The 116,547-nt window shown below is 42.5% G+C and overlaps 1 protein-coding gene and 4 non-coding genes across 6 annotated transcripts; 2 read left to right on the top strand and 3 right to left on the bottom strand.

The window, feature by feature from the left end:
- Positions 1–25,477: 25,477 nt before the first annotated feature.
- On the bottom strand, positions 25,478–93,561 carry LOC138595749 (cadherin-20-like). Of its 2 annotated transcripts, none has more exons than XM_069667155.1 (12): positions 93,471–93,561; positions 53,190–53,497; positions 48,421–48,715; positions 47,844–47,963; positions 43,725–43,892; positions 40,895–41,082; positions 39,111–39,364; positions 35,685–35,821; positions 32,602–32,723; positions 31,206–31,323; positions 30,266–30,517; positions 25,478–27,262 (listed from the first exon to the last, which is right to left on the bottom strand). In XM_069667155.1, exons 2-12 carry the CDS (start codon positions 53,406–53,408, stop codon positions 26,745–26,747), a joined length of 2,391 nt encoding a protein of 796 aa, XP_069523256.1. In that variant the 5' UTR covers positions 53,409–53,497; positions 93,471–93,561; the 3' UTR covers positions 25,478–26,744. The 2 variants fall into 2 exon arrangements, with proteins under 2 accessions (XP_069523256.1, XP_069523255.1); XM_069667154.1 differs by lacking the exon at positions 93,471–93,561 and adding an exon at positions 61,214–61,535.
- On the top strand, positions 27,969–28,040 carry trnae-uuc (transfer RNA glutamic acid (anticodon UUC)). The gene has a single exon. It is a non-coding gene; the product is annotated as a tRNA-Glu (tRNA).
- trnae-uuc (transfer RNA glutamic acid (anticodon UUC)) lies at positions 28,690–28,761 on the bottom strand. The gene has a single exon. It is a non-coding gene; the product is annotated as a tRNA-Glu (tRNA).
- On the top strand, positions 30,754–30,825 carry trnae-uuc (transfer RNA glutamic acid (anticodon UUC)). Its single transcript has one exon. It is a non-coding gene; the product is annotated as a tRNA-Glu (tRNA).
- trnae-uuc (transfer RNA glutamic acid (anticodon UUC)) lies at positions 31,045–31,116 on the bottom strand. Its single transcript has one exon. It is a non-coding gene; the product is annotated as a tRNA-Glu (tRNA).
- Positions 93,562–116,547: the final 22,986 nt, after the last annotated feature.

Genomic DNA, 116,547 nt, shown 5'->3' with positions numbered 1-116,547 from the left:
GAACAAATCCACTCAGCTTTTATCCAGAGATGACATTAGCAAGCATACAAGCTAAGGGTAGCATTGCTAGGCTGCATGGATTTGCCGCTGGTTGCTTTGAAATGTTTGCCGATAAACTGATTTATACGCAGCAAACCTGCCAGATCACGTTTACAAGTCTGCCATCTCTCCATGAACCTCGGGACATTTTGGGCTGCGAAGGATGCACCCAATGGATCCTTCATAGCCGAGGAAAAGGAGGATGCATTTGTCGGCCACATCTGAAGGAGCCCTCGAAATTGGACAGCCTTCGAAACGCCGCTGTGACGCAATCAGCCTTCAAATTTGTCCTTAGAAGGATTCAGCCCCTGAATTGGGTATTTTTGCTATGTTAGCTGTCGAGCAAATGTTAGCGAGCAAGCTGGCGGGCAAGATTAACGGGCAAACCAAATAAAGATCCTCTTATAAATCAGATGCCCTGCCCATATACATCAGAGTTTTCTCACATTCTTGTTCTGCTTTTAGAGTTAGACTCTGGGTTGTTGGGTACCTGTTATTGGTTAATGTTAGCTGGTGTTAGCAGGGGCACACTGTTGTTGCTTTAGGGGAGCTGAAGAGGGTAAAAGGCAGAGGTGGGAGTAAGTCACACGTCTTACACTTCAATTCACAAGCAAGTCCTGAGTCACTGTGGTGAGAATCAAGCGAGTAAAGTCAAGTCATTACTCGACTCGATTAAGTCACAAGTCAAGTTGTATGAAATTCTGATTTTCTACTCCAGTTTCCACATTGAAATCATTTGAAAGACGGCTGTCATGAAAAGTAGAGTTTTTAACATAACTCCTCCTAAATAAACAATTAAACAAAACGTTACCTGGTTATAGGGCCCCGAATTAGTCCCCAGACTGTCTTTTCCAAAAACCTCTTCTCACTAAAACACATAATTTATTCGAGGCTAGGCTAACACAGCTTAAACTTAATGTAAGCTTTCTAGTTCACACTTGACCGGCTGATAAATTAGCTGAACAGACACAATTACGTGCCTTTCTTTGTGGGCTTTAAAGTGACGGGAGCGCATACCTTGCAAACCACCGTTCTTTTCTTTTTATAGTCATCCATTGCAGTATGTTAGTAGTATGTTAGTATGTTAGTATGTTGCTGCCTCCGGTGTTGCCTCTGCTGCGTCCTGTAGGTTGCCAGGTCTGCGCGCATTGCATTAAAAATCATGTTTCAAAATGTAACGTTAAAAATGCAAATATGAAAAATTTGAGACAAAGTGAATTTATTTTCCCAGGATATGTATTATAATGTTATTTAAACCCACTATTATCCTTTACCTCTTCTCTAATCGATTTCCGGTGATACTTTTATCAAATTCACTCAAAACATTCTTGCGTAAGTCAGTATCATCCTTGTTTCTGCTGCTGATAAATAAAGTTTGAGCCCATCAGTATTCAGAGAAAAACTCTTCCCTGGATGGATCAATAACTTTTTTTTTCACTCCTGCACACCAGCAGAATAACGCACCTTGAAGATACACGGTAATTCAGTGACATGCTACATAAACTCTTCCCACACAACAAAAACAAAACTCAAATTTCCATATTCTTCTCATTTTCTTTGAATAAGAATTTGTGCAGCGTAGAGAATGAAGCGTTGCAGATCTGAGGAAGTTCACAGCAGCCTGTTTGTGCGGAAAAAAACCTGAAAGTTGCAGCTTTGATAAGTTTCTTTTCAGCTCCAGTATATAACATCTCTGCAGCTTGTCAACATGCAGTAATTATAAGTGAGTGCAACTTTTCCCTCATGCATTAATCCGTCTACCTAAGAGACAAGATTCAAACTCAAGAACTAAAGTTTCTCACCTGCACGGCCGATTAATTGCTTATTTTATCAAAGTCCCAAAGTCAGACGTCCCAGCTTCCTCACTGGAACGTTGTATTTAACGCCAGGAACTATTTTCTTGTATCACTATAGAATTACGCTCTCGAGGATGTATCATGTATTCTTGGCGTAAGCTTCGGGGACAGTCGTCTGTTTAAGCCCGGCGCCAGATGAGAAAAAAAGTTATGGTTCCTATTTGTAGGAGGCAGCGTTGGGTGACAGGGTGCAACAGAGTGAATAAAAGCAATATCAATTTTTCAGAGAACAGTCCTACAGTATGTCAGGCAGCTGAAACTTAAATATTTGAAAGGATTAGAGGACAAAGTTCTGTGTTGCAAGTTTCACAAAGATGGAGTCATAGAGCGAGGGAAAAAACGGAAGACATTTAACCGCCTGTGGAAGGAAGCTGTTTTGATTGTCCTGTATCTCCGAGAGGGAAGGGGGAGAAGGGGTCTTTTATAATACACTTACAGAGCCTGCCAGTGTATGTCACCGAGGGGTGGTAAGGTGTTCCCAATAACCTACTCTGACGCCTCCACCACCCGCTGTAGGTCCTTCTTGTCCTCTGCTGTGCAGCTGTTAACACTCGAACTACCAAGGCAGTCATTTAGACTGCTTTCAAAATTTGCAACGTCATAACTTTGTTTAAATAAAACCTATGTACCAATAGGACCCTGATGTTTCCTAAATGTGTGTATATTTTATTCTAACATTGTTTTATCATTACAATTTCAAAACACAAAAGAGATCTGAGTATTACTACCTCGAATGACCATAGCAGTCAAATTGACTGCATGCTTTTTACAAGGGGTGTCATATTTCACTATTTGCTACATTTTCCCGCTCTTTCTCCTGCTCTATTGTTTGTTTGGTTTTTTATGCTCTGTGAAGCTAAAATCTAGCTATAGCTTCACTCAAAACCCGAGAGAGGCAAAAATGACAACTACTGACAACATCCTGTTCAACAAATGCACCAATGAGATGATGTCACGGAGGAACTTCATAATGCGACTCGCAAATGAACTTCGCTCCAGACACATGACAGCAAAAGCCAGACAAATAATGGTGATCATTTTCATTTCATTTTCATTTTGTGATGTGATGTGTTTTTTACCTATTCCATCAAATAATTCTTAGATCTTTTTATTGATTATCCAAATTACATGCAAATAATGTCTGAGCAGTCAAAATGACTGCTATGGTCATTCTAGTAGTTTCAGAATTTTGGTAGACCGAGTGTTAAACCACGCCGCGCAGCAGTAGGCCAGGTGGCTTTTAATAGTGGCCCTATAGAAGCTAATCAGCAGGTGTTGTGGGAGGTGAGACCGTTTCAGCTTCCTGAGGAAAGTAGAGCCTCGAGCATAAAGACCCCTGAAATACTACAGGGAAAGGAACGTATGCAGAGAACTTCTTTAATTTAAGATAACACAGTTCTAATAGTAGACGACGCCGTATTTCATTTCTATTTATACATAATGTCAAGTATTTAATCTCTGCTGCAGCCGGCCGGTCCGACCCGCGACGATCAAACAAATTGAAATATGACAGCTCAAGCAAATGACCCCCACTTAGCGGGCAAATTCAGCGTACGGACGAGGAGGAAAATCAATTCTGTTCCCTGTGTGCAGGTGCGGGTAATGACAGGTTAATTATCGTGTGTGTGCATGTGGAGGTGGCTGCGCGCTCACACATGCAAAGCTCATGACTGGTGGGTGTTTCAAGGTACAAAGGCCCTCATTTACATTTTGACAGCGTCCGCCATGCAGGGAACATTACCGATCACCTTCGCTTCTTCATGGTTTTAATGAAAGGAAATGTGTTCTCATGTACTGACCCATGAAACTCAGGCTGCTTAACATGTTTTTAACTGGATTTGAACAAATGATCTTTGAAAATAAAGTGTGTGAGCTGTTACAATCTGCTGCTCCAAAGCCTCCACTGTTGTAGGAATTATTTCCATATGGGCCTTTTTCTAGATATAGATCCACAAATGATGTATATATGTCACTTTTTTTGTCTTTGGTTTGTTTCATATGCTTTTTATTTGTATTTCTTTGTTCAGAGTCTTCATTTCCTGTTTCATTAGTCACAGTCCTGAGTTTTGGTTTTAGTGTCTCCTGTTTTATTTTGTAAGTTCTGGCCCCATGTGTGTCATGTCTTGTTTTACTTCCTGTCTTTGTGTGTTTTCCCGCCTTTTAGATTGCGTGCCCTGCCCTCATTGTTTTCCGCTATGCTGTTTCATCCCACCTGTCCCAAATTACCCCGTATGTTTTTTTTTCTTTGCATAACCGGGTTATATCAATCGCCTGTTGGGGTGGCATTCCCATGACTGTGTTTCTGTTGTGTTTCTGTGTTTTCGTTTGGACGGGGATTTTTTTTTATAACCGAGCTTGTGTGGACAGGATTTTCGTTTTTTATAACGAAGGAGTGAAAAATACCCATGTATGTGTAGACACGGCCTAATGCTGCGTTCCAGAAATTCCAGACATTCCGAGCTCAGAGCGCTGCAGGTGCACGACTCCAAACGTAAATACAAAACATGGCCGCCCGTGACGGACTGATGTTTCTTTGGCTAAAAAGTCTTCAGCCAATTTAATTTGTTGTTTTTGCATTTTTAACCTTTCCAGAATAACTTTTGTGGAGAGAAGAAAACTTTCATAGTAACCAGCTACTTTATCACATCAGCGACATTTCTTGTAAACATTTTCATGCAGAACATGTCTTACTATGTGAGAGTGTTTTTTTTAATTAAATGCAGGCATTAACGTTGCTTTTCAGTTGATAGTTTACCATTAACGATGTGCCTCTCGTGAGTGCGGCCATTGTCGTGTGACGTCAGAAATCTGTTTCTCGTGAACTCAGGGAGTTCAAAAGTCGGACTTTGGCGTTCCAGAGCAATCTTTCTAGACGGAGGTCGGAAAAACTTGAGTTCCCAGTTGTCTGGAGCGCAGCATAAGTCTCTGCGTTCCTACCCTTCTGTGCTAGTTCATTGTTGTATTTTATCGCAAGCAACATTCTCATAACGTTCTTAGCTGGGTACTCGTTCAAGTATCTCATGGGTTCTTATCCAAAGTCGAGAAACAAAACGCTTTCTCACTGCTTCCCTTTTGCGTCTCATAGTCGTACAAAGTAGCTGAACTTCTGCTGAACTCATTTGTATTCATTTTTGTGTTAGCATGCTGTAGTTAGCATATAAAGGTCGATTTAAGTCTTGAGTTGTAAAATTCAGTTTTTCTTCAGCGGGACAAAAAGCTGCATGAATAAAGTTTATTTTCTCATTAATTCGAAGCCCTCGTTTTCCCAGGAGCCCAAACGTGTCATCACTTATTAGTTGGTTTTGTCTGTGGTGCGTTTAAAGATCTTTAACTCTTTGATGATACGAGATACATAAAAGCTGCAGAGTCTCCACTCTGGGGAAACTGGAACCTCACAAAAGTGCTTCAAACGGATTCATCAATTATTAAATGTGTTGGAAGATTTTTTAGCACTTTTAAAACATGAACATTTTGTGGTGAAAAAGGGGATGTTAGCTGTTACATAAGAAGGCCCGATAGTGGTTAAATAGGCGCCTGCAGGAAACGCACACTGAATCCTTATTGTCCTTTCCCTGCACATCTGTATCCCCATCACACCAGCAGTCTCCGTACAGACTGACAGAGCTCTCCCACACATGAGCCTCGGATGTCTAAGCTCCTAATTAAGCCTTCTCTTAATGGGCATCTCCGCGACCCTCGACACCCCTCCTCCAAGATAAGAAGACACTGACGGCACGGAGCGGCGAACGAGGAGGGAAGACGAAAAACCATGTCTATTAAATCAGTAATTAAGTCAGAGCGAAAAAGTCAATCAGAGAAGTAAGAACAAGGAGAATCCCGGGGCAAAAGAAGAGGCGAGTGTCAACTGGTGTGATTAAGTCCTTGAAGTGTAATTGCACGAGGGAATCGGGGTATTGTTCGGCGTCAGAGAGGGATTTCCAGGAGTGAAGCAGGAGGGGTGATGGGAAATGACTGCATGTTTGCACTTTAGCTCGGGGAGGAAGGAAGCCGGCTCGAGCTGCACTTACAGCAAACAATACTTGAGTTCAAAGAATTGCACGAGGGCTGAGCGGAGGAGCCGAGTGCTGGCTGTTGATAGAGCGAACCATCTGTTGTTTATATGCCATCGTTACCTCGTGGGCATCCTCTGTGAAGAAAATGAGACAAACGCAAGGAAGCCGGTACAGCCTTTAAATTACGAACCTTATTTTCCTCTTCTCACTGCTCCCAGATGAGCCCTCTCCAACCTTACGTGAACGCCTGTTAATTCTATTGTGCAGTTAGTGGCGGATCGTCTCGACTTCTCACACTTGTTTTTCACAACAGATGCGCCAGACAAATGAGTCGTCTCTCAAGAAAAAGTTGGAAGTAGTTCAAGGTCTGTTTGGCCATCTGCCCCGCTCGAAGCAAAGGCCAAAGTGAAAATATATGTGTGAGCAAAGGTCTGCCTCGAACAGAGAGACGTGACAGTCTTCTCCCTGCTGGGTTTTAGCCATAGACTGTATATAAGACAGTTTGTGGATTACCTTTTTGAAGTCTTGAGTTTGTCATCTTTGCCATCACCATCCTGGGTTTTGGAACTAGAAGTGACCATATTTGGAGGAGGAAGTGGAGCTAAAGCAAATGCTCTTCTGCATCAGCTTCACAGGCAGCTTTCACACCTGAAGTCCGTTTGTTTGGTCCGAATCAAAGACCAAATTGTTACAAAGTTTGGTTTGTGTTCACACAGCAGCTTTTACCAGCGGACCTTAAGTTCTGATGTGCAAGGAAACTGCTCTCTGATTGGTCAGAATTTCCACGTGGGAAAACTCCCCGATGTAAACAAAGAGGGAGAGCACACTGATCAGTCCCAGTCAACACGACGCAGACTTTAATGTTTTTGCTTTAACCGACATTGTTCCACAGATCGATCAGTTCCACTCTCCTTTAGTTTCTCACTGAACACTTTGAACACCTCCGTGTTCTTGTGCGTTTCCACAAGCATTTGTGAAATATTTCTATTTCCTCGTCGCTCCCCCTCGTCTGTCCTCTACTCATCTCGCTGCCTGGCTGTGTGGCTGTCTCTGCAAGTGTCAACAATGCACTGTGTTTTAGTTTGCTTCGTATATTACGTCCTGCTTTAAGTCCGTTTATGTTCTCACCTGAATCGAACCGGACCGTCGGTCGCTTGGCAACGGATCGAGTCCCATCTTTTCTGGTGGACCATGGTCCGGTGGTTTGGTCCGCACCAGAAATCGAATGCCTGTTCTCATCTGTGCAAGCAAACCAGACATTCGGGACCAAAGCTGTCAGGTGTGAACGCACCCTAAGGTCCCGATCAGACAGAGCAGAGGCGCACCACACTGCCTTTTCTGTTGAAGCCTACGGTTAAAAAAAGAGCAGCTCGCTGCGCCTTTTCTTTCTACTGTTGTTAAGGCAACCACTGAATCATAGCTGTCATTAACCTAACCATTATATTGTAAACTGACAGAAGGCTTGCCTCTCCTTTCATCCAATTGGACATGAGAGAAAACGCCTATAACGTCGGGCGCTTTTCTGCTTTGAGTTGAAGTTTTTTCAACTCGAGGCGCTCACAGCGTTTCCTCATAAACACAAGGAGCTCTGCAACGCAAAGGCAGCATCCCTCTCATTGGAAAATCCCCCAGCTGCTGAAACGCACCTGACCGGACACTAAGAGGCTACACCCACATCTTATACACAGTCTATGGTTTTGTTTTGTGTTGTTGTTGTTTTGCTGTAATTGAATCCAAACTGTTCCTACATGTTTTCTTGTTTTCGTCTGCCTTATTGTTGGCGTTTCTGTAGTTTGGCTTTTGCCCTTTTTGTTAAAAATCTTTGTAGACGTTGTTTTTTAGGGTGCTAAATATCTCTGAAGTTATTAAGTTATACTATCCTGCAGCAGGAAGCCAAAATTAACCAGATATATATCCCAGTGCTTAGACTGATAGTAGGCGTAGCTCAATGCGTGACAGCACTGATATCCATTCATGCATAAATAAACGAAGTGCACAGTGAAGTTAGTTTTTGACCCTGTTCCCGACTAACCCACTTCTAGTTCAGTAATGCATCAAAACATCATGAATACTTTAGAGCGACACGGCGAGGAAAATGTTTCTCTGGCATGAAAATGTTTTTCTTCTTCAGTTCGTTGTTTTGAATCAAAAACATGGATTGACTGCGAAATGGTGGTTTTTATGTCTCTTGAGGATCTGTCAGAAGAAGAAGTCAGATCCAGAGAGAGACGTATTCATTTGTTTGGCTGTGTTACAAAGCGGAGATGTTGGGTTTGATAGAAGTTAGCTTTCAGGAAGCAGAGTGGGTCTCATGAAAGGGGATGTGGGGAAAGAAGAACCCATGTTAGGGAGTAAAAGTCACGATATCTCGGCCTTTGTTGCTTCGACTGATCTATTTCTGAGCTCTTGAACGTTATGAAAGTTTTGTGTTGCATAACTCTGAGAATAATCACTCAGTTTATAAAACCACAGCTGATTTCTCATATTTTATTTATTACGTGGGTGGATTAAAGTGTCCGCTGCTGACTTGATGTTTTTCTTATTAAACTTTGCTGTTTATGGAGGATGAACTTGTTAAAGTTTCAACTACAGCTCTGTTGAGTGTGCTCTTGTGTCAGGGACACAGGGATGTTTGCATTGGGGCCGGTTACTGAAATGTAAAACTTATACTGTTCATAGAGTCTATTTGCATTCTTCTCGTACGCCTGGAAAGTGGAAGCTTGTATATCTAGTTTATTAGACTGTGTGCAGAGCGTGGACGTTATTTTATCCACAGATTCACAGAATCACAGAGTTCATATTTTTGCTTTAATGTGGACAAAACTTCCTGCTCTGTTCCTGCACAAGTCTGGTGGATGGCGTTGGTCAGCTTGTTCTCTGTTCTTAGCTATGAAAAGTAATATACTCAAATTTTGATTTAACTCATGCAACCTTAGTTGAGTCAGGACCGTAGTCGGACACAGGCATGCAGAGGGCAAAATACAAGATTATTGTCATTAAAATTGCAAAACATTTATTCACAACAGCCAACAGAAAAATATTGTGGTGTTTCCTAAGGCCTTCCTCCAAAGGTGGCGCTGTTGCAAATGGTTCGCAATCCATGTGTAGTTTAGAGAACCCGACGTTGCCCCGTACAAACTGAAAAGCTGTGGATTGTTTCTGCTTCGACTTCGTGGTTACAATCCGAGTAAAAATTTGTACACTTAAAGTCGGGAAAATATGTCAAAGAGTTCATTACTTGCCAACGTTGGATTCACTTCTAAAAAGTTTGGTGAAGTGCATGCAACGCGTGTATATCCTAGCTAATTGCCATGGCTTGTGTCCATGAAATCCGTCTCCGGCGCGTTCAGTGTGCACCGCGACCTCCGGAGTCGATCGCGCCCATTCAAGTCAACGCTCATGTTTCCGCAGCACGTGCTGTGGTCCGTCTCCGGCACATCCCAGAAGCGTCTCTCTGCTCTGCTCCGCTAAAGGTACGCGCCAATTCTATTTTAGACAGAGGCCGCTTCAAGCATGCGTCAAGCTGAACAGAGCAGATCATTCCAAACAGGAAGTGACGCATGAAAACAGCATACAGCATCCAGTCATTTCAAAATAAAACACCATGTACAGACCGAAACAGACACACTGAAATCTTAAAAAAAGAACACTTTTAATTAATAAATAAAATCTTCTGGGTTATCCTCAGGGGAACATTTTGCAGTAACTCACTAAGAAAATGTTACCAGACAAGTGAAACTTTGGACCTGCTGGTAGCATCAAATGAAAGTTCAGTTATAGAACAATGTCAGCCTAATTCTTCCTCTGGGGACCACAAATGTTTGCACCAAATTTCAAAACAATCAGTCCAATTGTTCTTGAGATATTTCAGTCTGTAAAAAAGCAAGGGCCCAACTTACTGACTGACTGATCGATCCGTAAAGCCAGGCCAAAAGCATAGTGGCAGCTCACCCACATTTTCATGTATTAAAGATGTGTTTACAAACCACACACACTCTCTCACACACACACTTCTTGGAGTCTTTCCAGGAGGCTCTTTTGATGTGCAAACCCCAGAAGAGCTGAGTGGCTTGTTTCAGTCTGACCTTTGTGGTTTGGAGAGTAAACCATCAATTGGCGTCAGTCTCTCCAGATGACAACGAGGGAGGTAAACAAACAGTAAGCAGTTTGGAAAGAGCAGACTCATGCACTCCAGGACCAAGCCGCCATTATTACCAACCTGACACTTCATAAAGTGGTTAGGACAGTAGTTCAGTGATGTATTCTCAGAGATTGTGTTCTACAAAGCTGTCTGACAATTATTTCCAAGGGCGCAAAAGAGATTGAAAGAAGGAAGGCTGGTATGAAGGTATGAAACCCACCGCATTTACATGGACCTTGAAGGATAAGATGAATTCATTCTGCAAAGAAAAGGTTGCTGTTTGACATTCATGTCAGACGTCAGAGTCCTTGGACAAACCAAGAAAGAGTTGGCGATACAGTTCCTGCTTGCAAATGCGTTCAGGATGCTGATGTACAGTACCTCCACAAAATGCATGATGAAAGCTTCATTTACCCAGATAAAGTTTGAAGTCTATATTGAAATTGGAGAGAAATTATCGGATGATTGGCATTAAATTCATGAGGGATGAATTAAGATGACTTTCTCTGTGTTTTTAATCTTCTTTATGTACTTGCAAATCTAATCACACTCTAATCAGCCTTCGCTGTGTGTGAGAGGCACTCCTTGAGTTAGGTGAGGGAATCAGCTCAGGGCAGGGTCAGGTGTGTGTCTAATTGCCCCTGATTAAGACCAGGTGTGGGAAGTCTACATATATACCTGGGTTCCAGTGCTCAGTGCTGACTCATTATCTCACCTTCAGAGGAGAGGTTCTCTTGTTGTGTTGGGGTGTGTGAGTCCACAGAAGCGGAAACCTGTAACCATTTCTAGTTTCTCTTGGAGTGTAGTTTGTTGGTGCTGGGTTCTTTTCCAAACCCTTTTGTGTTTCTCTTTCAAGGCTTGCCTGGCGGCCATTGTGTTTCGGTTTTGTAGTGTTTCCTTGGGCACTCTGAGAGTTCATTTTGTTGTCAGCTGCTCAGCAGCTGCTAAGCCTTATTTACTGAAAGCTTGTTGTTTTAGCTTGTCATTTATTTAGTATTTCTCTTCTCCCATTCAATCGCTTGCGGTTTTACTCCCCTGGCCTGCAATTGTCCCTCTCCCCGTCATCCTGACACTGTATTTATGCTGGTGGGCCAATTAAAACAAGCTAAAGTGCTGACTAAGATGGTAGACAGCCTACAAGTACTAAACATCTGCCTTTTGACATTGTCATGTAACCATGTTACCACCAAAGTTCTTCCAAGTCAGAAATAAACTTAACATAGTCACCATGATGTCACACACTGAACATCTGAGTTGAACATTTTGGTTGCTTTTTTTGGAGCCACGAGTGGCCGTGTTTGGCGAAATGATAGAGCTCCGTCCTGGTTGATTGGTCACATTGTTAGCTTGTCAGTCACAGGTAGCGGTGCCCTAAAGCAAACCCTGACTTCCTGACAGTTTTACTCTAAATGGGACCGTCATTTATAGTCTCACCACTTAAACGTTGGTTATTTGGAAAATTGTCAGCAGTAAATGCGTAATATGGGAGTTTAAGCTAATGGGCTTAAAATCGCAAAGCCCCAATCGCGTTCTTTAAATAACAGCACTTAACCATCTTTCCTTGGCCTGACCTCCTCAGACTGATCTTGACTGTGAAACTGCTGCAGGGCCTCAATCGTCCAAACTGAAGTGCTCTCTTATTTCTTCCTGACTATTTCATCTCCTCCGCAGCCCATCAGATGACAGGTAACCTCCCCTGACACAAGACATCCCAGCCGGCTTTTCATTCCTGGCAGTCCACTCAGAATGGCAAACTCTTTTCCCACTGCGGCCGTAATCGCTCAAATCGCTGCTCCTCCACTCCGACCTGAGCGGCCCTCAGACGGGTCCACTTGTCCTTTTCAGTCTCCTCAAGCAGACGTCCCACTAGGCACCAAATTTCCACCTTCTTTTTTGAGCCTGTGTAGATTATTTGTTGGTGGAAAGAAACAGTTTTTTCCACATGTATCTTATCCAGCAATTCAGGCTTGTTTTAGTGAGCCAGATCATTTGGCTTCTGGATTAAACTGAAAAAGTTTCAGTTGTGTTTACAAATATTGGCTTCTGAAGTTACAACCAGTGAGATGTTCCGGACATATTTACAGCCGAGAAGCAACGTTTTGTTCAGGGTAGAGTCGCCACAATGTCGTCTAAATAAGAACATTAAACTTAATTCCTACTGTCACACCTGATCATGCTGCCATTATGGTCTGTCAGCTCTGGGATTATCAGTCTGTACAAGCAGACTTGTTCATGAACAACACATTATTATAATCTTGGTTTTCCTCAGAGCCTCAAAAAGACGCCATATCAAATTTGTTCCTACTTTTTCATAAAATCAGCAAAAGCTCACAAACCCAATAAAGACAGCATTGATCCTCTGCGGTCCCAGGAGGATGTTTAAGTGTATTTCTATAGCAGGAAAACACTTCATCCTCAATTAGCTTGTTTCTTAATTAGATTTGAGGCACAGATTATTCGCCGTCAGCGGTGACAGGGCTGTGAAACGAGCGGATAACACGTGGCAGGATCAATTCTAGTGGGAGGCGACCTCTGCTGCAGGAGGTGGGATCGAACATTTGCATATATTTTACATCAGGAGAGTGATTCTGGCTTTAGTTTGCTCTCTCCCCCGCCCACACACCTTTTACAGCCTCGTGTGTTTTGATAGTTCAAAGAGGCATAAACTGAAATTAATTCTGTCGGTGCCAGCGGTGGAGCAAATCGCTTGCTCTCTCCATTTCACTGACGTTTTTGCCATTTGGCGGCTTATTTCCTCAACCGTCCCATACCCAGTTTAATTTATTTACCCGCTTATTGATTCAGATAGTTCCCAGCGATGCATAGCCCTGTGCAAATTATTGGACTATACTGGAGTATTGACTGTAGAAAACCTTTATTGTGCCATCATCACACAGGCCTGAGAGCCAATTCCTGCAAGCGGTGCATTTTTTATGCTCACAATCATAAAGGCGGACAAGCAAAATTATGCACACACACACACAGAGAGAGCCAAACACACAGATGCAAACACCTGCACTTGCTCAGCGTGAGGCAGGCCGCTTTTCTTCGCAGCCCTGCTCCAGCTTGTCTAATCCATCAGCTGCGGAGAAAGCGCCAGGCCAGCCGTTTTCACAAAATCCCCTTCTGTCAAAGTCATCAGCCTGCCTGCCTGTCCCTGAAAAGACTTTAACTCTGCACACACTCTTTTCAACACTGTTTATGTCACCTGTGATGACATCGTTTTGACTCATTCCTCACCTTAAAAGGGTCAGTTAGTCCAAATCCAAAAAGCGTAGCCTTTGTGGTTTCTAACCAGTTTTGGCTTTATCCACTCAGCTTTTTGGTTGACTTTCATACCTGCACTGCAACCCTGAACTTATCCTGCCAAAAACTGTGGATATAGCCTCTGGTTTCAAAAGTGAAGCTAATGCAGAAGTGCCATGAAACTGAATTATATCAATGGCCAGCAGGGGGCGACTCGACTGGTGACTGGTCATACATTCCATGCTCTCAAATAAAGGCAAAATGCCTAAAATAAAAAAACCTAAACGTAGCCCAAAACAAAGAAATCCAAACCAAAAATTGAGAAGAAAAACCTTGTGGGGACCAACAAGTTGCGAGGGTAGGGTCCCCACAATGTCACCTAAACAAGAAAATCTAAGTTGTACGCACACATCCATACATTTATTTTTTTGGCTTTTTGCCTTTATTTGATACAACTGAAGAGAGACAGAAAATGTGGAGAGTAGAGTGGAGGATGACATGCACCATATGATAAGCAGACCGGGAGTCAAACCTGCAATCAGTACGACGACGACTGTAGCCTCTACACCAACCAAGCCAAACCAGCGCCCCATCCACTATGGTTTTTGATTGACTTTCATACCTGCACTGCAACCCTGAACTTATCCTGATCATAAACTGTTCATAAAAGTGGATATAGCCTCTGGTTTCAAAAGTTAAGCCAGTGCAGAAGTGCCATGAACTTGCATTCTCTCTCATGGCCAGCAGGGGGCGACTCAACTGCTGACATCTTTGCTACGTCCACTTCTTTATACATTCTATGCTCTCAAAGGCAAAATGCCTAAAATAACAACCTAACCTTAGGGCCAAAACAAAGACATCCAAACCAAAAGTTGTGAAGAAAAAACCTTGCGAGGACCAACATTTTGTGAGGGTAGAGTCCCCACAATGTCGCCTAAACAAAAACACTGAAGACACTACTCAAATGTACACTCCTACTGTTATCAAGCCAAACAGCCAAAACTGACTGATTACAGACTTTAACACCCCACTAAACCTGTGTGTTACAGAAAATGTGGATAGACAATTTGAGTACCTTCGCGTCTTTAATAAAATATACTATTTGCTTGAAGTTCTTAATTAAAAAAATAAGCCTGCTGCCTTTTTATTCTTGTCACATATTTTCATCCTGGGTGGATCCATTGGAAATAAAAGAGAGAGTTCACCTCCTCACATCCAAACCAGAGTCCCACAATATTACAAATAAAAAAATGACTATAAGCAGATTGAAATTCAAGAGTTTTTATTCCATTATTATTGTTGGCGTTGGCGATAAATTACGTACAACTTTAAGGACATGACATCTTAATTTTTGATTTATCCATCAAAGGCAAATTTTAATGAAATATGATGTCAGAATTAATTTCAGGCTCCTGCTTTTGAGCTACACCGGCCTCAGGACAAAACGTCATGTGGTGTGTGTTGGTCTGCATGTCCAGGTGTGGACGCTGTTAATCAAAGTTTCAATAAGCTGCAGCCAGAATCACAACAGGTCAATCAGGGATGTCCAGCCCACAGATTAAAAAATAAATTTCTACAGCCCTCAATTACATAAAGGTTATTTGAAAACGTCTCACTGTAATAGTTTGGTGTCTCTGCTTGTGTTTCTGGCTCCACTGCAAACATTTGTGCGGGCAGTCGTTTCCACTGGAATGCAGGAAATGTGCATTTATGAGTTTCCTCCTGTTTAAAGACCACACCAGAACGCAAATACTTTTCCAAGAACGCCAAACAAGGCTGTAATTATCCTTTCATCTGATTACACAACACGTGACAACAGACAGTTAAGAGCCTGCAGGCATGCCTTTTAAGATACCGAAGGGAAAATCACCTAAATGAACAGTCTCAAAGGCATGATTTAAAGCATATTACACTGATTTAATTTAATGTGTGTATATGAAAAATGACACTGAAGCAATTTTCAGTCAGGGTCAGGGGTTGTAATAATTTTTTGTGATGTTATACGTAAGCAGTGATTGCATTTGACCCTGTTTGAGGCTCCATTTTCTACCTGTTCTGTTGCCATCGATCTGTTTACGCCTCTCAGCCTTAATGAATGCACCGGGGAGGCTGGAGAGGCGGCATGACGGATTAAAGGAGGTCATACTCAACTCAAAACAAATGTGTCTAATCCTGGGAGTATGCATCATGCTGTTCTGTGTACGCCGCGACCTCAGAAGATGCTTTCTCACGATTTTTCCAGCCTCATCCTGACATCAACCTCATGCAGAAATACACAAGCTTTGGATTTGACTTTCAAGACTAGTCAAGTGTATAAACTGCCCTTGTGATGGATCCCTAATGGCTGCAGACTTGTGTGGAAGGAAATAACTTAAAATAATTGTTTCAATCACTCCTCCTGGGCTGGAAATAAAGGTCACAAATTGCTTAATAGTGCTTTAAATTGGGGGTATCATGACAAAGCTACATCCAGTCCTTGCAGAGGAGTTCGCACAGGCTCCTTCGTCCTCTCATTTATCACTGGAGCTCGGTCAGGGAGGCCATGACATAACACGGCCGCTCTCTTCCTGCTTGTGCTGGTCGGGGGGATGTGGAGTCAGAGGTGATAAGAGATGCTTTGCTTCACTGGGAGGAGGAAGTCTTCATGCAGGACTTTAGTTACAGTTTTAGAGTTAGAGGGCACAGGCAGTGTGTGGGCAAATACTGCAGGAAAGAAAATGCACATTCTCAAGCTTGATTTATTGATATGGTTGTTTCTATGCAGAGTAGAGTGTTGAGGTGAACATACACCGACATACACATTTCAACACGCATCACATGGTCCCATTTATTGCAAGGTTATTGGTTCTGTTGAAAGGTTGAAAAAGGCAAAAGATAATAATGTTTTTGTCAGTGTAGCCTTTACTTAAAGTTTTATAAGGCGTGTAAAAATGGTAGCTTATTTGTGGCACCTTTTTTCCCCCAATAGGATGGTTAACCTCACTTATAAATTACGTTATTGCAAGACTTCACCGAATCACCGAAAACAAACATTACTTAAAAATATATGAATGGAACAATACTAAGCAGCCTCATGCACACACACAGTTACTTGTCTTAAATGGGCAACTCACAATTATTTATACATTTTCAGCTAAATTAAAACTAAGGGCTAACCTCCAGCAATGTTTTAATTGTCCTAAAATTTCTAAAAACACCACCATTAAAACATTTTAGCTATCATAGCAGGAGTTAGATAAGGTTTATATACATTTATGGACATATATATATTCAATCAATTTCTCAGTCAAGACTAAGATATGTCCATTATGAACTGGAAAACTGTTAGCTTAGAGAAAATCTACACTTGCCAACACAAAAATATCTTTATTACATGTTGTAGCTTGTTAGCTAGCAAGCTAGATGATAAAGTAGGCTATTGCCTGGGCTGTGGTGTTATTGGTTTATAAATAACTTCATATTTTAAATAACAACTACTTTAGCCACAATTTCTTTTTTTTAAACCTCTACATTTGCTAAACATATAAGTTAAAGAAGTAAATACAAGCTAGGCTAGCTGTTTCTGTTGAGTGCACAAGCGTCGATGGAGCTTTGTTGCCACAATAACATGTCCAACCCCCCCTTTTTTAATTCCTCAGAAAGTGCAGACATTTTTATTTTCATGGCCAGTTTTTATAGTTTTACCTCAAAAAGGAAATTCAAGTGTTTTTAAAAAATGCTAAACCAAACAATGAGAATGAAAACCTTACGGGGACCAGCGTTCTGTGAGGGGTCGAGTCCCCACAACGTCATCTAAACAAGAACAGTAAGGACACACTCAGAACCACAGCTTAATAATGAGGTATCGTAAACTTAAATTGCAGTCTAGAAACAGATGTTCAGCAGACAAATACAAGGTAGTTAAGATTTTAAAGACAAGTTATACAAGATTTAATGAAAGGCAATGAAAACCATGTATGTGTATTAACCTTAGGAGCTAGTTAAACATCTCCTTTGACTTATTTTGTCACAAAACCCTTAACAAGGTCACAGTATGTGTTCTCACTGCACTACACTGTATGTATAGCCAATAGATTTTCCATATTTTTCTGAACCTGTGTTTCATTGCTGAGCTTTACCCTCTGTCAGACCGTCTTCGGGAGATTAACTAGCCGGCAGGTAGAACCAGACAGTCGCAGCTGCTCTTCACTCACATGGCTGGATCTCCGTGAAGAGTGTCGATGAGTGATGTACGCTGGCAGCTCCTGTGATGCATCGAGCGCAGGCCGAGCTTTCTCACAAGTAATCTAGGACTGATTATGACAGCCCGCGTGCTCCATCCCCGTCTCTCCTGACGTTGTTGCCCGAGGCGTGTCCTTCGCTGCTCGCCCTTCAAAGCCTCGCCGTCTTCCCCACCTGAGGATGAGGATGTCGGAGCTTGTCAGCGGTGACCTCTGGAGCTCTGTGTCAAGGGGAAATGGCTTCTCAACTTCCTGCCCTCAAGGCCTTTTGGAAAACACCCCTGGCTTGTTGTAAAATCGTCTTTCTTACATTCGTACTGGCTGCCACAAGTCTGTTAATAATGTAATAAAGGGCTTTTGTAATGAAATTCAATGAGATACAGATTCTCTGCGTCCTGACGAGGCTCAAATATTGATTTTTCAAAATGCCAAACACATATAGGACTCTTTAAAATATATCAGACTGTTATTTTCCATCGAAGGATCCTGCTGAGGACTAATGGGACGTACAGAAGCAAATAAATGTCACCTGTATGGATATGTTCTGATGAGGCTGATTGAATGTGGTTGTAGCTCCAGTGTTGTAGTTTCTTGACTGCTCTTCTGAAGCTTTGAGTTGAGCATTTTAGCCATCGCCATCTTGTTGTTTTAGAACCAGAAGTGACCATATTTGGACAACACGGTGTATACTCCTTGTTGGCAGGCTACTGTGGCAGCGACTTGTCAATCACAGGTAGCCATGCCCTCTATTTGAATTTGGACCATACCTTAATTAACTGAGAAAAGAGGCATTTCTCAGTCTTGTTTCATAGAATCAGAGCCCCCTGCTGGACATTAGGAAGAATGCAGGTTTAAGGCACTTCTGTATTGATTTCGCTTGAGCAAAAAAGACTATTGTGGCATACTTCAAGGTAAAACAACAAAATTGTTAACCCACTAGCTACCTTTAGACAATGTTAGCATAAAAGAACCTAGCAAACAGTAGGCTACTGTTACACGATAAGATAGGAGGAGATGAATTCCTAGCTAACAACGCTAAACATAAAAGTTTTATGAAGAAAATATATTAATGTGGACTAAAGATGGAGATACTCTCGCGTTTAACTGCTTTTGCATCGCATGATGGCTGCAACGTGTTCCTTGCGTCTAATTGGCGCGTCAGCTGTGCACTTCCTCCCGAGATGCAGTCTGCACATGACCAGTAGGGGCAGTGTAGAGGCAGAGGGGATGTGACGGGGTCAACACAGCGTCGCCATGTCTGTTGATTACATCCCGCACATACGGTAGTTGCATACAGCCTGAGCTCTCTGGTGTGCCCTCTAGAGGTATCCTCCGGTAACACGGGTAGAACAGAGACAAGTATGTGAACAGTACGTTCATGACACAGCCGGTCGTGTACGCGAACGCGAGGTTAAAAAATGTATCTCCAGCCTGAGTCAGTTCAGATTCTGCACAGGGGGTTTGCTTGTGTACAAGAAATAAGCACGACTTCAGGTGTGAAGAAGTCTTTTAAACACCAAACGCTGTTAAAGGTCATTAACCAAACCAAGACTGACAGAAAAAACAGTTTATCAGATGCCATGATGAATATTTAAACAGCGCCACATGTTTGTATATTAGCCGCGCGCTGGGATCATAACTTAAATCAATTTGAACATAATTGTAAGAAACTTGCTGCCTCGTCCACTTTGCCACGGCGTCGTGATTTAATGGACTTTGGAAAGTGAATTACTCGTGTGTGCATGCAAGTCCCTCGTCTGTCATGAAATGCTTTCGCTGCAGCCTGCCTCTGCACAGCTGGCGGTACATGGGTGCGTGACAGGATGCTCACAAGCCGCACGTCTTCTGTCTATCTTCAGCCATTTGCTCGGTGGCTTTAGCCTCCAGGGACGGACAATCGTGTGAGACGGGAGAGATGAGAGCGTGCAGGATTTAATCTAAGCAAAGACTCCACCTGCTGATTTCACTGATTAACGCGCCTTCATGAAGATATCACCTTCACCTGCTGGAATGAAAACCTGCACACTGTTGGCTCATGGCCAGCGGACTGAACGGCATGATTGTCCTTCCCGGGCGGTTTGATTGGTTCAAAGCAGATTATTATGCTAATCATGTTTTTTTTTAACATGGGCTTACATGGTTGAAAATGGGCTCTTAACCTTCACATATCAGGGTTAATTGTCAGCGCTGAGAGATGCTACCTGCAGGGTTTAAGGCAGCGGTTCCCAACCTGTGGAATCGGGGCCTCTAAAGGGGCAGGAAGGTGAATCTGAGCGGTCACAAAATGAGCGATCTGTTGCATAAGATTTGTGTTCATATTTGTACTTTTTGGGGGGTTGTAAAATGTTCAAAGGAATAATCAGTAAAGGTCAAAATCTTCTCACGTCTTTGTATCAGTGTCAAGAACTTATAACATAAATATTAAACCTCTGACAGAAGCCAAAAGGGTCAGAACCGCTGCTTTGAAAGGATGCCTCCTCAACCCTGGCCTTTATAAAATACTGTCTTTCAACACTCGTAATGAATAATGCAACCTCAGGTTAAGCTGTCTTTGCGGACTTTTTTTTTTTTTTTAAATCAGAGTTTTGAAATAAAAATGTGCAAATTAAAAGCAGCGGAGGCTGAGATATCCTGACCTTTCGTCACTTCTGTTATTATTATTTATTTAACCCCCACAGATGATCCGTATCCACTCTCTAGGAGTCAAATCCACAAACACTCTGTTTACCGGGCTCCTGTTTTTCATCAGAGCAAACCGTCCTGCTGGGACTCACTGGACTGGCAGCTCAGTAAGAACACGATCACAGGGACAACAACCAGCGCTGCGTCCAAATCCCAATCCTGCTCTGATTTGACAAACCCTCCATATCCGCTCTTCTATCACTTCCCCCCCCTCGCTGTTTTTCTATTTGTAGGAAGCGACATTCATCGCGAGGGTCCCGGGTGCCTAATACGCTGCGTGCCAAGTCCAATTTGTCAGATCCAGTTCGAGTTTCCACGCTTCATTTTTCTGATTTTAGTCAAAGCTGAAAGACGTGTCGGTTTTCCTCCGTTGGGATGCAGAATAAAAACAAAGTGAGAGGAAGTAGAAGAGATCGGAGGAGCAGAAGGGACATTTCTTTTAATCCGTTGCCTTTCTAGTTAACACCTCCTGGATCACTTCTCACATAAGCGGGCTGCCAGGCGCAGGTGTCTGTCAGCGGCATCAATAATGAAAAGTGCAAAGCAGGCAGGAGAGAGATGGATCTCACAGTGCAGAATAAAACCTCCTTCCTCACCTTGAATCACTTTAACTTGGTGTGAGACAGAAAGCAGAGCGTGTTCTCGTGTTTCTCTGTCATGTTGTTGTCATCTTTACCTCAGGAGTACTTCCCGTCCTTGTGTTTGAGGACGCTCCAGTGCTGCTTCTCTCTGTTATTCTGTTCTGGAGGTGCGAGAGATGAGGGTTGCTTTGACGCTGCTGCTTTTGATTCTTCTGTTTTCATGTGTTTCCAGGAAAGAGCTGTTTCCAAAAGGCTGCAGACTGAGAGAGATCCAGGAAATGTGTCATTAAGATGTCAAATTTCAGCACTTTTTTCTGTAACAATCTCAAGTATTAAAGCAACTCCTGGTCATCCTCCTGGCATCTGCAGCTAGTCACAGCTCCACAACACTGGTGGGACTAAGAGCCTGTGTTGTATTGTTGTCATGGAAACAGCTGTGCCTAATACTGTATGCCTCTGCCCAGTTCACTGTCACATTGTTAGCATAATAAAGAGCTGTAAAGGTTATACAGCGTCTGTCATTCCTGTTATCAGGCTGCGGAGTTACAGATTATGGGCCGTAAACGAGGCTCTGCAGTGACGGTAGAGTCGATAGATTCAAAGGTAGACGTACAGCAGGCAACACGCCGTCCTGATGATATAACACACATGTGGAAAAGAGGCGCAAAGTGGGTTTGATTCATGGTAACGCAAAAGTAATCTAACACGTCACTTTCTCAGCAGGTAACGCAGGAACGTAAAAAGTTACTTTTAAAAGTAACGTTACCCAACACCGCTTGCATGCACATAATTTATTAACTCATAACTCATATTTTTAATTATGTTAAAGTAAGGATTAATGTGCAATTTGCAATGTCTGGAGACAAGTAGGATAAGTAGGAGACTCAGGAGAGAACACAACTTCTGACCTTGAAATACTACTAAAAAATCTCACTGATTATAATTTAATCGTCATTGTGCTCCAATACTTGTGAAGTAGGCTAACCACTCACCAGTGGGTGGCCAGGCAGAGGCTAGTAGCCTACTTATTTGCAAAGAAATTGCAGAAAACAACAGAACAGAGAACGCTGTGCACTAACGTCCACAGCTGAGCTTCTGTAATACGCTGATGATGCACCGCTCTCTGTTCAAGCTGCAAAGACTCTGACAGGAAAAGCTGATGTTCTGCTGCAGCTTAAACGAGATAAAGCTGAAATAACCCGGCACTGCACCCGTGAGCCGGGCTGAGAGGAGGACGAGGAGGGAAAGACAAAGACTGAGAAGCGAGGGAAGAGAGGAAGGACGTGGAGGGCATGTGTGTGAGAAAGACGGAGGAAGAGGTGGAAAGACAGAGAGAGAGAGATAAGAAGAGGATCAGGGAGGGAAAGCCTGGTAGTGATTTGGGTCTGTATATACGTCTCGCTCTCTGACTCCACATGTCAGACGGGGTGGACCTGCTCCTCTCTCTCAGGGCCGTGAGTTTGCCTTCCTTTCCGCCCCTCAATTTCCAGCAGAGCGGAGTGTGTTTTTCCACTCCGCATTAGGGGATGATTCACTGGGTCTGCAGCGGTTTACCCTCGGCAGGATTAAAGCTGGAAGCCTTCTTATTATCTCCTCCGGTTTGAGCTCCGTCGTCTGTTAGAAAGAGCAGTGGAGCTTAAGACAAATTACCCCCTCAGTGCCTTTCGGATGGCACTGCGCCGGCCTGGAAAGGGCCCTGAGAGAGGCAGGGGCAAATAGGACGGAGGAGGAAGAAGCTGCGATGGGGCGTCTGAGAGAGTTTGAGGGGTTTGTTAGGATTTAATTTATGCGGCAGGATTGGGCAAAGTGTGGAGAAGGGCACCGAGGAGGAAAGAGACGGGAGGACAGGAGCTCTGTATGCTGACAAAAGCTCCTGACAAGAGATTTATGGTGAGGAGTGATGGGAGTGAGGTCACAGAGAGCGCAGATCCCGCTCGTGTTTGAGGAGGAGACGGCTGACGGAGCGCTTGAAGAGTTTTGTAACCTAGAGAGCAACTTTGAGAGATAAAACCAGAAGACTGTGACGCAGAAACATGAAGTTTCTCTCCAACAAAGAGAAACGGATGAACTGAACACTTTTAAGATTTTAAAGGTTTTGTTGGAAAATAACTCTGAGAGACTGCCACTGCAATTCTGGAGGTATTTTCACACGATCTTTAAGAGTCACAATCAACGTTTTTTAAATGAAAGGAGGCGACACCGAAGTTAACTGTGCTGAAAGGGAATGAAACTGGAGCCGATCCCAGCTGTCATTGGGCGAGAGGCGGGGTTACACCTGGACTGATCGCCAGTCAATCTCAGAGCTGACGCATACAGACAACATTCACGCTCACATTCACACCTACGGGAAATTTAGAGTCACCAATGAACCTAATGAGCATATCTTTGGAATGTGGGAGGAAGCCGGAGCACCGAAAGGCCCACTACGTCTGAACCTTGATTGAACCTTCAAGCTGTGAGCCGCAGCGCTAACCGCTGCACCACCGTGCAGCCTTCAACCAAACTAACTAAAACACAAATTGCAGCCACAGCTGCAGACAGAAATTGCAGATAATGAACACACTTGCAATTTTGAATATTGCTGCATAATTTTTTGGAAACTATTTGCCCTCATTTGGACTTTCTAGGTGTACTCTGAATATTGAAAAGGCTTTAAGAACTCAGCTTCACTCATGAACACAAAGCTTAAACGTTTTAGTGTTATTTCCTATGATAGATGCTCGAGCTACAAACGTATTGTTGTCACATGAGAACAGAGCCCCTTCTCAATCCTAAAGACTTCTTACCATCCTGAAAGGCAACTATTCAGTCCCTCCAGGAAGTTGCAAACTTTTCTGCAAATGTGACCAATAATTCCATTTCCCTGCGACAGTGAAGTCAAAGGTGTAAACATAATAAATAATGTGTGCGTTCTCCTGTACATATGGATAACATTAAATGTGCACGCACAGTGCAAAATGAGCTTTTTTTTTTTTTTTTATATCTAAAGATCTGCACACCAGGAAGCTCCCGTAATTTAATCAGCACAAAGTGACGTTTCGAGCATGCTCTTCGTCAGACTTGTGCAGCATGTTGATGATGCTGATTAAAACCCTTGACGGGAGCTTCCTGGTGTACTTTGATATTTGATATACTTGATTGTTTTGGATCCAGCACCCACTGGGGGATGTGCGTGTCTGTATTTGATTTTTTATTCATTTTATTTGTCTTCTGACATCACTTCCTGTCAATTTCAAACAGCTCACTCAGCCAATAGATGGCTTCATTGGAGTGTTTGTTCCAGTCGCTCACAGCAGATTTTAAAGGGCCAGTGCGCTGATTTTCAACCTTAGTCCTATCATGCTGTTATGGGGAGCTAATGCCATTAGGACGCTTTCCGCTTCTCCAACGGGCCCTGGAAAACCTAAACACGCGCTAAACTACACTTCCTCAATCTAGGACGCCCGCCTCCGATGTCATGTCTCGTTCACAAACCTCAGGTTTGAAATGTCGACTGCAGACCTGAAGATGTTTTAGACAATCCACCGGAATATTCTCGTTGTGTTTCAGATTCTCTCCCGCTCTGAGCCGTCGCCTGCAGCGAAACGTTCTCGCTCCAGCGTCTCTCGCTGGCCCGTTCCTTTCAGAGGGAGGGGCGCAATGCATGCTGGGTGTTGTAGGAATGTAGAATGGGCGAAACCACGAGCTGTTTGTACAACTTTCTCAACAGCTATGCCGCCAATTTCAAATATTATCGCTTCTATTGATTACAGAGAACACCAGCTTTGACTGACAGCGGCTTTTTCCAGGGGTGGATTGCTCCTTTAAAAGAGCTGCTGCGACATCCTGGAGGGACTTGTTGACCAATGAGATAAAGTTGGAGGTTAGAGAGTTTCTGTAATGTCCCGACGATGAAACTTTGATATGATGCAAGACGGGGAAACAAAGATTGTAAATCCTTTTGTGGACTGTTGAGCGTTAAAACAAAGAGACAAATTAGAGGGAAATCCCCGGTGTGTAATTGAAGTGTTCTGCTCAGCATGCCGGAGGATATGAATGCATTTATGTGTAAACTTAAATCCTGGCTTTATTAGAAGCTCATCTCGTGAGTAATTTCACTGTTGAGCGGCGCCCAGCAGGTAACCCCGAGCTGATGATGTCAGAGGTATTTCTTTATTTGTCCCGACGGTGGAAATGGATTTCAAAGCTGTGGAAAATATTGTCCGGGGTCGATTCGCTTGATTTTATTTCCACTTTCTTCTTCTTTGGTTTCCTTTTGATTGACGTAAGCAATTAAGAGCAGACTCTTACAATTGATTAACTCCCTTTGGCAAATGTTCCTCTCCTTCATGTTTACAGTGAAAGCAATCAGATGGAACGATTTAGCGAGGTGCTACCGAGTCTGGAGGCTCAGGTACGGCACGCAGCGCCGGGGATGAACTTTTAATCGGCGCTGCAAAACAAAATAAGTCAAGCGAGCGAAGTTCTTTGAGGGAAACTGTAATAAAAAGTGAATCAGCTGCAGAAACACTTCACAATATGATTGCAAATTCAAAAAGCTGCTTAATCTTTTCAAGGACTTAGGTTTTTGTCACGCTTCAGGGCGTTTGGTGGAGAAGCAGTTTATTAACGTGAAACCCTGAAGATGCTCCGACGTGAACAGAAACAGCTCAAGGTGCTTTTAAGGACAGAAGAGAGGCGGCGTTATTTTCTGATTTTTATTAGCAAGAATACAAAAAGTATCTACATTCACACACCACTTACTGTAGCATGAGTGACCACATGGATTCAAGTAAAGTTCAACCAATCAGATTATCAAAATGTTCCTTTCGTTTCTCCTCCGTTTGTAAAATCCTTTTTTATTTTGGTTTTCGTGTTTTTGCAGATTTTTTTTCATCCAAAACGTCTTTTTCTTTTTGTCCTTTTTTTACATTTGGCACTTGATGCAGGTCATCGATGTCTCTGAAGTCCACAGGATCGCAGGATTAAGCCTCGTCTGTGTGAAACACAGCGTCTCTAACAGGATACATCAAGCCTCGTTTGCAGTCGGACTCTGGCACGCTGGTGGATCCGAAATTTAAAGGCGACTCGGTCGTGTGCTCGTCCAAATCCACGTAACATTTGACCGTCTGCTGGGAAAACATCCACTTCCTAAAAATGGCTTCCTTCTCATCCTCGTGAGCGTGTAACTGCTTTACAATACAAATGATACGAAAAACAAGAATACAATAAACGACCTGGAGAACCCACGTGGGAATACACAGCGCCATCTCCTGAGAGATGCATCATCACACAGACGGAAAACATCATGTATGTTACAACATATATGTGAACGGTTTCCTCACATAGCGGCAGTTTTAAGTACAGTGTTGGTTTGAAGTACCCGAATAATTTAGCAAAAAATATAAATACAGCTTGTGAAACAAAGGAATAAATTAAGACCTGCCACAGATGGAACAAAAAAGGACGCGTCTCCGATTGCAGCAACGACTTCTCTCTTTCGTTGTGTCGTACAAAAGCACAAAGGATCAGTATTTCAGAGTTAGTCTGCCTCTGTGAGAAAAGTAGTCCCTCTTTCTGGCAGAAATCAGTCGTCACTTTGAACCAGCGGGGCTCAGCCTGTGGCGGGGTCAGGCAGGGGAGTTAACATGTGCTTTGAAGCCGCTTCCTTTCGGGCCTCACAGGGTTGCCAAATCCAGCCCGACTCTGAAGCCTGTCTCTGGGGGAGATTTAAAAACCAGCTCGCGCTGCTGCTGCTGCTGCTGCTGCTGCTGCTGCGGGCGTCCCAGGCCAGCGCGGCCGTGGAGAATCGAGGCTTCGGCAGGAATTCAAGTGCTAACAGTCATGGATGTGAGCATGAGCACATCCTGCTTTATTGTGTGTTCCTTGCACACTGTTTGTGTCTTTTCTCTGATGTTTTTGTCTTTCTTTTTATCTTTTTGTTGGTGTGTTTCATCTCAGATTAAAAGGCAAAAGGTTCTGCTGTTCTACCACAGGGGAGGACTGTTTGTTTCGAGCACGCCGTACATCTCAGCCAGCTTTTTAAAGCGAGGCCCCCAGTCGTTCAAATAGTCGTACTCATGGTCCGTGTTTGACGCCCCGGACTGGAGCGAGCTGAGCGACTCAGCCACCGAACCTTCGCCTTCGTAGGCGTACGTCTGCAGAGAGTCGTACGGCGGAGCGCACGGGTCCAAGTCCGCCTCCAGGAGCTTCGCCAGCACGTATCCGTGCACGTTACTGTCCCCGCCGCCGCCCATCACGCACGCCTGAGGGACGTAACGCGACAGGCTCTCGATCTCCGGCAGCATGTCCTGTCTCATTTTGCCCAGGTGGTGGTGGGCCTCACGCGGGTTCCACATGGCGGCGATGTCGAAGGCCTCAGTGTCCTCCTCGCCGCCGCCTTCGTCGTCGTAGCGCACGATGTTCTCGTGGACGTTCTCCTCCTCGTCGCACAGGTACGGCTTCTTTCGGTGGGTGCGCAGGGAGAGCATGAGCAGAATCATCACTGGTCAAAAGAAGAGATAAGAAACAGTCAGCATGCATGAGATGTTGTTGCACTCTGAGTGAAACAGACTTTTATTTTGAAGGAGGCAGCACACTTTGGTTGGTCTTGAAGAAAAAGACAGCTCAGATTAAACATGAGTTTCTTTTGCATCTTGGCGAGCGTTCATTAGCACCAGCTGCCCTGTGGCATCTCTCTGTCTCCCCCCCCTGCAGGCTGACATGGACCCTCTTTATCTCCCTCTGCAGACCTGTAAGTGTGAACGCTGTGCGGACTCAGCTGGCTGACTCACGCCGCTCCACTGGAAGGAAGCGATACATTTAGGTAAAACATCTTCCAGTGAGAGCTCATTGTTCTGAATAGATTCAAAATAATTCTGATTTCACAGGAGGGCTTTTAGCCGGATAAACGATATTTGTAAGATATATTAAATATGGAATTAGAGACTTTTTCCACGTTGTATCACTTAAGATGTTGCTAATAGTTATAAAGGTAACTTCCTGTTGGATTAGCATGTTCCAAGATCCACCTTAACATAGTTAAAAGACTCTCTTAATTGATAGATACGTCTACATAAAAGGGATAATTCTCTGGTACATGAATGCTATTCTTTTCTGCTATTGATTCCCGTCAATCAATTTTCAAAAACTTTGAAAACTTAAACTGCCTTGTTGTCGAAAACGAAACGTCAGGGATGAAATGTGAGCAGTCCCATATGGTCTAGCGGTCAGGATTCCTGGTTTTCACCCAGGCGGCCCGGGTTCAACTCCCGGTATGGGAAGTTACATTTACAATCATGCCCTCTTTGCACTGCCATGACCTCCTGTACTTCTTTCATAGTACTGACTGTCGTACAAACAGGGTCTTATATGTATGGGTTACTAATTCTCCTGATTCATAACTAAGTCTTAGTACAGCTACAAAGTTGGTAAAATCAGCACTTTCTACCTTTGAATTGTGCATTCAAACCATTGAGCAAACTCCCCTCCATGTTTGAGTCGACACTGTCGAAAAACAACATACGTCCCGTATGATCTGGTGGTGAGGATTCCTGGTTTCACCCAGACGGCTCGGGCTCGACTCTCTGTGTGGGATAGCGTTCTTTGTTCTTTAAGCTGCAACATATCTTAGCGATTGTAAAGCAATGTAGGGGCACTAGAGACGCACACTATGGCCTCGCACTAATAATAATTTGACCTTGTGCAGGTATTGTGCTGTACTCCTGGTATGGGAATAGATATATACCCTCTTGTATTTAAAATTCATTGCACTACCATATACTTACTGACATTACAGACAAACCACAACACGTACAGAGTGGTAGTTTGTGAATCAATAAAGCAAATGTTACCTTGATTTTTGGTCCTGTTTATATGAGAAGAACAACACAGTACAGCACAGCAACGGTCAACACTGATGAAAAGACACCATTCCCATACCGGGAGTTGAACCCGGGCCACCTGGGTGAAAACCAGGAATCCTAACCGCTAGACCATATGGGACACATGCTAATACATGCTAACACATGCTAACAATGGTTTTTGATAGTGAGTGATCAAAATGATTGGTATTTGGTGGGTTTCCTTTTAAAATGTTATTCTATCCAAAAACTAAAACACTTGGTGTTTGTCTGCTAACTTAATCTGTGGTTATGAGCATTTCCAGCTAACTAGCTTAAACACTGTTAGCAGTATAGTACAACAAAAGCAACTAACCTTACATTTGCCCTTTACATGTTTATAACTATCTCTAAGTCTTTATTTCCATGGCTTCTACATGGATCATCAACTAGTAAAAATTATGTTTTTTTCACCCCCAGAAACCAGTTAGCATTAGCCTTAGCACAATGTTATGTATGTAGCCTTAAAGTTTATACTAAAGAGACTCTTGTGTAATGGGTTTTGGAAACATTAAAATGTCAACAAGTTTCAAATGTCCCCTGAAAATGTTTCAACCAACTCATGGAGCTGACGTTAGCTTAATTAGCTAGCTAGCCACAGCGGAACAATCTGCTAGCCATTTTAAGTAAAACTCTTGGTGAGGGGCGAGGAATAAGAAACTTGTTATCTTGGACTAAACAAGGACCCTTTTTTTCAAATGAATAAATTGTTTTGTTGATAATTCTGACATCATAATCTTTGGAAATTGAATATAAGCCATGGCGCAAAAAGCTTGACTACATTGTGCTAACTGGTTTCAGACCTTAGTGAAGTATGTAGCCTTAAAGTTTATATTAAAGGCACTCTTGTGTAATGGGTTTTGGAAACATTAAAATGTTTCAAAAGTCTGCTAAAAAGGTGATTTCAACCAACGCATGGAACTGACGTTAGCTTAATTAGCTAGCTAGCGTTGGCGGAACGATCTACTCGCCATGTTAGCGAACAAAACTCTTGGTGAGGGGCTAGAAATGAGAAATCTGCTTTTATCTTTTTCTTGGACTAAATAAGGACATTTTTTTTCAAAACTAATAAATTATTTTTGTGGTTATGTTGCCACTGTAATCATTGAAAATTTAATATGAACCACGCACGCAAAAGGCCTGACTGGCATGAAAATCTGAACTAAAGTGAAACCTTAGCAAAGGGTATAGCTGCTTTTCAATCACAGGAACTTTTTCCCAAGGGACGAGAGACTCTTGAACTCACTCACTGCGTTTCAATATTTGTCCCGGGGACTTGGTTTCACCCTCCTAAAGGACCCTGCTAGGGGGTTAGTGGCAGCAATTTAGGCGACTCTCTTACACGTCAACAGACTAATTTCCGTAATCTTCACAGGTCTTTGGAAACGCAGACACCAGTGCGCTGGATGAACCTTTTAGTCCCTTTTAAAGAAGCTCCTGGGTCTATGAGTTCTGGGTAAATTTGGTGAAAGATAGCTTTTGTTTCTTTAGAGTACTACGACATGGAGTCAAACAATTCACACTTAACCCTGGGTACTGCCGGTGGAAAAGCAGCCTAAGACAAATACTTTGAGCTAACACTGTTCAGGCAGCAGGTCATAGCTCACCTAGCAGGACAAAGATGCAGGCCAGGATGGCGATGAGCGCTCCTCTGCTGAGGCTCGCAGGCAGACTGTACGCCTCGGCATTACACGACATGACGTTGCCCTCCTGGTCGCAGCTGCACACCCTGATAGTCAGCGTGCTGGTGCTGGTCTGGACGGGCTGCTCGCCGTCTGAGATGAAGATGGGCAGGTAGAAGACGGTCTGGTCCTGCTGAGACCAGCCTCCACGCCGAGTCAGGATCCACGCCGTGTTGTCTGGAAGGAGACGGAAATGTCAGGGAAAGGTTGGGTTAGTCTTTGAAGCTCGGATATCTTCCTCTGCAACAGCTGACTCTTAAAGATAACAGTGATAACATTCAGTATCTACTGCAGGTCAAATGAGATTATTCAAGGTTGTGGTCAGGAAGATTGTAAAGAGCGCTGAAACAGATAGTAGGAGGTCAAAATCCAGCACACCTTCCAGCAGATTCCCTGCCAGAAGCTGTGGTATGTCCCATATGGTCTAGTGGTTAGGATTCCTGGTTTTCACCCAGGCGGCCCGGGTTTGACTCCCGGTATGGGAACAGATTCTTTATAAGTGATTCTGTTCTTTAATCTGCAATACAATATCTAACACACCACAAAGCAACATCAATTCCTGTTAACACACTATGTATAGCACCTTTGATATTCTTTGTGTTGCATCTTCTATGGCGGGGGTCTACAACCCTGCTCCTGGAGAGCTACCTTCCTGAATGTTTACAGAATCATTTCCTCGATATCAAACCCCTTAAAATCATGTATTCCCATACCGGGAGTTGAACCCGGGCCGCCTGGGTGAAAACCAGGAATCCTAACCGCTAGACCATATGGGACTTCTCTTAACCTTGCACAGGCTTTAGTCCAGATTCTAGTAAGACTTTGAGTAAACAGTTTAGTTGAAGAAGACTTGTGTAAAATCTACCTTGGTTGTCTCTCAGGGTGAAGTTGGGGTTGTTTGCAGCCTCTGGAGCCAGACTGTAGTAGAAGTGTTGTCCACCCAGCGGCTCGTCTGGATCCACCGCCGTCACCGTCTGGATCAGCTGGATCACAAGAACACACTCAGAGTTAAATCAGGAAGTTTTATATTTTTATTCTTACCTACTGAGCTATTTAATTCTGGTTTAAAACATCTTGGTATTACAGAAGCTACAGCCCCTTGAGGCTAAACAGTAAGCTTATGGAAAAAAAGTCAGTGTTTCTTGTCGTACGTGTCATGAGTTTCTAGTTTAGTTCTGGTTTTGTCTTGTATTTCGGTGTTCAGTTATTATTTCTTGTCACTTTGTCCCTTGTCATAAGTTTTCATCGTTTAGTTTTGTATTTAGTTTATTCTGTGTTCTTGTCAGTAGTTTGTCTTGTTTAGTTAAGTATGTCACTTGTGTCTCTTTGGTTAGATCATTTCCTGTTTTACTTTGTCACCTTGTCTCTCGTGTTGATACACTTCCTGCCTTTGTGTTTCCCGCTTGTTTGATTGTGTGCCCTGCCCTGACTGTTTTCACCTGCCCTTGATTGTCTCACCTGTGTCTGATTAGCCTCACCCCCTAAGTTTATTTAGTCTTTGTGCTCCCCTGTCTCTGTGCTGGTACATTGTCTTTGTCTTTGTCTGTGAAAACCTTATGTATGTCTTCCTGTGTTTGCCGATGTATCATTTTGGATTTTTGGATTTTGGATTTTGGATTACCCGGCTCCTTGTGGTTTTGCCTGTATTTGTTGGCTCTTCAGTTGGATTTTTGTTTTATTAAATCATTAAAATCTGCATCTGGGTCCTCACCTTTTTGGGAACATTGAACCCTGACAGTACGGTTAATTTTTCAGAGAAAATACGCTAAAGGAGCGAGAAAGAACACGAGCGAAATAGCCACTTATAAGTTTATTTTCCAGGTTAACTGTATCACTATAAAACACAATAACTATTAATGGTGAAAGAAGTGTTTAGATCCCAGCATTACCTTAAAAAAAAGCATGTCAAAAGCCTACATTCGAACATTTATGCAGCAAAAATCATACTGCTTCCATTACATATACTGCATACTACCAAATTACATTGTGTTCTCAAAACGTCAGAATGAATGGCTTAAAAAAAGTTCGGAAATAAAAAAATACAAGCCGAATGTTAATGTTGTAGCCTGTAATGGTAACGCTAATTTAATTACTTAAAAAAAAGCACATTTAAGTAAAGTGGAGTAAAAGTTGTATTTTTTCCTCTGGGGTTTGGTGCAGTAGAAGTACACCACTCTTTAAATGTACCTTCCACCTCTTCTAAACCGTGTAATTCTTCCTGCTGTGGTGTTAAATGATGTCATAAGCTCGGGTCTTTGTACCTGTCCTGCTTTGGCGTTTTCACACACATACGCCTCCAGGTAGTGCGTCAGCGAGGGGGGATTATCGTTCACATCCAGGACCCTCACAGCCACCGACACGCTCGACACCTTTGTGGGGTCGTCTGCAGAAACACACGCACACACACAGAGCAGGTCAGAGGCTGTTTGATGCATCGATGGACTCAGATAAATGACTCCTAAAGATCCTGCTGAGCTCAGTTTGTGCCTCGGTTAATCTTCGGCTCATTTACAGCGAGCCGGCGGCACATTAGAGCTCCTCACGCTTACATTACAATTCTATTATTCTCCATTAACAAGCACACATTTGCATTTCTTAACCAGCTGTGTAATAGGCAATAGAAAGGCAATTAGAGAGTGGTAACTACTTTCTCAGGTTTCATCACATGATCGATCAATCAGGGGAGTGACTTTGGATGTGGAGGTCGAAGCTCTCGGGGCCTTGTGTTACTCTGTGTGTGTGTGTGTGTGTGTGTGTAGGTGTGTGTGTGTCGGGGTCAGAAAGGAGAACTTGCACTTAACTCTGCTGACGTTTCACTTTAGTGGCGTTAAAATCAGTTTATGTTAAAGTGCAGTAAGAAGCAGCTCAATTAAAATTAGCTGCTGTGATCAATGAGTTTATTTTAGACGATTTTTCCCTATAAAGTGGAATTATTTATTAAAAGAAAGAAGAATTTAAATGCAATCAAATAAGAAATTCTCATTAAATAAAGACTTTTGTAGAGGAGGAACTTCTACCTGCTACGTTAGTATCTTATTTTAAAACACTTTTTTAACATGTAAACTTATCCATGTTGTTTTATTTATTCATTTATTTGTTCCTCTTTTCTTCTGCATGACTTCCTGTTTTATTTTTACGCTGTTGTGGATTTTATTGTTGGGGTTTTATGTTTTTAAAAGCACTTTTAACATTGGTTTTGATACGTGCTATACAAATAAACTTTATTATTATCATTCTTATATGACGTCTATTTTTTTTTCTTTGTTTAATTATCATTTAATTCTTATGAAATTACAACTTTTTACTTAAAACCAAAAGTGTCAAAGTGGTTCTGTAATATGAAAAGATATTCTTGTATAATTATGACTATTTCATGATATATAATTACTTATTATATGTCACGATTTTAAAAATGTTTTGTATTATTTCAACACACATGTCACGATATAAAATGTTTTGCTCATAAAAATATAATTTTTTTTTTAACATTATACACATTTTTTCCTCGTAAAATAATGACTTAATACTGACGATATCTGTTCATGAAGTTATTATAACGTAGGTTCAGGGACAGGACCACGCCTCCCTCACCATCACCTGCGTCTCGTTAGCTCTCACACCTGTGCCTCCCTAATGCCAGTGTCTCAACACAGGGATGCTGAATGAGAACGACGTGAGTCTCGACCCCGGGTTCCAGACAGCTCCAGCTAACCCAACCCCATCCGTCCCCTCTCATCCCACCCAACCTCGACCCTTCCAAATAAACTACTTTTATACTGTACAATGGCGTGGTCTTGTTAGTGAATATTATATAACATACATGGCAAAATAACTGAATAGTTTCATTTCTTTTATTATGAGATAATAAATAATTATTTGAAGACACTGTTTTTTTCATGATATCTTGAATTTGGTTATAAAGTCACAATAAAAAGAAATTTGACTTCATACTGTGACTTTTCTGAACATATTTTCCTGCACGTTAAGTTTATTCTCAACATTTCTGAATCTAATTACTAACTTTATTAAATCTTTGCTCTCAAATTATTTCTCAAGCAAAAAATAATAAAGAGAATAATGAGCAGAGAACGAGTCCACACCGTTCCCGTCACTTCTCTCTCTCTCTGACGTCTTCCTCTCCGTCCTCTCTCGACCTCTCTGTCTCTTCTTTAATCAGCCGCCCAATGAAAACCGATCTAATTAGTCATTAATTAAATCACGAGTGTCGACCAAACACAGAGACACGCAGACAAACAAACAGAGGCAGGAGGATGAAGGTGACTTTCTGTGCCACCAGCTGTGTGCAGGTCTGCAGGGCGTCTCTGCTCGGCGTTATGTAACTCTGCAGGAGCCGTTCTCAGAAATCGCTGCTTCTCTATCTCTGCGAATATGTTCGCCATCTGTTTCAGGCCTTTTGTCTCCTTCAGTCTCCTTCTCATCGAGTCACTTTGTGTGGAACTTTTAAGACAAACATTTTACTTTCCTGCTAAGAAATCAGCATTTATATCTTTGAAATCGGAGTGGAATCATGCAAAATAAGGACTTAAAGTTTGGTAGACAGCGTGTTAGCTTTTATTTATCGTGCTATATTAAGGCTCAAGAGCACGACAGCAGCAGAATATTGCAAAGGGAACGTTGTCTTTAATCTTTTAATCTTATGGAACTTTCTGGTCTGAGCTGCAGCTTTCCACTGAGTTAAATGCTTCCGTTATTGTATTGATATATTTTCTGCTGCAGCACCCTCTCATCCAAATTTGGTCCCTTCAGGCTCCAGTAAACCAACATGGCGGCGGCCATATTTCGGCTTCATTAAAGCAGTCGAGAAACCGATGGGTGGCATCAGGGCGGCTACGTCCATTATTTATACAGTCTATGTTTCTAGGCACACGGTTTTCTTTTCACTGTAAATACTGGAAAACTATCGACCTCATGTATATTTATTTAATCATATTATTTTAGCATCCTTGTTGAGACTATTGTCTCATGCAGGCCTGTACATATTAGTTTAATATGTCATGTTTGAATGCCTGTACATAGAGAGCAAAGTTAGCACGTGTACACACCTGACCAGTAAAGCTGATTATGATCATCTCTGTTAACTTTGTGTAATCTAAGCTAAAAAAAACGTTGAAATTATGTTTGTTTAAAAGAAAATATAACTGATATTTGTGTAACAGCTGTGAGTCGCTTCTACAGGTTAAAACCTTCCTCTTCTGTGTTGTTTTTACTTGTATTTTGTTTTGGACATAAGATGAAGAAAAATGCAGACTGTGTTTTGTTGTTTTGTCTGAAGTAAAGAGCTTCTGCAGGAGAAAGGCTTTGTGTATTTGTGTGTGTGACGTACTCATCTCCATGGCGAGCACTGTGATGTTGTGCCAGCCGACCTCCTCTCGGTCCAGTGAACGCACCGTCATCAGCGACCCGGACGTGATGTCGATGTAGAAGAACTTGTCGGGGTCGCTGGACCTCTCGATGGAATACCTGAAGACAGGAAACAATAACACATTGAATATCTGCTTTATGTACAGTGTTTTTAGTAGCTTGTTCTCGAGCAGCCTGTGTGTGTGTGTGTGTGTGTGTGTGTGTGTGAGAGAGATAAGGCGTCAGGCTGGCAGCATCTGAAGGCACAAGAAGAAGAAGCAGCAGCAGCTCCAGATAAGACTTCATCAGAGTGTCTGCCTCGTCTGCCAAGCGACGGCGGGAAACACAGACCTGCAGCGACGCCTTGGCTCGTGTGCTAACACCGCGGGCCGATATCCAACACACTCCTCTGAGAGCGGCACACACACACACACACACAGAAAGAGGAGGAGGATGTAGAGCAGCACATCCTCTTCCAGGCTGCAGAGCAGAAACCTGTTTATGTAACCGTGAGGGGACCTGTGTCCATGCATGGACTCCTGCCTCTCTCTGCTCTCACCTGGACGACGTACAGGTGTCCGAAATACATATTTAAGTATTTTAGACGTTTTATTTGTACATTTTTACTCATCTTATGACGGAGTTATCAACATTAAAGCATCCTGAAACATTCAAAACCATCATTGTTGAGATTTTAATTAAAGGGGAAGAATAAAAGTAACTTAAGTGCCTTTGAACGAGTTATTAACACACACAACTGAGCATTAATCCTTTAAATAAGCAAACTGGTATAAAAGAGTCATTTAGCATCAGAGTGATTGTGTGTGCCGCCGTCTGACGAGGATCTCTGTGTGTGCGTGTTCAGAGATATATCTGCCAGTCACGCAGAAAAGGGACAGAAAGCTGTGAAGCCGGAACGAGACGGCCTGAAGGTCAGCGGCTGCTTGTTGTCGTTATCTGTCATCTGATGTTGCTGCCGCTGCTGCAGATTCAGACCTCGGCTCGTCCTCACTGAGTCATCCTCAACAACAATCCTCACATATCTGCTACTTATTCTGCAACACTCCTCATTCTTCACACGTTCTTTTTGGGAAGTCTCACGCTGACTCCAAGCCAGACGTCAGCGCCAGCTCCGAGGATTCAGACGCTTCTCTGGCTCTGATTTCACCTCTCTTCAGGAACGAGAGAGATGTCAGATATGTGTCATCGGTTTAGGCTGAGCGCAGAGGTTCCACATGTAGGGGGCGGGGACTATTTAAGGATGCTCTCATGTATGAACTTCAGACAATCTCAGGACAATCACACATGTAGCCACAGCGGGGTGTTATCAATGAGTACTGGAAATACTCGGGCACTCGGGTAGAGCCTGCAGGAGGAGGAGCAGGAGGAGGAAGAGGACTGTCTCTGGGTTAATATCACTGCGGCATGTTTAAAGACAGCGCTGCAATACAATTGCATGAGTTTAAAGTAATTTACAGCTGAGGCGAGCAGTATAACTAGAGTGACGTCTTTGACACGCCCACATCGGCTCACCCGGACATTAAACAGACTTCGTAGAGGAGACTGGAGGGATAAAGGCCGTCTAAAGTTTGGGTCAAGTTGTCTTGCAGCAACACGGGTAATATCGGACATTTTCAGCGGTGCATTGCATGTGTGAAAGAAGCTTCAGACTCTTACGGGTCAGGAGATGTTTAAAGTGATGAGTTTGACATGTATAAGTGTAAATTTGATATTCTTATAGGCCCAATCACTGTGACGTTGCATCAAAAGGAACTGTCACTTCCAGGTGGACAACAATCAGAAATAACGCGAAACAAAATCTGCAAATTTGTTTCATTTAATCTTTTACGTTTAAATATGAAGCGACGCCTGCGCCTGATTTCACACTTGACATGCATCACTGTCCACAATCACCCGACGAACACTTCCTCCCAATGTGGCGGACGCTGCAAGATTTCTGGTCTCTCCCTCTGCTCTGTCATTGCTAGTGCGCCCATACTTTCAGCCACACCACCACCCCAGCGCCTACCTGCTGGCGCCGTATAGAGGGTTTAAACTCCCAAAAAAAATCCCACAATGCAGCAAAAATGTAGCTTCCACAGAACTGGTTCAGCTTGTTTGGCTGAAAATGCATTTTTCAATGAATTTCCAGGTAAACTACAAATATTTAACCCTTAACCTGCCATGCACGAGGAACGATAATGACTCTCTGAGAGTTCCTGCTCACTGTTGACTGTAGAGAAACGGGAATGAGGAAGAAAATTCGGACGCAGCACTTGAGATAAAACTGCTGAGTGTCCATGCAGACAGAGGAGTTCACAACACTCACACACACACACGAGCAGCCACCTCGTCACCTACATCCCCGTCCCGTGCTCTCCTTTGTGCCCTGATGGAGGGTGTAAAGACGGACAGCTGGGGTGCGGTGCAGCTGCCGCCGTGTGAAACTCTTATTGTACCTCCGCAGTCATTGATTCCTGCACATGATTAATGGCCTAATTAAAGCCTTTATGTCTAATTAGTTTATGAGAGGTGCAGTCCGGACAGTGAACGCAGCACGAAACATCTGTCCTGTCAGAGCACAAAAACATAATAACTGAGAGAAGTCCTCGGCTCGGACTAATTGCTGGATCTTAAAACGTGTCAGGTTTGTTATGACCATCATGTTTGTCCTCCTTACTCCTCGTCTTCATCAGCGTCACACTGTGGAGCTCTCAGACACGCATGATAAATGGTGCCTGCTGTAAAGAGTCATGTTGTAATGCTGCCCCCTGCTGGTAATCTGGCGACATTACACCAACAGACAAATTGAATCTCATGTGTGTGCAATCCTCTCTAGATTTAAAAAAAGAGCTACATTAATGTTCTAATAACGTTTAATTTGCTTTACTCACATTTGCTTTAATAATGTTGCAGCTTTACCCAGCATGCATTGGGAGAAATGCAGGAAAGTGACTCAGTCGCATTAAACGAGGTAATTAAAATCCTCCAATCCTTTTATGTGTTTAACGAATGATTTATGTTGTTTGCACTCGTTTCATTCAGATATTATGAGACGTATTCTGGAATTGGTTATTTTTATAATTAAATTTAATGATTTGTTTTAGTGTTATTGCCATCTTTAATTGAATATTGGCTCCATATTTAATTGTGCAGGTGCAGCAGCTCATGAATGCAACACTGTCAGGCTGTTACATCTGAGATTTCAGAGCCTCTTAGCCGCTCTTTAAGGAAGTAAACTACAGATACACATTAGCATTCTTGCTAACTTTAGCATGTTTACATTATTGCGTTGATTTACGATATATCCCTCAAATACATAAAGTTGTCATGAGCTGTCAAATGTTACATTTAGTTGAAATTAAAGATGAATGTATTCGCTTAAAGCAGTGTTTGTTGTCGTCCTCACCTCACTGTGTTGTTGGCAGCATCCGGGTCCCTCGCCGACACCGTCTTCACCACCGTCCCGATCTCTGCGTCCTCGGGCAGCTCGATGAAGTACGCCGGCGAGTCGAACATCGGGGGCTCGTCCACGTCCTCCACGCTCACGTGCACGATGGTGACGTCCTTGAAGGGCCCGCGGTGGCGTAAAGCCGGGTCCAGGTGGGTGTTGGCGCCCTCCACCTTCAGAGTGTAGCTGGGTTTGCCCTCGAAGTTCAGCGGCTGGAGGGCGAACACACAGACAGGCGTTTATATGGATGCAATGTTACATGGTTGCTGAAGTGTAGCTGCAGGTTTGAACAGAAGTTTACAACATCTGAAGTCAGTAAGATGTCAAAAACAGAAGCTTTGCTACTTAATATACAGCACATACGGCCTCTTTGCATTCTGGGTGTATCAGGGACAAAACGTCCAGATTACCATGGAAGGTGAAATGCCAGGAAGAACTAATAAAGGATTCAAGGCAACGACAGAGAGGTGAAGAGAGCGAGACAGACGTTTCTTCAAAAAGTCACAACTTATAATAATTGATTTTCAGGCAGAATTTACAAAAAGACAATCAGTCTGAGGAAAGAACTTTAAAGATGGACCCTGTTTTTACATATTCTGGGGTCACTAATAGGGACAAAAAGTTTGGGATTTGCTTCTTTTGATTGTCATAAAAACATCCTAGACCAGTAGACCAGTTTTTGTTATAAATACATTTTTCTCAAACATTATAGTTAGTTCTTATCATGCTGATTTATGTCCAAGTGTTCATTTTTCTGACACTTTTAATTAGTTATTTGATGCTATAAAAAGGGGGTGTGGCCTCATGATTGACAGCTCTGTTGACAAATGGGGCTCCTGCAGCGTTCTGTTCCCGAGTAGCAGAGTAGAGGAGGAACGGCGAGAGGAGACGTAACTAACACGAACACTACAGTCATTGAACTTTCCATAAGCATGAATATCTGCTTCAGACCAACACGAGAAGCTGTTCTGCTGCAGACTGAGCCCACCTGAGGGCTAAAACATATTCAGGTCTGCAGTCGACATTTCAAACCTGACGATTTTGAACGACACGTGACATCGGAGGCGGCGTCCTAGATTGAGGAAGTGTAGTTTAGCGAGCTCCCTGGTGGAGGTTTTCCAGGGCCCGTTGGAGAAGCGGATAGCGTCCTCCAAAGGCACGGAGCAACATTGCAATTTTCTTCTACCATAATGATATTAGCTCCCCATAATAGCACGATAGGACTGAGGTTGAAAATTGGCGAACTGGCCCTTTAAGAGAGTTAGAAGGCTAATTCTAGTTTCAAAACAAGCTTGCACAAAGAGGTCTATCTGTGCAGGGATCCTGTCTGTAATGTTCAACAGTTTGAGCTCATAGTTTAGACCCCAAATGTACAATTGTAGCTCCCAGGTTTCAAAACAGCAGAATTGCCCTTTAGGTCTTTGAAAGGAGTTTTGCAACTTCCGTCCCGTAACAGGAAGGAGTCGTACTGGGGTTGCAGCAGGGTTTTGAACATATAAAAATGAGCAAACTGAAGTTGTTTCCCCTTTCTTTGTTAAAAAACATCACAAATCATGTTTTGTTTAAGTGATAAATACACGATAACAGGATGAAATAACATAAAGTCTGTAAAGCCTTTGGTAAATGAGACTCTTTCCCTGATTTTTGCTGAGAGGAATCATGAAGATGGTAAACATTATCTATATTATCTACTTCCTGTAAGAGAAAAGATGTCTGTGTTCTTTATCCATCTGCCTGCGTACCTTTTTCACCGTGATGATGCCAAACAGGTTGGTGGGGTCGGTGCTGATGTCGAAGGTGTCCCTCCCGTCTCCGTCGATGATGCTGTACCTCATCTCAGCGTTGACCCCGATGTCCCGATCCTTCGCCCAGATCCGACCCACCACTGAGCCCACGGGGGCCGACTCAGGGATGCTCATCTGATACAGCCCTGAGGAAGGAAATAAAACACAATGATCATCCTGGTGTCCATTCTTTGTTTGTCCTCTAGAGGGAGCCAAACCTCTTCCATCTCCCCTCAACATCTCAGACAGCTTAGAATAAATGGCTCCATAAACGCCTCACAATTGGGTTACATACTGTCTCATGGGTCAGCTTCAATTTCATCTACCGTTTAACCTCAAAGAAGAGGTGACAGCTGCCCAATCTGTGGCGCTCCCTGCAGTCCAAAGTGAAATGCCTGCACATTGTGCTTGACAGAGGGGATTCCCTGAAGCTCTTCACAAACGATCAAAGTTCTATCGGAGTGATGGCGCTAATTGGCGGGGGGACTGGTGATGGAAGTGGGTGGCCGGCGGCGGCGGGTGTTTTTCTTTGTCTAGTAAGAGAAGCCACCAGGAAGAGACGACCGCGGACAGCTAGACGACCCCTGACCTCAGAGGACGGTAATGAGAGGAGCAGGATTGGGGATAATCAAAGAGACAGCATGGGGCGACTGGTGGCTAAAAGAAGCGGGGAGGAAGAGGAAGGAGGAGGGGGAGAGGAGGCCGGGCTGTAACTGTCCAGGGACTGGTGGCCTGAAGTGGACGCAGGGAGAAGGGCAGAGAGGCTAACAGCTATGATTCCTGGGAGAAATTAGGTGGATGCACACACATACAAAACAGTGAGCTCTCCTGGTGTTTGTGTGTCACGATGAATATGTAAGATGTTTTCTTGCATTCACGACACATTTCTGCCCCACATGCAGGTGAGACACAGAGCACAAGTCAAGAATCAGCACCGAGACATAACAGAGAACTTCAGGGTCATTTGAGGGCTTAGATTTTGAGGTTTGTGCTGCGTTTGAGACGCTGACGTCTGCATGTAGGGTTAAATATTTATCAATGCATTACGCTCACAGAACAGTACAATACAGGGCTTATTGTACTCTCATGATATTTTAACAAAGGTGGAAAGAAAACTGTAGCTGTGACATCCTTAAGTATAAAAAGTGCTATTTTTCTAATGGGGTTTGGTGCACGATGCGAAAAATGTCGTTTTTGTTGTAGGTGTTGGTGTGAAATCCAAATAAAAGAATAAAGAATAAACTTTAAAACCACTGAATTTTGAGATATTTTTTCCACTAGTCTTTTTGGAACTTGTCTACAACAACTGAAGCGACTATTTTGATAGTCTATTAATACTTAAAGGCTTTTTTTCCAAGCAGAAACACCAACAATTTAGTGGTTTCTGCCTCTCTAACTTCAGGATTCCCTGCTCTTCTCTGGTTTTTATCTTTGAAAACTGAATATTTTGGGGTTTTGGATTGCTGGTCGAACAAAACAAGACATATGAAGACGTAATCCTGGACTCTAGGAAGCTGTGTTTGAGCTTTTCCACACATTGTAGTCATTTTTTGGATGAACAGATGAACTACATAACCCAGAGAACTACTGTCAGAAACATCATACTCAAATGTTAACTTACTTCTTCTCTAAACATTGCCAGCGTTGTTATTAATGTCATCTCGAGCATAAAACTAAAGTTTAAGATTGTTTGTGACACTTTAACTTAAGAGCCATGGCGAACATTCACTCAATAATTATTAAAGCATCATAAGCTGCTTTTGTTTTGGGGTCCCACAGGATGCCAATACATTGATATTTTTAAAAAGCACTAATTAAAGCAGCAACAGAAAACAATGATAAGTCAAAAGGAACAAATTTCATGCACACAATTATTTGTAATGAGTCACAAATGATCAGATTTAGTAAATAACCATCCCACATTGTGCTGTTTTGCTTCGGTAAGGCTGCAACTAAGGATTCAATACACTATTGATCATTTTCCCAATAAATAAATGATTATCTATAATAATATAATAGATACATTTAATCTATTAAAGGTTGGAAAATGACTCTCAAAGCCCAAGATGACGTCCTCAAAAGTCTTATTTTCACAACAACTCAAAGATATTCAGTTTTAATCACAGTGGAGAAAAGCAACCAGGAAATAGTCACATTTAAAGTCCGTCTTTTATCTCCTGACAGGCTCAGATTGTTATTCCAAGTGTCTGAGAAATTATCCCTGCATTAATAGACCTTAGTGTTAAAGACTGAGATCCTTTTATTCAACCAGAAACAGCTCTCTCTTACGAGCCACCAGACTCCATTGAGAAAAACGCTAATTTCATCTTGCAGAACACAGGAGTTGCTGGTTGACTGCTGCCTAAATCAATTAGTTGGTTTGTCGTTATGGTTTGACTTAGGTGGTTAGTTTGATCTATCACATTTGTATGAAACAGAACAAGATTAAAATACTTGTGTTGCACAAAGTAACACAAAAATAATTTATAAATGCAGCAGTAGATAAGAATGATGTAAAAATAGTGTTTTTTCTAATGGAGTCTGGTGGCTTTTAAGAGATTGTTTTTAAGGCTGTTTCTGGTTCAAAGGGCATTTAAATCTTTAACACAAAGGTCTATTAATGTAGGAATCCTTTCCCTTACGTGATTAACAACAGAATAATAATTAGTACAACAATCTGACACCCCCAAAGATTACATGGAAGATTGAATTGGAGATTTTTGAAAGAGAAAGTAACTCTGATAACTAAAAAAAATAAGAGAATAAAAGGACAAAAAGAGTCTCTTACTCTGGTCAAACATGGGCAGGTTGTCGTTGATGTCACTCAGCGTGATGTTGACAGTGGTGGTTCCGGCGAGCCCCCCCAGCTGGCCTCCCATGTCCTTGGCCTGGATGACCACAGTGTAGTTCTCTCTGGTTTCGCGGTCCATGTCTGCCAGAGACACACGGACCACGCCTGAGGAGGAGACAGAGATAGAGAGAGGGCAAACAGAGAGACAGGAGGTGAATGAAAGGTCAGATTCAGAGAGCTGGTTACACAGATTAGGGTCATGTGTCTGAGCGATGGAGTCCGGGAATGTCACGATCCCAATGCAGCGGACGAGAAACTTATTCTTCTATTCTACATATTAAGTAAAGATGAAGTGGGTTTACCACACAATATTTACACTGAACCGCAGCAAAAGAAGACAAAGTATGTGATTCTTCGCCCCCAAAAAGTGACAAACGGAGATCTTAAGTGCACTTATATTTCACTCTTGAATAAGTGCCATATGGAAAGCCAGCTGCATTAATTCATCTCTAGCTTAGTCCCTTAAGTGTAAAACTGTTTGTGCTGCATTTCATCGCTTTACATTCATGTGGCGACCCAAATGTCCTATAAAGTGTGATTTTTTTGCTCCATATGTAACCAAACTGAGGGTATAAAGGCAATTATCTTGCTCAGGGAGCATCAGACCATCAACACCCTCGAATTCAAGGACCGGTGTGCAGTCAAACATAATGATAGACTGTATGAATGCAGGGATGTTTAAGTGATGTCACCTATTGGTTTGGGTTGAGCATTGTTTTTAAACCAGAAGTGACCATATTTGGAAGACAGGGTGACTGGTTGACAGGAAGCCACGCCCTAAATCGTACCATGTTTTATGGTCTATTTTACCCTAAATGGGAGCATAACTTACAAAATGACCATCGTGCTGTTTTTAAGAAGACTTTTAACTAGAGTTTAGGACCATAAACTCATTAGGAAAATGTTTACTGTGGTAATAAATCAAGAGAGAAGAAGGGTTAATTTCTCATAGACTACTTTTTGCAACAAGTGGCGTTGCCCCCTGCTGGCCATTAGAAATAATGCAGGTTTAAGGCACTTCTATGATGGCTCCACTTTTGAAACCAAGAAGCTATGTCCACATCTACAGTCTATATTTGTAGATATAAAGAGATCATTCTAATTTTATGTAATTATACACTAATAAAAACATAATTATGAACATTTTTTCCCCTAAAGATCCCCTAAATCTTATTCTTGTCCTTTACTATTCAACCTGCTCCTGCTTTTTTGAGAGATTTCCTGATTAAAATAGTCGGATTTCTGCATGTGAAACCTTGATTATACATATGTATTAGCAGTTATATGGTTTCACATGTGCATGACACATCAATGACTAAGATCCCATAGTTAACATAAGGTTGTTTCCGTAGACAATACAGTATTCGTCAAATTCAGACACATTTGAATGGTGAGAAAAACTCTGCACACTCTGTTCCCTCTCTGCTGCCTGGATGCCATCCTCACATAAACAATACATTATGGCCGAAGAACATTGACAGTTTTGCAAGATGCAGCAGAATCCAACCAAGGTCAAGAGATGTTATGTGCTGAAGAGTAAGAAAAGAAATGTGTGCAACAGTGCTGTGGGTATGTGTTCAGGTTTTACATTGTGTTCCCTCCATAAAACCCTCAGTGCTGTGCTTATAGTCGAGTCAGGGAGGCTGATTGATAGCTGTAGAGCCACTTGTGTTTCAGTGATGGATGAATCTACAGCAGCAGCCGTCTGAGAGGCTGCTGATGGCCAAGCAGCCTGAGAGGTTTGGCAACAGATTTCTGTGCTGACAAACAAGGAAATGAGGCAGCTGTGGTAAACAATGGCCACCGACTCTCTGCTTTTACAAAACTAATGGCTTTTTGGAAGCAGCAATGTTGCAGTTACATACTGAAGCTGAAGATGTTTTAGCTCTTTATTTACAAGTTTTGTAAAGTACTTTTTTGTTTCTTATTGAATTTCTTATAATAAACTAGAGGTAAAGAAAGTGGATATGTAAACATGTCATCCAACAAGATCTCTATAAAAACCAAGCACATAAATCTGTTCTTCAAATCTTGATGATTAAACGGGCTGCAGGAACATGCTCCCAGAATATTTCAACTACTTAAAAACCTCTTCAAGGAACAGTTTTGGATATACACGTATCCCTTTTAAAGCTGAGAGTTAAAGACAGGAAGTGATTAGCTTAGCTTAGCATAAAGTCTGGAGACAGGATGAAACAGCAAGCTTGGCTTTTTTTAAACACTTAAAGAAAATAGAATATTTCGTGGTTGGATTAAATAAACAAGATATGTGTGTTTATTTTTAGAACTGTTGGTAGATTTATCTCTCTCTTTCCCCTTCTTCCAGTCTTTATGCTATGCTAAGCTAATAACCTCCAGTCTGTGTGGATAAAACAAACAAGATACATCACTATATCTATAAATCGTTACAGCTTTAAGATTGTTGGTAGATGCACTTTTTAACTTTGGAGAGAACCAAGCTAGCTTGTTTACTCTGCTTCCAGTCTTTATGCTAAGCTACGCTAATAACATCCAGTGTGTGTGGATAAAACAAACAAGATACATCACTATATCGATACGTAGTTACAGCTTTGGAACTGTGAGTAGATGTATTTTGTAACTTTAGAAAAAGTCAAGCAAGCTAACTTTGTTTTCAGTCTTTATGCTAAGCTACGCTAATAACATCCAGTGTGTTTGGATAAAACAAACAAGATACATCACTATATCTAAACGTAGTCACAGCTTTAGAACTGTGAGTAGATGTATTTTGTAACTTTGGAGAGAACCAAGCTAGCTTGTTTACTCTGCTTCCAGTCTTTATGCTAAGCTATGCTAATAACACCCAGTGTGTGTGGATAAAACAAACAAGATACATCACTATATCTATACGTAGTTACAGCTTTAGAACTATTACTAGATGTATTTTGTAACTTTAGAAAAAGTCAAGCAAGCTAACTTTGTTTTCAGTCTTAATGCTAAGCTACGCTAATAACCTCCAGTCTCTGTGGATAAAACAAACAAGATACATCACTATATCTATAAATAGTTACAGCTTTAAGATTGTTGGTAGATGCACTTTTTAACTTTGGAGAGAACCAAGCTAGCTTGTTTACTCTGCTTCCAGTCTTTATGCTAAGCTATGCTAATAACATCCAGTGTGTGTGGATAAAACAAACAAGATACATCACTATATCTATACGTAGTTACAGCTTTGGAACTGTGAGTAGATGTATTTTGTTACTTTAGAAAAGTCAAGCAAGCTAACTTTGTTTTCAGTCTTCATGCTAAGCTACGCTAATAACATCCAGTGTGTGTGGATAAAACAAACAAGATACATCACTATAGTAATACATAGTTACTGTCTAGACATAAATTTGGCATCAGTCTTTAGGTCTAACTCTTTAAATTAAAACAGGCTTAATATATTTTTGATGTATATCACAGCAACATTTGCTAACAAATTAGCAGTAATTCAAAGTATATTTGGTTTGTAGTAAACAGAATAAAACAAGTAAAATATTTAATGATAAATATAAGTATTTATATTTAGGGGCTGAAACCTTTGAGCTTTCTCTTGCGACTACTCAAAGTGCTGCTTGTCTTATCCAATCCTCTTCTGAACAAAGAAGTCACACTTTGAGTTTAGCACATCTGTTATCTAATGAAAAGAGTTTGAGATGCTGCAAGTTGTAATAACAGAGTGCCGTGTTTCGTAGTCTCGTAGCAACAACCGGAACCATGCTGAGCTTCCCACATTCGGAGCTGGTTGGAATACACAGGGGCTTAAAGTGAGGACTGCTAAAATCCGACTGTGGTGCAATTATAGTGTGATACAGTGTTAGAAACAAGGGGGGATTTAACAGTAGCTGTCAGATGAGCGTTAGATAATCCCATACGTCAGGGCTTTATCAGGTTATCTAACGTCATTACAAATTCACATGAAGCTCATATAATACTTCCTGGTGAGGTTTGACATACAGAAAACTATTCGTGTTATGGATAAAATGCTGGTTTCACTGGTTCATATCTTAGTGTTTTAGAGGGAGCTATTTGCAGCGTGTGTGTGTGCAGTCATACCAGTCTTGGCGTCCACTGAAAAGTACGGCTGGCCCTCCAGGATGCTGTAGACCACGCGGGCGCTGTTGCCATACGTTGGATCGTCAGCATCTGTAGCTGTCAGCTGGATCACAGATGTTCCTGGGTAAACAAAATGGAAATTAGAGGAAGAGTTTAGAGGCAGGAAGTCACAAAATACCAATACTGTACTTAATAAGAGCTTTCAGGTATCTCGACTTTACTTCTTGTACTTCTACTTCAGAGTGTACTTTTCCTACCCCTTGAAGAGGATCTGGTCCGCCAATACCGACACATAAATCTACATTTTGGGTGGGTTTTTCCATCTGTGGCAGCTTCATGAATTAACTGTGTATTTACTTCAAAGTAACCACATATGTAGGTTTATGAATACTGAATGAGGCAGATGGAGACGAGCCTGTGAGGACAAACCACAGCGACGACTCTGCAGGACTATTATGTTCTTTGCTATTGTTCTGGCAGCAGCTACTCCCTTAAAAACAAACACCTCAAACATGCACAGGCAACAGTTTAGTTCCCGTCTTCAACCATCTGTCTTCTTTTATCTCCCCCTGCTCACCTATTTTGGACATTTCAGGTACGGACGCCCGGTAGGGTCCATCCAGAAACCTCGGCTCGTTGTCGTTGATGTCCTGGATCTTTACGATGAACTCTGACTCCGGCTCCAGAGGTCTGTCCGTGAGGCGGTTTCGAGCCTGGGCGCGGAGGGCGTACTGGGCCTTCACCTCCCGGTCCAGCCTCTGGATGGCGTGGATGTCGCCGGTGCTGTCATCGATGGTGAAGGTGGAGCCGGCGCCCTCGCCTGTCAGGATGTACTTAATGGAGCCGTCGCCTTTGTCCATGTCTGAGTGGAGCTGGGAAGGAAGTTCACAAAGATGTTTAGAAGTCAGAAATAAAATAGAGACTCTAATACCATTTCTACTCAAGTAGAGACCGCAACTTGCGATCCAATAGCAGTGCAATTGTCTTTCATTCAAGGTTAATAAAATAAGGCATCATTCTGGATTTGGATATACCCAATCCTGAACTTTGGGCTGTACTGAAAGTCTTTTGGATACTGGTATTTGTATCGGAACAACTGTAGTTGAAATGTTTTATTCCATGAAGACGTCTGAGAGTTTTTGAAGACACACGAGAAGCCTTCAAAAGTGTTCTAAATTATGCCAACACTGCTGGCGTCTGTCAAAAGAAATGCAAGAGGATCAGACCCCAAAAATAGTAGGGCAGTGACATTTCATCAGGTCATATCCACCAATTTTAGAATAATGCAGCAGCACAATGATCCCCAACATAGAGACAAGACAACGAAAGTAAGTTTTAAAACCAGACAGCGGAAAGTTCCTGATCTAAATCCACCTGAATATGTGTTGTGAGGTTGTTTGACGAGCACGCTTTCACGCTCTTAACTTACAAAATTATAAAATGAATATCTTTGAAGCAGCAGATAAGTTAAATCTAGACCTACAGGAGTGCGTTGTGGTAATACTGTAGCAGCAAGTAGACGTGTAATCACAGCTCACAGACCAATTGTTGCCATGGGCCCTGCAGTGCAATCAGAAGCCTTTTGTGGCCTCTAAGTGCAAATTCCAGCCTGTTGATGTGCAATCACTCCTTATTTCGTACTTAAAGGGTCTATGCCTATGATGAGTACTTACTCCCGTCACATTGGTGGAGCAGAATTAAATGCCCCCATTGACATTTGTCTCGCATATAATCAACAGCAAAGAGAGCATACAACAGAGCCGACAAAAATACCCCTGCTGACTCCTTTTGGCCTTTCGTCATCACTGACCAAACTGAGGTTGTCGAAGTGCTCAAAGTTTGCAGCGACAGCACTCGTTGTTGTTATTCTGGTGCGAGTTCAAAACTAATCTTCACAATGCCATCATCATTCCCAGGGAAGCAGACGATACAGCTTTCCCTATCTTGTCGGACAACGTGCCCACCTCCATTTTCTTCTGCAAAGCTTCGAGCATCTCAGCTCAAGTCGGAAAATATTTTTTAATCAACCCCCTATTGTTGGTTTCACGGTAATATATCTCCGACCAGCGCCTTCCCTTCGCCTCATCCGCCTTCTCTTACACTTATCCCTCCTCTCCAACCATGCCTATGAAAAGAGGGACGCTGACACTCAGGCTATCAATTACCTGCTCAGGTTTCAGCCACCGGCTCAAAGCCCAAACCTCCGACAACCCTACTAAGAATACTAAGCTAGAGGGGGGAAAAAACGCTAAAGTAGGAGGCGAGAGTACACGTTTCTCCTGCTTTGTCATGTCCCACAATGCCTTTCTGTCGTAAGTGGCTCTCTGGGAAGTAGCCCGGCCTGTCAGAATCACTTATTTCATTCAGCTTGGAAAAATTAGGGTGGGCGGCTTGAAATGAATCAGGGAAAGAAAAAGAGGTTTGAAGTGAATGTGCTATAGAAACTGTAAGGAATACCCTATAAGCAGATACGGTACTTTTTTATTCAGTGATCTCTCAGGGCTTGTTACTCTTCTATCTGTTCAGAGCATGCGATTTCCTTGAATTCGGCATTTTCCTCTGTATTCCCGAGTGGTGGAAGAGAAGTTATTCCACCGCTAATTAGGCAGGTTTACATCGCTTTCAAAGAGAGATTTCAGAGGATAAATGTAGTAGTACCGCAGTGTTTTAAAAGTCAACTAAGGTAACGACAAATTTAATCAAAGGCCTCGAATTTCTGTTTTAAGATCAGGGCTGAATATTTCTAGGAAAAGTCTCTTAACATATTGGCACTGAGAGATTTAAGATCCAAGTTCTAACTGAATTCTCTGCAGGAGTAAGATCAGTCCCATTTGTTCACAGACACAGATACCACCTGCACATGCAATACAATACTGTGTTTGAGCCATGATTCAACGTGAGGGTGTCAAATGGGACCACTAATACTGCTCTACTGGGACACAGCTAATTCAAGCGGCAATCAGCAATTCTGAAAACTGTACTAGCAAAAGTACCGGGACACTTCAGTTATCTAATGCATTCTAGAAGAATCATCTTTCAACAGTAGCATCATTAATTTAATAATGACTTTTCCACTTATGGTAATGATGACAAACTGCTGGTTAGTAACGTCTGAAGGTTAAAGCTGAAGACAGATCAGATGTCATCTAAATTGATCCTGCTAACAGCTCAGTTTCCCCTTTAGCAGCTTAGCTAACATTAGAGCTTCGGCGCTTTGCTAATGTCAGCTAGCTAATATCACTGTATGTCCAAAGATCTTGATCAAGGTGATTGAAATATGGATACTGATAGTGACTTTAAATTACCTGCTAGCCTTCCTTGTCAATATTCAGTGTCATCTTTTACAAAAATTACATGAGCAAGCAGCTAATGCTGGATTGTTTTTATGTACAGCGCAGACTACCGTTAGCTAACACTTTAAGTCAACTGACTCATAGGACAGTATACTAAAAATCTAAATAAAGGTGATTAAACTAATCTTTTTGTTGATGAAAAGTGCTAGCAGTAGGAGCGACTGCTATCAAGCTAAAACATATAAGAAAATGACACGCGCAGGCAGCTAGCATTGGGTTGTTTATGAAGAGTACAGATTTACGTTAGCTATGAAAGTTTCACTTACTAATAAGACAAAATACTGCAAAATAAAGATCCTTGAAAGATCTTGTTCAAGTTTACTGCTGATCCTGATTCCGTCTATTGATCTGCTAGCATTAGCCTAACTACCGCTAGATTGTTTACGTACAGAACAGACTAACGTTAGCTTACATTGTAGTTTTACTTATAAGATAACACAAACTAATGCTGAATGTTGAAAGAGCTTAATCAAAGTAATTAGGGCCCGAGCACCGAAGGCGGTGCGAGAACCTCTTGAAATTGAAGGAATTATTATATATTGATCCTCATGGTGGCAATAAATGATCAAGAAGCAATAACTGTTTGTTCTAGCTAAAAACACTAATAACATGAATATGCTGCTAACTGTAGATTGTTTATGTACAATACAGACTTAACATTAGCTAACAATATACTAATAAAAATATTCTGCTGAATGTCCAAAGATCTTGTTTGGGGTGAGTAAAATATTGATTCTGTTAGTGACAGTTAATCAGCTGCTAGCATTTAGCAACTGCTAGCTAAGTTTTGCAGGTACAGCACAGATTAACGTTAGCTAACATTATAGCTTAACTGAATAATAGAGCAAAGTAATGCTGAATAACCAAAGATTTTTAGCAAGGTGTTAATAAAATTGATTCTTGTACTGACCATAAACAACTGCTAACACTAACTGTAAGTTAGCAATTTGTCTAGCTAAAACTTCTCATAGCCTACAAAGGCAGCTAATACTAGATACTACTATACACCACACAGAGTCCTACTTTGTGGTTTGTCGAGAACCCCCACCCCAACAATTTTAAGTGTTGCAAGGATAAAGTGAAGCATTTCTGTCTGTAACTAAACCCTCTCTGGCTGACTGAGCAGACAAAGGATTGCAGTACATGTTTACCAGATAACAGTTTCGTTTGTAGTTTACTCAACCAGATAATTTTATTTGACTACGGTTGATAAAATCTAAACAAAAGAAGCCTGCTAATAGCATTATCAGACCCACAATTATATGGAGGGAAATAACAATAATTTATAACTCCTGGGGACCATGGTTTGCTATTTTGGCACGGATCAAACTCAGACGGCTTGAAAGCTTCACCAAAACCCACCATTTTCGTGAGGTAATAGCAATTTTCTTAGCAGTTTGCAAGATTGCTGTGTCCCTCTCTGCTGATGATGACTGTCCTTACAACTATTGATCAAATGTTCAATTCACTTTAGCGACTGACCGATCAAAGTGCTCCTTTGTGAGCACCCCTCGTCTGCTCTTTTCAGAGCATGTCGGTTCTGTTGCAGACGTGCAGACCAGAGAAGCCTCGGTTCGAGTCAATTAACTCAATCACTGCTGTCTGGCTGTGGTTCAAAGTGGACAGAAGAGAGGCTGTCTTAGCATGGACACTGTGCATCCAGGGATTAAATTAGAATCCGTCGTTGAAGTTTGCCTGTGCCCACCTATGATCTTCCTTTCTGCATTCATGCACTCAGCTCTGGCCGGGCGGGAGATGACCTCCAGGCGGCTGAGCTCCCTTATAGATCAGTTCTTTGGCACTGTTTGAAGAGTTTGGCTTTAAATCTCTCAGCGGTACGTACACTGAGGCGCTAACACACCAGATACAGAAAGGTCAGGCAGACAAGCTGCTCCCCTACCAGGCCTGAAACATGTACAGTTTGCATTTCTTCAGGTTATTTCTTCATGTGTGTGCCCGTATGTGTGCATGCTAACATGTAGTCAACACTGACCTTTCCGATATAAAGAGGCTCCAGTCCAGTGTACTCCTCCAGGACAAAGAACTGGTTCCACACCCAGCCTCTTTTTACCCTCTGGAGCAGAGCTGAGCTGCCTGCATTTTCCTCCTCTGCAGGTTTACCCAGGAGGCTTTGAGGCAGAAGGGTCAAAATGCAAAGGGCGACTGGGAGCAAGGTGCTGGAAACTGCTGGAAGATGTGAACCGTCTCCCATTGTTAAGCACAGAGTAGTTTTTTAAAGGTCTTCTTTCTTTAGGAGTGCAGTCGTATTCTGGTTCCTGTCTTTCTGGATATGTTGGCGCCCTGCAAAGAAAAAAAAGAACACGGATGAGTCTCAACTTTATGTCCTTTTGGACGCCGTCATGCCTTTGTCATAGAACGAGCTACAGTCTGTGTTGCACTGTGGGAGACCTGCAGATCACACATATTCACAGTCTTTTCTTCTGCCTCCATATTAGCCCTCCAGTACTGAGTTTTTGTTGCGTTATAATGAGCTGCGTCTGTGTGCCGTATCACAGCTGAATGCAGGGGTTATTCTTATACTGCCAATGAGGTCATGTCGAGCAGGAGAGGAGGTAATACGAGAGGAGACGAAGACGAGGACAATAGGTAAACAAAACATGTCACGCTGCCACTCGTTATTCCCTCAACACCAGAGGGGGGAACATAAAGATGAAAAGACTGAGGATGTCAAGGGTATATGTAACTGTAATGTACCCCGTCAAGCCCTTCACCTAGCTCTCAATATGTGGGGGAAATTAATGGGTTTTACACGGAGTTTCAGGCTGTATTTCTTGTTGAACAACAGATGGGAACAGTGACTTCTTGGAGTCTCGTTGTCACCACGAGGTAGCCAGGGAAACACGAACTGCTCGACAGAAATAGGATATCACTGGAAGGATAAACTTCAGAGCATCCTCTGCAACTACCAATATAGCAAAACAATTTAATCTATTGAGATATGGCCTGTGTTCTGTGTTCAATGCAGTTTTACGTGCCTAATTCTTTCTGACTCATGTCACAGAGGAAGAGTCAAATAAATGGATATAGATTATAACACTGCCACCTAGTGGTTTGGGGGTTCAAACACAACGCAAAGTAAACCACTGTCCTGACTTTTTGTAGGAAAACCCAACTGTGTTTTTGATATTATCTCTTCCCCTGCCAACAAACAGTAGTCTAATTTTAACATTTGTGTAAAGATTAAACAAATAAAAAATCATACATAGTTGTAGTCTGTCAACTTTAGATGCGTTGGTACGTGTATTTTGTCATTCTGGACACAGCCAGGTTAGCGGTTTTCCCCTGTTTTCACTTTAATGCTAAGCTAGGCTAATCACTACCTGCTTTTTGCTAACTAGCTATGGCTGGACTTATACTTTTGCGATGAATCATCTGGTATGACGTTGGTAAAGCGTATCCGCAGGCCTTCTGCCATAGCCTACGCTGTAGTCTGACGTGAACCTCCAAAGAAATGTCACGGAAACGCTGCCAAAAGGTGTGATTGGTCCACTGGGAAGTCTTTCACCTACATGAAGAAGGAAACTGTGCCTTATAGTAGTTTGCTGCTAACTGCTACAGCCTGCTGGCTTCCATGCAAAGCTAAAACTTGAAGAGTTAGTGAAGGTTCTCCATCATCCAGGTCATGGTAATTCTACGCTTAATCCAAAAGGCAACTGGACATGATTGAAGTTCTTGAAGGTGTTCGCCTCTCATCCGAAAGGCTGGTGGACGGAGCTAGAAATATAAGCCTTGATTGATTAGCACCTACAGAGGCTGATATTTCTAGATCCGTCCACCAGCCTTTCGGAAGTAAGTCATTCTCACTCGTAACGTCCAGCGCGTTACAAACATATTTTGTGTTGCAATAATTCAGTAGAAGTCATTGCTCCGACTCCAACATGATCTGCTCAGTCGCCATTGTTTGACTTACGAGAAGACGCCTGAAAAAGCTCGACACATAAGTGTTGCGTTGCGGGGTTTGATGGATGGCGGAAGATTTAGAGCCCAGATTTATGTCCTCGCTGCAGCAACAGCTAACCCCGAGGTTGAGGTGTCCCCGGAAAAACTACGAACACGTTGGCTAACTCTTTTTTTTCACTTAGCTCTCGCTCACTCAACATGCATCTTCCCCTCCCCGGGAACTCCTACCCACTACGGTGGACACCTCCCTCAGTAAACAAATGCAAAACAATAGCAAACATAACGGGAGCTTATGCCCAGCCTTACAGTACAGTACATGTCGATGATACCCTTTTATTTGTCGTGATCTCTTGAAAGTGTTCACATAAAGCCACGTTTTGGATCACGTAGGAGAAGAAAGAAACAAGTTGCACACTTTGAAACCATCCGCTTCTCTCCCTCCAGCTCGGGACAATCAGGCATTTCACATCAGCCAAAAAAAAAAAAAAAGGTGTAACTGCACTCTTTCCCTCCCTTCCTTCCTCCTCCTGTCATGAGGAGAGGTGAGCTCTTTCACACCTCCTGCAAAAGACCCGGGGGTGTGATGTTCTGAGATTGTTGTGTTTCTGTTAACACTCCTGCTCAGCTTTTACTCACACCATGTTCCACAAGTTCCCGTCAGCGCTGTGCACCGCTCATTACAAGTGTAAGGTGTTTTTTCCTTTGCTTTTGAAGGCCGCGGTGGTTTTGCCTCTAAGTGCTATCTCCCTCTGCCCTTTTCGATTCAAACATCATACGAGTCGTTAAGATCAGCAAGGTCAATTCCACAAATTTCTCGCAGGAGATGATTTTTAAGGTTACGCATCGATTTAAGCTAATCAATACCTTTCTGGATGCAGCTCATGGCACCCACGCTGCCTCTCTCCATCTGCATCTTATTTTTATGTATTAGGACGACGCCTGCATCTGCTCGCTCCTCCTGCATTAACAAGCTCGGGGGGTAAAATAGACGGATTTATGGTCAAAAGGCGAAGAGAAAGCGGAGTGAAAGGGAAGAGGCTGTTAGCGGGGGGAGACGGAAAGTTTACGGGCACACACAAAAAAAACAGCGGAAGAAAGAGAGACTGTTTGACTCACGGGTGACTCCATTATGTTTTGTAAGAGAGAGTGCATTGTGCGGCTGTAGACTCCCTCTGAATCGCCAAACTCAGTTAATCATTGTTGAAGAGGCACAAAAGGCAGCGAAGGGTGGGGGGCGTGGCTGCATTGTCAGCAGGAGGCAGTGTGTGCGTCAGTGTGTGTGTCTGTGTGTGTGTTTGTGGGCCTCCTCACCCTGCCGGAGAGCTGCTTGGCAGCATGGGTGACACTTGACCTCCCTGCTCCCCTCTTTTCTCTCCATTCAAGCCGCCTGGTTGCCATTATGAAGTAAAATTAGCTCCCCGTTCTTCTCGCTCACACACCCCTCGGCCTCGCCGCTCAGCCCCGCCCCTCAAAGGTCACGGCTTGCGCCCGAGCGTTTTGCTCCATTTTGTCGAACCTAATGAGGTGACATGCTACGTAATTGTGCTGGCAAAACATTTCACACATCTTTCTTCTGCTAATCTTATGGCATTCCACTTGTTTAAAGAGAAAAGCAGCTGGCGTTTAAGGCACAAGCTGTGATGGGCGGCTGGAGAGGGGATGGATGGGAGGATGAGGAGGGCGGTGGAGGGTGGAGGAGAAATCATATGAAAAAGATTTGCCAGACTTAAAGCTGAGAGGTATTTTCCCACCACGCTGAAACGTTCTTCCCAACCTGAAAATCTGCCTTTGTATTCACAAAAAATAACATTTAGAGAGTTTCGAGAAAACAGGTGCAGGAACATCCGATGATTCTGTTTGTTTGGAAAAACCCCTGAAAGCAAATGTGTTTGTCGAGAGGAAGAAAATTGAGTGACAGAGGAAGAGACGGTGATTGTCAGGGGGAGCAGCTGGTGTGACAAAATGATGGGCCATATTGTTGTATCATCTTACTCCAAGTCCACCTGCTGCTCCATTAACTGCGATCTGACAACAGCAGACTAAATCAAACTGCTCCCACGCAAACAGAGAGGTGAATGTTTCCTTCTAATGGAGGAACACAAACAGGAAACACCTGCTGCAGGACGACTGACCGACCACCACTGGCGGGCGTACGTTTGCTAACGCAACCTGTTCGGACAATTGAGCCTGTAACACCCCAAGAAACATATTTTTATTGCCTTTGTTATAAAATTGGAAAATACCATTGGAACTGGAAGATCAGAATCGACTAGAATGACAGAAATGAGTTACGACGTTAAAGTTTGATGCCAGATTCTTCAGACAGTTCCTGGTTTCTTCCACCGATAATTTAGCTTTGTTTAAGCCGTACTTGCACAGGACACAGGAGTGATACCATGGGACATCTTGGTTCAGAGGTTGTCTGCAGTATGTTCAGTAATGTAAAGCTAAATTCCACCACAAATTCCCTGCCAAATGTTGCCGAACTAACTATCTTGGAGATTTCAGTTTTGTTCTCTTGGGCGCCATCTAATGGCGATATAACTCCCGATATAGGGAGGACACTTCCCAATTTATCCAGACGTCCACGGTCGGCTCCGGTTGTAACTCTTGATTTTCCTCTTCAGACTGCGTCAATTTTGTTTCTTTGGATTTTTGGAAGTTGTATCTGTAGTCATCCATCTTTTCTTTGTTTGTTCAGCCATAGTAGATTACTGTTTACTCGCAACACTTGCAGAGAGCGGAAAAGCAGCCGCTTAGCTCCGCCTACCCTCTCTGGCAGACCAACCACTGCTGGCTGATGAAAAGCGCGTCACAAATGCAAAGGCTTTCATCAATAACCATTGTGTTACCAACCGATAGAGACTTAACAGACATTTATTTACATGAAAATCTTCGAGATTATCACTTTAAGTATCTTGCATCTCTGAGATTTGGGGTCGTTCATTAGCAGGTCTGTTTCTCTGGTAAGAATTAAGGCATCGACACTTATAAATTAAAGCTTTGGTCACTTTAAGGAGGCCAATCTGAAAACACTGAGACACACTTCAGAAAGAACAAGCTCTAATCCATCAGAAGAGAAAGAAGCCCACAGCCATGAGATGCTGCAAGGAACATTTTTCTGTTGTTCAACAGGCTCATCAGTTATTCTTGGCGAGCCTATTAATACTGATGTTAGGAGGCTGATGTTATGTGGAGCCTTTATATAGACTTAATTCATGCGAAGACGCCACGCGAAACACAGATGTGAGTTTCATAAACGAGGGGTCCCTTGGTTATCCTTTCACTGTGGGAGCAGGGACGAAGACGGTTGTGCATTTGGCAAGTTTGTCTAATTTGTGCATTTTAACACGAGGTTCTCAAAGTAAGGTACTCAAAGACACATTGGTTCTTGGTTCTTTTCCTTGGGGAAAAATTGTTTTTGGGAAGTTTGAAACAAAACCCAGCCACGATATTTAATTAACAACAAGAAAAGCTGCTAAAATTACAAGTTTTTGTGTAACTGATCCATTTTTAAGTCACTGTCGAGCACAAATGCAACATATCACCAAGTTTTAGCTTTTCAAATGTTTGGATTTCCCGCTTTATAGAGTTTATGTGATCGTAAACCTTAAAACTTTTAGTTTTTCACTGTGAAATGGAGAAATTGCTCTGGGAATTTCCACTGTTTTCTGACCTTTAATTGACCAAATGATTAATTTATCAGTCCTGATAAAATCTAATTAGTTCCAGTCACGCTATGAGAACTTTTGCTCCACCAAACTCCCATTTCCTGAGAGAGGTTACCGAGGGCCAGCTCAGTGTGTGGTACATTAGCATGGGTCGGCCCTGTTTAAGTGCTATGTGGAGCATTATTAAGTGTTAATTTCACAGTGGCCATGTCTGTGCTCCACTCACCTCCTCTCTTAAAGGAGGCCTCCCAGACTGTGGAAAAGGTCCTTAAGAACTGGGTGGAAGCATGAAAAAGGGTTCCACCCACCCCGGCAGGGCGAAACGTCACGGCCAATTTGTTAACCACAATTGATTTTGCACGCTGGAAAGTGACGCCACCACGAAGGCTCTGCATATCTCCGACCCAGGCGGCCGAGGGGCTTGCATCGATGCACTTTGGCTTTTCTTTTTTTTAAGATGCACAATCCTCTAGCATGGGAAAGTGTCTCTGAATAAGCCGAGCACAATGAGCCTGTTGCAAGAGTTGAAGCTGAATCTAATTTCACTTCCCGGGTCGAGAGCTGAGCGTGACGAGCCGCCGCCCTTAACCAGGCGTAGTTTTTTAATTTCTGAAGGTTTATTTAATATGTTACTAACTTTAAAGGAGCAGGAGATGGCCTCTGGTATGTTTCATGTGTGTGTGTAAAGATGGAAGAAGGTGACCAGGTCTCGTAGTTTCTATATCGTCTCCCCTGCAGCAAAGAACCCGGTTTCGTTAGCCGGCTCACGGGGAGCGATGGCAGCCTTCAAAGGCCGAGCCAGGCTAAAAGCGAGGTGTGTTTTCTAGCCGAACTCTCCCAACATCACACAGTTGTTTGTGTGTGTGTGTGTATGAATATGAGCTCTCTGTGTACGCACAGCAGGCCTTCATACTGCGTGTCAGTGCTACCCTCTATTCGTCCTCATCCCTCCGACTCTGTCCCCCCTCAGGACAGAGACGCTGGCATGGGGCGGCTTTGAACCTGCCTCCGCCGTGCTCTCTAATTGTAGGGAGCTCCTCGGGCCGCGGTCTGTGCAGCTGTGTGCGCCGCCACCGCTGGGCCGTGACGAGCGCCTCCCTCCCTGCGGCTCGTTTTACTGTAAGGTGCTTTTAATTACTCGTCCCTCCCTCCGCTCTCGATCTGCCTTTGTGTGCTGGCTGAGCTTCAGAAGTTTGCTCAACCCTCTGCTGCTCCTACGATAAAAATACTCAACATGTGCGTGAGTCTGTCGCTCCAACTTTTCACTTATTTTTAGTTTTCTCTCCTACTTTGTTTTGAACTCCTTCTCCTCCTCCTCCTCCTCCTCCTCGGATGCACATTAGGTTCATTCATCGCTCGGTGGAGGCCATAAAAGGAGCCTTGTCATTTACGGAGAAATTAAATCACACAAACTGGCATTCATCCCAGGCACTGGTGCATGGAAATGATGTCACTATGCATGAGCGTCATCTGGAAAAAGTTTGCAATCAGTGTCACTGCGCCGCAAATTAAACAGCGGCGTCTGGGGGACGGATCCTTTCAAATTAATATTGGACCCATCTCGTTTGAATTCATGGGTTTTGGTCTCAAAGGACGGCTGGATGTACAGTTAGCGCCCGCCACGTGGCTGCAGCTGGAGAACCCTCTCCTCTATTAGACATCTTCTCATGCTGGAGTGTCATTTAAGATATCTCAACTTACAAGCGGGATCACGGAAACCTGAAAGGTGTTGTTAATATGGAAGCCTGCTCACAAAGCTCATCTTTCACAGGATCCTTCAGCGCCTCATGCTGACACCGATAATGGCAAGAAAAGTCTTTCCGCCCTGACGAGAGCGCACCTGCCAATCTTCCGTCTTATTTGTCGGGCCGAGCTTACGAGACAGGCGATAGCTTAATGGGTTTTATAGGGAAAAAAAAAAATCTGTCCTCATCACAAACTAGAACCTTGGCTCAGGCTGAGGAGCGAGGTCTGAATGCCAAACAGAGGTCCGTAAAAAGCAGATAGGCATTCCTCTCCTTCAGCATGACTTGTTTGAAGTAGCGACAGCGCAGACGTGCCGAGAATTGGAGCTCACAAAAGTTTCTCAACGTGCCACCAAACCCCCTCCACACTGAGGCAGGGCGAATAATCACTGTGACCTACTTCTGACAGCCAGACGTGCCACATATTTGTTTCTGTAAACATTGTTTATCAATTAACACATTAAAGAATCCCTCATCGATTCAGCTCAGTAGGGACACAGTGCAGAGGCACGTGGTGGGAGCACTCAGCTCCAGCTGTCAAATCCCCAGTCTCGCTTAAATCATCCTCACCATTCCCTGTTTACAGCTTGAAAGTATTATTGGCGTTTCACGATTGTTTTTCAAAACATGACCGCTGAAAGTCAAGGATCATTTTTTAAGCAGAAGATTCCACGCCTTACCTTTTTTTTCTTTTCAACTTTATTCCATTCCTCCCTCCTTCTTCTGCGGAAAATGCTCGTTTTTCTTCGTCTCTTGTCTCTTTGTTCTTCTTTTCCCTGCACGCTCGCTAAATTTCCCTTGTAAAAGTTGTGCAAAGCGACTGCCTGCAGTGCATCAGTTTCCCTAAAGTCACCTTGAGTCCTGCTCTTTTTCACTGTCCTCTTTGTAAAGTTTCCCCTCTATATAAAAATATATATGTACGTCTTCTCTTCCTGCTCCTGCTCTGTCACTGGTGCTCTCTGCCTCCCTTTGCTGTCTGCACACTCTTCATCCCTGGTGTTGCCTATCTGGGGACCCAATCAGACTAAAGGAGCAATTGTCCCTCTCTTTACAATCAGTGGGACGGCCTCCTCCGGCTCCAGCCATCTACAACCGCAGGCATGGGAAGGGAAAGGGGTGGAGGAAAGAGGAGAGGAAGAAGACGAGAAGGAGGAGGGGAAAGAGAGAGCCAAAGGGGGGTAGATTGACAGCAGTATTGGGGGTGAAATTACAGCGAGGAGGGGGGTGGAAATCAAAGAGGAGGCAAGCAAAAGCATGGAGGAATGAGAGGAGAGGATAGGGAGCAGCGGAGGGAAATGCTCCTGCACGCACCACAAAAGCAATTCATTTCTTCTCTGGGTATTTGCAAATGAATAAAGTGACCAGCATGGTGGGGAAAGACTCCGGAGTGTGAGTGTGGAAATTGCCGGGAGTGCAGGGAGCTTGGATCACTGACCAGCCAAGTAGAAAACGCAAAGGATGAAGGGGGAAAAAACCACCTTTCCTCTCAGGCCGGCGAACCTGCCCTAATGCATTTTAATGAGCCGGCGTCGTACACGGCTGGATCTGTGGAGGGATTTATGGGCATAAAAGACGAAGCTTTAAACTGCATTATATTCAGCTGCTTGCCCAGTAAGAGTCAAAGCAATTAGTTTTCCAAATTGGCAAAAAGATCCTGAAAAATTAGGTGCACGCCAATACGCACAAAAAGCGCAGAAGAAGATTAGTCATGGTCACGCAGATCTGATCCCTGTTTAGCACCGAGCGAGAAAATAGCAGTGTTTCATTTAAGCAATCACGGAATTAATGCAGCAAAAAGAGGTTTTCAGAGTTGAGTCTCTTGCATATTTCTCCCCAGGAGGAAAAGGAGTGGGAGAGCCAAATCATATCGGAGATGTACTGAAGCATGTTTAAACAGAAATGAGAATATATTACACAGAAACAAAAAGTGTTCGAGGCTGCTGCTCCGCTTCTGCTCTTCTTTCATTGCACAGTGGGAACTGTTTTTGTTACGCTCCTGAAAAATAGTGATGGCAACAACTGTAGTCCATTTTATTTTTACAAACACTATTGCACATCAACGCATGTAGGAAAGTAGAGTACCCCCTATTTCAGACACTATTTCCCTGAGACATTTAGCCTACCTGTTAAGATAAAACTCACGAAACTTATCAAAACCCTCTGAAGTATGTTTGAAGCAGTACAGTACAAAATATAACTTGTGTAAATGTGAGAACGTTGATACAAAACTTGGGGTTCCCTCGACACAGCTACAGGGTTTCCCATGTGACCCAGCAGGGGCTCCGCTAGCACACGCACATGCTCTGCTACTTTTTGCTAAATTCAACTTAATCAAAATGTAACTTAAAGACTTTATGGCACTCTTTGTTAGCAAGTTAATACAGCCAACTTGCTCGGTTAAAAATATTTATAAATGTCAAATTAAAGTTCACACGATCGACATGGCTACAGGGTTTCCCATGCGGCCAAGCAGGGGCTCCGCTAGCACACGCACATGCACAGGGCCAGTTCACTGATTTTCAACCTCACTCTATTATTCTGTTGTGGGGAGCTAACGCCATTATGGTAGAAGAAGAAGGCAGTTTCACTCTGTGCTTTTATAGGACGCTATCTGCTTCTCCAATGGGAAGCGTCATCTGGCAGAGGCCAGGGAGCTCGCTAAACTACACTTCCTCTATCTAGGACGCCCGCCTCCGATGTCATGTCTCGTTCAGAATCGTCAGGTTTGGAATGTAGACTGCAGACCTGAAGATGTCTTGGCATTCTTCACATGAGCTATTTTTTTAAGCCAACTTTCTGTCGACTTTCCAGGTGGATGGGTTGAGACAGAAGCAATCGATTAGATCAAGACCAATTTGCAGATCACAGATCAACTCTCTTGCAGTTTAAACGAAACGATTAAGAATGAATGACACCATTACAAAGCATCGTTCAAGCTTTTTTAGCCTCTGTAACATGTTTTTATCTGAATCATGAATGTATGTTTGAAACTTAATTACAGTTCTTGACATCATTCCTAATTCTATTGTTACAGACTACGAGTGCAGTATCTTTACTTGTCTCATTATCACATTGTATGGAGCTGCAGAGTTAAGCTAACAAAGTTTCCCGACTATCCAAAGCCTATTGGGACGACTTTGCTCTTTTTTTCTCCACTCGACAGCCCTTTGACTCTCCTTAATCTTCCTGACAGAGTAATTTGGTGTGTTGTACTGCTCTAAAAATACAGATGAAGGCTGTTGTCACCCACCGAGCCAGATGGTCAAAAGGTTGCACTTCTCCATCGGTTCAATATGTTTTTTCTTTCTCCCACTCTGTCCCTTTCAATATGTCTTCTTTCTCATTTGGCAGCTCATTCTTCTTCCCCGCCGCCCCCCCCTTCTCTGCCCATCGTCTTTGTCTCTTTGAAGACCTGACTGGTTAGCGCCCCAGCCAATCTGTCAGCGAATGCTTGACTGGACCTCCGCAAAAAAAGGCAGGGGCTGCCTCTTTGTCAGGGCGGGCCACGGAGAGGGTGGCATTCAGGCCCATTGAACAACACCTTCCATCACTGTGGCAGAGAAGGGGATAATAATTGGCAGAACAAATTGAACCTATAGGACTTACGGAAGGGCCTCTGTCTGTGTTTAAAGTCTGTTATGGTGGTCGACGTCTGGAAAACAAGTCCCAACGGGTCCCTTCACAAAGGCCGATATCCTCCGTAGAAATAGATTGGATACAGTTATGTTCTGCATGTTGTCGGACTTTGGTTTGGGATAAAATGGAGGATGTTATACGGACACGGTGCTTTCACGCATCGGATCAAACACGCCTTCTCTTAAAGTCGAGGGCTGCAGGATTATAAAGGCCATGACTTGTTCTGTCACCTCAGAGTATCTTGTACAAGGAGTTACTACGGACTGTTCAGGTTGTTAGGAAAGTAGATGTCATGGTTGTTAAGAGTTACATATCCTCTCTGGACAAATATCCTCTCAATTACCATTCTACCACGGCCATTAATCTTGTCTTACATCGTCCAATGCTAGCCATTTTTCCCCTTAAGCGGTCATTAGTGACATAAGCATGAACGTGTTCTGATTTTATTTCTATTCTGTGTAGGCAAGGAAGTACAGATTATTAACACTGATTGGATAACCATTAAGTTTACTTTCGAAAACGATAAGATCCAGCTCTAGTCCGACTCATCATGAACCAATTCCTAATATGGGACAAGTTGATACGAATACTATGCAGAGGGACGACAATGAGGCGTAAAAAAACAATATGGCTGCAGCTGATGTGGAAAGGTAGCGGCTTCACCAGAACAATATTACTAACAATCTAGACGGTATATCTTCTCTAAAAAATATACAAAAAACTGCACTTAAAGCCTTGTTGATAAGACCAAAGTTAGCCGAAACATAGCGCTACATCGCATGTTTAAATACTATGATATGTTGTAGCATCCAGAGGCATCGTGGTCTGCACCGAAACACAGAAAAACTATGTGAACTTAGAGGTTTGAGACTGTTTCACTTATGCTAATTAGCGTTGTGATGTCAGGACATTTAATGCTTTAGCTTGTTTCCAAATTTAAATTCTGTCAACCAAATGATCAGTCAACTATTTTTTTTGTCTGTACAGGTTCACTTCAACGTTTACTCAGTCACTAGCGCTAGCTAGGTTCTGAGCAACCCTGCGTTATCTTTCTACCAAGCAGGCTTGTTCACTTTTTGCAAGCTAGCTAGTAAAGTTAGCTAACGTATCATTGTTGCTACGTTAACTCTGGTCCTACTCCAACGCTATGTCGGCTACTCCTGTGTTTTTTGGATTTTGGAGTCGACAATTAACAAAATATTTTATTAAAAGATGATTAAGTTGATTATGACCAATGCTAGAGGTCCGCAAGTGGCTAAAGGCGACTTTACTTTTGTTGTTCCTTCTCTTCTAGTCTCTTTTAACCACGTAATCTAAATATTTAGTAGTTGTGAACAACATAAACTTATTCTGGAGGTTTCAAGAGCACACCAACTTAAATTACACCCCATAAAAAGCTGCAGATTGAGCCTATAGGGTCACCAACTAAGGTGACATGGACATTTTCAGAGGTCTGTAACCAGAGAAAGAAGAGGTCCTCCACTACATAAACACTGCTGCTTTTCTCTTCCAAGATTGAAAGTTAAATAAGCTCCTAATAGTGCTGTGCATCCAATAGGCAATTAAAAATAATGACAACAGTTAGGCACACCAGCCTTGATGAAAAACACAGCCCAGCAAGTTAATACCCGGCTCCTCGTCTACTCTTCTTTAGCTTCACTTATCAAGTAACAGCTTTCAGACTGAATAACCCAAACAAAATTCAACCAGTCTCATCCAGTGTATCACTTTGCCACCACAGCCACCACTAGGGGAAAGCATGAAAGAGGCTAAGGTTTCAGAAGAACAAGATGAAGAGAGAGCGCCAGAGAGGGGGAGCAAAGCCTCCATGTTATCTAAGATAAGAGGAGCAGCTCTCTTTCCTTCTGCCCAAGATTAAAAATGGCATGGAGCAGAACAAGCCCGAGTACAAAGAGCTCCTCAGTGTCTTTGGGGGTGCGCAGTCAAGCCTTTTCATGTCTGATTTTGGCTACAGGTCCAAAAACAAAGGGAAATTAGACAGGTATCATTGTCTTTGTTGAGAGAGATGCACACGTGAGGGGGGGATTTGTATACGTAAGCAGCAGGAGCAATAACCTTTACAGTAATTGGTGGAAAAGATAAAAATAAGACGTTTGGCCTTAATTGTAAGACATCAGAATTGGCACAGGGTCGAAAGAGTGAACCGTGACATTAACTGCCTGCCTGGCATCATATGGTTCCCGGCTTTGCGTGCTTCTGTCTCAGACAAGCTGTGTCTTTCAAGATCCCATTTTCCTGGTGACCTTTTCACTGCTTCCCCCTCCCGTGTCGGAGCTACGCCACCTCGGCAGGGTATCGACTTTCGCTCCGCCGTGTTAAACTTTGCCATGCGCGTGCGGTTTGCTGCAGAGCCTCCACTGTGACAAGGGGCGGCATTCTGTTTGGGATAAAAGGCTCCCCGGGCTGTTTGATGCGGTATTCCAACGGGGATAGGCAGGGACTTGGCCTTGATGAGCTGACAGGAGCCGAGGAGACGTGGGGGCCTCCGAGCAGCAGGACCACAAACCTCAGAAACAGTGTGCCGTGCTCTGATATTTACCCCTCCCCGTTCTGTCATTCCCAATAACCCCGGCTCTCTGCCTGCGACCCTGTCTGCTAAATCATAAATGAAAGACTAAAGTAACTTTTGAAGTAGGAATTAAGGGCGACTACATGTGTTGTGACTGACGCAAGCAACAAACACAAGTGAATGCAGAACATGGAATGACTGAATTATGAATGCTTTCATATGTAGTCTGTCTGCAGTGTTATTCATGCTTAATTATTTACATGCAGCAAACATAAATGAATGAAGAAGAAAGAAAGGAAAACATGTTACTCCAAATGAAAAATAACATCCCGCTCAAGTGCACTGTACCTCATGCAGTGGCAGCATTCAGGACGTTTTTTGAAAGCGTATAAAGATGCTTTTTATCTCCGTTTGTTAACCTTAACATCCACATGAAGTTAAAACAGAACCCTGTGAAATTTCAAACAAGCAACTACCCATCCAAAGGTTAGGACACAACAGGCTAACATTGCAGCTCGCGAGTTGAGTCACAAGACTTTTCAGGCTAATCACCACGACCGTAACCGCACGAAAATGTGTAATAAAAACAGGGGATGTGCAAAAACTTGGAGGAGCTGAAACCTCAGGACAAGAGCAGAGAGGAAGAGGGAGAGGAAAATCAAAAACATTAACGTGATAAGTGTGGTATGCTAACGTGCTAGCTAGCTTGTCGTATATGCCGTCCAGAAGCTAACATAGCATTTATAGTCATGGAGGCGTATGCTCAAATTTAAGGAAGTGTACGTCTGTACTTTATACTCCATATATTTTTTAAAAACGGTTCCTTACATAAATTTTAATTCACTTTGAGGGGAGCTATCCGTTTTTCTACTTCACAACTTCCCGAAGACCGAATTCAACCTAGAAGGAGGGGACAGTAACACTTAGAAAAGATGATAAATTGGCGCATCTAACGCGCACGACTGACACAACACAACAAAAATGATGTAAAAGTTGTATCGAGAGGAAAACGGAAAAAGGCGGGAAACTCCACCGCTGAGAAGACGATGACTGACAGGGAGAACTTGTTGCTACATTCATGAAAGTGAACCAGCCAAGATGGCTGACAATGACAAAGCAGAAAATAGATTTCAGAGTCTGTACTTTTTCACATTTACGAGAGGTACACGTGTCTTTTTTTAACACAACTATCTCTACTGACAATAGATTCAAGATATATGTGATAAAAAAAAAAGTTTAAATTGTGGTGTGATTTTTATACTTTAAATGAATGATTGTATCTGGGGTTAAAAGGTCTCAATGCCTTAGCAGCAAGTGCACGCGTCTCTTATCAGCAGGTTAGGTTGAGTCTACGTCTCCCCCCCTTCCAAGAGTCAACAGAATAACAATTAGGGGGAGTGTGCGCGCTCCGTTACATGTTTGGTATGCGGGGGGTGTATGCACAGGCAGCCACGTCTAACCACAGACAAACACACACGGGATAAATGTCTCCTTTGTTGGTTCCTGTGTGTTTGTAGTTCCACACTGATCCAGTGATCAGAGGAAGAAAAAGTTCAGTGGGGGTTTAAACAACACCAGCCCCCCACCTCAAACCAAACCTAGATGGAAAAAAAAAAATCCAGGTTCCTTTAAAAGTATTTATTTTTCAGCTACATAAACATGATAAATCTAAAGGAACAGGAGGAGAGGCGATTTGTTTGTTCCATTATAATCATCTCCTGAGTAGTCCCACTGGTGCTGCGCTGTAGATGAAGCTGTTGCCCAATCTTGGCAAACTACTCCTTAACTACCAGTGCATGAAAAAAATCAATTATGATAGTTATTAAGTCCACCTGGAGTCTTACTCCCAAGGCCTGCAACTGCCTCCTCGGTTGAATTGTGCGGGGGAAAATGCTTTTTTTTTGCCTCTGTCACCTGGCAACTAAAAGCTACAAAGGACCCGTTCATCTCAGAAGGTCTTAGATGCACAAACCTTTGCTCTGCTTCAGGCTTTATTCTTTAAAACATGCTATCTGCAGGTCAAAGAAACTTGGACTTTGACGGTGAACCCTTTTACCAAAGAACATGACTTTCTCTTCCCTGCACTTACAGCGATTATGTTGAACACTCCCATGTTGGTGACTGTACAAGGTGCCGCCAGATAAAAGGTACATGTGTTTATTTAATAGAGTGTGTGTGGGGGGGGCTTTGTGAAATCTCGTGGATAAAGAAGGCCACATTAACATGAAACATGCACTATGACCACAAGATGTTGGAGGGATAACAAGTCGGGACACGAGACCGCAGCACAGTATAAAGTATGCATTAGTAGGCTTAACACTAGAATGCAATGTCGACCTAAATTGATCAGTGATTATCCCACAAAGGCAGCAACTTCCATTAGCATATGTGAAATGCCAGTAGGAGCAATGTTGTTTTCTGTACATTTACAATGACAGTCTTTTTAAAACGCTGCTGTGTTTTGGCATGGCTACCTTGTGATTTTCCACAATCGAGTGTTTCGTTGTACTAAAAGATACTCTAAGAAGTCAGCTTTATATTGTTGTGTTAGGTACAGTTTGTTGGAGCCTGTTTTATGCTAGCCAAAATTAGCATCCCAATTGATGGGGGATGCCAATTTTGCAACATGATAGTTAGCAACAGTGTTGGGGGTAACACGTTCCAAAATAATCTGTTCGAGTACTCGGATTACTCTTTTGTTGTAACGAGTAACGTAACGTTTTAGCTCTGTGATTCAAGTAATCCATTAATTAGTTTTCATTAAAAATAATCTGTTACTGGAAAAAAAATGGATGTATTTCTCTTTTCCGTTTGTCGCCGCAAAAACAGAAACTCCCTGAAGCTCTGTTTCTGTTTCTGCCCTCCTTCTTGGCAGGTAGCTGCGTACCAGCTGAAGGTAAACACGGCTGTGTCAGTGCGCACGCGTAGCTAGCTAATTCAGCTAGCAGAGAGGACAGCGTTTACTTTGTGGAAATATTCACATTATTTTGAAGTTTTGGGCGAAAGGGCAAAGGACATGACGGTGACATGTAAGTTGTGTCTGGAGGATAAGTGCTCGTCAGCTGCGAAGAACTCGACTTCAAATGTGAAGATGGCTGTAATCTTGTAACATAACGAGTTACCCAACACAGGTTAGCACTAGCATTAGCTGATAGCTAAGGTTTTAATAAGCCGCCACTCCTTTCCAGCTCCACCCTCTGTCCACATTACTTCTGGCTCCAAAAACCCTGGTTTATTTCCACTTGTTGTAAATAGTCTGTTACTTTAGCACAGCAGCGTTTTGAGCTAATTGGCAGCGTCAGCTAGTTGCTAACATGCTCACGATGAGAAGAGAAACATCCTTGTTAAGCAGCTATAATGTTCGCTGTGTTTAGCATCTTTGCATGTAAGCAGGTTTTTCATCAAATTTTAGGCAAAAACTGAAATGTCCCCAAAGTCAAAAGGATTCATCCTCTTGGGATCTGAAATATCTGATCCAAAGTACAAAGCAGTCTTTTTCCCATGCCTAAAATGAGTCTCTCTCCTGCTCAGAAATCTGCATCACTTTTAGACACTTTATTATTCACATTTGTACCAAAATCTCCAAAAAGTTTGAATTGTGAAACTTCAGAACAGATTTCTTGCACAGGTTTTACCTTAGAAGAAACTTTTAAAGGATTTCACACAGTCACGGTGTGCGTTTACTCCGTCTGCACATCACAAGTGTATTGAACTAAGAACTCTTTATCTTGATTGTTTTGTTACACTGCTAATGTAGAGACACATCAAGAGAAAAGGAGATGAAACGGAGCTTTAAGTGTCTGTGTGATTCAGACTAAAATCTGGCACCTGTTTTTCTAGCTGATTTAATAATGTTCCCATTAACGCTACGCTGGGGTTGCAGCCCAGGGGTTGGTGACAGACTGATCTGAAATCATCTCTCTCTGACTGCTCTAATAACTACCGCTGCGCTCTGCCCCACGGTGAAGCAGAATCCGGAGGCGTCTGAGAAACGTCGCCATCAGTTATATCTAAAAGAGAGTCATTTGTGTGCTGGATAGACAGCCGCGGAAAGCAAAGGAGAATTTTAATACCTCATTTACGGAGCTGACAAAAACTATCCCAAGAATGTGGAAACATTGGGTATTGACGAAGGTAGAAGAAAGCAGGCCAGCAGTCCTAAAGTCGGAATTAATTGCCGTCACTGCGGCTGCTGGGATGAATGAGTTTTTGAAGATGTGACACTTCTGGGACTGATCTGGGCATTATCTGCAGGAAAATTAAACCAGAATTCATTCCCCCTGCACAAAATGGGGATAATGTGACACCTCAACATTCACCGAATTGACGTCTGCAAATTTAGTCGAGACGCTGTAGCCAGAAAGTCAGAGTGACATGTAATATTAGGGGCAGAATATCAGTAAGTGTCAGAGTGTTTTAATGTTCATAGCTGGAAAAGGGACTCGGGGTAACTTATAGTGCCGGCTGCAAACCTGCACCTCATCCCCTGTTCCTACCGCTGTATCGGGACGTCTCATTATAAAAAACAAATGAAGCAATAATGGTGCATAGATGAAGAGCAGTGGTTCTCAACTGGTGGGTCGGGACCTGAAAGTGGGTCGTGGAGCTGTTTTCAGTGGCTGCTTGTTGGACATGGGTTTCCTACGCAGTGGGAGCAGTAGTAGTGTAGGTATGTCATACTCCATGCTTCCACTCATTGGGTTATCGCAGCTAGAGTTACATTTGCATTCTTGAAACTCGATGAACCCTACAGTAGTTGCATTTATTGTCATGGTTTAGGCGGTGCCTGTCTCTTTTCCTGTTCTCCCCCTCCATTTTGTCTCCTGTGATTACCTGTCTGTCTCTCTCTTTGCTGTGTGTGTCTGTGGGCGTGGCTACTCTCCCCTCCTGCTCCACCTGGCTGGCACACGTGTTTGTCATCATCTCATCAACACTGCAGTATATGAACTCCGGCTCTCCTTCCACTCATCGCCAGATCGTTCCGTCACCTACGTGGTACCACCGCTACTAATCCTGTTACAAGTATTTTTGGTCTTGTATTTTTTTGCTTGTTCCTGTTTTTTTGACCTTGCTTTTTACCTGTGCTTCAGGTGCAACATCCTGTGTGCTCAGTCTGATCAGTGCTTTTCCAGCCTGCCTGCCTGCCTGCCCTCAGCCCTGCTCTCACCACGACTCCAGACCTGCCCGTCAGCTCATCAGCTCTCAACATCATTTTCTCTGAACAATAAATCTCCTTTTGTCAAATTGTTAACTGGCTTCTGGTCTGTTCAGCTTTTGGGTTCAATTTTTAACAACAACCCTAACATTTATGTTGCATTTTTTTTAGTTTCTATCTGTTGAAAAAAGGCTGCTAATTGAATTAATTGTCGCGGGATTGTAGAAGACTTTCCTTGTAAGCTATGCCACCTGCTGGCTTTTGGTTGGCTATTATTATGTGTTTTGTGATGTTCAAATTTGGGTCGTGATTTGTCATTAACGAGGTGGTGGTGGGTCCTGAGGCTAGGCCAGTTGAGAACCACTGATGTAGAGCAACATCACAGCTGGCTGATAGTTTTATCTATCTATTATAAAAATCATGTTTTTGCTAATCAAATGTCTTTTTAACTTCAGGCAGTGATGTTAAAGTGTACACTATGACATCACTGTTAAAGAACCCTTCCATTTAATCAAAACATGTCATGTTTTGTGGGGGTTACGCGTTACAAAGTAATCAGTTAGAGTACTAACGAGTAACGTAACGGGTTAGTTCTGCAATTATTTAGTTACTTTTTCATAAAAGTAATCCTTTAGTGGAAAATAAATCGCTGAACACAAACAGAAAATCTATGAGCCTCTGTTTCTGTTTGTCTCCTCTTTCTTGGCAGGTAGCTGCGTACCAGCAGAAGGTAAACACAGCTGTGTCAGTGTGCATGTGTAGCTAGCTAACTCAGCTAGCGAGCTGTCAGAGAGGACGGCGTTTACTTTGTGGAAATATTCACATTATTCTGAATGTTTGGGTGAAAGGGACGAGAACAACATGACGGTGAAATGTAAGCTGTGTCTGGAGGATAACTGCTCGACAGCTGTGAAGGGCTCGACTTCAAACGTGAAGAAGCCTCTGCAGCTAAACACAGCTCCACAACACTGGTGGGACTAAGAGCCTGTGTTGTATTGTTGTCATGGAAACAGCTGTGCCTAATACTGTATGCCTCTACCCAGTTCACTGTCACACTGTTAACATAATAAAGAGCTGTAAAGGTTATACTGCGTCTGTCATTCCTGTTATCAGGCTGCAGAGGTACAGATTATGGGCCGTAAACGAGGCGATGCAACGACGGTAGCGTCGACACATTCAAAGTTAGACGTACAGCAGGCTACGACGTGTAACAAGTCGCAAAGAGGTTTTATTTTCTCTCCTTTTTTACTTTACTTTTCTCAGTAGGTAATGTAACAAGTTACATTAAAAAGCAACGTTACCCAGCACTGGTCATAACTTTGTTTAAAATAAGAACATTTTTCCTCACTACAGAAGTTTGTGGGATCTGAAATTGAGGTCATTGCTCCAAAGTCCCAAGGAAAGTTAGGTGGAGTATGAAATAGTGTTTAGATGATAAGATTTTTTATCAGTTTTTACCAGATTATCCTAACCACTTATTTTGCAGGTAAAACCTCAGCTCAGTCGCTCATTTTAAAGGGAAACTGTTGTAGCATACAAGTAGGCCAAGTAAGTCTGACTAATCTTCATGTTTGGTAGGAGCTTGACTGCAGGTTTCTTGCCCTGTTGGATGCAAAGTCTGTCTATGAATTATAATATATCTTTCCCATGTTGACACTCAAGAAAGTGACTCAGTGAAGGTAAGAGAAGATAATCAAGTGGTCTCCTATCAACCGGAAAAACACAAGGTATCAATCAAAATATCATATTTCGACCAGGGTCTTTAGAGATGTACCTCAGCATGCTCTGAAAAAGCAGTTCTTTGGCTCTGCCCACTGAGGTTTAACTTAATCAATGAGATTATTTCCGCCTCCACAGCAGCTCCGTCTCTTTTGTAGCAAAAACTCAAATCTTTTCACAGGTTCAATTCCCTTTACAGCAGGCATACGTCCATCAACGTCAAAGTGTCCTTGAGCGAGACTCCAAATCCCAACCTGCTCACTCATGCAATATGAATCACTACGAGCTTGAAGGATTTCATTATGTCCGTCGCTGATATTATGAAGCTTAAAACAAAAGCACGACACCGAAGCCAAAGTGCTGTATTCTCTCTCAGGAGTTTTTTAGAAGAGTGGATGTGAGGACAGCAGAACCTCTGCTCGTAGCCTTGTGCACGGAGCACGCCACACTAAGCTTTGTGCAATAATGCGGGCCGACTCGCCGGCGGAGAAGAGAGGAGAGACAATTGACGAAGCTTTTGTTACATCTTTAATTACAGGCCTTGTGTTTGTCTTGTTCAAATGAGGGGCCTTGGGGAGACGCAGCTCTCTAAGTCTGATCTGTTCTTGTTTCTGTGAAATGAAATGGCCTGACCACCCGTCTTCCCGAGATTCATCCTCCTCCAACAGAATGCATGGATGGAGAATCATAGAGTGAGTTTATTCTGTGGCCCATGAAGAGTGTGTACACCTGCTTCTTTGCCAAAAACCACAAACATCCAATTGTATGGAGTCATAAGAGTGCCATAATAAAAAAATAAAATGTGTAAAAAAAATTATTGTAGGACAAAGAAGGAATAAGGAAAAATAAAGCGGGAAAATGTAAATGTTTAAGAAAAGGTAAATACATTTAAAAGTATGTAGGAATAAACAAAATATTTATATACATAAAATGAAAAAAAATATATCAAGGAACAAATACATATGGGGAAATGCAAAATTAAAAATTAAAAATATATATATTTTTAATATTCTGTACGTCTTAATATATCTATATTTATTTATTATTTATCATTATATATTTTAATTTACTTATTTCTTTATTTCCACATATTTTTATCTACTTATTTTATTTTAAAATTTTTAATTACATCTTCTGTTTTTTCACAATTTATAGTAATTTTATTCATTTTTTATCTTTATTTGCAAATATTTTTATTTGCTGATTTATTCTTTTTTAAATTATTTTTATTCCAACATTTTTTTTTACTTGTTTTTATTTCTGTTTTGATTTCATATTTATTCTTTTATTCGTTCCTGATGTTTTTCCTTTTTTATTTTTTCTTATTCTCCTCTTACACTCCTGTGCCTCCATACAATCATGCTGATCCAGAGCATATCGATGTCTTGGAGAGCACGCTCTGCACTGAGAGTCCACGAGGCGTGAAGGCGAGGATGCTGGGATTGGAAAAGGCACTCCACTCACTCCCGCTGTTTTAACATATACCTCCCCCCTCTCTGCAGCGAGCTCGGATATGCCTGGCAGGTACAGGTATGGGCTCTGCGCTGCTGCCGCCAGTGAGATCAACGGCTGTGTCAAAGGAGATGATCCACAGCTAATGTTCAGCTGTCTGACCCTATTACCTTTAGTGGCAGGGCCATGCTGCTGCCTCCCGGGAGAGCTCCTCCACTTCTTCAGAAGAAATTTAGTCAGGCTTTTAAGGCGCTCCGCATCTCTTCGTACGAATGCTGCATTCTGCATGTGCTGCTCGAACGTGTGGACTTGACTGAAAGAAATTATGAGCAATTATTTGATCTCTGAGTCGAGTTATGTTACTTTAATAAGCTGATCTGTGTGTTTTACCTCTCAGTCCGTCAACCTCCATTAGAAGCCGGGGCTTCTTCAGTTGGCAACAGGGTCAGGTGCTACGCTCGTTAGCTTCGTTAAGTTGTAAGTGATTAGAGAAATGTAGCCACTATTTAGCATGGAGAGCATGACGGGGTGAAAGCTGGAGGAGGGGGACTGTGAGTGGAGGTAAGATCATGTTGTGATAGATTCTTTAAAGAATTTATCAAACAGAACAAACAAAATGACTCCTCAATGACTCGCCCCAAGTGGCCCTTGGGCAAAAATCTGCTGCTGGGCCACTGTAAGCCCACCTAATCCCCGCCGTCTGTATGCAATGTGTATAGATTTCTATTCCAGAAGCTACCTGATCCCAGGTTTACTGTGTGCTTCTTTCATTAAAGGCTTTAAAAGAAGAATAAGGAACACAAAACTTTAACAATAACTGCCTTAAAACTCTGCGATGTCCACTGATGTTGCACTTAAAACACGCATTGAGTTTTTGGCCACCAGGGGGCAGCATAACAAGCTGTAAACCCAAAGGTTACATATTTATATTAATGTTTTCATGTTGATATCGCAAAATTGTTAGCCTTATTTACCAATCTTTGTGTTTGGTTGGTTCATCAGCTTTTTGCGAACAGTTTCCATGTTCTGATTTATGTTGGGCAGGTAGTTGATTTTTACAGCTTTTATGGCAGGAAACAGATGTCTGCTGTGGCCTCAAATGGTTCAGTGAAAGCTGTGAGAGTCAACCAAAACCGCTGAGTGGCCGGTCATAAAACCAAAGTACAGAAAACCTAATGTAGATCTAAAGAAAATTGCAGAGACTGGGGCTTATGTGAGGATTTGAAACAAACAACAGCATTACCGTTTTTTGGGGGTATTCAAGAGGGAAAAAAGGGTTTCTGTAGCTCTTTATTAATAAAAATGTATATCAAATAAAGTTATTTCAACTCTATTCCTATATTTACTTTCATTTGCAACACATTCAAAACCCACAAATTACAGCCTAGCATCTGTTTTCATCAAGTCGAGTTTGCTGTCCTGCTAGCTACCGGTGCGGTCGTTGAGCTCTGCCAACGGTAACGTTGATGGCGATCATGACAGTGCACGTCCGTGATGAAGCTTTAGCTAGATTATAGCGCCATCGTCTGGGTTAAATACCGTAACACAACAACATACCTCTCTCTGCATTATATACTGGAAGAGGCTTTTGGTCACATTAAAAATATGTATTAAAAGTGCGTCTTACACATCGAATTTTATGGTTTGGCACGGACCTTTTGGGTCCCTGGAAAACTAAATCACAGGGCCATTTTCCTGGTTGCTAATTAGGCCCTGCTAGAACCAAATGTCACTGTAAATACTCCACGGAACAACCTTCCAACTTTGAACTCTTCAGCAGAAACTAGTTCCTCATCATTTTTCAATGCTTTGAGCAACTAAAGAACTCTCTTTTAATTGGTAGTACGGCAGAAATCTCAGGGCTGAGCATCCTGAAACATTGGCAAACAAATAAATAGTCTGTATCTGCATGACTGGGTACAACTAAAAGTAGATAATTGTGTTTTGGTTTGGATGAATGAGACAACCCGGGGATTGATTGCTTTGTTCCTTATCTATGTTAGCGATAAAAAGGACAGAAAAAACAGCAGGTTGCAAACAGGAAAAGGTTTTATTATTAAGAAAAATATTTGCACCGTTTCTGTCTGTCTTTCCGTTGGTTCCCCGTCTCCTCTCTCGTGTGCTGGATCTCGTTATGTTACCTTTTCACTGAGCCTTATTGAAAACAGCGATACACAAAGAAGTATTGTCTGAGGTCCTACCCCCGGTCTTTCTCAGCCTCACCTCCAGCCTGACGGAAACACAAGGTGTCTGGATCGAGATCCTGTTACCGGAGTTATGATCTATTCATAACAGCCCGCACTCTCAGGTGCTCTCAGGTAAACTCTGATGCTGCTGGTGACAGATAAGCTGCTTTGAGGAGACGTAAGAACATACTGAGCCCTGAGGTAGAGAGAGATACTGAAGTTTAACAACACAACAGTGTAAAGTTACATTTTCAGACACAAAAGAGGGTATAAATGAATCACTGCCATTTTGTTGCTGTTGGTTAGATTTACCGTTTTACAGTAAAAGTCCAGCTGATTGACAGCTACTGTTATCTACGTCAGCCCTTTACCTGCTCATGCTTCATTCCTGTGACTGTAACCTGAGGCGAGTCCTCAGGTTTCAGGTCGACTTTCTTTTGCATATGAGTGTCACTACCGGACTGTAAATCAGAGCCTTGAGCGATGTCAAAAGATCCGTAAATGCAGCTGAAACCCAGATTTTTCTCAGGTCTGTTGACAGGATGGTACTGTACACGGCGCTTGTCAAAGGTGCGTTTCCTTTAAGGGTCCTGAGATATGGTGAAATACCATTAGATTAAGGGTTTCTCTAGTAAAATGTGGCAAATACAAGAACACATTTCTTCAAATAAATGGCGTGAAAATTGTTTTGTTTTTTGGTAAAAATAACAAAACAGGCAGCACACGACTCAGAAATCTGTAATTCCAACTGGATTTGGCTGTTCAATATGACACCTCAGTCTACGTCAGTTTAGCACCACAGCTATTATATTTTAGGACACCTACGTAAATTATTTGACTCCCATTAAAAACCTAATTTGCACTGAGACTTTGTACTCAGAGACGCAGCTTTAAAACCAAAGTGCAGAAATTGAGGGACAAAATGCGATTTGACTTCTAGACTTATAATTCAACTGGTTGTCTCAGCTCTAGAAGCATAAAGTAACGATGTAAGGGTTGTAAAATGGTCATAGTTTGGTTACCTTTGGGGACCCAAACAGCTTGGTTAAGTTCAATAAGAAAATGGTGGTTTCAGTTAAAATATGGTTCTTCAAGGAGACCTACCTTCTGCCCCAACAACCTCCTCAAGGCGGAGATATACTTGCTCTTAACTACACGTACGCATGATGGTTGCCGTGCGTACGCGAGATGCAGTATGCACATGAACAGTAGGGGCAGTGTAGCAGCAAAGGGGATGTGACAGGGTCAACACAGCAGCAGGGACAACAATGTCAGAAAGTTTGTAAGACGAGTTGATAGATCCACTTCTGTTAGATGTGTTATTACCGCTACACAGCGACAAACAGGCCTGTCAAACAGCTGGAGACAGAGAAGATCATTTTAGAAGTCGACGTGGAAACCTGCAATAAAATGGAAACAAATCCGGGACCGTTACCTCCGTGCATGGAGAAACGTAGTGGGGATTGTGCTGATGGTGAGTTCCGTCCATCGAACAAACAAAAGCTGTCACTGTTTCTGCTGTGATCACAGAATTAACATCATAGTAACGTCCTTGAGTGTCTCCATGTCTGTTGTTTACATCCCGCACATATGGCCTGAGCTCTCTGGTGTGCCCTCTGGAGGTATCCTCCAGTAACATGCGTAGTCTATAGACAAGTATCAAACGCAAGGCCAAGCAGCAAGTATGTCTCCAGCTTTATGTGGTGACTCAACACCTGACTTCCTACTACAACATCCCCACCATCACTGCCACCCCTGCCCATCACCAACTGAGATGTACCAGACATGCATGCCTGACTCTTGTTCTCCAAAACAAGTCCTCTACTCCCCGCTGCTCACAGGACAATGCGCCCCAGGAGGTTAAAAGTAAACGTATAAGGGCAACATCAAGATGAACATCAAAAAGTGCCACATCGACCTCAACACGTTGGAAACCACAGCAACCAATAGGGCGTCTTGCAGGAAACATTTATCTTCTACTTCACCGTACTGCAGAAGAAGAACGTAGACTGAGAAAGGAGAGATTATCCACCAAAAAGGCCCAAACAGCACCAAACAGCACCACTGCTCACCTCTTCCCACACTGCACCAAAATATACGACTCCAGAATCAGCCTCTCCGCCTACCAGAAGTCTCACAAGGACCAAGAAGGAAGACAGTTGTATTTCAACCCTGAGTAACCGCCAATGGGCACCATCGATAAGATAACAGATGGTAAAACATGACATCATTTGGCTGCACTACCCAATACCTAAATGGACTGATAACACCAAAGTGGGCTGTCGTAGAACAATGTTATTGGTCAATAACAGCTCTGATAGTTGCTTCCCATCAAATACGCATAAAGAGTCAGTGACTGTTGATTTTCAGGTAAAAAGCTGTCACCTAAAGTAGCCTTTATTAACCAGTGTTGTGGCCAGAGGGCAGCCGGTTCGAGTCCAGCTGGTGAATTCTCAGTTGGGCGGCGTAGATAAACAACAGCCACCGAGGTCCCCTTCAGCAGGGCTCTTAATCCCCCGCCTGTTGCTGCTCAGTAGTCAGCCGGAGAGGGCTGTGTTTGCAGTGACCAGCTCCGGGGAATAAACGAATCTGTGTGCCGAGGACTGAAAAAGGGCAGCGATGCTCCGATAACCTTCCCCAAAATAGTACAAGTGAAAGAAAGACTCAAGGACTTGGGTGAATTTGATGAAATGGAAAAGAACAAACAGGCTTTTATAAACACTACTTTAAAAAAAAATGTGTTTACAACTTGTTCAGAATTTATTTAGGTCACCTTTATTGGCAAACAGTCCCGTTATAAATTGAGAAAAATACCTAAAAATGAGGATAGTAAACAACAAAGACGCAGTGAGGACCAGAGGCAGGCTGTTCCAAGTACTTTTCCCGTCCAGCAAGCAGTAAAAGACGTATCCGACGAATGAAAACAAGCAGTGACAATAACAGCGGGTTTTGAATTTTAGCTAAAGGTGATTGGATATTTTCTAATTCGTTGGCTTTAGTATAATCTAATGTGGGCTCTGAGAGTAATAAGCAATTACCGTGTGTTTATCCCCACAACTCAGAGAGAACTAATCTGCACTCAACAGCCAGGGCCAAAAATAATGAAATTAATTACGAGCATTAAGGCTGTGCAACTGCCAGAGAAAGGTAGAAATGTAATTATCCACATTGAGACCGTGTTTCCCTCCGCTCGCTGTCTCATTGTGTGTCTGTCTAACTATTATGCTCCCTTTCTTTCTGGGTCTTTAGTTCTTTCTTGATGTGCAACGTCACACACCACTGCACGGGAAAGGAACAAGAACTGTACTTCGGCTTTGGAAAACATCCATCCCATAATTTAATGTTTTATAAACCTAATTTAAGGTGATGTTTGGTTGCGTGACCTGCCTCAAGTCCATTTTTTTACAGTTATAAAATCCCATAACAGGCGAAACAGCTTAAAAACGAATATTATTATAATTGAATTCATTATGATTTCACCCCGCTGGCAGATATTTTTGAGCTGGTTTTAGGAAAACAAGATTATAAGACTCGATTCAAACTAAATGACTTGTTCATAATGGGATTATAATGTTCTGTCCTGCCAGCAGGATATGCTACACTGCACTATGATGCAGTAATATGTTATCAGGTGGAGAAAAAAGCCATTTAAAATCAGTTTACATGTTTTTTTAAGAACATCAAACAAACTTCTTCTTCTGGTCAGAAGGAATGTGTGTCAAGCGTGTTCAGAATGATAATGAGTTTGCTGATATTAAGTATTTATCGTTTGTGACGTAAAATCAATCTGTTTAATTCGTAATTATCATCTACTTGCTCAATTTAGTTTCTTTCATCAAAGCAGTATAAGCCAGACTGCCCTGCTGTTGAACCAACAGAGAGTCATTAGCTTTACAAAAAGCATAGAGATAAGGAAACTGAAAGTTAAAAGTTTTTTTTTATCTTGATGGTTTAGACCAATGAAAGAGTATAAAGATGGACGACACATCTTCCCCTCCTCTCGTTGTACAAAGCGAATATACCCCCGTGACGGGCCCTGCCATCTAGCGCATCCGTAGCCACTTCTGCTAACCAAAACACACACTTAAAGTCGAGGTGAAATGAAAAATGTCATTTTAATCCGTTTAGATCACATCCTCGGTAATATTATGCATCTATTCGACAATATAGGCAAAAAAAAAAATACAGAAAATCAATTTCTTCGTATTCTTATATCAAAATTCGATAATTTTTTCTTCCTGTAAAAAAAAAAAATCCTGTGTGCTTACGTAAGCTAGACCCAACCAATTTCAACCAATCAATCTGCAACATTTAGCCGCAGAGCACCAAGAACGCTCGGTCAGTTAGCTAGCTACTGCGCTGTGGAGAACGTCTGTCTACGCCCACTTCTCAACGATCAAATCAAATCCCTCTAATGATATGTCCCGCCTGCATGTCCTGTTTCACTCGGAAATACGTCACGATACGGAAGATAGATACTCTCAAATGCCATTTCAGCTCGACTTTAACTTACCAAAAAAACGACAAAGAATCCCGCATGCCGGCGTATTAAACGCAAAATTATGATAAGTGGAGTTTTAAAATGACACTTTTTTGGGCCAATGGATGAGCTAGGTAAGCTAAATATTACTCAAACATTTTAGGGAACATGTTAGCAAAAAGCTAAAGTCATGTCTAAGTATTGCAGATGTTGTAAGCTAACATATTTTAGCTGCTATGTGATAAAAAAGTTCCCTATGTACACAAACAGCAGACAGGGGGCTAAATAATGATTCGGTTGGAGTTGTGTTTGAGTCCACTCGATGAGTATTAGTTGCTCTCCATTTTGCTAAGCTCCATCAACGCCTGCGACAAATATCTGCTAGCTGGATGTTGCACATGTTCACCAGCTAGCTGCTAGCTTTGTCTGTCACTTTTTGATGATGTGGCTTCATCAAAGTTTTCTTAATAAAAAAAGTTTCTGCTGCTTGAAAAAAGGATTTATTAAAGAAATGGGTTTGATACAAAAAAAAGTTTGTAAAAGAGGCTAGAAGCTGCGCAGAGCTTCAGAGATGTTGACGATTCTCTTTGGCTTTGTCGGCTGCAAGCAACTTCTTTCACATTAGACCTTTGATTCACTGTTTATATAAAATTATTATATGAATATTGATTAGTGAGACTTTAAAAACAGATCAAAAGATACTGATGCAGCTGTCTTTTTGTGAGCAGTAAGACTAATGAAAGCCATGTGAGAGAGATTCACTGACTTGCTGCATATTGATCTCCTGTGGCTGCTTTTGTCTCTTCACAGGCGGTTGTTTTTGTTTTCCTCTGAGATTCCTTTAACTTGACATCACTGGAGGCAACTATGCACCGTGGTGAGGTGAACACCGGAGAGGACGAACCTTCTCCCGTGTTACCAACCAATCCCCGGAGCGTAGAGGAGACAGGATGTAGCGGCCTTGTCTTACAGCGGGTAGCTATTGTGCTGAAACATGACTCTGCCTTCAACAGCTATTGTTCTCATTCCTCACACCTTGCTCTTGTGGGAGATGAGCGCCTCGGGGAAGTGGGTTCTACTTCAGATATATACTGCCTGTATGGCCTGAAATGAACATCTACTCTCCCACTCAGGTTCTCTTACCTGCTCACTTACGGATTTCAGCTAACGAAAAAGGTCTCTTCTCATCTCCCTCCAGGCCGTTGTGATCTTCACAGACAACTAATTTTTCAAGCGCATATTTCACACCAAGAAATCCAATGCTAGCTCATTTTTTTTTAGGCTACACACCCGCCTCCCTCTCCCCCTTTTCCTCCCTCACTGCATCTCTCTTTTTCAATGTGACGTGAAGCGTGGCACGCCAGAGTAATCGCAGCCTACTTGACCCTGACGGACGCAGAGTCGGGCTGGTTTGGGTGTTAATGGTCTATCAGACAGTGTGAGGGCACTGAAAAGCGCTAATGGTTCTTTCTCTCTCGTTGGTTTACTTTGCGCTCACACACACACAGAGACGTACACACTTGACAGTCTTTCATCTCTCACATGCTAGTCTTTTTCCATTTTCCAGGTCTCACAGTTAATGACAGAAGTGTAAAGAGGGTCTCGACATGCAATGTGCGAATAAAGATCTCTGTTTTTGAGTGTGTTTTTAATAGCAGGGGCTGCTTTGTGAGCAAGCTAGCACAGAATCAGATGCAAGCTTGTTATCGAGTACTGGATAAGTAGAGAGAAAAGGACGGCTGTTTTGGAGAGATTCTGTGAATGTAGTTTCACATTAACTTGCTTTAGGAGGAAAAGCTCACTGCTGGTTTTTGCTTTTCTCTCAGAGGACGGTGGGAGAGAGCGAGCGAGAGTGAGTGGGTGATTGAATTAATTATGTTTTATCACCTTTTAGCTGATTGAAGTCTACCTTACTCCCTTCAGACAGCTTGTGTTTGTGTCTTTGCCGGCGCCAAATGGATCGGGCCTGTCACCCAGCGCAGGCGCTGCCATCTCCGTACTCGCAGACTTGGACTCTCAGATCTGAGCGCTCAGGCTGTGCTGTCAGTTGGTTTCTCAGCCACTTTTGTGTTTTTTTTTGTCTTTCAGCCTTTATTTCTTCCTCAGTTATTTATCTCCATCACAATATGAGTCCTTGGCCCGGCTGTTCAGCGCTCACACAAGGATGAGAGGGAAGATTTTCAAGGTTTTCCAAAGCCCCGTACGTCTATCGGGAAAGGTGAACTGCAGCTTGTGTTGTTAACGCAATCAGGCTTCTGTCACGGAACCAGAAACATAAGGAGTTTTGAACTGGGCTGGATAAAGCCATGGACTGATGTAACAGTTTAGTCTACAGAATGTCATGAATACAAGTTACCAGTTAATTTTAACGGTCAAAAGTCAATTCATCATGATGTAAACCTGAGAAAAGCAGCAAACTATCACATTTAAAAGCCAGAACAAGAAAGTACTTGTCACTTTAGGTTGATAGATTAGAAATAATCAACCATATTAGATCTTTTTTATTTTGTTATCAGCCAATCTCGGGACACATCTGATATAGTCTGATGTTTTAACCTCTGTGGCTGACAGGCTAATATTTCAGGGATACCGATGTAGTGATGTCAAATCCCCATACGCCCATACACGTCACTGCCACACCTCCCCCATAAACAGAACTTGCCTGTCTTACCGGACAGACATACTTGTGTGGCGTTTGTTGTTTTGTTCATTATAAAGTCTGCGTTTGCCGGTCTGTTTATTTGTTCTTCTGGATCTAAAGATGGTGGAGTTTTCATCCGGGAATGCAGCTGCTGTGACGGAGACCAACTTTTTTTCAGTCTTCCCCATAGTATCATTGTTGCTGCTAATGCTAATAACTAGACCTGTTGACTTGAACTGGTCTAGACCTGCTCTTTTTGTAAAGTGTCTCGAGATAACTTTGGCTATGATTTGGCGCTATACAAATAAAATTTGATTGAATATGATTGATTGATATTTTTCCACCCAACATCCAGCACTCTTACCTGTAGTATCCACTCTTTATAAAGATTAAACACAAGGTGTTAGCAGCCCGTCTAATAATGATATTATTGGCCAGTTTATATAACCTGTTCAAAAAGTATGACATGAATTGTATCTGTGTTATCTTGTCACAGACGCAGCCATGATGATGGTCTGCTCTGAGACCGTATTGAGTAGTAACGAGTGCGACTGATGAGGGTTCTCTTTGGGGGCTTTGATGTTGCGTGTTGCCATAGCGAGGCGTTTGACTGACAGCCAGTCATCCAATCATGACAATCACATACCAGGGAGCTTTTTGAGTCGTCCAATCATGAGTCCCAGTTTGCGCTGCGTACATACTTAAAAGTTAGACAGAAAAAACATTTTATATTTTAACAGCTAACATTCAAACTTATGAACACACACGAGTCATCCAAGTCAAGTCGAAAGTCGTCTGGCTAGCACCTTAAGATACATAAATGATGATCCGGTTTAGAGATTACATCAACCACCGGGTTGTTATCTGCTCTCGTGAGTGGATGTCTCAGGGCGCCGGCGCGCGTCCCATGTACAGAGGCTTCAGTTGGTTCATCTCCCGCCCCTCGGCCCTTTGCCGCGTGTCATCCCCACGTTCTCTTACCCTGTTTCTGACACTATCAACTGTCCGCTCTCTCTAATAAAGGCATAAAAGGCCCTAAAAAGTGGACATCTGTTTATAGAGATAAATAAACACCCAATGTTTTGTCCGATGATGCAACGCAAATGAGCAGCACTACTTGGAAACAGAAACCAAGCCTCAATGTTCTGTTTTCATATGAAGATATGTATTTATGGAGATTATTTATGAACTGATAAGCATTCATTTTGACTAATAAAAAACAAGGATAAATATTGTACTAAGCATGGAACAGCTGGATAGAAGGACGTATAAAATGAGTAGCTAAATTTAAATAGCTAGACAGCAACTGACCATTGAAATACCAGATTTTCATGCTTTTTAGAGTCTTCTGAAAGCTCAGAAACCTTGTGTAAAGAATGTGTCATGTTAAACTAAGAAGTCGGATCTGTTGGTCCCAAATTGTGTTGTTACATAAGAAACTTGACAACAAAGCTAATATAAAATATTAAGGTTTGACACTTTTTAATAATATTCCGTTGAGCATAAATCACTCTTTAGTCCCACTTCAGTGCGTCGTTCCACATTCATCAACATGACGAACATCAGCCTCTCTCAGCGTGTGCTCTCTGAGGCACTGTGATAAACACATGTCGAGACGTGGAGACTTCTGCACGTCAATACGATCGATCGGCTGATGGATCACGCCCCGGGATAAATTACACACCACTCACGATTGCCTACAATTAGCTAAGCGGGTAGAGGATTGATCTATGAACGGCTAACCAGACACACGGGGAGGATCCTCTGTCCAAAGGGAGTAAAATGAAGAGAACAGAATTTAAGGCAGAGAAGAAGAAGTTAGTTAAAAGGGGAGTTTCATGGATGTATTGGGTGCAGTGGAGGGTGATGGGAAAGCAGGAAGCCACCCTCATAGCTGACATATCCCTAACTCGGGATGACACTTCCCAGGTCCCAAACAACAGGATTCTTCAGAGTGCGAGTCAGACGCTCTGCATGCTAATGTTTGACATATAGGTTCCTGGAAAATACTGTTTACAAGAAGCTGCTGGGAGCCGGTTCCTGCTCGCTGCAGAATCCAAACTCTGTTTCTGCTTTTGCATACGGCTCATTCGATTTGCCTTCTTCATGTGTTTCAATGCACTTAGGCAAATAAAGCTCTTCTGTCATTACTTACACACCTACTGTTTGTGCATGCTCTGTCCTTACTCAGTGCTACACAAGAATACAAAGCAGGTTAGACTCTGAGGGTCATCACAGTTGATTGACAGGCAACAGGCAGCTAAACTTTTCTCTGAAACTTTCGATTTAAAATCCAGGAGGAGGGCGAGGAGAGGGCGAGAAAGTCAGAATAATGAGCAGCTGCGGGATGCTACCCAGGGACGTTAAATGAGTCAGCCACACTTTTTGTTGTGTTTTCCACAAAATGACTTGAAAACTTTAAAATACCTTTAGCCTTACCTACAATATAACTTTTTTTTGTCATTGTCAGGCCAGACACTGGTGTTACGGGCGCGTCAATGAAGCTATTTTATTTCATGGGAACATTCTGATGGTAGACTACAGGTAAGTGACATCACTTCTTCACGACGGGTGAGAAATGGTAAAGGGACTGTACTTACATAGCGCTTTTCTAGTCTTTGTGACCACTCAAAGAAGCTTTTATACATGTCACATTCACACACACATTCATACACTGATGGCAGAGTCTGCGACGTAAAGTGCCCAACCGTCAATCAGTTATCACATTCATACCGTTGGCTATGCCACCGGGAGCAATTTAGGGTTCAGTGTCTTGCCCAAGGACACTTCGACATGTAGCCTGAGGGAGCTGGGGATCGAACCTCCGACCTTCCGATTGAAAGACGACCGACTCTACCACTGAGCCACAGCCAACACCAGTCTGACTCGCAGGACGCAGACAAGCATCAAACTCCAGGCCTGAAAAATGAAGCCAACAATTGCAGTTCCTCAAGTGGCCACTTGAGGCTCCAAAAACCAAGAACTAACATTACGGCAGATGGGAAAATGCCCATTTTTACAGCAGAAATAAACATGTTTACAGCCTTAACAACAACACATTCAGCTCTGTCCGTTTAAGAAACCCCGCCCCTACAAGCCCAATTTCTTCCGATTGGCCAGCTCTATGAAGCCTGCTGAGGCTGCACTTTGTGATGTCACAAAGACAAACCTGGCGTTCACAGCAGCCTGCAGACTGAGCTGGGGTGTACTCAAACATACTTTTACCTACAGATTTGAAACTTCACCCACGTTTAGTCTGGACATCCAACATTGTAACATTATATGTCTTAAAATGTGACACAGCATAACACCCCCTCTTTAAAGGCAACCTTTTGTGTTAAAAAAAACTACAGGCCCTCTGAGACTGAAAAGCTGCATTGTCATCACATATAAATTAGCTCTGCAGGTCTGACATAGGACATGTAAATGTCTGTAGCGTTGTCGAGTCACTTTATATCCTAATCTTAAATAATCAAACAGGCCTGAGCTACAGAAAGAAGCTGACTGAGCTCACTGCAGAGCCAACTGTTGATTTTCCTGTTTCAACTCACCACGCAGAACTTTTCATGCACACATGAGTTGCTGTGTAAAAGTCATCCTCCCCCTGAGGATGTTCTTCACTCACATCGCTGCTCCGTGCGGCCCACCTGGCAGCATCAGCGTGGCACTCATAATCTGAGTAAAGCGGACCCTCCCAGGTATTATTATGACAATGACATTTGCCAATAGAAGGGCAGGCAATCACAATAGATGTTTCCATCGCAGTAAAAATGATTTACAGCGGCTCTCATAGAAATGATGATCCAGGGGGGTCATGTTAGCGAAGGAGGATAATAGCCCCCCTGTGCACATCTTCCTCTCCGTCCTCGCAGAGCCTTGACTGCCTCACAAACTCCCCTCGCCTGACTGGGCCTGCTGGCCTTCACAAAGTCTATTCCTCCCTCAGATAAACGCTGCTATAAATAAAAAAGAGTACAAAGCGAGTCACCTCACTGTTTAAAGAGACGTGCCACCTTCCCACACACGGGAGCGTTTGTTTGATCTAATCTCCCCGGTTCGGTCTGGGGCCGCTGGTCTGGCCTGGCTGACTGATTGTTGGAGCTGCTGCTGCTGCTGCTGTTGCCGTGTTTGCGGGGAGACAGAGGCCAGGCTGTGGGTGGTATTTGCCGTTGGAGGATTTTCAGCGCTGTAGACCAGATGGCCGTCAACCTCGTGTTGATCTTGGAGCACGATCATGCCAAAGACCGCTCCCCCCGCGGTGGATGAAGAAGAATCGAGATGTTAAACATGCTCCCCGCCCCGAGCTCCTGGCTGCACCGAACCACAGAGGGATTATGTTTGTATCTGGCCGGGCAGCGCGAGTTGGTTCAGGCTGTAATAGAGCCCAAAGGGAGCGAGGACTGGCACAGAAGAAAATGACACGAGCACAGACCCAAGGGTGCCATCTAGTCCCTTCTTATTCTCTCCTCCTATTATTTCTGCTCCACTTTGGACCGGCTTTCTCACAAGTGAACTTTTGTTTCTCATCACAGCTTTAAGTCTTTTTATTTCGTGTTGTTTACACCTAAGAAATCGCACGTTTAAATGACCACACAATCTAAACGCCAAGCAGCTCACCGACGAACTCTTATCTGGAGCACCTCTTATTAGCACCTCTTTTTCTTGTGTTTCACACGTCTTCATACTGACTGAACGCTGCCTGGATGTAACTCGCAAACAGATACAGGATGAAATTGCCAGGCGGAGATAAAGACGTTGAGCTGTCGTTCTTATTGAGCTGAAAGCTAAGGCCTCTAAATTGAGATGTAAAGCGTGTTGGAAACACATAAACCCTAACAGCTGTATGATGCATTTGAAGGTACTCAAAATGTAAAGCTACAAAAGTACCAATGGAGGCAGCGGCTGACTCATTTCCACTGCAGAGTTTAAAAGGTTAACAGGATCCAACTCTCAGCAAGTCAATAAAGCATATTTCCCCAAAATGTCAAACTCAGTGGAGATAAACATGTTCTTTAAAAGAAAGTGCAGTTAAAAGGCAGCCTAATGGAAACCAGTGCCTGTTAAGAACAAAATCTGACCTGAAAGATTGACCATAATTGAATAACTGGTCTCTAAAACTGTCTAAATAATCTTTAAATTTTGCAGGCTACAGCCTCTTTGGGGCCGTACTTCCCTCCCTGAGGCTCTGCTTTGGCAAACTGACACTGTAGCTGTGTCCCAATTCAGGGGCTGTTTCCTTCAGAGGACGTACGTTGCGTTGAAGGCGGCCCCATTTCGAAGGCTCGTTCAGATGCGGCTGACAAATACATCCACCTTTTCCTGGTCCACCAAGGATCCATCGGGTGCATCCTTTGCAGCCCAACGAAACCAGAGATTCATTGCGACATGGCGACTCTTAAACGGCCGAGGAATACACTTTAAATGTTTCCCAGCCAGCAGGGAACGTTCCCATAACATCGGCTAACATCACCTTTGAGTTCTAATTACGTTTGAAAGAAAACATTTAAATCCAACATTCAAAGATCGTTTTAAGGATGTTTGTCATTTCAAATAAAGTTCTTGTAGCGTTAAAACTTAAAGTAAGAGAAACGTTTTAACATCAACATTCTGAGGATCTTTTCAGGATGTTAGTACGGTCTGAACTATCAGAACATGATTTATAAAACGTTCCTGAAATGTGAACAAAAGAACATTCTCACTGCAACTTTCTAAAGATGTTTTCTTTCTAAAGATCTTTAAAATAAACTGTTCAATTGCGTGATGTTGGTTTTGATAGCAAGTTAGCCTGCTAGCTAGCTGTTGCTAGGCAGCAGGCGGGAACAGCTGGTGACGCAAACAGGAAATCCTCCGTAAACCAGACCGTCTCATTTCAGTTCGGCCTTAGCGTCTACACGGGCTACGAGTGACTCATCCTCCGTAGACCGCGTCCTTCGAATTGAGTCACAGCTTGTGTGTCCGTTGCCCTGTCTGTCTTTGTCCGTCTCTCTCTTTCCGTCTCTCCCTCTGTCACACTTTCCCGGCCCATGCGGTCGAGGTATTTACCATGAGTCAGGCTTCTGCATGAGGTTTCTGATCGTTAAAGGAAGTTTTTCTTGCTCATGGTGGATTCATGTTGGGTCTCTAATCGATATAAAGAGTACAGTCTAGACCTGCTCTGTTTGTAAAGTGTCCTGAGATTACTGTTGTTATGATTTGGCGCTTTATAAATAAAAGAATATTGATTGGATTGACAGCGTCATGCACAACTTCACCAGCAATAGCCTGTCTGTTACACCAATTATTCACATATGATTTAAAAATCACACCAAACACACCTCAGCCACTTCCTGTCAAACCTCAGGTGTTGCTGATCCCACAAAGTAAACACTGTTGTACTGGTAACTTTATAAAGAACTCTGTCACTGACAAGGACGTAAAACAACACTCTGAATCAAACACTGTAACCGAGCAGCTGTCCCTCTTCACATCCTCTGCTGTCCGACCACGATTACATCTTCACACCTCATGCAGCCCGCTGTCCTCCTCCCTCTCCACTCATCCATATAATAAGTACATCCTCCACACTGCAGAGAACAGACGCCATCCTCCATCCTGAAACTTCCTTCTCTGTTTCACCGAGCTGCCTGAATTAGACATGAGTACACTGCTTTGCTCTCTGATCCTTCACCCTAACCCCAGAGCCGATCTCCCAGCATGCACCGGGCGCTCCTCGTCCTCATTATGTGTAATTCCACAAACCATCTGCTGCAGGCGACAGGGCCCGTATGCAGCGGTGGCTCTAGGACGCACTCTGATGTTGACCCGCACCTCTTCATGCCAGGTATTTCCGCTCCCCTAGAGGCCTGCTGTGCGCCTCTGATGCTGCTTCTAATCTAGCCTGTAATTTGAGGCTTACTCTGCGGCAGAGGAGCTGAAGCTTCCATCTCCTGCCTCCTGTCATGTCTCATGTTAGCCGCTGTCAGTGGAGGAGGGGGGAATATATTGGGTCTGACTCCCCTCTCAGCACGTCTGAAAGGGAGAAAGGCTGAAGAGAGAGCGAATGGATAACAGACAGCTCAGGGTCAGGGCGGTGCGATGAGTTCTCCGATCCTCGTCCAACGTTTTACAACCTGCAGACGTGACCTGAACGTGACTTTGCTCGATTAGTGAAACCACCTGTTTCAGGTGTAATTTTGTCACTAACATGATACAGGTGACCTGTATCATGTTATTGAAAAAATGATACTAATAATATATAGAAATGTAATAAAAAACAAAGTACATACAGAGAAAATAGAAATGAAACGCATTAAAAAAATTTACATTTTTAAAAATTAATTTAACAAACAATAAAAAAGCAATGTAATGTCTATGGAGAAGAAAAGATGTGTAAAATAAACCTAAAATAAGAAAAGTTTAAAAAGTTTTTACAAATCATTTATAAAAAAAAAAGAAAAAAATTAAATTAAAAAATTAATATTTATCAAAATTAAATTAAATATGTATATAATCATTGCTCATGCTTCTAATCCAAATAAAAAATACTAATAAACTAGTTTAAAAAAGAATGTAAACACTTAACATTGAAAATAATAAAAATTCAAAAATTTAAATGTATAGTAAAAAAAATATATATTATAAATGAAATCATACAATATTTAATATTAGAAATATTAAAATAATAAATTAAAAATGATTGGCGTTTTCAAGTATATTGAAAAAATAATTAAATAGATTAAGAGTAAGATTAAGAATTAAATAAAAATATATATAAAATAAAAATAATAAAAATTACACTACAAAAGCTAATTCAAATATTTATTATAATATAAGATAATAAAACAATTTGAAAAATGTTATTTGTACCTTTAATGACGATGCTTATGAAAACCTCCCTTAACACCCTGCCGAGTCACAGCTGTTTGTGTGTGTTACTAAATATTTTCACTTTAGTCCAACCCTGTTTACACACATCCCTCTCATCGGTTACATCTCTAAACTTTGCACCACTAAACTCTGAGCGTCTCTGATCTCCTCCTCTCCTGCAGCTGGTGTGAGACTCGGGATTGTAGAATAATTATCATAATTTAAAGAGATTCACCCACAAACAAAAACAAAATCTAAGTTCCTGGTGGACTCCCTCCCTCGCCCTGAAATCGTACAATCTGACGTGTGAATGCAAACAAAGCACAATATTTCTGATGCTTGTTTTTTCCTGTTTTTCTTTACAGAGGAAGGAGATGAAGAGGAGGCCGAGCAGATGTCAGGACTGATAGCGAGCTTATCCAAACATCATTGATTTTTACGCGCTCTTTCTTAGTTTTGTTTCCTCCTCCGATGCCAAAGCACTTCAGCAAAGAGCGGGGGAACATGTCGGGATGGATGAAACTGATACGAACACACAAAAATCTGACGTTTTTTTACGCTTTTAACAGGAGAAGGAAGCTTTCGCTCTGACGCAGACTCGTCTGTGTAATTGTACATGTGAAGAAGAGTCAGACAAGAAAATAATTGGCCACACTGCCTGTGCGTCCAGCTCTGCGTAGACTCCACTCCTGCTTCTGTTAGTGTTTGACCCATCCGCCCATTTAAGAAGCTCCATCGAGGTGCATGTTCACCTACTGGAGCATGAAAGCCCTCTGAGGCAGCGTGTTAGACAGGGAGCGCCGCAAAAGGGGGAATAACAGGAGGAGGAAAACCATTTCAACAAACTTCTTCTAAAATTCAGCAAGCAGGATGAGATAACATCGATTTTCTTGTTTGAGGAGGATCAAATGATGCAATCTGGATGCCGCAGCGAAGATAACATCACTCCCGACAAGATAACTGACATTTTTTCTCATGGAGAAGAAATGCTGTCGTTTCAGATTCGACAAAATCGCTCCCTAATAAAGCAACAGGTTCTCCTCCAGTTGCTGAGATTTGTGACTCCCCACCAGCCGACATCGTATCCTGAACTGTTCCTCATTAGAGGCAACAGATGTCAAATAAGACCAATGCTGTCTTCACAGGTAATGCAGGTAATTATTCAAAATCTGTTACACTCCGTTGACTTTGTGCTGCGTAAAAGGAGCATACCTGTCAATCCGTCTGCTTGAGAGAAAAATGCCAGAAATCTGCTTCTATATAACACCTGTACATGTCAATTGGACGCCTTACCTGAGGTGTAGGGAGGTGAAGACCAATATAGTCCGCCTTCAGGGGGTGCGGGCCCAATGATTAGGTCCAACAACACAGGACTTTCACCCAGGAGACCAGGTGTTGAGTCACCTGTGAAACAGAAAGTGAACAATGATTCATTATTTTAACCCACAATATGATGTGTTCTTCTTTTAACCATGTGTTAGAAAGTAAGAAAACAGACATTCAAGGTTACTGACAACAGGCCTAAACATGTCCGAGAAGGGAAGGACACCTTAAAACAAACCTAACAATGTGTTAGAAAAGAAGACAGGCCAAGTTAGAGATATCTAAAGAAAACCGAAGGTTACCTTAAAACAGACCTACCCATGTGCTAGAAAGAAAACAGACCTTGAAAAAGATGCTAAGGAGTATGTTAAAAGAGAAGAAATCAGGCCTTTAAACAGACACTAAAGGATGCCTTAAAACAGGCCGAACCATGTGTGCTAGAAGGCAGAAAAACAGGCCTTTATCCAGGCCAGGATCCGAGTACACCTGACCCCAAAGTCCAGTTCATTTGATTAGAGCGAACACTGTGTACCGTGCTTGATCCCGGGTCCACTTGAAAAGGAGGTCTCGAGCACGGTTCATGTGTACTCGGGTACGGTACGCATCAGGTGTGAAAGCTAACCGCACCAAACCACGGAAGTGGACTGCTTTTTATTATGTCTCCTCCGAAATCCGCCTATGTGCGCGGCAACGCCGATCTCTTCCTCTGAACTGCACGGCCGTCGGAATGTAGGTGAAGGGTCGTTCTTGAGATTTTCTCCAAAACATGAATAATAGCAGGCATAGTGCGAAGGTTGGCTCCATCGTATGGGCTTGGGATCATGTGATTCACACGCTGTACAACAACATAAACAATGTGACGTAGCTGATGATACTCTTCTTCTATTCCTTGTTTTTGAGGTGCATTACTGCCACCCTCTGCTTCAGAGTCCTACCGCAAGTGCACTCAGGTACGAAATTACTAATGTGAACGCTGACAGGGGGCGGGCAATCGTACTCGGGTACGGTACGAAGCAATCATACTAATGTGAAAACGCCGTTAAAACAGGCCACATCATGTGGGCCTAATGCTGCATTCCAGACTACTCGAAAGTCGAGTTTTTCCGACCTCCGACTCGAAAAATTGCTATGGAACGCCATTCAAAGTCGGAACTTGGTGCAGATTCATCTACCCTGACTTCACAGTTCGGGAGTTGGAAAATTCTACTGGGAAGTTCTCAAGTTCCCAGTTGCCTCGAACGCAGCACTACCCTGTGGCTAGAAATCAGGAAATAGACCTTAAAACAGACAAAACAGACCACATCGTCATGTGATGGAAAGGAAAGAAACAGGTGCTTAAGAGATGCTACGATGCCCCTTTTTGAGACAAGACAAGAAAATATATGCTTAACTTTTTGCATGGTACCATAGGAACTGTTTTTTAAGGATACTTTGACATTTATCACATAAAAGACATGGCTATCCATGAAAAACTACAGCATTGGTCGTTTGCCACATTGGTGGCTTTAAAGAGCATCAAACCTCTTCAGGTATGTTCTAAAAAGTGCAAATCCATTATGACTGCATTAAAGTTGGATAAAAATGTGCAAGTGGGGAAAGAAAGCCACAAAATAATGTTTCAGCTTTAGCAAAACTTTCAGGATTAAAGCACAGCTTTATAAACCTGAGAGTGAAATCCAAGGTGAGAGAAAAAGAAGAGACTGGAGAACAATAAGTTCCTGTTGAGATCTGAGGTCAGTCCATAGGCGAATAAACAAGATCTGCACCAAAGGCCCACCGGTGGACATTTGTGCAAATAACACGTTTTGTCTGTGTTCTGTCTGAAAACAGCACCTGTGGGGAGGAGGTCGGGGTGAACGGGGGGCTCTAAATAACAATTTCTGAAGGCAAAAGCAAATAATGCTGCTGATATGGGTGCTCGATTAGAACATGACCTAAATAACCAACTTTTTCTGTCGTTTGGAGGCCTTTGGGTTTGGTTTTGATCACTTTTTAAACACTGAAAATCCTGGATTTGTTTTACATAAATAAAACAGAGCGTTATGAGCATTGTAATACCCCTTGAATAAGACTCTCCATGCTCAGATGGGTGTTTTTATGAAGATGGGAGTTTTCGCCCCGGAGCACTAAGCCACCATCTGATTTGTCTCTGTTTGGAAGAAAGTCAAATGGGCTCCCTGTGCGTCTCAGACTCCTCACCTCAAACCCAATAACGCTTCCCTGCAGAGGCCTGGCTCAAGCTTTCCCTCCTCACCCGTCGGGATATTTATCATTCCGCTCCTCAGACGATGTATTCAGCAGCCGCTAAGACAAGTGCTCATAGCGAAATGTCAAGGATTGTTGCTGCCGCCTGTTGTGTTTACTTCCTCCTCCCTCCCCTTCTGTCCCAGACCGTCCGTCCGTGTTGCCTCCAGGCGAGCGGGCTTCTCGCGTGCCCCCTGTGACACATCCCATCTTTAAAGTGCAGCTTTGACGGCACATTTGTTCAACACGACAATGAGGGTTGCCCGCCCCGAGGCGAGCTAACAGACGCCTGTATACAAATCACGCTGTGCTGACGCTCCAGTGTTTGTACACATTTGTTTGTGGCAGCGTGTATGAATTTATGATTCCTACGCTGCATTTTTCTCTTTGCTGAGCTGTTGTTTATCCTGCTCATTCATATGACTTGCTCCAAGGTCTCTGTATCAATGACTGGGAGGAGAGAATCCTCTGTACTTTAATCACACGAGACAAAGTTTATTCTTCTATCTTTCTTTCCTTTTACGCACACCGGGTTCACGTCTTCCAGCATTTCCTGCGACTTGGAGAGTAAATGAAAAATTTACCAACATTTCTCTTCCACTTTATTGTGTGAAGGTGCCCCTGTCTCACTTTTGTCTCCTTAGCAAATGGCAGAAAAATACATGAAAGCTGTTGTAAGGTGGGTTGTATTAACCACATGTTAAAGAAACAAGAACTAAGCCTGAAAACTGAGCCTGTAAGAAGACAAGAGTGGGCACCTTTTCTATTCTGGTAATCGAAGGGTGCTAAAATAAGCCTTCAACATGCTGAAATCTTGTTTTAGCTAGCTACAGGCATATTGTTAGCGTTAGCCCTTTGGTAGACAAAAGGTGGCAAAATAAGCCTTCAACATGCTGTAATATAATGTTTTAAGCTAGCTACAGGCACTTTGTTAGCGTTACTTACACAGTTATTTGTCTGAACAGCTTGAGGCTAATATGCAAGGCCCGGTTTTTGAAATGCTGAAATCTTGTGTGTGAAGTCGCTACCTGCATTTTGTCTGTTGGTTTTTGCCAGGCAAGACCATCAAAGGGGGCATTGTCAAAGATTGTCACTATAGAGTTAGTAAAAAATACCTTTTCCTCTTCGGTAGACAACCTGCAACATACTGAAATATAATGTCTTTAACTACACGACTTTCGTTAGCATTAGCCCTTTGGTGGGCGAGGTCTGTCAGTCTATGATACGTTGCACTCGGTTGCTTTTGCCAAGGAAGATCATCAGAATGAACACTTACAAAGACTGACATAATTTAGTTTGTCAAAATACCTTTTCCTCTCTGGTAGACAAAGGGCACTAAAATAATCTGTTCACATGCTGAAATGTTCTGTTTTTAGCTAGCTACGACTCTTTTGTTAACGTTAGCTAATGCCAAAAATACTTTTTCCTCTATGTTGACAAAGGCAGCTAAAATAATCTTTTAACATGTTAAAATCATCTTAGGCCAAGACAGAAATCTTGTATTTTTGTTAACGTTAGCTAACGTTAAAATACCTTTTCCTCTCTGGTAGACAACGGGTGCTAAAATAATCTTTTGGCATGGTGAAATCTTGTATTTTTAGCTAGCAAGTGTTTTGTTAACGTTAGCTAACGTCAACATACCTTTTCCTCTCTGTTATGTTTAAAGCAGACCAATGGCTTTTTTAACGTTAGCCTTCTGTTGGGCTAACATTAAAATACCCTTTCATCTCTGGTTACCAGAGCACGCAAAAATATGCTAACATGATGTTAGACAGCATCAGGATTTTCGTTAGCATTTCAGCTCATAGTTGCATGTAGTGATGCCAACAGTTTTCAGAGCTTAATGTTTCCCTTCACTGAGCTGTTGTAAACATTATTTTGTCTGACTTCCTCCGAGGTCTTGGTATTGTGTTCTAACAACAATAGACAAACTCAATGCTCACCTGGCCTTGGCTTCTTTTATTCTGCTTTCCTGATCCAGACTATAGCACTAAGTCAACATGTCTTCCAGCATTTCCTGCTTATTACGGAGTTATACAAGATTCACCAACATTTCTCCTCCTAAATGTGCCCAGGGCTCCATCCATTAGTGGTTATCACCCCAATCAGACTTGGAAAAAGGAGGCAATCTTCTGAGTAGGGGGGGGTTGGAGCGCGGTAGTTGGCTGGGGGGAAGAGAGTTCCCTCCTCGTGGGGTTAAAAGAGGCAAGGCATGCTCCACAGGGAAAATCACTCAGCCTCATTGCGCGGACTAAATCAGAAACCACTGCCGTCCCATCCATCTCTCTCAGCCGGCACTACATGTGGTGGGACTCTAGAGTGTGATTGTGTGTAGACAAACGTGCATTTGGGTGTGTTGTTTTGTGTTGTGTGGAAGTGGAAAGAAGAAAATCAGGGGGGTTGATGAAGAGTCTTTAAAGCCTTCAGCTTTGCTTCCTGTCTCCTGAAATCCACAGCTCCCATGAATCACCACCGCTGCTGGTTTCTGCCCGATTACTTTTCTTTCAGTGCTCCACAGTTAATTTCTTCAGTTTATTCTGGTGGTCAGTGAAAAAATAACCAAGTATTCTGACTATTAGCATCTGCTTTGTTTCAATTTGACAACATTTTCTGGGAGATAAATCCTGTATGAACATCAGAGTAATGAGCAATGGGATTACCTTTTGTTTTTACCAATCACGTCCCTGTCAGTAATTCTGTTTGTATTGTGGGTTCCCCAAGAAGTTCCCTCAGGAGTTGTTGTTGTTGCATTATCCGTAGGCCTACCTGTCCTCCTACTCTTGTATACTTGCATGTTTTATATACCTTATATACTCAACATATGTAACCTCATTTCAGCAATGGAATTGTATGTATCCAAAATTGTTAAACTTGTACATGTTTTTTTTAGCAGTACTAGCAGCAAAGAGCTATGGATTGCCATTTTGCCGATTACGTTGAATGATTGATCCACCATTTTGGGGCAACTACTTTGTTTATGATGCTATAACTTTTAATCAAATACTGTTGTTTGCGAACAGATACCAAAACTGACCACATTTCTAACTGCCTCAGCTGTGTATTGGGTTTATTGCTAATTAGCCAGCGTTAGCATGCTAATAAGTTAGATTTAGATATGGTTAACATAAAACAAGCACGTTTGCATTGTCAATATTTGCATGTTAGCATTTAGCTCTAAGGTTTGCCTAAGTACAGCCACACAGAGCCACGAACACGAATGTACACTCTTAAGCTTTCTTCAGACTGATAGTGCAGCAAAGTTTTGTCGAAGTGTTGCCACAAGATCATTCCTGTTTTTTAGCGTCCGCATGAGCCGAGTTATTTCCCTCCCAAACACCTTAGAAAGCCAGTTGCTTCCACAGCCCGCACTTTTTCATCTCCTGTTTTTTTTGTCTACTCGGGTCTTTGCAGACTTTGTATGAAATTGCACGGCACCAAAAATTGTGCTTTTCTTATGTGTGGCATAAACCTACATTCACGTTAAAAGACTAAATGTTTATCACTATACATTTAAGGTCTCACAGGATAACACTTGAAGAACACTGAAAGTTGTCATGAAACCCTTTAGCTGTACCGACTCACTGACGTGTGAGTTGAGGCATTTGGACCCAGTATTTTGTGTGCGGACACTTTCGCACGCTGCAGATGGACACACAGGTCTTTGAACGGGTCAAACCGGCTGCCTTTTCACAATTATCCAACCTCTCAGCCTCCTTACCAGTGGCAGTTAATTTCCCTTAATCTGCAGGCAGGTCAGGGCAGAGCAGGGCAACAAAGTTCCTGAATGAAGATACGGCTGATTGCTCACCGGACCCTCATTTCGTTTTAGTGGCGGCGGAGAGGAGTCAATTATAAACTTAAATAGCCAAACTTTAAAAAGTTACCTCCACTTACGTTGATTGCATGAGCTTTCTATTGTTTTTAGAGGAGTTTCCTGGGGTATTATAATTGCCTCCGTAATATGCAGAGCCTTTTATCCCGCTCATAAAAGCCAGTCGCATTAATCAAGTTGTATTGGTGTTGGTGAGCTATATGAGATGATTGGGACAATAAGTGGTGCGTGTCTTTGAGAGATGTGACACTCAGAACGTGTCATCAAACCAAGTTCCCAGCCATTAAATGTTACGACACTATACCTCCATTAAAAGCTGGGTATTACTCATATCCGCGCCTTGCAGGAGGGAGAAAAGAGGAGGCAAACTGCTCTGTGACGTTCCCTCCTTGGTGTCAGATTCACATCTCCGGTAATTGTCGAACAGGTCATACATGGAGAAAGAAGAAGGGAGGAAAAAATAGCTTCCTCAGAAACATGGCAGCTTTAATTTGTTAGCGTGGACGAAAATCGTCCAGTGAAGAAAACAAATGACGGTTACACGGGCCGATGGTACCAATTCGTCAAGGGAAGATTGAGGAGCCAGTCTGGAGATAGCTCACATCTCCATAAATCATGTTGACAATTGACTTGAACTGCATGAGGAGGAGGTCTCACATAAAGCAAGCCTGAGCGGGCGCTGATATAGGACGTCTCTCTCCCGCTGCACAGAAATAGAACGACAGCTTGATGCATTGATGATGGCCTGTGACGACTGAAACACTGTCTGCGCAAGCAGTTAAAGTTTTTAGCTAACTTTGGCGCCATATTTGGTGTCAAGTTTCTCTGTTTTACCAATTCATCCATTGATTTTCTGCAGTGTTTATTCCCACTATCACCTATCAAGTGTCGGGTCACTATGGTTTCCATTTTGTTGCATTTCCTGCCAATAATGATTTAGTTTTAGAGCGTTTCTTTCTTCATCTCTTCATGCTAACTGGGTCATTCTGCTCCAGTTGCTGCCAAAAAGAGTCAAACATCTTCACACATTTTTAAAGAACCTCCAGAAAAGCTCTCTAACATGTTCATCCGGCAGTTTTTGATGACACCTGGCCCTTGTTACCTCCCCCAGAAAGGTTATGTTTTCAGTGCTGTCTTTTTGTAAGCAGCCTCACAGGAGAAGCACCGCCTTTCACTAAACTTGCTGCCAAGGTGAAGCTCGGGCAAAGGATGAACCCATCAAATTTTAGAGACTCATGGACTCATGAACAAGCAATAACAGCGAGTGAACTCCTGAACAAAGACGAAACAGACCAGAGAAGCTGGTCTTTTACAGCGGTGCTACTGAAAAATACTGTTCAACATGTTTTATTTTATGTTCTGTCACCAATTCTGTTGCTGATATGCTTCCTTAATGCCTTCATTTTCCCGCCACAGCGCTATGTTTTCTGACGGACATTCTGCTCGGTTTGACCTCTTACTTTCGTACTTCAGTCTCATTCTAAATCAGCCTAATCGTCATTCAAGTACAACACTTTTGCATCCTTCTAGGAATCAGCTCGAGTATTACACCTACAAGACAAAAAAACGGACCCTGGATCTGTCCTAGGAGAAACGCACCTTAAGCTCACATCCCAAACCTTTTGTAAACGAACCCCGAGCTGTCCCAGATGACAATAAGCGAAGCTGAATCTGCTCCTCTGGCTATTAGAAGCTTCCTCCTCTTCCTCCATCATGTCTGATCTCTTCTTTATTTTACTGCCTCGTCTCATCTTTCTCGCACGCATCCTCTAACCTCGCTCTGCGCTCTCTTTGTTGTAATGCAGAAGCCAGAGCAAGGCAGACTAAATAAATAAGACTCTTGCAGGTATTACATTTCTGAATCATTTATTACACTGTCTATGTAATACGAGTCATGACCTGTTGATACGATCAGTAAATGTGATGCGATGACTAAACTTAGAGCTTTTATATCCTGCGTTATTCTATTACAGGAAGCAGTAATGTTATAACAGCAGATTTCTAATACATTACTTCTTCAGGTGTGTTTAAAAAAGCTGTGTTTCTCTCCATTGCAGTATTACGAGTGTGACACCCAGTCGAGTGTGTAAGCTTCTCCCTCTCCGTCGGTGGTTTTCGGAGAGCTGTGTTTATGCAGGGTTTCACCAGATGTTGATTCAACCGTTGAACAGATGACAGACTTAGCCAGCAGCTGAGGAGACAAATCCACAGTCCAACACTCAGCAGGCTTCCACCTCGCGCTTTCTCTGCCGGCTTTGTTTACATACGTCTGTCTCTGTCTCGCTTTGCTTTTTTTCCCCCCACACCGTATCAATGTTCAGCCGTTTTTTCCTTCTCGCTTCAGCTTGTGTTGGATCGTCTACAAACAGATTTTCACACTTCTTTCCTTTTGTTTTTGAATCAAGATTTTCTTACGAGCCTGGAACACAACACTGTAAACTTGCAAGTTATCATTTCAAAACTGTAGTCAACAAAAAAGTATTGTTAAGTGTTGCACTATACGGAGCTGTGTAATTGTAGGAGCAGGGAATAAACCACGGCGTAGCCTTTTCCTCCAGAGAAGTCATTTGCTTCAGCTGCTCTAATAAACATGCAGCCATAAAAAACAAATCCATCCGGCAGCGCAGAATGTGTAAAGCTGTCGCTGTTGAAATGACAGATTAGAGTATCCACTAAGCAAATAAAACACGACTCTGAAGGTTTAAAAATGCTTTTCAAATACGCCTTCTCTCGTGATTATGCGCGCTTCCAATTCCCAGTACAAAACAAAAACATTATTATTATTAGTTTTGCAGTTTGTTGTCGGTGCGCCCACCAGAGAACGAGCAGGATGGGATTCAATGTTCAAGCGTAGTAGAGGATCCTAAACCCACCCAGCCGGCTCTCTGTCTGCAGCTGTTTCCATGATTATCTTTGAAATAATATTTTGTCCTCTACAGGAAAAGTCCATCCCCAAAAGTTTGTAATCCCAGCTTCCTCATTGGCCATAAGCTTCAAAATATGACACTCTCGTTAAATCTCCAGGGCTCTGCGGTCAAGTTACTATAATTAATAAGGAATATCCATTTAGATTTTCAAAATAAGGCTTATTGATGAGCATTTTATGACTTTTCAACATGAAACAATTACCATATCAGTCCGCATATGAGACAACCCTGATTCTAAGACGGGTCGTCAATAACAATTTTTCTTTTACTGTTTAAATGTCTCTGAAGCAGTCCAAGCTAAGATTTTCTCTGTTAGAATCTGTAAGCTAGCTGTTTTGGGCTCTCCATCTTCAGACATTACCCTCTGTGACACCGTGTTTCTTGGCTGCTTGACAGTTGACTCTGCTGCATTGATAACCATTATCTTAAAATCAGCATCATAACTCCACCTCAGTTGTCGGTTAACTTGGCCGACTTTAAGCCGTTTGTTCCGGGCGATCACCGTGTCTCTCCGTCTTTCATCCCCCCTGGCTCTGTAGCTGTGAGTGACGGCTGGCCTCAGTCATAAGGTCATTTTACAGACGAGTGGCGCCATCTTCTGTTGTAAACATTGGTGCTTAAAAGTCTAGACCCCCGAATATAAGATGATCCCACCTTTTCTTGTCTTACATTCAGACCAATACAGTAATTAAACCCGGTAATCTTGGTGAAACCGTTGCTGTTTGATTAGGCTTTGGAGCCAAAACTTGGTTGGTTGACAAAGATCATGGATTGGGTTTAAATAATTACACTTGTACGTAAAGAAATTATTATTATTCACTGGAAGTAACCATCTTACGTATGTACATGAAAAAAAATAGGTCAACTTTGTTTCACATTGGAATCAAACCTCGACCTCCTGGAGGAAAGTGTTTGTTTGACCCTTCCGTCTCCCTACTGCTACCCCAAGTGGATATTCATGCTCTTCTACTACATCATAATAATCTGGTGGATAACGTCCAGAAATGACATTAAAAAGGTACCTAAAGCATCCTATACATGACAGAGCTGCTCTATTGTGAGATGTAGATATCAGGGCTGCCCCCAAAATTGGGGACAATTATTGGGATTTAGTTTGCATTAATAGTACGAAGATGTTTCATGGACACAGCGAAGCTTTTGCTATCCATGGGTTGTAAAGTTACACTGGTCAGCAGAACGCTCCTGCTTTATGCAACATTTCTACATTACCTCAAGACCGTTTTATTACTTCATAGTTCGTCAGCTAGTAAGTGGCTACGAGCCAGGCTTAAGCTAACTGAATCATCCCAAAGAAAGGTCTCACAGCTATGGTACCAAAGATTAAAGCTGAGTACAGACAACGTTAAACTTTACTGAAATTAATAAACACACTTAGTGGTTGTTCCACATGTTCAGAATCATTACCGTTAGCGCTTATGCTAACGGGCGGCTCACTTCGTGCTTGCACTCACAAAATGTGTATTTTAAAGGTACAGTTTTGAGTTTCTCTAATGTAGCACCGTGTTAAAAATGTTAAAGCATTTTTCTTTTTCTCAGCCATGAAATAATTTTCTGATATCCTAAAAAATACACTCAAATTTTTTACTCTTTAAAAACAGACCGACAGCGACAACTAGTCAAGTAGTACAATCTGTAGTAGTTCTAGTAGATATGACAATATTTATGTGCAGCACAGAAATATTCAAACCAAAGTGGCGTCTGGTAGCAAGTCAACATCTGAAGTTTCATCGAGAGAAACATCCAGTGAAAGACAAGAGACCAATTTCTGAAACAACAGCAGGCTCAGCAGACCGTGATGCTACAAGACATGGACGCTCTACACGACTCCCATTTTATTCCTGACAGTCGCTCCGATGCAACCCACAGTTGCATACAGCATGTTGTCTGACACTTTTCAAAAACAGATTCTTGGAAATGTCAGAAACGACAAACTCAAGTTGACAAGCTAGAAGGAGGGGGAGCGAGTTTAGCCGAAAGATAAAGGGCTGCTCTTCTTACCTGGGATGTTCGGGACAAAGAAAATGTGCGGTTTCCGTTTAAATAATCATCACATCCTTGTGACTCAAACTCAGGAAACAATTGCCATTCCCATCACATGTGAAGTGTGTAAAACAAGATAATTTAGCTATCGCTCATGCGCTCATTCGCCTTGAAATAAATCAAGAGGGGGAACTGAGGCGCATTCATTATGAATGCTCTCCTTTTCTTGCATGTGCTCTGTGCAGCCTCTCCTCTACTTGTTCTTAATTCGTGTCTGGCTCTTCAAATATTTAAAGGTAGGATTTAAGAATTGAAGTGACTGCAAACATGGATCCCAGGGCCCACTTGACAAGGCGGGCTAGGTTGTTGTACAAGACAGGCACTTACTCAAACATATGGCCACAAGAGCTCGCCACTCAAGTTAAGAAGGGAAGCCAAAGCATTGTGTCCGTGCCCCCGACTGACATTTCTCCATTACCTAGCAAAGATACACTCCAACAGCTCATGTTTGGGGAGCTGCACTCTCGGATATCAAACAAAAAAGTGCTTTTATCATTTTAAAACATCAGTAGGCTGTACTGAAAGTGAACTATGAAAGCTTAGTTTGTTGTTGCAACATATTTTCAATGTCATATGTTTTAAACACAAAATTTCATGAGTTCATTATACCTCAGACTTGTTGTTAGCAGTCTGCGTTTCCATTTCAAGTTTTGTAGAGACATTTTAGCACATTGTTTTGGTTTTACGACCTACAACTTTATTATTTTGGTTCAGTCACACTGCTCTAATCAATATTGTTTCAGCAGCAGTAGGCAGATTTTTCAGCAAAATATCTCTGATAAAAGACTCCTCTACGCTAGTTAGCGATTAGCGGGTGAACTCAGTCTAGCATTTAGCAACGAAATAGCCAGATATTTCCCATAGAAGTTCGTGGAGACCAAAGCAGAGCCAAAAGAAAAAGTAGTATTTTACTTAAATTCCTCAGCTGGACGGAAACACCTCCCCAAACAAAAGCTAATATTGCGCCACAGCTCCTTGTTGTGTAAAAAAAAGAAAGCCGCTGTTAGCAAAAACATTAGCCGCATCAACTTATTGAGGGCAAAATATTTCAACGGTTTGTTCACGTTCATTAATGTAAGCACCAAGTGGCCATAAAATCTTTTTACCATCAAATGATCAAAAGCATGCTAACTGGGAAATGCTAATGTCGCCGCAAAGATCCTGAAAGTTTAAATCAGCAACTGTTTGCTAACTCGTTAGCCATGTCAACCTAATAAAGCGATAATATGTCAATGTTATGTTTCTAACTGCTTATGCTAGCCTCATACAGCAAAACAGATTAATTAATACTTTTAAAAATACTTTATATCGCACAAAGAGCTAAAGGGAGAGGCAGCTATTAGCTAGCTTGTTTGCTATATTAACGTTATAACCTTTTCTGGTGGTTTGCATTCAGTTTTTTTACACCCCAAAGTGTCCCAAAAAAACAATTTAAAAAATTACAGTGAAAAACTATTTTTGCAGAGTTTACTACGAAGACATAGTCATTTACAAACAATGATATAAGGTAGGCTATTTTACACAACGCGCCCTTTTGAACAAACTCATTATTTTAAACTAAGTGTGAAGGCTAGACAAATCGGTAATTGGATGGTAATTAGATACACTTTTGGTTTTCAAGCATAGGTGATGTTAGTTTCTTGTATGGCGACCAAACCAGGACACGTTAGTCCCTGAACACAGCAGGTAGAGGAACTGATCTGACCGGGAATTCCAGCAGACAGGTGATACTGAACTCTTACTGTGGTTGTTTCCTCACTTCACTCCCCCTCTTCATCTCTCATTCTGTCTCATCTAGTCCCGTACACTGCTCAGTTTGAAAAGAGGACACAGGTAATGTGATTTCAAAGGGAAATGCTGTATAACGACACCAGCAGGAGGGGAGGGAGGGGGAGAGGGAGGACGGCTGTTGAAGTGTGAAGGGGGGTTATGGTTACGGTTGAGGCGTAGATTTCTTTTGAAACCGGCGCAGAGTGAGATCAAACGGCTCGTCTGTGTTTGTGTGTAAAGGGGGGGATGAAGGTGCCCCGCCCCACCACTCCCACCCATCACTGCAACACGGCGTTAGAGATGTCGGCCCCATCAAACAGCGAGCATGAACACAACACACAAGGGATTTAAGCTCAGCGAGAGCAAATAAATAGGTTCTGAGCGGCTCAGCAACATGTACTGTATCATTCAACTGCAATAAAGTACGTTAGAATATCCTGAATCAAGACAATGTTTCTTTCATGCAAACATTCTGCATCCCAAACAAAGAAAATCAGTGTTGAATATGTCTGATATTTATCTTCCTTACAACCAATGTGTTGTTATTGTTGTCAAAATAAATCCCCTTTCAGACCTTAATTACTTTCATATGCTTCTAATTTTGAGTGTCATTTTTGAGTTACAACTACATTTAAAGTTTGAAAGTTTGCATGAAAACATGCTGAATTTTGAGAGCCCCTGTCTCATCAGACCATCTATAACCTTACACTTGAAATTTTTATCCATGCCAAATATATAGCATAAAAAATAAAATCTAAATTTATATGAAAAATACAAAAAAAAAGCAACAACCACACAACTTTATACTTCCTTCAGCCAACATTAAACACATTTTTGCAACAACAATCACAGCATCTGAGCTTCTTATATAAACAGAAATGGCTAACATGTTAGCAAACTGCTGCTCATCTACAAGCTGACACTAAGAAACCTTGATATTAATTTGAGGTCATGTTTCTAATTATCATATCTACTCTCCTTTTTGCTACTTTTTGGTCTCCTCCAACTTTTTGATGGACTCACTCGCCTCTCCCGTTAGCAAGTGCTAGTCGCTAACTTTAGCCCATCTTACATTGCGATTCTGCCACAGCGCCGTAACAAAGCTCCGCCGTTATGCAGCCTTTGCCATTTTACAATGGACCAAGCGATGGTGACGTAAAGCCAAAGAGACATCGTTGTGGAAGCAAAACATGCACAAGTTGTAAACGGCACGTGCTTCCCATCTCCGCTGTTAAAACCGTCGCTGTTTCCCCCCTCTTTTACTGCCTCCGATGCTGGCTCATTCAGCCTCTGTGCGCTTTACATAGAAGATGAAACGTAACAGAGGCGTAATAATCCCGACTTGAACTGGCAGTGTAAAAAGGGCTCTTGTCTGTCTTGTCTCTTGGTGCTGGACAGGTGACAAAAACCCGCTGCCTTGTGTTGCTGCAAAAACAGAGCAACGAGAGAGGCGAGTTTGAATACAACAGTTAGCTTAAAGAAGCTATAAAGCTCCTTAGATATAAGGAGAACTGCTGAGTTCAATGACATCAAGTGACCCCTTTTACATTACAGATTGTCAGTCGATTCATTATTAATTTAAGTATATTGATTGTAGCTACTTTAAAAGCCAAACAGCCATTTCTTTAATGTATGGATAAATAAAGCAGTGTCGCAGGCGTCTTAAGCGGTTGTGATTACGTGTCGTTTGTGGTTGTATTCGTTTGGATGTAGTGGATAACTTTCATTTTCAGTACTGTAAGGTAAAAAGTGGAAGCAAAAAGATTTATTTTTTCACCTCAAACAACTAGAATTTCCTGCCTGTCTCAGCAAACAGTAGGGAAGAAACAGATGTGAGACTTTTCTTTTCTGACTTTGTCTTCTTTGTCTACACGACTCTCGCTCGATCGATCGGCTGCTTCGGGTTGTGGAAGAAAAATGATGTTTGAGGAAGGCGCAGATAAAAGCTTTCCCAGCCAATCAGAGAGACACTGTATCTTACAATGCAATATGTTTTTCAGAAGTTGAGTCACATCTCCTCCAAGGCGGGTAGAAAGGAAAACTGTCTAAACTTCCATCAGATGACTGTCACGGCGTGACGCGTTCACTTCCCTCACAGCTGCAGATGATGCGGGTGATAGCTGCAGCACGGGGCCCCTGTGAAATGTGTAAGGTATGTCTGGTGTATGTGTGTATAAGGAGAGCACTTGATCTCGAGCTTCTCTTTCATCCCGGCATCTGTGGCAGGCTGCCACGGGCCCGTATCATTTAACACACTACACCTGTTGGGATGAATTTGATACCTGAAGTTAATGGATTGGAGTTCAAGGAGGAGAGCGCGGACAGGAAACTTTTTCCAGAGGTCAAGTTTCATAAGCAATCTGCGCTGATGCAAACACTCTCCCACACACCCACACATGTATTCACAGGTTGTGGACAAAGGAAACACACACACACAAATACAATACTGTAGTAGCAGCTTTCACATCAAGCCTGGACATGAAAGGACGAGGAAACCAGCTCCGGTTACTGCAGGAGAACACAAATGATCTCAGAAAAAAAACATATTAGACCTTTTTCTTTCCCTAAATTTAATGGAAAGTTCGGCCATGAGCCAAGGAAGAACATATTGCTTTTTTTGTTAGGACCGGTACAAAAAGGCCATTTTTAAGAAACTCTACATTATTAGTTGAAACCTGCTGAACTGCTGTAACTAAATTCTTTTCACGCTGCAAGCTGCTCAACACAAATGTATCAGCAGAGGCCATGGCCCTTCTGCAAAAACGATTTATTTTATTCATCTAAAAGTTTTGGCAAAACCTTTTTTTATCATTTCTGCGACAAACTTGTCCAATATCTTCCAAATGTGTTGCATACTTTTTTGGATTTTCACATTTTTTGTTACACTTTTTTCATATTTCATAGATCATTTTTTGAGCCAAGGAACTGGATGAGTATTAGAAATCATGTTTTATTTGCTTTTTTGCAAACAACCAAGATGGCTGCTACTAATTTGAACCTTGTGAATTTGCTATTTCGTCAGTTCAATGTCAGTTTGTTGGTTTAAATAAGGACTGTTAATTCTCGGTATGTTCAAATCATGTCATGCCCAATGTGGACGTGTAATATTGACATAAAAACATTATAAAATGAAATTTAGGAACTAGCTTCCTAGCATAGCAGCCTTTTGCACCACACATCCTAATGGAGCATCTTTGGCCTTACCTGGCTAAGTGTGGGCATTTGAGTAGGTTGCTGTTGGGTGCCACCCATAAGAATAAACATAGAAATGGGCATACCGTTTTTACAGCTGAGATGGGCGCTGCATGGGTCCCAAGTGGGCCACATTCTAGCTATATGGACCCTGAACGGTTAGCGTTAAGGGCCCTTCATCAACCCATCTGATCTAATTAATTTGGAGCCTTTAAAAATTGGCTAGTTACGAGTTAGGTATCCCATTAGGGCCCCACATTGGTGTCTTGGCTGGGATGCGTCATTGCTCTCTGGATGGATCCCAAGTTGGCCACATTCTACCCATACGGGTCCTGTATGGATTGCACCAAGGGCCCATCATAAAGCCATCTGAGCTAACCAATGTGGAGCCGCCACAATTGGCCAGGCCCACGTTGGGTATCCAATTAGGGTCTCACATTGGTGTCTTGGCTGGGACGTGTTGTTGCTCCGCTTGTTGTAGCGTCCAGAAGCATTTTTGTTTGCATACATTGATACTTCTCAAACAGTTCCAGACGAACTCAAATGGTCCCATGACACCAGGCTAGATTGTCTCGAGATTGTTTGCTGAAGTCTTTTAACTTTGATTTTGAAACCAGTGTACGGTCGACGTATGTTTTAAAGTTTGGGGTCATTTCGAAATAGTGTCATCAGGTACTTTGTTTAGCAGAGAGCACTCCAACTCTGTGCACACTGCAGCGCTGTCTGCAGCACATGTAGCGGAGCACCACAGCCACAAAAAAGGGTCATTGCATTCGAATTTGTTAACATAGTTATAATGTGCAACATCTCATTCCAGTTGACCCGTGATGACCTCTTGTGAGGAACACCCTCTATGAGTGACTCACTGGTTTCTTTGCAGCATTGAACCCGCATCTTGAAATGATGTGTACACAGAGACGGATACTGTATGTTCTCAAAAATGCATAAATGAATAACAATAACGAGGATAACAGTTACAGTCAGAGCTGCTACAAGAGCAGTGGCTGGAGTGAGGAACAGAGAGTCCTCTGACACTGTGTGCTGCAGAGTACTGAAACATAATGGATCTGTGGGTCAGATTTATGGCGGCTCATCCCCTCCACTGCTATTGGAGAGAAAAAGTTGACTGGAGCTCACAGACTCCAGAGACTATAATTCATTTCTCGCTGCGCTCCATTTTATTCAGCCAGAGTACATTGGTGAGTATTAGGCTCCTTTTTTTGGCCAATAAAACATAATCACTGTCTGCCAGGATCAAGGTCACTCTGTTTTCCTTCCGCAGTGTGATGCTTATTCTGGCCTTCAAAGAAGGTCGATGAGCTGTTTATTTTCCGCCTATGCCTGAGAGATGGATTGTTAAGACAATCAATAGGGGTGTTTGGGTTTGAGGTAATTGCAGATCATAGTTTGAGCTTATATTTTACGTATATTTACTGATTCTTTAATGAAGAACATCATCCGGTTTGCTTTCAGCCTTTTGATTAAATCAGAACTTCAGGCCATGTGACTTAAAGCTTCCACGATATCAAATAAGATGTACTTTGTGTGTTTTTGTATCTCGTGTCTTGATATCTACCGGTGTATAGGTTTGCAAAAAAGTCGGTCTCCTTGACTTTTCATTTGGTGACTTGTTCTGCACTTTGGGGGCATATCCTTATGTTGCTTCCACGCACAGGATCTCCAAGCTAGCTAGCAGTTATTCAGCGCTATTGGCTACTCTAAACGCCAATCAATATCCAAAACAAGTCACTTTAAAGCTTCCTGTCTTTAAATGGAAACGTAGATATGCATAATCAAATAGCTCTCTTTTCTCAGCACCACGGACAGTTTTTAAGGTCATTAGGTCCAAATAAGAGTATCAAAGGGCGCCTTGGGCTCAAGCATGTATGCAAACATTAAGCAACTGTAGTCCCTACATTTCTTTTGCTTTTCATCTTTGCCATTTGCAGTTGTATGTCAACAAATTAGGCTGCTAAGGATGCACATGCGTTTTATCTGCGTCAAGCTAACATTTGTACATTAGTTAGCTGTTCTGGGTTATTTTTGCTGGTGCTTTATGAACTAGCTACCTAGCATAGCAGCCTCTTGTAAAATACATCCAAATGGGGCCTTTGACATCACCTGGGTAAGGTAACGGGACAAGGGCTCAGAGTGGGCTCTAAAGTGGATTGTTGTTGGAAAATGGTGCAAACCATTTATACAGGGAACACGGGTACTGGATGGATCCCAAGTTCGCCACGTTCTACCCATATGTGTCCTGTATGGATTGCACCAAGGGCCCATCATGAAGCCATCTGAGCTACTTTAGTTAGCTGTTTTTTTATGCTGGTGTTAATTTATACAAGTAAAAGTTTTCTTATCCTACAAATTGGTTTTCTATCAAGACTGCCCTCAAAGCAGCCGCCGTAGAAGATAACTTTAAGAAAGAATATTCAAGACAGTTCTTGCCCACGTATGCTAACGTTAGCTTGCTAGTCTATTTTTCATCTAATTTCAAAGCCTGACTTTGTACTAGTTTGGATTTGATTCCAGCTTTTGACCAAAATCTATCTGCTTTTGGTCACTTCTTTGTTCTGACTGTAGATGGTGCATCAGTCTGCCGTTTTGAAATATTCTAAGGTTATGTTGAAATCATTGCAATGTTCAGTATGTGAAGGAACAAATCATGACAACCATTGGGAGACTTTGAATACCCTTCATTAAGTTCACCAAGTGAATGAACGCAGGCGGAGATGCACTTTCCTTTTTGGGAAATCACCAATTGTTCAGCGAACACAAAGGAGCTCCGCAGCATGTTTCCATCAGTCTGCTCTCCTGTCCACGGCGAGGACGGATGAGACAGACTGCTCGTCCGTCGGATCAGGTTAATTTACAAATTGATTTTTACATGTGGCCTTGAACGTTTCAAATTTCCTCCTGAAAAACCTTGGTTTAGCAGCGGGGAAGAGACTGGGGAGAATCAATTCAAATTAATTCCAGAGATGAGGTGTTTCTGTCTATTACTTTAAGCAACTCTTATTTTCAATAGATCCACTGCCTGAGAGTCAGGGCTGGAAAAAAAAGAAGTGAAAACATGATTACTTTCTTCAACCCAAGAGGGGATGAAATAATTCACTGTCTGAGCTCGGAGGGAGTCGCAGGAGCAGCTTAATGAAATGAAAACCTGCATCTTCGGCTGCACGATCAGGCCCGGGCTTTGAGGAGTTTGTTCAGACTAACACACAAACAAAGGCTCACGCACACGCATATATTACACATTATTGTAACGTTTATTCACTGAGGGGAAAGAGGGGAAGTGTTGCCTTTGTGTAAAACCCCAGAGTGCCTCGGGATTGAACTTATTACTTGCCGTAGGTGTTCTTTAAGGTTGCGTTGTGTTAGCTGTGCTGCTGCTGACAGTTTAAATTACAGTTGTATTTTTAGCCGCTGCAGTCTATTTGCCAACCGTGAGCTTTTTCTTTAACTCTAAGTACCGAACAGGAAAACTGCTGCTTGTGACTATTTTCTTTAAGAGACTACAAATCTTTTGCTTAAACTGGGAACGTCTCTAATCCCTGCTCGAGTTTGGGACAAAGTACGCTCTGAAAGAAGGAGTTAAGGAAACGTGTCTTTATCTGTTAACTAAAGGTTAGTGGGACACGTTTTTTTGGAGGTGAAGCTGCGGGGGAAGTTGGTTTTTAAAGTAACTAAGCTTCTATCCAACTGTTTTTAAAAGTATTTTCAGCTTTGCATAAAAAAATAACCACTGTGAGGCTGGAAAATGTGATGTTTTGGTGACAAAGAGCCCTAGAAGCAGGGTTAACAAATACATCCCGATGTGCATGTAGCAGGCGAGTTAAACTTTCAATGAAGAGATGAACTTTTTTATCAGATAAAAAAATCTAATCTGTGTCAGGGCTTAAAATTAACAATGACCTCAATGGACTGTAGTTAAAAGTTACTTTGAAGCCACCAAATTTTGCCTGTAGGTGGCGTCCAGCGGCCACTGTTACAGTACAAACGTGTCAGAGTGTCAAAGTTTAAGTTTACATTGAGCCATCGAAAAGGTCCTCAGGCCACCAAATCTGGGGGCTTGTGGCCTCACTAAATATTGGGGATATATATTAGGGTCTCTTTATGTGTGTGGATAAATCAATGTCTGTATATAAAGATGGGCGACGACGCATCTCCACGTCTTCTCGTTGTACAAAAATGAAGCCATAAAATCCCCCGTAGCGGGCGCTGCCATCTTGCTCATCTGTCTTCCAAAAACACACCTTTACCTTGTGGCCCTGACGTGTTGCAGCCCTCAGCTGGGCTCAGTCTGCAGCAGAACAGCTTCTTGTGTCGGTCTGAAGCAGATATTCACGCTTATAGAAAGTTCAATGACTGTAGTGTTAGTGTTAGTTACGTCTCCTCTCACCGTTCCTCCTCTACTCTGCTACTCGGGAACAGAAGGCTGCAGGAGCCCCATTTGTCAACAGAGCTGTCAATCATGAGGCCACGCCCCCTTTTTATAGCATCAAATAACTAATGAAAAGTAAGAAAAATGAACACTTGGACATAAATCAGCATGATAAGAACTAACTATAATGTTTGAGAAAAATGTATTTGACGTGTATTTTGATTTTATAGTTTGACTCATGTCCCATCTGTTAACATGGAGGAGGCGGGCTTTATGAGCTATACTGCAGCCAGTCAGCAGGGGGCGATAGAGAGGGTTTGGCTTCATGTCAGCCATCTTTTTATACAGTCTATGGTGGATAAATAAGGAGACTCAAACCATCTCTAAACAATCATATTGTCATCAAGTTTGTCATTATTAAAGGTACTGTGACCGACATCTAGAGCCCAACTCCTGCATAACAGCAGCGATTAAAATGCCTCAAACTGAACTTCAAACTTCACTCGTAACAAGAAAAGTAGCAATCATTGGTACAGATCCATGAAAAAGCAACAGGGAGTGAAATATTGGCTTCCAAGGTAGCGAACAGGTTGTTAAATGTGATAAATGCCAGTTGGTTCCTGACTTTTTCAACGCTTTGACACTGACTCAAGAGCTTTTCTGAAGAGTGTGTGAGAAGAAAACAAGGCAGGAACAAGTGCAAGAGTTCAACATGTTGGTTTAATGAAACCATTCGATCTACAGATGACGATGTTCCTGTAGTCCTTCAACATTTTCTTCTTTAAAGCACCCAAACACTTTCTTTTGTGGTGGTTAACAAAGTGTTGGGTGAGATTCAGCGGCGTGAAACAAGCACGACACTCAGAAAATAGACCAAAAGTGTGTATTGAAGTCTTGTGCTTGTGTTGAAGTGGGAACCAGAGGTCATTCAATCCATCAATGGCTCAGACGGATGAGTTACAGCTCCAACAAAAGACTTTACTCTGCTACAAAGTACTACCAGAGAGTTTCCTGTAGTGAAAACATACATCTGGCTCTGACAACCAGTGTCCATTTCCTGTCAGCAGAGATGTTTCTACCCTGAGGGAGATTTTCTGCCTTCGCTCACCTTCGTGACATGCAACATACCTCTCCCTGGTGTCGAATAACGCTGGGAAAAACAGGCTGCATGATGATCAAATGAGCCAAAAAAAAGTGTTTTCAAAAGGAACAAAAGCTTCCTGGAGGTCATATGACACCGGGCTCAGCTCAGGCGTAACATGGCAGGTGTACAAGCGCTAACACACTCCCACCGCCGCTGTCGCCTGCCAGGCCTGGCTGATTGACACGAAGTTTCCCAGACCACAACAATGCCAGCAGGGTCCTTGTCATTCCTCGTGCTCTCAAAGGGGCCGTCTGGTGGGCCATAAAGCACCATCAGGCTCCGGGCCCCGCAGTCATTCAATTAAGAATTTACTGGGCTATTGATTCCACCACTAGCAGAGTGTCTCACATCTTGGAAACAATAAGGAGCCTTTTACCAGCCTTTTAGCTAAAGGGGTGACTCGGTCTTCAGTGTGTAGAGAGGCATGAAAAGACTAAAGCGTGATGGATACACCGAGCACTCGCTTACTCCGACTTCAGTCTTTCCTCTCACTGATACTTTTGTCTTCACTACAGAAAATCTGTGCAGCAATATAAAAGAATTACACACAGATACGGACGTTTTCCAAATCACTTGGATCCAGTTTTAAGTAGAACAGAAGCTAAGAGACTCCCAACCCTAACAGAAATGGTCATTTTCTTCTAGTTCAACTTTTTTTGTGTCTTTTTTGGTGCTACCATTGGCCGGTGCCAAAGACGAAAGGGTCCGAAATTTAGATTTTAAAGAAGATTGATTAATCATTGGACAAAGAAACCCACAATGTGAGGCAAAAGGAAGCATCCATTAAACGCGTTTTTCTCACTTCCTTAAGCTAACATAATTCTATTGGGCTCCAATTTTGCCACATTTCTCACATAATAAAGATAATTTTACCCATTCACCTTGCTGAGCCTGCCTCCAGCGCGACCCGGCCCCGGATAAGCGAACGATAATGGATGGATGGATGGAACAGCATTGGTTGGTGTTAGATGTAGAAAAGAAGCCTTCTTAGTCATAGTTAGGCAATTAGGATAAACAATAAGGATAATGAGATGTACACACTTTTGGGTCCTTATCAGATCTTTGTCAAGCCAAAAAATCTAAAACAACACACTCAGGAATAAGCTAAGATATAACTTTATTTACCCTGAAGGAAATTGTAGTGTGTGACTGCCTTAAAGGGACAGTACAAGAAAAGAGTCATACACAAATAAGTAGGGTTTGGATTTGATCATGATTCAACCTAAAATTACAAATTTGTTTGGCCACTTTGGGGCGACAGAAAATGCTGTAAATTCAGCAGCGACTGTCCACTTTGAGTTGATACCACAGATTGTTTACAAGAGGTAGGAGGAGCCAAAGCAGCGACTGGTTTCCAGAAGAAGTCTATGAGAAAATGAGCCTTCTTCTCTCTTTGTTTATGACCTCAGTGAACATTTGGGGTTAAATCTCTGGTCTTCTTTAATGCAGCCTGATGTTCATTTAGTAAATGAAACTCCCATTTAGAATCAAAC

The sequence above is a fragment of the Semicossyphus pulcher genome, unplaced genomic scaffold (assembly GCF_022749685.1).
Source record: "Semicossyphus pulcher isolate SPU_LCO1_2020_fin unplaced genomic scaffold, fSemPul1.0.p SCAF_18, whole genome shotgun sequence".
Classification (NCBI taxonomy): domain Eukaryota; kingdom Metazoa; phylum Chordata; class Actinopteri; order Labriformes; family Labridae; genus Semicossyphus; species Semicossyphus pulcher.
Note: the sequence above shows the minus strand (reverse complement) of the source record. Positions and strands in the feature narration are given on the sequence as shown.

What these genes read in the sequence shown, in the direction of transcription:
- LOC138595749 (XM_069667155.1), bottom strand. Translation starts at nt 53,408, where the DNA reads ATGGGAGACGGTTCACATCTTCCAGCAGTTTCCAGCACCTTGCTCCCA. An exon ending in ACCTGAAATGTCCAAAATAG is followed by an intron (nt 47,964 to 48,420) that starts GTGAGCAGGGGG and finishes TTGTTTACCCAG; the next exon opens with GAACATCTGTGATCCAGCTG. An exon ending in GCATCATCACGGTGAAAAAG is followed by an intron (nt 39,365 to 40,894) that starts GTACGCAGGCAG and finishes TTCGCCCTCCAG; the next exon opens with CCGCTGAACTTCGAGGGCAA.